The sequence below is a fragment of the Atractosteus spatula genome, chromosome 5, assembly GCF_055471065.1.
Source record: "Atractosteus spatula isolate fAtrSpa1 chromosome 5, fAtrSpa1.hap1, whole genome shotgun sequence".
In the NCBI taxonomy this organism is placed as follows: Eukaryota; Metazoa; Chordata; class Actinopteri; order Semionotiformes; family Lepisosteidae; genus Atractosteus; species Atractosteus spatula.
Genome location: NC_142710.1, coordinates 31605567 through 31749745, shown reverse-complemented (window position 1 = coordinate 31749745; position 144179 = coordinate 31605567). Strand labels below are relative to the sequence as shown.

The following is a 144179-nucleotide window of genomic DNA, read 5'->3' as shown; positions in this document are numbered from 1 at the left end:
GAGACACAGACAGGGAGAGAAGCTTGGGGTCAGAGCGCAGGGTCAGCCATTTATACGGCACCCCTGGAGCAGTTGGGGTTAAGGGCCTTGCTCAGGGGCCCAAAGGAGTAGGAGTCCTCTGCCAGCCGTGGGATACGAACCGGCAACTTTCCAGCCACAGGCACAGAGCCTAAGCCACCCACCGCATTATAATAATGAATAGAATAATATGCCAAATAAAATCAGAGTTTGGAGCTGTTTACAATGTAGATTGTGCCTGAAAAAATATGAAAACCCCAGGATCATTTGCATCATATGCCACTGCATGTCTAAATGGTTTAAGATAAGAAGGATATGCTACAGATAGGATTTCAAAAGAATACTAGTAATTCCTAAAGTACTAGTGTTCAACAAAAAATATGTCTTGTTTTGTCTCATTCCAGTTGGGTCTTGTTGCGTCTTGTTCCAGTAAAGGCACTGGTTAAGATAAAAGTCACTACCTGAACTTTTCCTTGTGTTATTCTGCAGATGTATTATTTACATTTATTCGAAGACAGAGTTGTCTTGCGATAGAAGAAGCGAATGGCACATAAACAAATAAAGACATTTTTTTCAATATGTAATGTCAGAATCCAAAATGAAAACCCTAAAATGAAAAGGTGAGTGAAGCCCTCAGTGTAGCCAAGCTGCACCAAATATAGATTCACAATTGTTGGAGTACCAGTACAGAAATGTCATCTAATACATCACGTGTCTGGAACTATGTCCTGTTAAACATTGTCTGCATTTTAGAAACATTGTTCTACTTAAATGTAGACAATGAGATGTCCTCATGTTTCATGATCTCTGTGATATCTTTATCCTCCCACTGATCTCTCTTCTTACAGATATTCTGTGTATCACAATATTACCAAATTCAATATTATTATTATGATTATTATCAATCAGCAGCAGCAGCAGCAGCAGCAGAAGAAGAAGAAGAAGAAGAAGAAGAAGAAGAAGAAGAAGAAGAAGAAGAAGAAGAAGAAGAAGAAGAAGAAGAAGCCAGCAGCTATATCACCCTGCAGCTCTCAACTGGCTACCCACTGAAGCTAAGCGGGTTTGAGCCTGATCAGTACCTGGATGGGAGACCTCAGGGAAGCTATGGCTGATGCTGTAAGTGGTGTTAGTGGGACCAGCGGGGGGCACCCACCCTACAGTCTGTGTGGGTCCTAATGCCCCACTATAGTGGCAGGGACACTATACAGTAGTGGGTGCCATCTTTTGGATGAGACGCTAAACCGAGGTCCTGTCTCTCAGTGGTCATTAAAGAACCCCGGGCATTTCTTGATGATAAGAGTACGGAGTTTTCCCGGTGCCTGGGCCACATTTCCCCTCTCGGCCTTTACCGTGGCCTCTAAATTGTCCCCATGTATGATTGGCTTGCACTTGCCCTTTGATGGACTGGTGCCCTGTCCAGGATGTACCCTGCCTTGCGTAGGGTTACCTCGTTGCTTGCCGTGTAGGCTCCAGCTTCTCATGATACAGTATGGTATAAAGCGGTTTGGCAAATGACATGACATCATAATAATAATTCCTTACACTTTTTTGGACACTCCACTCAAAGCGCTTTACAGGTAATGGTGACTCCCCTCCACCACCACCAATGTGCAATATTCAGTCATAGTGCGCCACAACACTCCCCACACACCAGCTATCAGCATGGAGGAGAAAAGAGTGATGAAGCCAATTCATAGATGGGGATTATTAGTAGGCCACAACTGGTAAAGACCGGGAGAGAAATTTGGCCAGGACACTGGGGTTACATCCCTATACTTTTTGAGAAACACTTTGGGATTTTTAATGACTACAGAGTGTCAGGACCTCTGTTTTGCATCTCATCCAAAGGACAGCACCTTTTTACAGTATAGTGTCCCCATCCCCATCATTATACTGGGTCATTAGGACCCACACAAGCCACAGGGTGAGCACCCCCTGCTGGCCCCACTAACACCTCTTCCAGCAGCAACCTTAGTTTTTCCCAGGAGGTCTCTCATCCAGGTACTGACCAGGCTCACACCTGCTTAACTTCAGTGGGCTGCTAATTGTAAGTTGCAGGGTGATATGACTGCTAACAAACATTTAAGACTGTTAGCATGAACCAAGGGGAAGCACGTTGACCAGGATGTTTGTGCTCCTGCTCCACAGGTCCTGGGTTTGATTCCAGACTGGAGCTCTTTGTCTGTTTTTTGTATATTCATTATAATGAAGCTTTACTCCGTTTACTGATACACAAAATTCTTGTGACCAAAAAAGTTATGCATATATACATGAACCCAAGTGCTTTATTTTTTGTCCCACAAAACACAAAAGAATCTTGCCCCTTGTGTATTGATGATACCTAACCAAACAGACAAGTCACACAATACTTGCCTCATACAGAATGTGATCTACATAAACAGGTAAACCTGAATGTGCTTGTTCTTTTACTTTGTTGCTTAGACCTCCACTGTATAAATAAATGCCTTATCTTGGTAAGACACAAAATGTATGTGTCTGTGTGTTTTTCCTTGCAACACCTTGGTTTTGCATATCACTGAGAGACTAGTCATAATATTTGAGACCGTCCACCAATCCTCGCTCCAACAGAGAGAAACTCCTCTTAGTCTTATTGAGATTGGACTTAGTCCATGACTTACTTCACTATTAATGAGCTGTCGTTGATGTGTCTTCAACAGGACCACATTGGTGCCAATTAGAGAGGCTCTGCTTGAGGACTTTTTATGAAAGAATGTACTGTATTTAGGACCTGAGAATGAAATAGTTACAAATGTAGATACTCTACAAGAAATATTTATTTCCTTCTTGAACTCAGAAATGTATGTATTTCTCTCTTATTGTAGAAAACAAAAACTTATGACACCTGATTGCTTTTTTTCAGGCTAAATTAATTTACTCATTTGTATTTATAATGAGAGAAACCAAGGTTAATTCTACATGGAAAAGCAGAAAGGGTCAAATATGATGCTTCACCTGTGAAGCATCTTCAGGTGTGTACAGCAGAGAGGGAGAGAGCAGGGATGTGAGAGAGGAACATGGGGTCTGGGAAGCAAAAGAGGTAAAAGATAATCAAGATAAGAGAATCATTAGGGTGAGACTCTTTTCAATTGTCAAGATCTTCGATTTATAAGTCTGATGTTTGGAAGCAATGGAAAAGCTACATAAACGGATTTCTTTACTTTCTCTCTTAAAATGTAAATTATTAAAATAGGTCAAATAAAATACTTAAGTTTGAGTATGTAGCTGTGTCAGCATACATAGGCTGCAAAGGAACACGTAAAGGTTTTTTCCATGCTGAAAGCAAAAGAATAGAGACGCAAAGTTTCGGCTGTGAAGTCTTCGTCAGGTGTGAAGAAAAGTTGCGTCTTTTCAGGTGTAGAGAAGGTTCCACAATTGAAACTTTGTGGCTCTGTTCTTTTCCTTTCACATGGAAAAGACCTTTACTTGTTCCTCTGCGAATAACAGATATTAAATATTTTATTCTGTGGTACAGCCAATTGGGCCTGACGTATTTAAAGAAGGATGTGCTTTAGATATTTTTTTTGTTCTGTTTAAAGTTTGTCCCTAAATTGTGTACCTTTTACAGAACTATTTTAACATTTTGACACAATCATTTTAAATTCTTACATTGCAGGGCCATTAACCTTCAGTTGCTTATGTTGTTTACAAAAAAAATGTTTTTTAATAAGAAATGTTTTTTTTTACTAAAGCTGTGCAATTGCATGTTGTCTTTGGATTGAATTTCAGAAAAATCTATCTTATTTTTATTGAAAGTTTAGCTTAAAATAAATACTTTCCATTACTGTATTCTGTACAGCCATTCACAGATAATGCTGGGACTGTGTGTGCAAGCAAGACGTGCGTGTTGGTGATTCCCTTGAGTTCAATGTGTTCCCAAGCTTCAGAGAGTGCGTGCACACAGGGAATGGCTCCCTGCACTACTAAGTCAAGAAGGGAACCAGAAAAAAAGCCCAAGACTCTCCATTCCATTACCTTTAACCCTTTCCTTCCCCTCTACACAAGGACCTACGTTTAAAATGTGAGAACAATTGTTAGAAATGTGAAGACAAAATAAAAACACGAACAAAACACTAGGCCATTTTTTAAAACACTTTTTCAATGGATGTGTATTCTGCTTCATTTATTGCGCCAGATGAAAAAAAGGAGGCAGGGACTACTTTTCTAGTAATACAACACTGGGCCATGTCATTCCTTTAGCTCTCCTACCGTCTTCTGAAATACCCACCACAGGAAAACGTGAGTTCACTTAGTTCATGTACAATAAAAGTAGCAAGGACTAGGAAAGTCTACGACACAGAAGAATACTAAAGCAAACAGCCTACCTTTTGTTTGACACATTTATTATAATTATTAATTCTTTCTTCTATCCAAACTCCCCAAGGAATGCTTATTTCATATCTATAACTGGTCTGTGCATGTTCCATCATGTTAAAATGGATGCAAGAAATGATTAAATCATGTTAAAAAATGAATGCAAAGGAAACTTAATCCTCTGAAGATCCACAAACAATCATTTTAACGGGATTCAGGTTCTCTCTATGATTGTAGGTAGACATATAGCATGAGTTAAATATTATACTTTAGGTATTCCATACGTATCCCACGGTAATGCTAATTAAATAATTCTGGAATAAAAGGGCACCACAAATGCAGGCTGGTGGAAATATAATTTTCAAAGGGTCCTGTAAATTTCAAGACAATTGCAAAAAAATAACCAAAATATGTAGGGTGAAGGAGAAATAAACCAGTATATTTTGGGTGGAGGAGAAATAAGATAGAATATGTAGGGTGAAGGATTGACTCCATCCTATGTCTACAAACCAGGAAGTTATCATCTTTAGCAGTATGTCAGATGATCTTCAAGCTGATTAACAGACGGGCTAAAGCAATGCACAGCTGATGCAACTCTTCAACCAGAATCTGTGGGTGTGGGAGCTCATGGGAGCAGTGTACAGCTGTCAGCCAGCTGATTCATTCCAAATAGAAAGCCAGCAGTTATTTCACATTTCATTACAGATTTTTAAAATTTTCCACAGAATCTGGGATTGTATGGTAATATGCATATAATTGATTTGTTTGAAATATTAATTTTATTCGGTTTCAAAGAAGAAAACAGTACACACGATTAAAGTGATTAAGATGGGTTAGATGAGATGCGATTAACTATTCACTTCAGCTGGGCATTTCTACAGCATTTATGGGGTAAATGCTTGCAATAACAAATAAGATAAAACTTTCAAAATTAAACATTTGGAGACTAAAATGGGTCACAGTATACTGTGCTTTTGTGTAGTCAGCCAGCATAAAAGTGGATGACACTGAACACAGATAAATAGAACAATAAATGCTCTTCCACCATGAAATAATTCTAACTTATCTAGCTTAATTACAGTTTTTTTTACAGTTTACAGCTTTTGAGTGAATAAGATGCAATGTCAGAAGAATGCTTGAGAAGGCAGAGTAAGTTTACAAACAGGCTATGCAGGTTCCTGCAATGCTTAACATTACAATTTACATTTGAATGCTGACTTATTCATAAGGAAATCAATACAAACTACTGTATGAAGGGCTACAAACAAGGGCAGGTTGTTTGGCTCTCTAGTCCTTTTGGTTGCTAATTACTCTGAAACCTGCTGAAACATGCTAGAAATATGTATTGGAGCGGTACCTCATTCCTTCAGCTTTATATTTCTGAGCAACAAAGACCAGATGATATTTGGACCCAATGTGAATGTAAGGCAGAACACTGTACACATTTCTCCTGACTTCTGTTAGAGTCCTTATCAAATAATTTGTAATACCAGTAACAGATTTGTCAAGCATAAGACTTATCTTATAGGACACAGCCTTTGACAACGCATTAAGCTTTTCAAAAACCAGTTGAATTCAATCTGTACATCATTATTTTTTCTTGTTTCAAGTCTCTCTGATACTATAAATGAACATGACATATTGCTGCCTACTAAGTCTAACTGGGAAATACAGCTGCTCAGTATGAGGTCTGTCCTTAACTTTGGGATTATGGGACTTCAACCAAAATGGAAGACGGCTACATTTTCCTGTGTGGAGAAATTAGAAAAGCTGCCAGATCATTTCGTGCTTGTAAAACAGTGTGTAGGATTATAGATTTTTGGAAGCTCTCCAGGTGTAACTGGATAATTTAAGAGATGGAACCAACCTGGCAAACAGTTCTTTTTTCTAATATTTCCACACACTGGGAGCGGGGTTAAAAAGGGAGTTACTTTTCACCAATCATCGCACGTGTAGAGACAACACCCACACAACAACTAAGAAAGAGCTGTACAGAAAGGTGAAATGTTGATGTTTGCCTTTAGGGATTTGCAGAGGCCTCCATTACTACAAACTTGTTCAGTCACTTATTGGTAGAAATTTGCTCTCCACCCGCAAAGTGAAGTTTTTTGTAAAAAAAATAGGATAAACAAATGTGTTGTACATTTCAGGCTTCTGATATGATTTGCAAACATTTCAGAAACGAGGTATAACTATATTTTAGATATAATTGAAATTAGCTGTTTGGCCCAGATTATTGAAAATGTCAAAGTACAGGATGAATAATAAACTTTAAAATAGGTTGCTCCTATACACATGCAATGGAGGCAATGTACTGCACATACTGTACATATACATATATACAGTATACATAAATTACGATGGTAACAAGTCTGTAAAATGGATGCACAATAGAAGTACAAGAGAGAAATAGTACTGACAAGAATTGCATGTGCTTGTAGTTCTGCTAATTAAATACAGATGCAGAAAAACCCCGGGGAGCGCTATCGTATTTCAGTTTTATAAAGGCGTACAAAAGAAACTCAGAACTAATTGCATTATTTCACACTTGTTTCGATCTTAGAGATCTGTTTTAGAATAATTATTTTCAACATCCATCAGTTTGCTGAGGCTTATTTTCAAAACAGAGGTTTAAAACATAATCGACTCTATTGCCATTTCCAAATTTTCTTTGTATTTTTGAGACAACTAGTTTTAATTTCTGTATTAATGATAGCCAGCTCTTTTTAAAAACTGAAATAGATTTCTGTATATTTTTATTATGCTCCACCGTGTTATTTCGGCATAGTTATCAGTTTAAACTACAATACGTGTTTTAGTGAGATACCATCAAATTCCTTTGAAAATGACTGACGCCACTGTGCAAATTAGCAAGAGAAAAATGAATGGGTGTAATGGGTTCATTTGCATGTAGGATGCCTGCATAGTTTTCATTTGTTTTATGCCAATGTAGACCTTATCCACCATTTCACAAAGGCGTAACACCGCTAACCTGCTCCTCAAACAACGCCCACATCAACGCGCATGCCCAACACTCAAAGAGACGAACCGGATGACGCACATAAAAGTCTTCCGCGCTGTCGGTGCCTTAGCACTACGGCGTAGATCAAGACGCAGAGACGTGAGTTATAAAACCTTGCGAGGGGGACAGGGAAGTGCCGGTAGGGTTTCAGCGCTCTAGAACGTACTAGCTGCTCGGCAACACCAAGGAGACCAAGTGAGTTACCGGCAGCTACATTAGGCATTTTTTATTGCTATAATATGTACGACATTATGTTTCATTTTGTTATTACTGTGCATAAAGGGAAATAAGATTTTAATGTTAGTTTCGGTGATCATAATGTAAAGCAGGCTAATAGAGCGGTGGCGGTAAGAGTAGGGACTTTCCAGAAAGGTTTTAATTAATTTTTGCAGATTACGACCAGGGTTTTTGTACCGTCCGTTGCAAATCGTTGGTTACTGAATTAGAATCAGTGGCAGTTCTTCGGAAGGAGACGGATGTGGGCGGTTACCGTTTTATGCATCGCGCCGATCTGCAGAAATATTTAAAATTTTGCAGTGGCTTGTCTAGTGGTCGATGTGGCGTGAAGCGGCTGTTGCCAAGTAAGCTTAACCAGGGTTTTGGATTAACCAAGTTTCGCGGTAGTCAACGGCTTTACATCACAGTACGAATATTTTTTATTGTAAATGTGTGTCGTCCACCTTTGCGTTAAATCTAAACTTGCATTAACTTGCGGTTGCATTTCTTTTCTAACTACCGCCGATGTAACCTATACTGTATTCTAGTTGCACCTCTTCTTGTTTTGTAGGTATTTGTGATCCCCGTTTGTAAAAAAAAAAAGCTTGAAACAGTTATGTCTGCCATCGCCATCGCATTCTTCCGGCACGGCAGGGTTGTTGCCAACCGAGCAGCGAAGAGCAGCGCCTCCCGGCCGATGTCTCCTTGCCCCTCCCTCGCCCGCTGCATCTCCTCCACCGGCGGGAGGAAGAACTTGGCCGCCGCGGCAGAAAGGCGGCTCCAGCAGCCGGCCGCCTGGGACAGTTTTGGGATTTGGCTGGACGAGCCCGTAGTTCTGCCGCCCCGTTTAGGCGAGGGCGGACGGACTCTGAAAAAAGCCAGTGTCCCCAGCTTTGGTTGCGCCATTCAGACGGGAAAGAGGAAAGAGAACGAGGACCGCTACAGGGTGGCCCAGCTGGCCGACGATCTCTTCTTATTCGGCGTTTTCGACGGGCACGGTGGGGCTGCAGCCGCCGAGTTCTGCTCCCGGCACTTCAACCATTTCATCCAGTGAGTACTGTCCACCCTTTGACGCGGATCGGCGTGATAACTGCCACGAACCTTTGGGTGCAGTTTGTGCCATTAATGAACCTTCAGTAATTAGGCTTGAAGCTCAAATCCCAAAAATTCGTTTTTTCTCAGATTTGAGAACTGTCTTTCCACTTCACAGGAGAAACCTCCAGTTTGAGTCTGATCTTGAGGCGGTCCTAGAGAAGTCCTTTCTGCAAATCGATGGTGCCTTTCTGCAGTACATATGCAGTTTAGGAGAAGGTGAGATTTTTGTTTCCTTTTCTTGAGAGGGTGCTTTGCATCTTGATGTGATAGTTGGGGACATGTGTGGACAGTAATAAGAGGGACTGCATCTCATTTTATTTCCTTGAGGTGTCTCCTCGGCAGCTTGGCATTGAGTATCCCAATATCTGTGCGTGCATTTTCTAGCTTTGTTTCAGGGCCAAAGTAACTTGACATGCACCCAGCCTTGGTTTTTAATGCTCCATCTTAATCTAATGGAGGAAAAACAAGCTCCTTCAGGTAAACATGCATTTGAAATGGTTACCTTATGGTCAGTGCAAATTTCCTCATGTTTACTGAAGACATTTCTTTTCTTGTGATAGTATGTGCAGGGGACCGGTTACATATTTCATGTGCATTAGTGGTCCCTTGTTGACTTCTTTGATCGTCCTGGGCTGCATGTGAAAAATCCCATGACAGGAATTTATTGCAGCTTTTTTTTCCCCACTAACATTGTTGGTGCTTAAACATAAAGAATCTCGATATATGAACGAGTTGTTTTTTCCCATGTGGGAGTGTTAGATTATTGGATAGTTTATACTTTAAGTTTTAATGGTTAAGATGCTGAAAATGTGAGGATATACAGGACATTTTTAGAATGGTAAATACTGCAGATATAGCCTACCTTTTTGTAGTGATAAATTCAAGGCCTTTGGTTCTTGCTTTTAAGATTTGGACATTCCTGTCAAAGCAGAAGTAATGTGATGCATCTTGGTCTGGAATGTGTGACGTTCGTTTTGCATTTTCTGTTTTCTTTGGCTGATTGCAAATTAAATTAAACAGCTCTAGTCCCTGTGCTACATCTTTTGCTTTGCTTGAATGAAAAACAAAGGGATCAGTAGAATGGAATAGGGATGTTTTATGAAATTAACAAGCGTTTGAATAGCCAGAGCTGGCTGCTTTGTGTCTTGTTACTACTTTTATATTTCAACCTAGGTGATGGAGTCCAGCGGTTCCATGTCTGGACTACAGAAGACTGCGAATGTTTTTTAAAAACCATGTAAACTCCTTGTGAGTTCTCTCTTCTTTTGAGCAGTTGTACACATACAATAAAAAAACCAATGTTTGCCCATAAAGTGTGCAGATATAGAATTCTCCAAATTCTAATATATAGCAAAGTGGTAATTCTTAGATAACACATTTAAAAATACCACAGTACACTTATTTCAGAATAAATTTTATAGTCCCAGACTCACTTTACTCTTCTGAAAGTTAACTTTGCTAGGGGTTAAAGCCCTGACTTTTTTTTTCCATTTTATACTGTAGATTTATTGTAAAGACTAATTTCAGTCATTAGAGTAGTCCTTATAGTGGTTTGCTCTTCTGTACAAGAGTTTTAACATTTTGTCTGCTTTCTTTAGATGCCCCGCTCTCTGTTGGAACAACGGCAACAGTTGCTTTGCTACGGAATGAAACGGAGCTTGTGGTTGCCAACGTGGGAGACAGCCCAGCTGTCCTGTGCCGAGAAGGGAAAGCAGAGAGCTTAACCGAAGACCACAGTCCCAGGCGAAAGGACGAAAGGCAAAGGTAAGGGGTGTTATGTGCTTCTGCCTTGTGTAGTAACTTTTTTTTCAGTCTGACTTAATTGTTGTCATGTCATGACTACCAAACTGCTTTATACCATATGGTGTAATGGGAAGCCAGAGCCTACCCAGCAGGCTACACCCTGCACAAGGCAGGGTACACCCTGGATGGGAAGCCAGTCCATCTCGGGGCAAGTGCATGGGGACAACTTGGAGGCCACGGTAATTTGGCCCAGACACTGGGATAACTCCCTACTCTTATCGAGAAATGCCCAGGGATCTTTAATGACCACGGAGAGTCAGGACCTCGGTTTAATGTCTCATCCAAAAGATGGCACCCACTACAGTATAGTGTCCCTGCCACTATACTGGGGCATTAGGACCCACGCAGACTGCATTCGGGTACTGACCAGGCTCAATCTTGCTTAGCTTCAGTGGGTAGCCAGTTGAGAGCTGCAAGATGATATGGCTGCTGGCCCCGCTTCAGTGTTGGGCAATTAATTCCTTCCTTCCATTAATTTAAGACTAAAAATTTCGCCAAGTCTAGTTGGAATTCTTTTTTATTGGGGAGAGAGCCCCAGTTGTTACATTAGAAAAGCCTGCTATTCTAATTGGCTTGAACTGTCTGTTTAGAATTCTGCAGTGTGGCGGCATCATTGAGTGGAACAGCGCTGGTGAACCTTACGTGAATGGGAGGCTTGCAATGACACGAAGCATTGGCGACTTCCAGGTGAAGCCCTATGGAGTGATTGCACAGCCCGAGATTACAACAGTGAAGGTATGAGTCTTCTAAAGTGTCATTTCAGGTCTGATCTCCTGTTTCTGGTTTGTGATATGAGGTCTGAAGTATGTTTGATGTATTCCAGCTGCAGCATTCGAAGGACTGCTTCCTGGTTTTAACGACTGATGGTGTCAGTGGGATCATGGAAGGACAGGAAATGTGTGACATTGTGAAAAAGTGCCAGGACCCTTCAGAAGCTGCTCTTATTGTAACCGATCAGGTAAGTGGAAATAGGAATTTTAAAAGTGTTTATGACTTCCATAGGATTTTTTTCTCCTCAATATACTTTAATGGTGTTTTTTTTTTTTTTTTTTTTTTTTTACAGGCTCTGCTATATGGAACACAAGATAATGTGACTACTTTGGTGGTACCATTTGGAGCTTGGGGAAAGTACAAGAATGCCCTGACCTCATCAAGCTTTGGAAGAATCATGGTAGCCAGCTGCCGTTGGAGCTAACTGGACAGATGACTGTTGTAGAGCTGTACTTGATTTCTCAGTCTGATTTATGTATAAATACTGTGACTGGGTGGGGTTTTGATATTTTTCTATAGCTGAAAGCAAAACTGGTTACTATGCTGTTCCACTTTTGTGCTTAAATGTGGATCCGTAGCAAGCATTTTCCTCTGGACCTAACAGGTTCTTATGTATTTTTCTTTCATTTCATAAGAAAGTTAAAGATTTTTAGTGCCTTTATGCACTTCAACATTAAAATCTGTCCAAAGTGGTTTTTAAATGACTCATTCAATATGGCTTTTAGTAGACTTTTCCAGTCCTGTAAAATTCTTGCATTTCTACTGTGAAACTGATGGATGCCAGTTCTGTCAAAGGGAATGTCTGTTTATTGGAGCTGGATGGGAGACTTGATGTGCACAGAGTAGCACATCAATCTCTTTAAAGAATGCACAAGTGTACAGAAATAAACCCCTTGCAAATCAGTCCCTGTCTATGTTAACTTTTTTTTTGTCTGGATGACTAAGTATTTTGGCTGAAAGGTTAAAGTAAATGTATTATTTTGATGAGAATTAGTTTATCTGCAGTTGACAATGGACTCGTCACTTCTGAGAAAGTATAGTATTCTATGTTGGATAAAAAAGGTCTACAAGGCAAAATTTATATTTTTCAGGGTGCACTGCACAGTTAACTATAAACCTACCTATAGAAATTTGATTTTTCATGGAATAAAAATTTAACTTGAAAACTAAAGTGTAATGCATACTAAAAGACTAAGTCTTTGGCCTAGTGTTCAGTTAAAGGTATGGAAACCTTTTATATGGTATGGTCGTTTTATGATAAAACAATCCACTAGATGGCAGTGTGGTTGCATTTGGCACAACCAGTTATTTCCCAATTTAATTGACTATTACAGAAAAAATATAACCTTATACAGTTAGTCTCAATACATTCAAATAGCATAGGTTACATTAGTTTTGTCTCATCCATTGATACATGAAAGTTAGAACAGTATATTTACAGACAAGAAACTAAAATGCAGCTTATGACAGACCTTAAGTTCTTCCATTGGCTACTTACAGGGTACAGGGACAAATGCCTTTTATAATGAAGTTTTCTGAAATCTTTTGTAAGTTCATTTCTTCAGGCCCTTACACAGATTTTGCCATTTGATCTGCCTTTACAAGAAAAAAATAATGTAAACAAGTGGCATCTTGTACATTCATTGAATAATGATGAATGCAATGTCCTACAGTCAGTGTTTAAGTGCTGTATATCTGGTATAAGACATTTAAAAATCAAGGTGTGTGAGTTCTGACACTTTTCTTCAGTGCTTGAGAAATGTATTCCAATTAGTTGCATAAAAATGGTCTTCTTGAATGGACCTTTTGAACGGGATCTTACATTGATAGTGTTGAGGAAAAATTGCTAAATGTTCGAGCATGTACTGTATGTCATTACATTAGATTATGTGATAAGAATACAGTAGTTATGCAGAGCAGCAGCTTCAAAACAGCATTCTGCAAACAAAGCTTAATCAAATGTATTTAATACCCTTTCATAGAGGCTGAGGTGTTCTAAGGTGCTTAATGGATTCCAGTGCTTGTAACACTCCTAACAGCACATACAAAATCAGATAACATTACAAGAAAAGGTAAAGGTTATGTGAACTTTTTCATAACTTTCAGCTTTATATAAGCGATGCTCAAGAAGATGATGGTCATGCAGGCCAAAGCAACGATGTTTTCCCACATTGCCCAGTCATTATAGCCGATCCCCTGTCCACAGAGATAAGCCTCTCCGTAACACCTGTTGAGGAAACAGCAGAATTAAGCTTTCAGACGCGTCAAAAATGGTTAACTTAAAACTTTTATCCTACTACAGATGAATAAAATGATTGTAATAGAAAAGTTTACATCTAGGATGTCAAAATTTATAATCATGGGTAAACTATATTTTGGTATCTTGGACAACAGATTGGATACTAACACTACGTATCATGTTCTATCATCTGCAGCATCTTTGGAACATCAGCAGCAACAAAAGTGCCCAGCAAGTTATAAAAGTACACTTAACCCCTTTAGACTAAGGTGAATTAAGACATTGTTTTAGCTTAAAAAACAAACAACCAAATAAGAACCAAATTGTGTTCTGCAAAACAATTTTCTATGATATTGGAAGTAGTGTTACTGTCAAGGGAAGTGGCTGAGGTCTACCTTACCCTTAGTGAATCTCCTTCTAGAGAATGCTAAGGTTAAGATGTATATTACTATTTTAAGTATTCCCTTAAGTATTTATGTAGGAAAAAAACTTAAGTAAAATAGTTTTTGCCAATCTTAAATCACTGAAGCAAATAAATATGAAAAACATACACTGCTCCATATTGTTGCGTATTGTGTGAACAGTTTGACATTGCTGTTGCAAAGCTCATGGTATTGTTCTGCTTCTCTCCACAGAAGTACAAGCCTCTGAACTCATTCACTTCTAGGGCCTATAAAAGAAACATACTATAATTAAAAGTTTACACTCTGCATCAATCAAACCTTATAGTGCCTTTCAAGGAAAGCATCCTTTGCTTTGTGGGACAGAAGTAAAAAAAAAAGTAAAATATTATATTAGATATTTAAAAGAAAATGGAAGGGTTTTTTTAAAGTATAGAAGCATACTATGGAAGCAAAGTATAGAAATCTAACATTTATACGTCTAAAAACAGACATCATTGTTCAAAAAACAAGCAAGCATGTAGCTATAAAATGACATTTGAAATAAACTTTTAAACTGATTAACTTCCTTCAAGAACAATATTGACACAAAAGTGTGTAATTTTCTCACCGTCAGTCCGTATCTCGGAATGCTGAAGTACTTTAGCCAGTTGAGCCAGTCCATTATAGAGGGGATGTTCACCAGCAGACCAGAAAAGATCTGCACAATTTTAGAAAAAGTATTCTTGAGTTTCAGCTTCTTATACAGACCTTTTTTCAAGAAATTACAGTGTTTAAACATGGTCTATATCTATATGATTTTGTAATAATATTTCAACTAAGGTGCTTCTCTTCATCCACAGTATGACTTGAGATGCAAGGTGTTTCTGTGACCTGAATTCATCATTCATCAGCAAAAGGCAGCGATTTTTCAGTCCAGTCTCCATACCGAGTTCTGTCCTTTCCACATCATCATCACAGAACTAAGATGGCGATGTCTCCCAAGGCAAAAAATTAAAGAGGTCCATTTAGCTAGCCAGTTCACCTATACTTAACCACCTTTTAAGTGACAAAGGTTGGACTGTTTCACACAAACTTTTCCCTGAACTCCAGAGCCCTGAACTCAAAGGAATATAAAAAAAACATGTAATTTGTTTATTACCAGATTAATTTACATTTAAGTAAAACATTTCAGTGCTGAACAAGGACATAAAAGATTAGATATCTATCTTAGACAGTTAAAAAACAGCAGTTTGGGTTTCAAAAGCAATAAAATATCAATGAATTGTGCACAAGAGGAAAGTTTTTGTAGTGTTTAGCTTTTTGGTGCTTTAAAGGACTTTTTCAAACATTTATCTCATATCTTTGTTTAATTATAGTCATATGTTTAATACCTAGTAGAACTCTGTCTGTGTGCCAGTGTGTCTCATGGAGAGCAAGCTGGGGTATGCAAAAAGACAAATTCTTAATGTAAGAAATTGTATATGGCTAATAAAGTGATCTTATCTTATCACATAGCCACTGCTACTGTAATGAAGGATCTCAGTGTACTCACAAGCATGAGGACAAAGCATATGGTCATAATGAGGTTTGCTATTCCAACAACATCCATTCCTGCACTAATGGCAAGACCCATTGAAGTGGCTGTGTAGGACACCATTATCAGTGTGAACATGAAGAAGAAGAAGTTGCCAGGCGCTCTCTTGTAGCCTGTAATTACACAACAATGAAATGCTGACATTATTAAATCATAATTGACACCAGAAGGCTCCACAGCCAAAACGTTGTGTTTTCTTTCTTCTCTTTTCAGCAGGGAATAAACCTTTACTTGTTCCTTTGTAGCCTACACATGCTGACGCAGCTACCCACCTGAACTACATTATTAAATCATTGTAACTATGTCACAATTCATCCGTACATTTACTGTTTAGTTGCTGCACTTTGTATTGTTTTGCTAGTTAGATAAGCTTATCATCTTATTGTTTGTTGATACGTCCCTCCCCATGTTCTAAATAGCTACTTTATACACTTCGCCTTTTAGGTTTTAGTGTTCTGTATTTGAGTCTCCATGGATAAGGTTCTTTTGTTTTGTCATATCAATTGTTTTGCACTCTGTCTTAGGTGTCTTAAAAGTTTTGTCATTGTCCATTTATTTAAACATTACCTTGTAAATATTCAAGAATCATGATCAAAAAGCATTGTCAATTTAATTCAGTAATGTAGATAGAAGTAAGTTAATTAAAAAAATAAAGGTAAAACTTTAGAAAAGATTAAATTAAATAGTTATTAATAACAGGAAAAACAATAAAGTGCCTCAAATAAAAGAGGTGATACTGTAGTTAAAGGCTTACCTATCATCCAGTAAGTGATTAATGAGAAAATTACTGCAGGCAAAGTTCGCATTGGAATGAGGTCTCCCAGCAGTAATGAGATGAAATAGACAGACAGTCTGTAGTACCCACTGGTGTACTGGTGGCTAGGGTTTAAAATGAACACGTGAACAAAACAAATAGCAAACTTACAGGATAACGACAAGAAATAAACGAGTTTGTTTTGTAATTTATCTACTATAAGATAGATTACAAGTGAAAGGAACCCATCTTTTGAATAATGTCACATGCTGTATGTCCCATATGTCTATTATATTTCTTTTGAATTTAAGTAGTGTGGTTTGCTTAGCAACAGACTGATACTTCTTTGTTGCAATCGTATATGTCCCTACATGTCAATATATCTCATCTAATGTACCTCTTCCCCATACTTGATTCTCAGACCTAGTGAGTTAGGGCACTCTTTTGCTTAACATAATGTTCCTAATATAGCTGTATTATTTTCACAAATCAGAATGCAGCAAATTTTGGACGCAGAACTAGCTATAAAGATATAAAACCACACTAAAAACAGAGAGATTAGTTCTGACATGCTGCAGAAAGAGATCAAATAGCATGCGGGTCAAAGCATGCATTTTAAAATGTTAAGGCTGTTAGACACAAAGTAATGCCATGTATAGTTTCTGCAAATCTTGCCTTTGACATAATCTATTTTTACATCCATATAGCATTTTAAATCAAATTTAATTCTATAATACACAACATTCTGTTTAAAATAAATGAATTGTACGAATTAGTTTTAAGATTTTTTATACTTACATGAACAGTTTCTTATCGGTGATGAAAAGCTCAATTGCAGACACACTGGAGAAGCATTGGTTGGTGGTTAAAAAGAATAAGGAGCCCACTCTGGAAAAGATGATGAAGACCATTGAAAACAAGATGATCTTTTTAACAGTTCTGTTAATAAATTACACACTGGAACACATAAACATAAACAAAGCAGTCATAACACAAAATATTGCTATAAGGAGTTTTTAATTAAAATATATATAGACTATTTTAGATAAAGATAATAATATTACATCATTGACATTATCACTCCCCTTGTTTACTGAATAATATTTTGATATTTTCAGCTATGTTCTAGAATGTTTTGCACTGAAACCTAGTAGATTCTACCTTTGACTCCACCACCTATTCAATATGTGAAAATATACTAGAAAAAGATTTGTAAGTAATACTAATTAGCCTCTTACTTCTCAGACCTGTCAGACTTTAGAAAACTTCAAATTACTTCAGATTATTTTCCAAATGAATTCATCAACTTCGCTCCAAGTCTTTGTGATTTACGTATTACACTAAATAAAAGCTGTGAAACGCTATTTTGGTTTGGCTATTCTAGTTTCAATGAGGCTATTCTGCTAATGGTCAAGAATGAGTTTCACCTGTTCTGGATTCCACTGGCATCGAGTTTGACTCCAAAGAAAATTGCACCAACAATTAGGCCCAGGACAATAACTACTAAAATCTAAAACACAAGGAAAACAAGTCTACTAAGACCAAAAATACAAAAATAGATTTTTTTATTAACAAAAAAACATTGTTCTGTGCAAAACAATTCTGAGATATTAAAAAAAATGTTAATTCTGTTACTGACAGGTTGTACACATTTTAGGAAGACGGAGTTAGTGCTTTTTTCCTGCTTTTTTGCTTGTATATTATGCCAGTTAAAAAATAGACCTCATCAATACTTCTATGAATCACAAAATCACGTGGGTCATATATCTTTAATATAAAAAGTATTATTACTCTGAGCAGCAGTGATCTTTTAAAGATTAAGTTTGTTACACATCCTTTGTACCAGGCTCCATTCATTGCAAAGTACTGGGCAGTTCAGTGTTACCAGCACATGATCTTTGAAGTGTTAAAAGTAAGAAAAGAAATGGCTTAGGTCTATTTGTCAAATTTAACCTCTCTTTCATGTGCTAGATTCTTACTTCCTGCAACATTGACCACAGATGTTTTCATGAGATTTTATTTGTAATATTGTTACTTATTACCTTATTGGAAAATACATATATTTTAAAGAAAGGAGTTTCAGAAAGAGGCTAAAAGAAGAGACCGGGCCAGTGTGAAGCTTCTACCTGTGCAACCGAAGCCTGAGGGTTCCGAATCAAGTTCTTAACGGCACGCATGGTCACCCAGCGAAGCTGAGTGAAGAAGGAGGTGGCATATGTGATCGACACAAGCTTCTTCCTCTTCTTCCTCTGCCCCATGCTGGCTTCAATCTTCTTCAAGGCATCTTGCACATTTCTATACTCTGACGACTTCAAATATGCCTCACCGAGTTTTTCCACCACGCTCTGGTCCACGGCTTCATGATCATGAATTTTGACTGCTTCCAAGTCATCTTCCTTTGAGCTTTCTGTGTGTGAAAAATGGAGAATAATACATGGAATATTTTCTAACAAAACCAAATAACTGCTTTATTTTTATGTTTAAGGCATGTGGTCTGAATTTAATCTTTCTACCAAATATTTCAATAGATGTTTTAAGGATTGAAATATACACTTAAACATTCTTTACATAAACTATTAGAACCTTAAAAACTGCAGTTGCATGCAGTCTGAATTTCAGGCTGGAAAACAACTGCTTTCACTAGGGAAGCCATCAAAATCTAATCCTGATAAGAGTACCATTGAAGTCCTTGCTTGCTGCTACTGCTGTAGAGTCCCCGTTAATCACATCCAGAAAGAAATCAGCTGGATTGTTGAAAGATTCACATTCATAACCTGAAAGAAAAAGTGCCATAAACCATGTGATTATGCATTCATATCCAACCACTACTGTGGTTAAATGAAAACCATCTCCCAGTGATCTTACCAAGGGATTTGAAATATCCCAATGCAGATTTGGCTGGCCCGTGGTACATCATTTTCCCAGAAGCCAATAAAGTCAAACTGTCAAACAGCTTAAATATTGAGTAGCGTGGCTGGTGAATGGACAAAATAATTGTTCGCCCTCTTCTTGACAGCCTGAAGGAGTCCAAAGAAAACAATATTAAGCCATATGAGCATTACGATTATAATATTCATGCAAACATATAAGTCAAGCAGCATCAATAAAAGTATTATCACTTCCTGCAGCCATTTTATCTAGTGCATTTCATATATTGCTCTTTGAAACTAGGATTCCACAATTTGACATTAAACAAATCTGCCCAATCTTAAATTCCTTGGAATGCCTCCACAACATTCAGGGAGACAAACCTATTGTGTTGTTAATCATTACATAGTATTTTTGTACTTCAGTGTAAAGTTCAAAGAGAAAAACGAAGGAAGCAGTCAATTTCCAACAGATTGAAAGACTAATTCTGTCTGTGCTGAAATGTGTCTAAAATACAAAACGATGCTCATGAAAGATGTTCTTCTGTGATAAAAAAATATAAAAAAAAGAATGACAATAAAAAAAATTTAAACTGAAACAGAAGTCTATCTGCAAAGTGAGTCAAAATACCGAAAGCATTTGCTTACTGCTTTTACAAAGAAAACCTACAGCCACTCGTACCTTTTCAAGAGAATAAGGACAGCATTGGCAGTGCTGGCATCTAGGCCCGTAGTGGGTTCATCCAGGAATAAAACAGGAGGCTCAGTGATGAGCTCCATCCCAATATTTGTTCTTTTCCTCTCTCCTCCAGAGACACCTCGGATCAGTTGTGTGCCAACCTGAAACAAGCACTGTATTATCCCGGCTGTCCGTGACAGCGTGTTAAGGACAAGACAACATCAGCTATTTCTTGTAACTACAAAGTTGAGCTGCATGGTCATTTCCTTGTACACAACAAATGAATGTGCACACAGGAGCATTCTTTAATATGTAAAGAGTCACTGATGACCTTTGATAATGTATCAGCTCTGTTAAATACCAGTTTATATGCTTTAGCGTTTTCTTTTTTCTGAGAAAACAGGGCTTTTTTTCAGTTAACGATCGGTACTTGAAGAAAATCAAAGAAAACAAAGCTTAATAACAGGTGTGTCATTGCAAATGTATGACAATATCCACAAGCACTTAAGGAAAATGACACTTTTTTCAGAAATTCAGCAACAACAAGGCTCATATTTCCTTTTAATTAATCTGTCATAACATTACAGTCTAGCACCCCTTTTTGAGCAGTTACAAAATCTTTTGAGTTGAATCTTTTGGGGCTGTGCCAGTGTGTGGCTGAAAGGGGACAAGTAGAACTAAAAAGTAAAAAAAAAACAACACAACATTTTAGTTGTTCTTTAGGTTCTCTTCTGCCCAGTTTCAGGTTAAATTAAAATCTGTTTTTTTGTCACAAAAACATGGTTTTATATCTCAACTTATAGTAGGAGTGTTCCAAGTGACAAAAAACACTTGCTGAACTCTTTTCAACTCATTAAAAGATAACAAAACACGTCTGTGAATATCACTGCTTACCACACTTAACAAAAGAAGGCTTCTGGCTTAAGATGCATATCTATCAACAGATTATCAATTATATTACAGTTCCAATTTTTAGATCATCAACAAGGGTTTTCCATTCCATTTTAGGTCTTTGTTCTGACTAATCATTAATTTAAGGAATTTTCAGTGGAAGAGTCAATGAACTAATTTAGTTAACCAATTACTGCTGTTTAAAATGTCTGTACTTTATTTGTGATAGTGTTATCACAATGACTAGATGGGAGGGAATTTGATAACGTATGGTTCACTTCTTGCAAAGCTATATTAAAATTAGATTCACATTCAGAATGAAGTGACACACATCAGATGACACAAGAGAAAAATTGGGAACAGGAGGCACTACTTTACACAAAGTGTTGTGGGAGTTTGGAACAAGCTATCAACAAGGCTTGATGAGATCCTTGGATCAATTAGTTACTAGCTACCAAATGAGCTAAATGGGTCGAATGGCCTCTTCTGGTTTGTAACGATTCTTATGCAATTATGTAAACTTCTTAAATTTTAAAATTGAAATGTGTAAGAAAAGCCAAATGTCTTAATGACAGCAAAGAAATATTTTTAGAGAGAGTGCTTCAGACCTTAAAAAAATATACTTGAGAACAACTGGATTCACACTCACTTTGGAGTTGGCCACTTTGGTCAGCCCAAGCTCAGACAGGACATTGTCCACTCGTTCCTCCTTCTCCTTGAAGGAGATGGATGTTGGGAGGCGGAGAGCCGCTGAGAAGAGGAGGTTTTCTCGGACAGTCAAGGTGCCCATGATAACGTCATCCTGTTGAAGAAACCAGGCTATATTACTGTACTGGAAGATCAGGTGAGTAGTCCAACCCGCTTAGTGTTCTCTTCTGGTCTGAAGAAGCTTATTGATGCATCAATTTCTTTCTGGAAAGATCCTTCATAATCAGTGTATCCTATTTACAGCCTTGTCCTTTTTAGGTATGTGTGGAGGTTGGGGCGTGGATGAGGAGATTAGATATACTCTCCCCTTTTCAAAGTCATTACCATAACTGAATCTTTCATCTTTGATTTCCTGATTTTTGTTTAGTTTTCATTTAATAATCTCATGTCTTTTGACAATAGATAGCTGACTGGCAGTACACATTATTATTTTTTTGAAAAGGCGATGTAAAAAAACCCGCAATTTCGTGAAATGTAACATTTTATTTGGGTGATTTCTTGCATCTTATTTTTTGTGATTGCAGACAATAACAGATGCAGGAAAGTTTTTTTTCCTATATCAGATGCCACATGTATTTCACCTCAGCACTAAATGCTCATGTAACATATCAATTTCAAGACTTGTACTTGGGGAAAATGTTTTTCTGTTTTCTACATCCATTATCTCTAATCAATCACTTTCTTTAGCCACTTAAGTTCTTCAAATAAAAGCTCTTTTTTATTCAGTGTGAAAACCTTTACATTTACAATGGCAATACACAGCTCCTGGGAAATACCTGCCTTTGTTATACATTTGTAACATTTTTTGTCTACGTTAATTGGTTTAGCAAGTAATAATGATATAAAATACAACATAATAATAATAAAATTACATCCTCTGTCACAAAGTTTTATTAAGCTGGTCACACAAACCCATTATCTCACAAGATCTAGATTGTTTTGTAACCTCACACTAAAAATGATCTTAAAACAGATACAATGCTCAACCTTAAGAATGTAAGGGGTGAAGAAAGAAAATGATGATTAAAACAAATCTACTCACCTGGACAACATAGCCAGAGATACATTTGAAATTTGAAGGTTGTGGGGCTCCATCAATGAGAACGTCGCCTGACAACCCTGCTGGGTCCTTCCTAGCAGCCAGAACATCCAGCAGCCTGACATAGTTATACAAAACAAAGGGAAGAATCATTATAGAAGCAAATAATCCAGTCAGTCAAAATGGTCTTTACAGATCCTGTGAAACTTTAAGAAAAAGCAGAGGTGTTAACCCTGCTGTCCTGAGTAAACTGAACTCTGGAGTTTTACAACGTGGCCTGCTCAAAGATTCCACTTAATGCAGCTTTGATTTCTAAATTAATCTGATCTTCTGTGTTAAAGGCTAAACTAACTTGTTTTCATTATGAGATAGTGAGAACCAAACAGCATTCCTATGAACTATTCTACTAAAGTGGGAAGCATTAAGTAAACACCATCAGTTAAACACAACCTGTTGCTTTTCATGCATGAGTATGAAGTTTGGGGAAAAAAGTATGAACTGACGGACCCAAAACATTTTTTTCCAGAACATTTAAATTGTCTCTTAATTTTCATGATGTTTTTTCAAGGTAGATTGCGAGCAATCATTTCATTAAAATGATCAGTTTGAACATATTTTAGATTACAACATATTTGACCGTTTTTTAAAAATTTAAATTATTTACAGTATGTAAAGTTTTGCTTGTGGGTTGGTGCATTTGTTTGTCACTGCTTAAGATACAATGATTCTAGGAACCTTCTCAAAAGATTCACTTTTACTTTCACATCAAGTAAGAAACACAAAAGCACGTGATAGCTAATTCCATTATGCATTTCATATCTTCATCTCAAGTCAACTCATGCCATTCAAATCAACTCATGCCATTTTATGTCCAAATCAGGGGTTTTGTCTGTTTTTGGCCATTACAATAGGCAAAAACACTGTCAACCAGTGAAAATAAAGGGCTACTTACGAAGATTTCCCACCTCCTGTAGGGCCAAGAATAGCATTCAATCCTGACTTCATTATACCGCTGGAAAAAAATAATTTGGTGAGTTTATCTTTTCCCTTAAATATGTTAATATACTCATGGATTTTGGATTTTTGTCTTACTATAGTGTAAACTAAAAAGTTCAGGCTAAACAACAGAGTCAAAGTAATAATTATAAAAACTCAAACAAAGCAGTAACAGAAGTGATCAGTGATCAACAGAAAAAGAAATATGTGCCCTGTTGCAAATATAGAGTAGATAACAATCTAATGTTATAGTGATCAATTTATTTTGAAATGTAATCATATGAATTTACAAAATTTGGAAATGTCATAATACATGACACATCAACTACCCATACTATATAAAACCAGCTTCTATAAAGGCTTGCTTGTCATGGTTTCAGCAAAGGAATACTTAACTTTACGTGACACTAGGGCAGTTACATTAGATACCATTTAGAAAGCATTTTAAAAGATTTTTTGGGGGGACAAATTAACTATAACAGTTTGGCAAATCAATCTATCCAGACATCTGCTTCTTCCTAGTGATGTTTGTGACAACCAGAGCTTATACCATTAAACACAGTGCACCCTGGTCACGATGACTGAAGGGCAAACAGACAGGAGCAATATAACAGCCATTAAAATAGTCTGTGTGGCTGTGCAAGGTGGGAAGATCTGGGACATGGTGAGAACAAGCACAGCACACAAAGATCACACTTCATACTTCTAATATGAAAACATATTTAATCTTTTTAGTGTTGCCTAACGTCACTAACATCTGTCATAAGCCTGACATATTTCTGCACTCAAGCAGGCTTGCATTTCTGGAAACACCACGCTTCTGATTACAGAGCTACTGTACAGCAGGGTGTATTCAAAAAGTAAAAATAGATTTTCAAATACAACAACAAAAATCCAAGAAATGGTACACTTCCAGAGTGCAGCTTCGCATCAGGAATCTATTCAATTTTTTTTAAAAATAAATGTTGTTTTTTTTTGTCATAACAGGAACTTCTTAAGAATGACATCAGAGAACATAAAAGTAAGACACTGCCTTTACTGCACAAGAAATTTAGAACTAAATTGGTGGAAATGCTTTCCTACTGTGCTGGTGTTTATTTAATCTATGACTTCAATGAAATTTTCCTTGGCATGACAAGCATTTGAACAATAACCCTCCGAATAACTTCTCAGATCTGCAGAATATGTCAGGTGGGTGAAGTGACCTTTGTGTTACTGAGCAGTTGTCTGGAACAGGAAACGCTCAGCATAGAGACCATCAGGCCTGCAGGGCAAGTTATAGATTTCACATTAGGACCAACAACATGCTTCTTTTACATTTCCGTGTTTCATTGAAAAGGAGGAAGGGCACATAAAAGGGAATCTGCAATCAAAGCCTTGGTGATACACATCTGCTCCACTGACTGCTGTGTCATTATTATTTAAATAGAGAATGGTTTATTATTCTTTGATAAATGAAACACTTCATTTTTTATTTAATTCACCTCATTATGTTTCTCCTTTGCAGATGCCTTTAGTAAAACCCTAGTTTTGGGAGGTGGTAGTAAGGAGAAAACATGAGCTGCATTCATTCACCTTCCCAAACCACCAGTAAACCATTTAACTGTAACATGACACATGTTGATTATACTGTACATAGACTCAAGCTTGACAACCGTTTTTGGAGCAACAGCCAACGCTCATATTTCGCTTTATCTAATGCAATCAAAAGACTACATACGCTTGACTTTTTAGTTAACATACCTGGACTGGTACATCAAATAAGCTGTCAGTTTTAATGCAAAATAAGCATTTTACGCTGTTGTAAGCATTCATCACAAAGCGGCGTGTAACCCCATTTCAAGACAAGCGAGGGCGCCAGCGGTTCTTGACTCTAGGGGCAATTATTTAAACGTGAGAATTCGGTGAAGAACCCGCTTTCAATCTTATTTTACAGGTGTTCCTCATTCTTGTTGGATTCAAAGAATAGTTTAGAAATCTGCGTTTTGACCTACATTTGAATTAAGCCGAATGGGAAGTTTGCCAATTAAAGAATGACGCGAGTAAACCACATGGGATAAGAAAGTGTCTCGGAATTAAGAACTCCGCAGGGCTGGAGATGGAGTCAGTCAGATAAGTGTAAAGTGTTCTGCAGGAAAGACGTGAAGGGGTAACCAATGTGCACTAGGTTAAGAGACGGGAGATAAGAGAGGCGTGAGGACCCGCGCCTGTTCCCAGCGGGTACCAACAGCGAAGAAGCCGTCACCTTAAGTAAAAAAAAAAAGAGGGTAAATCTAATTCATGCTGAACAATTGCAAGGCGGATACTAGAAGGTTAGACATCGGTCGTTCCCTATTCAGTATTGCAGATTTCCAACGAGGTTCTGACTTGGATAAGATAATGGCACCATAAAGAAAGAGGCGCTTGCTTTCACAAGCGGGCGTTAATGCACTGATCCAGGAGTGGGTCAAGAGAACAGCGGACAGGTGATAAGCGCGACTGCAGTCACCCAGTTCTGAAAGCGCAGTTAGAGTCATTGAGACGTTTAAGCGCTGGTAGCAAGGACGTGCATTCCCACAGATCTACCGAGCTCTCTAATCCCTGTATATTTAAAGAGCCTAGCCTCAGGCCCCCTACAACGCCAGTTTGGGTTGTCACTGCCGGTTACCCAAGCAGGTCGCGTTTTTGTAATGAGAATTTGTATATGTTACTATATGGTCTATAGGTTGGGCTACAGTCCTCTGTTCCAAACCCCGCCTTTGTCTAATTTTTAAACAGGTTAGTCATCTATACATCAACATTCCCTTTATTTCATTTTTATATGAGATGGCATATGAAAGGGTGCCTTTATGATCATAAACCGTTAAAGTTATAATGAAGCTGCTGGGCTAGTTTCACTGATAATTTGTTCTTTCGATACTTTGGTTTGCGTGTATTTTACACAGCACGCGCATAGGGGGAAAAAAGCACTGGAAATCTGCGAGACCTTGTCTTCAACACCCCCTTTCCCTTTCTGGCAATGCTGCCCTTACACTTTACTACTCATGATCTACAGATGAGGTTGTATACATTAGACTACTTCGCAGAATAATGATAACACCAGGAAGAGTCTCTGTGAAAAAAAGTATTTATAATCGCACGAAGTACTAAAGCGAAGAGTATAGAACAGGATGGAAAGCCGAATAGCATGTAACAAAACGGAAAAGGGAAAGTTGAGTGTAAACCGTATTAATATAGGAGGAACAATCATTTGCCCGGAGAACCAAGTTATGAGATTTTATTTCCGAGAGGGAGCATTTGTATTTTTAAGCTTTTGTAAGACTCCTAAAAGGTGGAAACTCACTTGACCCCGTGAAGGATTTTCTTATTCACCACCTTGCGTTTGCAACAGGGCCCATTTGAGATCTTCACCGTGTACTGGATGTCGTGGAAGGAGACCACGGAGCCTCGCGGGCACCTCAGGGACTCCCTGGTGGGCACCGCGCGCTGGAAAGTCGGCTCCTCCTCCTCCTCCGTGACGGCGACCACCGCGCTGCTGTTCGAAGGCTGCTGCATGTCGTGGGGCTCAAGTTCAACACCGGGTGCGTTCGTGCTGGCAGGCTCCGTTCTGCTGCTTTTGTTGACCATTCTGCCTTGCGAAAGAGGGGGGAAAGCCAACAAAAAAAAAATAGCACCCACTCCGTACAATTCAATATCAGACATTTTTCCTCTACCTCACATGGAAAATGTAGAATTCGTGGGGCTTTTCAAGTAGCAAGGTCACGTCGTATGTCGGGCTATCTACTTAAACGGCAAAGTGTCAAAACATTGGCAAGTTATCTCATTTTTAAATTTTTATAAAGGCCCAACAATTATGGAGCACGGATGCGTGGACACCTCAATTAATACAAAATACAAAGTTTTAGAATATGAAGTAGTTCGCGTAGGTAGCTGTGTCAGCATGCGTAGGCTGCAAAGGACCAAGTAATAGGTTTATTCCGTGCTGAAAAGAGAAGAGAACTGTGGAGCCTTCTTCAGGTGTTTTGTGTTTTCTTCTCTTTTCAGCATGGAATAAACCTTTACAATATGAAGTTTTCTTCCTAAAAGAAAGATTGAATTATATACTGTATATTAACGGATTGCAAATAAGAATTATTGACATTTCCCATTTATTCATGCAGTACCCTTATGCATTATTCACTTTTGGCCACTTGAGACATGTACTGTAAACCACAAAACATGAACGAATCATACGTGCACTGTATATATACATAATAGGATTATATAATTGGAACATATTAAAACGTCGATGATTCTGAAACGTCTGACTACGCGAAGTTACCATTCTCTGCTCAAAAGCCTATAACTTCAGTTTATTCAACACTGTAAACTGCATTTGTAATACAGGTAATCATTTACAACTGCAGCATCATCTTAATACTATTGCATAGGAGAAGCTGGATCACAAAACTAACGTTAAAATGAAGATTTGATTACATAAAGTTAATGATTTACAAGAATTGATCAAAATTCACATACTGGATTGTCTGGCAGCGAAGGTTTGTATTGGAAAGGCCACCTTAAAAGGAAAGATTTTCACGAACACTAAATATTTCGGAATTAACGCAAAGCAGAATTTAGCCTATTGTCTGAGAAAACGCCGATGCAATTTCCGGCATTCTAGATTAGGTGTACATTTTACTTGATAGTGTTAGTATCTCTTCATAACGGTATAAAACGCATTTTTTAAACCACCCACTAAAACAGTGATTAGTAATTGATAAAAATTCTATCACTTTAGCATCAATGATAGAAAGTAGCATTCTACTAGCAATACATAACATGTTAGCATCAATTCAATGTAACTGACTGGCATTCAAACAAAAATGTTACATGTTCTTATTTAGAGCATAACATTAAAATCATTTGGGTAAAGTATATGATTTAGCCAGCGAGTAGCTTCCTCGTGCTTCTGTCGGAAGCATATAAAAGAATCTAAAGCTATTTTTATGATTTACTAACATATACCTCAAAGGTTAAAAGAAACTAAGCAAATACCGAAACCTTTAATGCCCGTACAAATAAAGGTATGTTCAAAAATCAAGTTATTCGGTTACAAGTTCAAGTCTCTGTTCAAGATAACCGATCATATTCACTTTTTTGTTGTTGTAAGCTGCTTTGAAAGTGAAACATGCAACACAAACCCAACATTACTGCTCCATGGTTACAATTGTCACTATAATTAAGATGTAGTTAATGGTGCTTAATCCTGTTATTTACTATCAAAGACCAGCATTGCACTTTTTCTGTGCAGTTAAAATAAAAACCGCTTGTTCGCCGTCCTTACCATCTCTTTAAAATTGGGTTATAGGTGAGAAACAAGATATCAACGTACACGGTAAAATGAAGGGAAACATTTAAACTCCTACATAAAGACATAAAAGCTACAACCTATCGTTTGGTCTAACTTTATAATTTTTTTCCTGTAGATTTGCTTTGTAACTTACAAACTGTATCCCGCAGTTTCTTGTCTCAGCGCCAAGCAAGCAGCCACATCTGGATATCCTTCTCCCCTTTCCTCTTATTTATATGCTTGTGACACCGCAGAATGCCTCGAAAGAAGTGACGTCTCGGTAGGGAGTCATATTGCAATTGGACGTAGCGTTGTATAACTGTTGTAAAAGCTGAGTTGCATAATCCATATTTCAATGAAACGAAGTTTGCTGTGTACATTTGACATTGATCACAAGAGACGTTTGCTCTGAAGTGTAATAAAAAAGCATGTAAAACGAGGATAAAACGGTATTTTCTTTTGTGAATTCTTGCAATTGCGGTATTGCAAGAAAACAGGCACGCATTTCCTCGTTATTGACAACTTTATCATGTTTTTAATTTAGTCAGGAAAAACTTGTATTTTATGCATGAAATCTAATAAAGTCTCAAATACAAGTTCACCGCAAGGTAGCTCCTGTGTTCACATTGTTTACATAAGATAAGAAGAACGGGTTTCTGGTTTGCGTGCTGCGAGTTCTCTTCTCACGCTTTGTTTCGTAAGGAACTACTATCATAGGTCACCGAAAGCAATTGGCTTCGTAAGCAAAGCCAAGAGACTCCGGTGATAGAAGTTTTCTTTTCACTTTTTGGGTGTCAGACCTTGACAACAGCTTAGTTTTCCCCCCCAATTTTTTAGATACGTTTGACTCCTACAATATATTAAGTTTGAAATACGCTTCAGTTCAGAGCTTTCATTATTTTAAAACAAAGAGGGTGGGATGAAGAGGAAATGTGTAGTTTTTAAGATGTGTATGAAATCAAATGCAGCGCAGCAGTCGAAGCAGCAGTATTTCAAGCACGATGCAATGATACCTACAGTAAATAACGTGTTCAAACGTAGAGGATAAAGGTAAATATTTTACTTTTTTGAGTAACTTTTATTACAAAGTCACATTTTTCGTGGAAAAGATTACCGATAAGAGATTGAAAAACACCTGAATTGTAAATAGCCCAGTATATCTACAGTATTACGTCACAGCCGTTTATCACTGCTTCTTTGAAGCAATAATTTGTTTTTTATTTAAACAATCCGTAGTATGAAAACAAGATTGTAAAATATGGCTAATTGATGTAAGGTTGTAATTCCCAGTTTAAGTGAAGAAGATTCAGATTGCTTTGTGTAATGCAGAAATATACATTTTTATTTCAGATCAATTACTTTCCCCTGAAGGTGCACAACATTGCACTGGGCATTCAATTTAGAGATGTGTGCCGCAGATATACTTCCCTCTTTCATTTCCTGTCATTTGCTTTTTGCTAAGACCCACTTGCATTTTTGTCTTGCCATATTGCTTAATTTGCTGGGTAAGAGTCATGTAAGAAATGCAAACACAGGGAATACACCCATTACAATTAAAGTACAATTTTAATGCTGAAATGGCACATTTGAGCTTCTGTGGTTCTTCTTAATATACATCTGACATGCAGTATGTTTTTTTTTTGCCTGCACCTTGGGAATTGTTCAAACAAGGTCCAAAGTGATTAATGAATTAACACTTCAGCCATTTGTGGTTCCTCTCATTTTTAAAGATGTTGAAGTAGAACATTTGAAGATGTTGAAAGAGACATTTCTCACCCTGACAGGGATATGACCGTAGACATGACCTTAGATCCCAATGGCTTATGTGTTACCCTGAAAAGGCATTGGGCAAACTGGAATTACTGAGCATGATTACACTCATCTATCTGCATCTGTTCTTTTACTGGGATCCCTCATTACAAAACAATTCTTCCAGAAATACCCTCAAAGCCAAAACTCTTAAACTAGAGTCACACCTTCCCCCAGCTCCTGGTGATCGGCATTTTTTTAAACTTCTTCATTAAATTTGCAGATTCTCTCACATTTTCATTTCTTTGAACTTGAACTTCCTTTTTCACCTCCCATACTCGTTCTTAAATTGATTTTATTCTTTCTATTAGTGTGGAGTTCAGTTTTTATTGGTTGCATTTGTTATCACTGGCATCGAACGTAGTATATGAAGCACCATGGTTTGGAAGGGATCATTACTCTTACATATAATTTGCACTTGAGCACATGTGCACTACTTGAGCACATGTGAGCTCCATTCAAACTGGGTTACGGTGTCCTCTGGTTCTTCCAGCCAAGCTTTCACATACACTACCTACCCAGTCTCATCACCCATTTAACTAGATCATCATATTACTGTCAGTTTTGACCACTGAAAAAAAGAATTTGTTCAATTTAGTGATTCAGTGAAGTGCACTATTCTCTGTATTTGAGTGGTCCCAATTTGTCATTCGTTACCTACTGACCTAACTAGCAAAAGTTATAAAAAGTCATTCTTTTGATATCTTTTGCTCAGTCTTTACAGATGCATAATTTTAGGGGGACCTAAAAGACTTGCTAGGCTATAGATATTTAGGACCTGGATTGGTCACCCCTGTCCTATAACTGTATTCTTTTATCTTTAAAATCAATTTTAGAATTCCACAGCTACACCTGTTTTCCAACATAGCACTTTTCTCCGTAAAATCCATGAAATTATATTTTATTTCACTTTTACAAGACATTCCATTCGGTGCCAATTGAATCGGCTTCTCACGCACTGAAATTGCAAAACCACAATTGACTTCAAACAGCAGGCGTAGCTGACACGTGATTATCTCCTGTCAGTCCCATTTGTTCTACAGAGTCAACCAATCCTCTTTAAAAACAAAACTAAACCAAAGTTTAGATATGTAAACTCTAAAATAAGATAATTTTTTTAAAAAAACAGGAAATATATGTACAAGAATACAGCAATATTCGTTAGAGGTTTTGAATGTACTGTAGCAGTGACAGAACATAAACTACATGACACATTCTTCTTTTGTTATGTAAACATTTGGTCCTGCCTTAAAATCTCTTGTCATGCAATACCTGTAATTTTAAACTTTTGAGCTACACGGCAGTTGCATTGTTATCTATGCTGTTGCTTAGGTTGTTTGCAAGACATAATATCCACTCTTTTTATTTGGAATTTATGTTTCATTCAAATATATCATGCATACTGTATGTTATATGTTTTTAAAAAGCTGTGCTGCTAAATACTCCTCAGAACTTATTTGCCTTCATTGTAGATATATTAATTCATTAGTAGCTTAATACATGTTTTCATTTTGATAATTTTTTAATGTAGGAGATTTTGTATTATTAGGAAGTGTGGGAATTTCTTAATTTTGTGGAACTCCTTGCCCAAATCCATTAAATCCTATAATAGTAGACATTTTTAAAACATGAAATAGGTTTATTCCATGCTGAAAAAAAGAAAAAAGAAAACAACGTTTCGGCCAATTCAAATCGACTTGTACCCAGGCCAAGGACTCTCTTTCAGCCCAAGCAGGCCTCCTCCTCTTCCTGCCAGTTCCAGAACTCCCTTGGCAGCATCTCTCTGCAGACTTTATCACAAGGCCACCCAGTAATCCTGACTGTGGTGGACAGGTTCTCAAGGGCCACACACTTCACACCTCTCCCACGGCTGCCATCTGCCCCTCAGATGGTGGAGATATTCATTAAAGAAGTGTTTTGGCTTCCCAATCTCCATGGTCTCAAATAGAGGACCCCAGTTTGTGTCCAGATTCTGGTGAGCTTTCTGTCGGATGCTCAGCATCCAGATCAATCTCTCTTGGCTAGACAGAGTGGGTCAATCAGGACCTGGAGACGTACCTGAGATGCCAGGATGATAGGGCCACTCATTTTCCTTGGGCCTGTCACGGAACATCTTGGTCAATTCATCAACAGGAATATCGCCCTTTGAATGCCAGTAGGGGTTCCAACCCTCTCTTCTCAGAATGTCCACTGACCCAACGGCTGTCCCTTCCACTGATAGTACCACACAAGGCTGTCTGGCAGGTGGTGCAGGGCAACCTTCCCAAGGCCATACAACGCCCAAAGAGGGCAGCCAACCGCCACTATATCCACTAAACACCCTCCACCTTCGGACACATCTGTCACACCACGTCCAATGAGGACCCGACGCTCTCTGCATTCCAATGCAGTTTCAATTAAGTAATCAGACACACCCCCTCCTCCTGGGTACTTTAACCTGGCTCACGCTCATCTCCCTGCTCAGTATTAGGTTGAACTTCTTGTAAGACACTTCAGAGCCTTCTGCTATCTTGACTGCTTCCTGTTTTTTCTAGACTTCTGGCTTGCTTACTCGGCTTTGATTTTGGATCTTGTTTTCGGATTGGTCTTTTGGATTGACTTCCTGTTTTTTTGGACTTGATACTTTTTGACTACGGATCTTGGCTTCCTGGTTTTCGGCTTCTTGTTTTCTCATCTCCCGCATAGGGTCCATCTTTTCTTTTGCTTAAACAAAGCGTAACGCCTACATACAGGGTAGTATTGGAATAAATGTAGTCACCTATCGCCTATTTATTTATTGTATTATTCTTGTAAATACCCTTTTAACCTCTGCCATCAGCATAATGCTGCATAAACTGTTCACATTTATAAAAGGTTTTGTAAAATAATGAGACTTTTTGTAGTCTAATGACTTTTTAAATTTGTGCTCCAGTCATAAATTAAATTATGAATACATTAAAAGCATAGTGCAAAAGCAGAGTAAAAGGTTTAATTAAGTTTTATGCAGAAAAGTCTCCCTTATTCATTGACATAATAATAATAACGTCTTTTGATTTGGAGACTCAACAATTTTATGAACCCTCATATTTTAACAATTATTTCTTTGATTCTTTGGCCCTGACTTTAGACTTATTTCTACACTCATCAGCCACTGTGTTGGATTGCTAATTATGCCACAGGAAGAGGGGCAGTTTGTCATGGCACAATGCCCAAACACATGTGACAGGGAGTCAGCCAATTTAGATACATGACAGGAATTTGTTTTAAAGAGCCGCAGAGACCTCCCTGCTTTTGTCCAGGAATGTTGTTTCTCACTGATTGTTAGATAGTTACTAGATGGTCAAACTGGTTTTATCTGTTCAACAAGATGTTCTTGAGTGTGGTTTTTATGCATGCATTAATTGGTATATGCTTTACAAAACAACAACTTTTAATCACTCAAGGGGACTTTTAGTAGTCGTGCAAATAAGCAAAAGGTTAGATCAAGCCTTTATGATTGAGAAGCATATTGCAGTCAAGCAATATTACTAGGGGGCTGAACAATGAAGTTACTGGAACTCTGTTGTTATTGTTCAATTATTTTTATATTTCCAAGCAGCTGATGCTAGTAGCAATTGTAAGGCTTAGATGAGATAAGATCTCTTTATTGGCCATATACAATTTCTTGTATTAGGAATTTGTCTTTTTTCACAGAGACACACAGACAGGGAGAGAAGCTTGGGTTCAGAGCGCAGGGTCAGCCATTTATACAGCACCCCTGGAGCAGTTGGGGTTAAGGGCCTTGCTCAGGGGCCCAACAAAGTAGGATTCCTCTGCCGGCTGCGGGATATGAACCGGCAACTTTCCAGCCACAGGTGCAGATCCTTAGCCACAGAGCCACTGCACCACTCAGGGTGGAAGAATGTGGGAGAATGGGAGGGAGAGGAAAGAGGGAGAATGTGGAGCAAAAACAAGTTAGTTCTTGCTCTTGTTAGTTATGAAGTTGAAGACCACTTTCTATCTGGGGTAAGAATTTGTTTGCCAGATAGCAGTTATAGTTGTAGACAGTCCCTATTTCCAAAAAGCAAAAACTGAGAGTGCATTGTAAGCTATTTAATGCAGTAGGACAGTTGTTAGCTAGCCACATTGATTGAGATCAAGAAAGGTAGTTGCTTCCTTATATGTTTGCACTATAATAATGAACTCAATGATTCATCACAAACCATCTCCATGCTCAGAAAATTTGACTTAAGTTTACATTATATTCATGGGGGTCTCTCTTGTCCCAATTTTTTGGCGGTAGTACAGGGCTGCCCGGGATACAGGCCGACAGGTTGACGGGAACAGGGCTGCCCAGGATACAGGCCGACAGGTTGATGGGAACAGGTCTGCCCGGGATAAAGGAAAACAGCTGCACAACTGCACAGGTGCTGATAGGAGAAGTGGTCTATGGTGGTTGTGCGAGAAAACGTAGAGCATGTAGCTGAATGACAAGATAAGCAGAGTATGTCAATGTCGGCATTGGTCTAGCGGTGAATCAAGCCTTAATAGAGGTGATTTATTGAAATAGATTGGCTACCTGATTGAAAGGCAGCTGCACGGACAAACCAGCGGCCCAGTCTTGTCCATGCAGGGTTGGCTGGAAGGTGAGTGCTAGTGAGAACACTGTGGTTACCCATGGCAACCGCACGTTCGAGCCACTCCCAGCCTGGGCATGACACCTGCTATGTCATAGGTCTTGCATGAGGAGCTGTTACGAATGATGCTTCTAAAAATGTACTGTACATGCTTACAATTTGGAATCGCTCTGTAATATTTATATTACTGTGCTGTGCAAAGAACACATTCACCCATTCTGATTCGTTTTGTCTGTCAAGTTCTTGCGCTCACTTACATAACACTGTTTATTCACGTGTGATAAAAAGGCAAAAAAAACTAAAACCCTAAAATGTGTGTATTCTGATAGAATGAAAAGTCTTATTCTTAGTTAATCATTAGTATGAAGTAATGGTGGAAAAAGCTTAATCTGTAATATGAACTTTTTTGCATTCTTTAAAACCTTTTAAACTCTGCATACAGTATAACCAAGGCCTGAAAAATTGCAGAATATTATTTTAAAAAGTTAATCCCTTTCCTACTGTATGTCTTACTGTGGACGTTAGATGGTATGTCAGTCAAAAATTGATCAAGGTAATCTTATGCAGAAAAGTCACTTATTGTGTCATTCATAGAGTAAAGCTATTTATTAAGACTAAGGGTAAAAAAACTTAATTACATTGTGCTCATATTTTAACATTCCTGTCCGTGACCATTGTAATTTTCTTGGCCATGTAGTAATGTCCAAACCTACGTGAAGGCTGTGAGGAAGGAGTCAAATGAGGATACACAAGAGGAAACTGGTTGCCGTAGAAAGATATCCATGTACTTCATGGAATGTTTTTGCTCAAATGCTTGTTGGACACTGATTATGTGTTCAAACTGGTTTTAATTCTCCTGCATACTTCAATGGGTGTCCTGTATGCATGATTTAGTATACTATTTTTGTCTAGCTTTAAAAATAAAACGTTTTTAGTCAACTTACAAGTAAAGCAAGAAGCAAGCTGTTATCGCCCTTAATTGGTGATCATTAATTCAGTCTAGCAATAGCTTGTGTTATTTGTTTCTTCATGATACACCTTAACATAGTAGGCAATAAGAGAGTGGACATACATTTGTCTATTAAGTACAAATCCCAAAATGTAAATTTTACGACATTTATTTAAATAAAATAAAAGTGACCATTTTCATAGAAGACACACATTACAGAAGATTTCTGAAAAAGTTTACAATACATTTTAGCACAATAAAACTACAGGATTTAATTGATTATATGATGGTAGACATTAACAGACGCATTCAACAACGTATTCCCGAATAGACACATAATTCACAACAGAATGTTGCATAAAAGAATATGAAGATACTGTATACATCTGTCCCACTATCCCTTTTTGAACACTGCTGTTGCTTGCCATTTTGTGTGGACTAGTCTGCAGTCTATTGTGAACTCTTTATGCATTGAAAATGCAAGCATTGAAAATGTTTGTTTATTTAAAGACCTCAATATGTAATTTTTTACAGCTACTGTGATTATTTAATGATCACTTCTCAAAATGGTCTGGTTTGCAGCCTTTTAGCACCAAACCATTACACTGTGAGAGACCTGTCCTGGAAGGGTAGAACACAGTGGCGCTACATCCAGGGTGAAATTCCAGTCCATTACAGGGCACACACAGCAGAACCAGCATTTACTTGGAAGGAAACGTTTTTTTTATCCAGTGTTTGTAGCTAACCACATTAATGAACATTAATGGACGGTGTTGTATGTCTAAGAAGACCTCAGAAGTGTATTTTCGCTGTGGCATCTTCGAAGGGAAGTTTGTCATTTCACAAAACACTAGTATCTACATTTGTTTCTACATCAGTATTCCACTGGTGACAAAACCGCAAAGCTCGTAATAAATCCATTAGATAAATTACACAGATGTTGCATGATATACATATATTACTCTTAGAAAATATTTAGTTAAAAATATAACACAATGTATATGTGTATTGTATGATGTATTTGTATTTTGTGCCATCATTGGGTATAAATCATAATCTTTAGTAGTATAATTGCTGCTCATCTTCAGTCCTCTGCATCACATACTGTATGTCATTTACATCCATACCAGAGCACTACATACAAAGTCTAACAGCTTTCAATATAAATGGAAATGTTACTGGAAGGGAGCAATCCCTGTGAGTATAGGCAATATAAAAAATAGTTACTTTAACACAATACCTAAGCACATATGACACTTTTGTGTGCTAAAGATATATAGTTCAACATGGTAAAATCAGAGCAAAGAGGAGAAAGAAGAATAAAGTGCAGTAAAGCTCAATGACAACTGAGCAACAGGCTACTTGTTTCCTTTAGCAAATACCTGCTTAAGTAGCTGAAGAGTTTTTGTTGACACTGAAACTACTGTATTTGCTTCCTTTGAGAGCAATTATTACTCCACTAACCACAAGCTTGATAAAAAGCACGTGATCTGTCAGCTAGACTCTACCACATTTGTATTAGATGGAAGTCGACATTGAAAAGAGCGTAGATAAGCTTAAATGCATCTCTCTCACTAGTGCTTCATGACATGGTGAAACACAGGAGAGCTTGGTATTTTCAGACTCTACTTCAAGGTACCAGGCTGAGCAGAAAAGTGGGAATAAATCAATTGGGATTTTTTGTTTGTAAATATTTGTATAATATTTAGTGATCACAAACTTGATAAACTTCAAAAGTAACAAAGAATGTAGGACAATAAGTTTCCAATTACTAAACCAGGTGGCATTACAGTTAAGAAAATATTTCAATAAGAATCATTAAATGAATCACAAACAACCTAAATGATTTATTTAATTTAGAATAATTTAATAATTTGATTATTTCTCTTTCATGAAAGCCTCAAAGTATGTAAGCTTTGGGGAATTCACGTCTGCTCTTTCTTGAAGCAAATAAAAATAGTTTTAGATTTAAGAACAAAGCAAACCATAACACAGATAATTTAGGCATTTGTCTCAATGTTCATATTACTAAAATAATTGTTTTTTCATGTATTTCTACTTTTACCTCCCATTTTTACTTAGCAAGGTCCTTCATAAATGTCTGTTCTTAGAATTTGTCTCTTAGGTTTTATACATGTGATACTGAAAGTTAAACTTGGCCTTTGAAATGATTTTAGCTGCTTTAAAGTTACGAATGGTTGCTGGTTTTCATTGGTGGTAGTGCGGAGTCTAAAGTTCCAGGCCACCCTATTCTGGGATAAAGGTTACTCTTTGTTTCATGTGTTGTCCCGCCCAAAGCGTTCCCCTGTGATGCTGCCATGGCCCGGGAGTTTATCTGATCGTTTAACAAGCCATCCAGATTTCTGGCCATCTCAACCTGGAGAAACACACCAAAGTCAAGAGAAATGCCCTCTTACAGCAAAAGTCAGTGAAGGCTATCTGAGTGAAACGACAACATGGATTATTTTCTACAATTGTGTTTGGCATCCTATTAAATGATTGGATAAATTTGTTTTTAGTCTGTCTGTGCCTTTTTTAATTTAACAATCTGAATGTTCAACAGGTTTGCTTAAAAACAGCTTTCTAATGAACTCGACAAGTGGTAAACTAATTATTAATGAATAGGAATTGATTGTTTCACGCACAGATTTTAAAATGCAACTAAACATGCTCTTAACCCTTTCTGGGTTTAAATCCATGAAAGTTTGTTTTAGAGATATTTAGCAGTGAAAAATGAGTCTAAAGCATCTGGAAGTATGGAAAAACAACTCACTTCACTTATGTTCTCGAGTGGTGTTCCTATGACATCTTTCCGTTTCATTCTGGTTCTGTCCAGATTTTCGAGTTTCACTGTGATAGCATCGATCTTGGACACGATGCTCCCGACAGACTGTTCCAGCTGCAGAACCCGGCGTAACAGCCTTTGATAAAACAAATTTGAAGATCAGTTTCTAAGTGGACACCGTGCCTTCGTCTGCATAAAAGTGACAGAATGTACTCTTTGCGCTGGATTTCTCAAATTGTTCTTATTTATGTTCTGAGGAATGGCTGGCCAATTGGTGTTCCATGTGATCCAGTGATGAACATCAATTACACAATTTGTTTATCTTCTAGTTTCCCTCGCTTCCTCACACCTGAAGAAGGCTCCAAAGCTGAAACATTGTGCTTCTTTTCTTTTCCTTTCAGTATGGAATAAACGTTTACCCGTTCCTTTGCAGCCTACGCATGCTGACGCAGCTCCCTACTCAAGCTTCATCAATTACACAAGGTTGCTAGATGGAAAGTTATAGAATAAAGCTTAAAAAATTCTTTAAAAAATCATCCCTATTGTATATTCATAAAGTAAAACTTTTAAAATAGTTGTTCAAACAGTTCAGTTACCATCAGCTGCCCTTGCTTATTCTTCTGAGGACTTTCACTGAGCTACAACAGACACTTCTTAATACATCACATATCAATGCAGCTCTAGAAAGCCATTTTTGTAATACCTACATCTGAAACTCGTCATGGGACACTCCAGCAGCTTTATTAATATTGCTGTTCTTCACATCGACAATGTCAGCAGACTGGTGCAGTGTATTATTTCCATAATTTCTTCCCAGGTGTTCTATTTCTGCATTGAGAGCAACCTGCAAAAAACAGCTTAAAAATCAACATTCTAACACAAACTGTCTAGCAGTACATTGTCATTTCATTTATAATGTAAACAACAGTGTTAGAGTTGCAGCAGACCCTTAATGCGTGACTTAATCACCCTTTACATAACAATAGCTATATTGTCCATTTCTATTAATGATATAGTCAATTTTTCTCTGATTTAGGAAAGTTAAATATGATTTATATAGAAACAGACAGAGTTGAGCTGAAATAATAACTACAAAAAATCCATCATCGAATAGCAGCTGTTCTATATGGGATGTCAAGACAGCTTGATTAGTTCTTGTAAACGTTGTTTTGTTTTGGTTGTTCCATCGCCATCTGGTGTTGAAATAAAAAAGCTACAGGAGTCAGCTGACTCTCCCTTCCTCTCTACAGTACCCGCTTTTCCTCCAGCTCTCGTTTCATCCTGTTCTGCTCTTCCTCATCCAGTATTTGGTTCCCGTCATGATCAAATTTTGTAAAGGCGGCAGTGATCTCTTGATCGGCATGACCCATCCTAAAGGGAAAAGGTTTGTACGCAGGGGGGTTAGATACTGATTGGCTCTTCCTGTAGCTAATTGCTGTACAAGGTCATTTTCGCATCTTTAAAGTGTCAGTGGTTGCAGAGTACAATAGGTGTATAGGTAGGTATGTATTTTCATTTAAAGAAAGTTTCATAGCAGTGTCTTACTCTTTCAGGCTGTTTCTAAAGTCCTCAAATTCCAGTTCCTTGGATCCAGATTGTAAAGCCTTCTGCACATCAGAGATTTTTTCTTTTTTTAGTTTCAGCTTCATCAAAGTTCTCGCATAACCCTGAAAACAAAATATTTTAAGCAATGAGTCTTCAAAACAGTGGTACATTCACATGGCATCCTGGCCAAAGGACAAATGTTTCAGAAAGACTTAGAAACTTTCTAAGTGATTACAAACTTTGATATATTTCTTATTTATATACAACTGTGATTCCAACAAATATATTACACCAAAATATTATATATAAGTACTATAGACTTTTTTTTTACCTGTTTTAAAAAGTCAGTTAACTGAAGCTCATCTTTCTGCTTTGACAGTTCTTCTTTGACTTCCGAGTATGTGTCATTGATTATAGCCAGAAACATATTCTAGAAAAACAGATTTGTAAGCATTACAACACAGAAAAATAGTTTGGTCTTGTCCAAATGTTACAACGAAGGTATAAAATAGAAAATGACTTACAAGCAGGACAAAGAAGACGAAGAATACGTAAGTGACAAAATAAATTGGACCCAGGATCCGGTTGGCTTGATCAATTGCGTCGTAATCAAAGTCTCCAAGAATTATTCTGAACTGGGTAAAACTAGGGAGGGGTACAGAACAATGCTAATAAATGACTTTACCAGTCAACATGTAACTAGTCAAATCACGAGAGGAATCCATTCATCACAATATTAATGGAGTTTCTAACAGACATTTGAGAGGACATTTAGAACCTAACCTTGTCACTTTCTGCTTTCCTATGTGCATATATACATCTCGCCTTATGGGCTTCTCTTTGTGCATTTCTCTCCCTGCCACCTTTTTTACACCCTTGCAGCAGCTCCCTGGCTCATTCCTTGCAAATGTGAGGGGGCGTTTTTTAAACAAACTACACCTGTACCTCTGTTTACAATTGTTCTTTTTTATAACAAATTGGTGCTACGAAGCATGTGAATTGTTATTGTACTGGGTTTGCCCAAATGTTACCCACGTTCTGAATACCGAAAGCCAAATTCAAAGAAGCGATACGAAGAAATATTTCCAATCCTCCGTCAAATGTAAAGAAGGAAGAGGAAAGCGTTATCGACTCGTTTCATATTTAGTGTACGAATCACATTCCACTAACTCAGTATGAGTAAGAGCTAGCACAGAGCATAAGTGGCAGGAGAGACGTGATACAGTTCACTGTGTCTTGCTTCGTGTGTTGTTCACTTTTGTGTGCGCTCTTACTTTTCGTAAGAATATTTGTGGTTTAGACATTAGCATGAACTCTAAAAGTGTTAAGAAAATGAAAATTGTGAGCATGTGTGTAATTACACAAAAAGCAAATGAAGTGGTTACTGTACAGTACTGTACTGAGGTATGATCAAAGATGTCTTACTAGGTAAGCAGTGCTCTTTATTACTAAAACCACAAACCACAGTATGAATGTTAGTCATTATTGCTTCTTTTGTCATTTTTTGGTGAAAAAAGTAAAGTTGGGGTGACATTTTTGGGGTTCAGAACAGATTTTAATTTTTCCTCCTAAGAAATAATGGAAATTAAGTGGTGGTAATTAAGATGGAGCCGTGCTAGTGGCAGCCTGTTACAGCAGTTCAGTTAGTGTTCTGCAGTTTCCCTCATGGGATCAATAAAGTATCTATCTAAATCGTTTTTTTCTTTTTATGAATTTTGGCTATAAGAAATTGTTTCTAAAAAACAAATTTTGTTTGTAAAAAGAGGTACGGGTGCACTGAAATGGTATTTACAAAGGTACACTAAGATTCAAAGTTGATTAAATAAAATATATACAGTACCATATACTGTGGCAAGAAATAAGTAGAAGGGCAGATCTGATCACTGGTGCTAACTAAAAATAAGTTTTTGTAAATCACACTGTCAATTCTTACATGCACTTGACAAAGGTGCTGAAAGTTTGGACCTCAGTCCCGAAAAGCAGGTAGCCCAGCTGCGCGTAGGCAAAGAAGACAATGAAGAACATGATGGCAAAACCCAGGATGTCCTTGGCACAGCGAGCCAGCGTGGAGGAGAGCTGGGTCATTGTTTTATTGAAACTGATGTATTTGAATATCTGAAGGAGAGGAAATCTGTGTTCAGAGCTTCAGTTACACAATCTCTGGAGTATACACTGCAAGAGTAAAAACTAGATAAAATTGAAATAGGGCATTCGTTTAATTAAAAAAAACGTGATTGTAAAATCTTTTGAAAATTCCCTTTCCCATTAGATTAAACTGATTCAGTCTTTTAAGCCGCTATTGTAACTCTTACAAATTTGAAAATGGCTTTTTCCCAATTTTAGCCAAAGCTGCTGTACCTTATATTGACTCTTTCAACCTTTATGATTCTAGCTCCACATAGAAATGTAAAAGTACTGGAACTATTAAACGTACCTTAATCCAGGCAAAGAACAGATTAACAGCATTCATGTTATTGTATTGGGTTTGCCAAAATGCTAGAAATTCAAAGTCTGCATAAATATCAGGCTGTTCCAGAAGTTTCCCCAATAACGAGTTCACTTTAATGGTCCGAAAAGCATTGAATATGATTGCTATGATAGCAAGCTGTGAAAGAAATATTACTGTCAGTACACAGTTTAATGAATGAAACGAGATAAAAAACTACTTAAAAACTTGATAAACCACATAAACAACTTTTACATTGCAGAACAATAGAACTGGGACATACACTAAACAAAGCTAGGAGCTGTATACAGTAGATGTTTAATCTGGTTCAGTGCTGTAGAAGTAGTATTGCTCACAGGCTCTATGGTTGTTACACACAGTGCACCACACATACTGTATCTCCAACCAGAATCGCACTGCTGTTTCCCTGATATCTTTCATATTTAGTAAATGTTCAAGGTAGGTAAGTTCTTACCAGTATAACCACCACATCAAGAATGTTCCAGATACTGGTAAAATAGGACAGCTTATGGATCCGCAATTCCAGTATCTCCTCCACCACATAGTAGAAGATGAACACACAGAAGACAATTTCACAACCAGCGATGAAGTAGTCCCAGTTATTGATGTATCGAATGAGCTTAACTGTCCGAATCTGGTACGATGGTATTGCTCCCCCAGTGGCAGGGAATTCAACCAACAGGCTTGAGACAAAAAAAAAGACATTGTTTCTAAAGGAGAAGGGAGATTAATGACTGAAACAATGAACTTTAACTTTTGTACAGTAAAAGCTGTTCTTTTCCAAACCTACAGTAATTTTAGAATTTATCATTAGTGATACCACAAAAAATATAAGAGGAATTGAAGAAGTCCTTGGCTCCTTTTGGGTTTCCCCTTACCTGATGACACTGAACAGGTTGATGTTGGCATTGTAAGCTGAGAAGTCAACAAAGACTGCCCTTGTGCCCCGGTCTAACCACAAGTTATTCTTGAGTGTCATCAAGATGTCTGCACTCTCATCCCTGGTCATCTTGAGATCCTGATAGTACCCTCCTCCAGTGTAGGTGGCCAGTAGTCCCCATTGCGAAGATCCATTCATCTGATCTTCTGTATGGTACTGCCAGCTAATGTAGGGACAAAAAGACCAATTTGCCACTTTTAGCAAATTACTGGACTATGATGGGTATGTTGACTATTGCACAGCTCTTAGCGACAGAATTGTGGATGTAGCAAATCTTTGTGAAATTTTCTAATTGTCACACCAGAAACATTATTGATAGGCCAGAGTTAATGATTTTACAAACTATTTCAACAGCTGACATGTGCAAAAGGTTTAGAACTGGGACAGACACCTTTTGAATTAACTACCAGCAGAATGACCAACAAAAGATGCAGTTAACTGCGAAAGACAAAGAAAAGAGAACTATTTTTTTCCTATTTAAAAGTCTGGCTTTTTTCCAGACATGTGAACTGTAACAGAAACAGCGATGTATCTGGTGTTCTAATGGGCAGCCGACCACCTCTGTTTACATTCGGTGGTGAAGATTAGTTCTTCTACCCCGATGGAGCTGGTACTCACGCTGTTCCATTAATAAGACCAAACGCAACAGTATCTTCTTTTTGTGGATCGTAGACATCGTAACAGCCCAAGATGTCCGCCCTGAAGTCCCGGTGCACCTTGCAGGAATTGTTCTGCACCTTGATCTGCCTCACTCGAGGGACCCCGAGCAGCATGTTCTCATAGTAGATGAAGGAGTGAGGACCATTGCTTAACGACTGATTGTTGTACCACTTGCTCCAGTAAAGGCCGTCCAGCAATGGGCCCTGGGCAAACTGTACGGAAAGAGCAGAATGCAGGAAAGAGGCATTTAGCAAAAAGCATTCATGTTAAGGAAATCATTAAAGCTGAAAGTTACTTTTGTAAGGGATTATTTTTTTTAAATTAAAAAGAACGGGGGAAATTGCTCTTAAGCAGTAACGTATTATTTTCCATAGTACTTACACACTCACTACTGACTGTAACGGACATTGATTTTCAAATAATTTTTAAATTATTCTAAATTATTTCCCACTGTCTTCTTCTAATTTTTTTAAAGAGGTAGTCCCTTAAACACGTAACTGTAATGCATTGCTTTTTAGAAGCAGCTTTCCTCAGCCGTGTTGATTAACCCTTAATCAGATGTTAACTTGCTCATCAGATGTTAACTTTCACAAACAAAAATGTGGCCACTAGGTGGTGCTGTTATTCTAATAAAAAGGCAATATGACTGCTTATATTTTTTCAGTCTTGCTAGTATCAATAGAAAATGTGAATTTGAAAATGGCTGCTCTATTTCTGCATTCAGGCTACATGTGTGGAATAAAATCATTTATAGTTCACTGTAGGTGAGGACACATTTTTATATCTTTTTTGGTGTTTTGGGGGTAAAAACATACTTAGTGTTTGTTCTGTTCCTTATGATTTAAGTGTTTATCATGTATTTTCTTGGACATGATAAGCTAAAATATTTGACACCTACGAGGTGTTATTTGTGTACAAAGATAGATAAAATATTATAAAACTATCATGTTAGTACTGGGACCTCTTTTTTTCAAAGAAACTTTCCTTCTTTTTAGCATCTGTGTGACTGTGTCAATTGGTAATTGACCATTCTTTAAAAATGTTTCCATGGTGACTGAAATATCAGCTGCTGTAGAGTACTCCCAGACCATTCTGGAGTTTAGCATTTCAAATAAAAGGCATGCTGAAAGATTATAAGTATTCTACTCTTTTAGACAAACACCTTGTCTTTGTCTTTGTCTTTGTTTGTTGTTTCTTTTTGTAGAAATAAACTGAATCCTTTAATGATAGAAGCTTGTGCTTTTGTATTCAGATGGTTAAACAGAGGTAGGTTTCACTTTTCTATTAAACATTCAAATTCATTATGTGTTCTGAGTAAAACATATGTATATACTATATTTAGTTTCTTCACCTATGTGTTACTGCATTGTAAATAAATAAATAGATGCACTCAATGCAACTCTTAAAATGAGTAGTAAAAACAGTTACTGTCTTTAAAAGATGCAAGAGTTTTATTTGCTTAGAAACATCTAATTGCAGAAAAATAATACCAATTTTAAAAAGTATCTTTCCTTCTTCATTTCCAACAAAAGCAATAAACTAAAACCCGTTTAGTAAAAGTACTTAGAGTCCCTACCATTTTCAGTATAGCATGGAAAATTTCACTTGTAAATACTACAGAGCAAAATATGTCTGACAGAGATATACTCATAACTTTTCTGAAAAACTAAATGGGAACTCTTTATCTTTTCAATGAAACCTAATGACACTTGCAGTGATTCTGAAAGAATTATGTGAGACCTTGAAACTTATTGTTGCTTTATTGCTAAAAAAAATAAACTAAAATATGTAAAAATAAACAGCATGGTGGTAAATGTTACAAATATATCCCTTAGTGGAATCCATAATTTTACAATTCTTACTTAATACATTATTTTGAATATAAGATCACTTTATTAGCCATATACAATTTCTTGTATTAGGAATTTGTCTTTTCACATACCCCAGCTTTCTCTCCATGAGACACACAGACATACAGTACAGGGTCAGTCATTGTACAGTGCCCCTGGAGCAGTTGGGGTTAAGGGCCTTGCTCAGGGGCCCAACAGAGTAGGATTCCTTTGCCAGCCATAGGATTTGAACCAGCAACCTTCCAGCCACAGGCGCAGATCCTTAGCCACAGAGCCACTGCTCCTCCCTTTTTTATTTAGAAGAATATATATAATATATATAATATTTATATAGTTCATAACCATAGCCTGGAAGCAGGATAATACCCAATTCCACTCTGCCAGTTAATGGCTCTAAGCTATAATATACTATAGTTCTCTAGATCACCAGTTCTCAGCCCTGCTGCTAGAGGAACACAGTCTGCTCAGTTTTTTGGTTCAGACGACTTGTTTATATATAAGTCTAAACAAGGAAATCGATCAATTAAGTTATTAATCATCAGAGTTTAAGAGCTCAGCTGGAGTGAAAACTAACAGATACGGTTTTCCTCCAGGACCACAGTTGGGAACCATTGCTCTAGACCACATTTTCCCAGCATTCCTCACATTAATGCCCTCCTCCATCCCCAATCTACTACCAGTGCAGCAGCTACTTGATTTATTAGTCTGGTTTTGGTTTCCACATCATATGGCCAGGCAGCTGTCCCACAAACACAGTGGGTTAAGGGCAAAATATTAGAACTCTTTTTTTCCAGGTCATACCAAGATACTTACTGACCAGAAGTCCGCCATATCACCAATGGATTGAAAAGTAACTCCGTTATCACTGGGTGTGTTCACAAACAGATCTGTCATCACTGTAGTGTAATAGTAGGCACTTGAACTGGTCATCCCATATGTCACTAGAATCAAAACATGCTGTTAAGTTAGGAACGACGTACCTTTAAAACCAATTCATATTTTCATAGCTTAGCTTTTATCTGATGAAAACTTATCACTAACCCCTGTAAGAGTGACATAAATTGTTTTTTTTCCCTTTTTTGTACTGAAATATTAACACCACAAAATTCTGTTCTTCGCCATTCTTTTACCACAGCAAATAGAATTACAGGATACAAAATGAGGTGATATGTTTATGACACTCCAGTCCCACACTGTAATAAAATTCATATTTTATAATACTTAGACCTCTGTCGATATGTTAGGTTGCATCTGACCGCATTCAAGTAAATAGTTACTTAAAATGTTCAAGAAAAGAGATGCAGCTTTTCATATCTACAGTATATGACACACAGTTCTGCAACTGTGTAAGTACACATCAGGGTGGCACAGTGATGCAGTGGTCAGAATTTTTGCATCACAGCGCTGGGACCCTTAGTTCAGTTCCAGACCTGGGGTGCTATCTGTGTGGAGTTTGTATGTTCTCCCCATGTTTGCGTGGATTTGCTCTGAGTCCCATGTCCACCCACAGCCTAAAAACCTACTGGAAGGTTAATGGGCTTCTGGGAAAATTGTCCCCAGGTGTGAGTGGGTGCATTTCTGTGTGTCTCTCCTGCAATGGACTGGCAGTCTGTCCAGGATATACCCTGCCTTGTGCCCATTGCTTGCTGGGATAGACTCGAGTTTCCCCTGTGACCCTGCATTGGATGATGGAAATGGTTAGAAAATGGATGGATGAAAAAGCACAAATCATTGCATTTATAAGGCTGTTGTTTGAACAGAATATATTGTTTGACATTACACCATAATTATCAATTAAATTGAAATGGGAAATTCATCTTTGTTTAAAAAGTAAACAATGGTAAATATCAAAATTTCTAAAGATTTTCTAAAGAATTTGTTTCAAAGATGACAGTAATAGTTTTTATTATGTCTCTCAACTTGGACACCTACAACAAGGCGTATCAGCTTTGACTCAGCTGCACAAAGATATTGTTCCCTCCTCCGAATGTAACAATGCCAGTGTTTTTCAAGGAATGACATCATTCTGTGAATGTCTTTCAGAGATAGCAGCCTGTCATAAAACAAGCCCTCCGATTACTCCTGCTGATTGGTTCAGCAGCAAGTACAAAGCTCTTTGCAAATGGTTTTGTCAAATAAATCCATAAATCTATTCTGAAAAAAGAAAGCAAAGGCAATATGAGCCAACTGTGGTCTTATCAGCACGACGCACCAGTGGTTCCATTCCCTTTGACAGGACCTGGTACTCAGTCTGCCAGGGCTCTGCCAGACAATGATCTCCTAAATTCAGGGCTGTCAGGGTGGAGGAGGTGCAACGTGACACTAGCGCTGCTTGTCAAAAAGAAGCGAATCAACAGATGACAATGACTAGAACAAAATGGTCACAAAACAACAGTGGTGTGCAAAGAGACTTTCCATTCATCTGTGGGACAGGCAGAATAAATATGTCATCTGAGACTCTATAATATAGGCTCTGTAACAGCAGCCTCAAGTGGCCCGCTATACAGTTTCAAAATTTAATGTGGCCCTTGGGCCAAAAAAGTTTGCCCCCCCGGTCATTCTGCAACCAGTGGACTGAATTTAGAAGTTTGCTCTGACTTGATTGATCTTTGCTGCTAGAGAAAGACATATTGAGATACATCACCTTAATTTGCAATGCACACTTAATTAGAAAAACAAATGCTTTAGTCACCAGTGTTGATGAAGAGTACAGTGTTTAGGCAGTCAAAGATAAAGTAACTTTTTCATTTCATCGTGTATTAATCATAAGCCCACCAGCTATCTAGATATTTTATGTTTTACAAGGCAGGGGCTTATTCACGTAAGTTGTTATAGAACCCATGATGGGAAAATGAAGTTCTTGGTGATCCACCAGAGCAGGTACCATGCAAATCTAGAGATGTAGATTCTAGATCTACGTCTAGAGATGCACTACTTCAGAGCAGCACTAAAACATTCTACAGAGGATCCAATCCTACACATATTTCATCTCTTATCTTGGCAATAAGATATCTGAATTGTGTGTTTGTTGGTTTTCTAATGTGAAGTCATGTCCAATTGGGTTTCCCCCAACTGCCTAAAACATTTGAATATTAGAAGTGCACTCTCCTGCACAACCAAATAAACTTTTTGTAGTATTTTTGGAACTATGTGAAAAGTACGGTTTACATCTCACTCATTTGTATACATTGCAAGCTTTTCACAAGTCAACAGGCTGCACTCCTCATTTCCAGGCTTCACATGGACTGTTCTGTCCATGGAATGTGTTACCTACACAGACAGATATCGACGAGAAACAGAATGTACACCAGCAGCTCCCTCAGGGTGGTCCTGAGATACAGCTCCTGGTTTTCTGAGGTGTTCTCTGTCAGGGTTGTGCCCCATAGGCCTGAGCAAAGATAAAACAATGAAGGAGGTTAAGAAATAACAAAAAATACTTGTGAAATGATATTGTTTGGTATAACAATTATCGTACACCTAGAATTTTTCATCAAAATTATGTTATCATTGATGGTCATCAACCATTCATTAAATTTGAGACTATAACCAAAAATATTGTAACGTGTTACAATATGAACATCTAAGTGCGACCATCCAGGAAAATGTTATTTGTTCTTACTGAGAAAAACTGCTTTATCGAGACATTCTACTTCTGGAATAATGGTGTATTGACACCTTCATCTAGATAGCTAGGACTTTATTTTCAAGAGCTTTTATTTTATAATTTGAACCTTTATCTGCATGTAAAACTAATTCTATAAATAAAACTTTTTTCACTTATGTAAGTAAGCAAATCAATAAATAATTTTTTCTTTGTACACCTTAGGAAATCTGAAGAATCCCTATTACAGAATTGTTATCACATAATGTTGGGAAAGTATTATTGGTTAGACCTTTGACCATGACACTCAAACTTCTGCATGTCAAACATTTGTGGTATACAGTAGATAAATGTAATAAAAAGTGCTTAGTGAAAGCTATACTGTTTCATAAGACAATTTTAGTTACCCTTTTAAGGTTGTTGCTTTAGGCATTGCCTAGTTATAATATTTAACAGTAATGTAATTGGAGAATATGGTTAAAAATTAGTACTCTAAAAACTGACATTTCTTGTTGTTGTACCTAGAAAAAGTTACTACTGCTTAAAAAATACTAAGAACCATGATTAAATAATGTGAAATAACACCTTCTGAAGCACAGATAATTAGCATTATAAAGCACAGATAATTAGCATTTTACAGAAAAAGTTAAACAGTTAATAATAAGGTAGGAAACCGTTACTCTAACAATTTGTATTCTAGACACAGTGTTATGAATTTTTGGAAACAAGGGATTATGATATTGTTTTATAATTGTATCAGACTCAAGCAGTGGCATTCTTATTGAATTATTGTGTACTTTGAAAGATTATTTGAAAGTCCAGGCTGTAAAGGAGAATAACAAATCATAAGGATCCTCCTGAGGTTTCTAGCATAATCATGCATCGTAATGGATTTCATAATCGGGAAAGGTTTGCCTTCAGTATATACAGTACAGAATCCTAGTCTTCACATACTGCACATACTTGAAGTTGCATGGAAGTCAGTTTTAAAGTTCGATGATTTATGGGTGCAGCACGTCAGTGGTGGAAGAAATGGGTCATCTCCTACAATAGTAAAGCACTTTGAGATCCTTTGGCATGAAAAGTAATATATAAATGTAATTGATAGATTGCTGTTCCTACTATTATGAGCATTGACTGCTTTTTCTTACCTCGTATTCCTCTGGCAAGAAAGAAACAGCAACCGGGAGACTTCTTCTTTTCTCCAGAAGGTTCGAGAGCCCTGATGTCCGCACAGTAAGGAGAAGGAACATCCAGCTTGCTAATGTTTCCATAGGGATTCTCCAAAGTGGGCTTGGGGTTGTAGACAGTGCTGATGTTCAGTGGGGACATTGGAGGAGAGGCATTGTAAGCAGGGTTCACCCAGGCTCCTTTCTCCATGCCTTCCAGCTCGTATTCCTCTTGAAGACTGAAATGGCTCTTCGCCCTGTTGTTCAAGCCTGAAGCAGACATATCTGCAATGGAAAGAATTATACCTCCGGAGTAGAGGACGGGAAAAATAATCTTTCCAGCCTCCACGTGTCAGGACACAGTTTAGCTTTAATTGGAAAAAAATATCGGCTAAGAAAAGCAGTATTAAAACTTCTTGTCATTCAAATCCAGTGTCTGGTGTGACCTGTCTACAACAGGTTAGTCAGAGAATGGTTTTCCTCTTGGGCTTTCAGCAGATTGTCTTTATATAGGCTGAGTGACATCAGAAGGATGAAAGGGAGGCGCTGCTCTTTTTGAAGAGCACCATAAACCACACAACCATTTTTCTGTTTGCATTTCCCTTACAGACCCTTTGCAAGGCTTTGGAGTAGTGTCTGCAGTTGAAGTCCCCTCAGTTTGAGCACCATTCATGATCTTGCTGTTTTTGAGAAATCTGTTTCTCAAAAAATTCTCATAAAAATTTTTTTATCAAAATTGCCATCATTTCATTTGAATTTGAGTGCATGTTATTTTGGAATTGTTTTACTCTCTACAAAGGTTTCAGAAAATAACTATACTTTATATTTCGTTTACTAGTAACAGTTATTCCAAAAGTTATGAAAGGCCATTTTTTCTTCATTAATTGCTGAAATTGTTTACCAAAGTCGGCTTTTCCCAGGAAATAGAAATATCCATCTAAATATTTACTCTATATGTAAATAGGAATGACATAGACTTTCCACATAATGATACACGGTTTCAAAAACAGAAATGAGACAAAACAGTGTGCAAAGTCGAAAAGTAAAAATTCTTAAACGTTTTTTCAGAACCTAAGTGCACCACCAGAATATTTCTTTGTTTTGATTTCTTTAAGTTTTCACCTCTCTGTAATGTAATGCAGTTGTTAGAGGACTTTATTGAACAATGTTATTCATTGTGAAACTGAAAAATAAAAGAAATCTGGTGGTGATAATTTGCCTCAGTTAAGTTAAATATTTTTTCTTTTTTTTCCATTTTAAATTTTCCCACAATATTTGTCTTGTGGGAACATTGAGGTACTAAATATTTAAGGATATACCCATTTAATTTCATTTTAATTTAATTGTTTTTTAGTTTTTGCAATAAAAAGATTTGATAAATACATAGATACTGAATGACACTTTCTAAAATTAAAACGTACAAACTATTATCATGCATCCATTTATAAAGTATTTGCATATTGTTATCAAACAATATGATGTTTTTTTAACTATCATGCTTCCTAATTATCAGCATAATTAATTATCACTTGTTCCATAATTAATTAGTTACTAATTACTGCATTAATTTAAAAATGGAATTTGCAGGATGATATTTTAAGAGTAACACAAAATATTATAAATTATTTTGTATTTTGTGAGATCATGCATTAAGTTAATATACATGTTTAAACAATATCAGAAAAAATCAGAAAATATCAGAAAAAATACCCATATATTTTAAAAGCAATTCAAGATCAATCCCATATACTATATATTAATAAAAGATCCTCGAGGTGATTTATTCAGACAAAACAAACGTGATTAAAAGCCTCAATTCTTAAAAAAACAGCTATTGTAGGAATATTCCTGGGTCTCAAAGAGTGGGAGCAACTAAAACAAGCTTGTGAAGTGAAGATACAGGGCACTAAGCAAACTGATTTCACTTTACAAATCAAATGCTTTGGAGCCAGCCCACGGAGAACCATGAGAGGTAGCAAAATATTTATTTTTTTGCTTTTTGAGATGCAGGAAGCGACTGACGACTAGATAGATGAGAAAACCGAATTTTGTACCAATGAAAGTTTTGGCGGTAGATTTTAAATCGGATATACAGTATGACTAAAAAATGCTGTAAATGCTGTCCTCAAGAATATTTTTATAGATAATTTAGCTGCCACCTTCATGCTTCTATATCTGCATTTACAGTATGTGTTTGAATTTACGTATTTTCATTTTCTGATTTTAAATCTATATAAAATTCTCAGGGCTCAAGTTCTAAAGAGTTACGGTTTACTTATATACAGGATGGTATTTACCTAATCCGTTAAGCATGCTTGGGTTCTTTTACAACAATTGTGAATCCCCCCCCCCCAAAAAAGAAACATTTTGAGAAATTAACATTTGGTTGCTATGCTAACAGAAAAAGCTGAAGACCTTAATAACTCCTTAATTAGGAGTGTGCCTCATTGTTCTAGTGCTTGGGATGTAAATCAGGATTCCCACATTCAGTACTGAGGCTTGCTACAGCACGTTTTCTGAAGTAATGAATTTAGTTGCATCTAATTGGAATGAATTTTTTGAGTACTGTTGATCGTTTATTCATCCAATTATGTTCATGGTAGTATTAGTTCTTATTATAACAAGATTACTGTATTTTTGGCAACTGAAAATATGTGAGCTCAGAGCCAGAACTCTTGGTGTTCTTGACTCTCTATCTCTCCTTATGTATGTATATATAAAATTACATCCCTTCTTTGTTGTTCAGAATATCTGTGCAAAACATCTGCCCCTGTACCTGTGAAGAAATAGCAGGCAATGGTTCTGAAACTCGTTTGGCTATCTATTGCTGCTTTATCTACACAAAGCACTGGCTTCAGCACAATGGCCCAATGACGTACTGTACAGTTTGGACAAGGCCAACAATCAATGGAAACAACCTTGCCTTTATTTCGAGATGAATGCTCATGTTTGGTATGCCATTAAATTGTCTCTTCTAGGAGTTAGGAACCTGCAGCAACATGTTCACAAATAGCTCTTGCATATTTTGCAGCTCTTCCAAAACAGACAAAATAATATAAAATGTTCCAGTTATCGATCAGAACACGATCTACTTTTAAGTCCTGGTATTTTAAAAATGGTTTTGTAAAAGTATTTTGTGGAGATTGATTTTCGTCGAGCATCAGTCATTGTCAATAACCTTCTGCCCTATTAAAAAAATAATGATTACAGCAATGGAAAAATATGAAACATATAAGTGTGTTTTGGAAGAACAGATCTGATATAGATCATCTAATAAAATGAAAAAGAGAATGGCTGTTGACAAAAAAATAGTTTTTTTTTCACTTTTCCACACAGCAAACAGTAACAGTTCATGCTTCATTGATCCTGAATGCAGATATTACATCCAGACACTGCACAAGAAAGAGAATTAAGTTGTACTCCTCAATTTTGAGAAGTAGCCAGTCTGACATGCATGCTTCCATTATTTAGTCTGAAGCTTGTGGTGCAAGAAAGATTTTTGAGTTAGTAACATCTGTGTATTATACTAATCCCTACACAATTCCATGAAAACAGCTATCCTATATGTATGTGTCATGTTGCTAAGGTACTGCCATGTTAAATTGAATTTTTTCTTAAATCGTTTTTGGCTAACAGAACATTTTATGTTTCTAACCGAAATAAATATATTTTGCATATACAACTAAGTTATATGCAAGCTATAGGTATCTTAGTTGGGGGAAAAAAGGTTATTAACTTTAGGAATCATGCTTAGAATTGAACTAACCTCAGTTGACAAGTAGGAAAAAGTACTTCAACATAGACTTAAATAACTTTTGCTAACATGTATTTTTTATTGTCAAGCAACTGACTTAATAAAAACATAACAGCTTTTGTGTTTTTGTTTTAAAATGATGTCTCATCCAAGACGTTAGTAATGGAGTGACTCAAAAGGCCATAAGTTTGCACTTTGTGTTTAATTGGCGATGTGTGTTCTCAAATCTGAAACAACGTTTAATATTTTTAGAGGAATTAGTTTTATGGGAGAAGAAATAAGACAATTGTCTGATATCACAAGGAAGCATGAAGGTTTTTAGTGCGCCAGACTGGTATTGATAGTGGTATGATAGAATCTTCAAAATCAGTCTTTAGATATCTAATACTTTCTACAACGTGCATACTGTATGTATCTGGGTTGCACTTTACGGCAAACAGGTTAGTATTTCAACATCTATGTAAAAAATTTGCATAACTAAAAAGTAAGTCACGAAAAGTGGTACAGCCCTCTGTAGAGCTGCTCAGTTTTGCTGGTGTTGACTTGCTCTGGCTTTCTTGCAGTTATCAGCAGCTCTGCTTGTCTTGCATATGGTTGCATGTTTAATTAGCAAGCCTTCTGTAAGTGTCTGTAATTAGCACAACGATGATTAATAAAAAAACCTTTAAAGTCCCATTTAGCTGGCAAAACTGCACAATAAGGTATAATTAATTCATCATTAATAAATCATAGCCTATTAACTAAGCTTTGGGGTTCTAAATTCATTAATTCCCAGCCACCTGAGCACAGGCAATTTTTCTGTTTCAAACTGACAACACATTGAAAGTGCACAAATAAATGTCAATACATAATTATGCTTATGTATAATTCTTATGTTTTATGCATTTTAAATTGGTTGTCTAAATGGTTTAGTAATGGTGTGTGGGTTCTGCAAGCAAGCAAGCAAAAGGGTTTTGCAGTGAGCCAGATTTTTTTTCTGTTATCACTAAAAATATTGGATTTCAAAATTAGGTTACTAATGATTATAGTTACTTTTATGTAGAAAATTAGGCATTTTGGGAGAGAAATTCAGACTTCTTTAAGATTTAGTCATACAACAGTTTCTCCTGAATTTACATACTTCAGTTTCCATTTCAGAGCTCAGTTAATCACTTTCAATCTTGCTGTGTGATCACAAAAGGCACCAAAGCTAAAATTGTGAGTTTAACAAATCATATTGCGGTGCCTGTTTCCCTTTTAATGTTTTGATTAATTCTCTTACACACCTGTAGAAAAAGTTATTGATTCAGATATACATGAAAAATCTTATTGATGAAATGTCCATCTCTAAAAATGCTTTATTTTTAGAATTTAACAGACAGCATCACCTAGTGGTAAAAACCATGCTAATCAACGTTTTTCCCATATTATATTACACCCAATTTATACTGTTGATTCTACAGAAATGTAAATTGTTTATAGCTCCAAAAGCATTTATTCTTTTACAAAAAAAGAGTAAGTAAACAATTTCATAATACAATTTTTTATAAAAAGCAAGGAGAAAGGAAGGCTTTCCCTGCAATTTCAGGCAATTTATATAAAATTTGCAGCTTTCAGTTTAGTGGCCAGAAATTTGAGTACACACATGAACAAAAATATTTCCCTTCGTTTCCAACATTGATGTTACAGTGGCTGGTATTGAAAATATCCATGTGTGTATGCCTCTGTGGTTTCTGGACATCTGCTCAGGGAGACATTATATCTCTCTTTGCCTGAAAATGTTTAATGTGCAAGTCCAGCCACTGGCTCTGGGAGGCGCCGCAGTGCTGGGCATCTCGTCCTGGCGCCGATGGGGGACCACTTTGTGTAGGCAGTCGAAGGTAGTGTTCAGGCTCTGCATCCTCCTTACTTCTTTTCTCAGTCTTCTGTTGTTTTTCTGCGTTAAGCTTCTACTAACCACAACTTGCAATCGGCACTATAATCCGTACAACCCACGGGGTACATTTTACTATATGATCACTGGACAAGTAAGAAAAATTAAGTCTAATAGTTTTAATATTCATTTGAATTTCAGAAATGCATTGGAAACTGGTAGATTGCAGTCTAGTACTGTATTTCAGTGATAATGACAAAAGATCAAAGTGGAAATATAAAATGCACTTGCATGCACAGCACTTTTGGAAACAGCAGTTCTGGGATGAGTAGAAGGAAGCCATGCTTTCCCAGCATTAAAAAAATACCATCTGGACTAATGCTCTTTGCCTACAGGGGACACAAAAACCAGACAGGGGGTTCAGCATCCCAACAACAGCATAATCCTCTGAACCAGAAAACTGAGGTTTGCCCACTCCCCATATAACATATATTAAAGCAGAAATGGCTTGGCTTCCTGCTTCACCTCTCAGCTGAGTGCCCTATATTTTTTTAAAAGTTTTAACTGAGGATGAGTGGAACTCTCCAGTTTTTCTTCAGAAATACCAGCTTTTATGATTTATATCCAAACATTTAAAAAAAAAACAAGCTCCTACAGCACCTCACAGGTATTAAGACAAAGACATAATTCATTTTTAATAATGATCCATTTTAGGCCACCTTGAAAAAAAATTTAAACGTAGTGGTTCTAATGTTCTAATTTAATGATTTATTTATGTGACTGCAAAGTCAGTATTAATATTTAATTTATTCCCAGCTCCACTGTAATTTTTTTCAGCTTATCGTTTGCTTAGAAAAGGCTAGTGGTTTTGATCACTAAAGAGTTGAATTTCTTAAATATATTTTTGCACACTTTCATGTGGTAAATACCACACTTTCCAATTGTTCAACAAATGAATAATGAGGCTGTGTAATAGGGAGACAATGGGGTGTCACCGAACGTTAAAATATTCCATGTGACAGGTACTATATTTAGACTCCGACTCCTGTGTCTAAGTTGTTGCTTTTCTCTGACATCCATGTTTAGACAGAATATTCTCATATCTTGAAAAATACAATTTTATATTTTGCTCATTTCACCACTATTCAGCTTATACGTTTGCAGATGCAGTTTTGTGAACATTTTAATACACCTTTTGAGAGTGTTTAGAAGCTTTAGTAACATTATTTTTATTTTGTGGACTGTTTGGTTCTTACGTACTGTAAGTTCCAAGAAAGCAAATGAAATCCAAGAATCACAAATCAAAATTATTTCTCCAGTCCCAGCTGTCTCATTGGTCAGTGACAGAAATGGCAAAACATGTTTTACAAAGCAAACCACTAACACAGCTGATACCCATCTCGCTAATTGTTTGCTGTAAGGGAATTGCGCAGACAAGTGTACATTTCCCCTTCGCTTCTCAGAGACCTGACACACAGAATAACGAGGAAGGTGGCAGTCTACAAAAATGTTAAAATATTTGCAAATCATTTGATTTCTTCATCAACATGCTAAAAAATTGATTGTGTATGTTATTTGGAAAAATATTTTTGTCTCAGCCAAAAACTGAATTTTTCTTGGTACTTCATGTTATTCTTTTTTTTACAATTAAGACTCTGTAATCGCCTCTCAATATCCCACAGTATTTTGTGTCTTCTGTTTACCTCCTCGTCCCCTAAGACTTACTTTCCCATCAGGGTTACAGAGTGCAAGCCCAAAGAAAAGTGTGGGATGAGAATAAAGAATCCTCATAAAAATACGGAATTTTATGGACTGTATGCTGATGCAAAGATATCATGTGTATGACATCAACCAGAAAAACAAAACAAAAATAAGAAACAAAATCACAAAACATTCCACAAAGCATAACGGTGTAATACAATCTAAATGTGAGAAAATACTTTTGTTTTTCGTTTTGCTTGGCTGTTATTAATTTCTTTTATATTAGGGAGCAATGTAAGATTGGATGTAATTAATGTAGCTATATCTTCATTTATTTTTTAAAATTCTTTGGGTCCCTTGAGTTTGAAATCATACCCTGTTACGTCTTGTCTCCATGATGGCTAGACCACAGAATGTTACTCGTACACACTGTACATACACAGGGTGGCCATTATCCAATGAGAAGTCATCAGCCATGCAATCTATGGTGTGCTAAGAGAGCATTTGGGACCCACTATAAATAATATATTTGTCTTGTCATTACTCTAGAGGAAAACAGACAGACTGTTAAGAGTTCACAGCTGTCCCAGCAATGAACGAAATATGTTTTTTTATTGCCATATAAGATAAACTTGAGAACATCATACTACACAAGATCTCCAGAGATGCTTTTGTTGATAGTTTCACAGATGATTACTTACCAACACAGTCAGTTTATACTGTATTTAACTAATGGACATGTGTTATATTACTGTATGTGTAAAAACTGACCAGGAATCACTGTATCCTATTAACTCCATACTATCTGAACATAACATACAAGAGTATGCAAATGTGCATTGCTAGCTGAGTTAGCTAGCTGAGAAAAGTTGCTGTAGTTACTGATTTAGGACAGGCATAAGAAATTCATAATCCAGCAGGTTGTTGACATACCGTTAATTACCTGGTGATTAACACTTGAAAATGGATTATTTTAATTCTTATCCGAATAATGAGTTCAATTAAGCTACTTAGTCCACAAGCTGGAATAAAAACTTACAGACCTGCAGGACTGGAATTGGCTGCCTGTGGTTTATGTCATAGTCTCTGGCCAATGAACATGTTCTCCCAGGTAGAATGTCTTCATAATATCCAAAGCAATTCAAGTCTCTGTAACCTTAATACTGGTAATTCTAGTTTATTCTCCTCTTGCATACAAAAAGGGATTAAAAAGCATACGTTCTGGAAGTTGGAGATGCTACAAGATTAGTTATTTGCTATGTTGATACTGTCCAGATGGTAAGGCATATCGTTAAATGGTTGTGATCATTCTTTTTGCAGATGGCACTAACCCCTGTAAAGGATGTTCCTGCACTGGGGTTCTCCAGCAGTCAGGACAGTCTGAGACTGAGATACCGTGAGGGAATGTTGCAGTAACAAGTGGGATGGTGATCTGAGGACGCCACATGCAAGTATCATTGAGAAACATGTCATCTGCAATACTGCCAGCAAGACAGTAACCCCATTTCCATTAAAAGCGCGGATTGAAAAATGCATCCATACAGAATTTGGAATAAATACCTGTAGGTAATGAGCCTGCTATTTCGTATTTATATTTGTTCTCAAATTTTGGTTCCTTCTGGGGCTTCAAACCATATTATGAGGTTCTTACACTCCTAGGTGCATTATGGTTCACAACACTACCACTCTGTTTTAGATTCCAAAAACTACAGAACCAATCTAGTTGTGAACTGCTTTTGATCTGTTGGCAAGATATCATTTGTAGCTACGGTCTTTTTAAACAATTTGTTCAGCCATCCATTTTCTGAAAATCACTTATCCTAGTAAGGTTCACATCAGCTAGGAGCATTGCTAGAACACAAGGCAGGACTAAACAATGTACAAAAAATTCAGTCCATCACAGGGTACACACACACATAGTCACACACACAGTCACACGGGGACAGTTTAGAGACGCTAATAAACCAAGCCATAGCTTTAGAAAATCCTAGGATCAATGTGCAGGATGGGCCAAAGAGCTTCCGTTCTTTTGTAACCTTTACCCATGTCCTTATGTTCCTTTGCATGGTGTAAATAAATTTGTCTGTCATGTTTCAAATAAGATCATTACATTGCTGTTGTAGTACCTTCTAGTACACCTCTATCTAATTACTCTAATGACCCTCCAGCTACCTAACTTTAACCTTCATGATATCTCCAACCCTAACCTTAAATCTAGGAGTAATCCTAACCTTACTTCCTAACTACTCTTAGCCCTGACTTTGATTTATGACTGGGCAGTGGCTCTGTCATGATTCAGCTTCTTGCCTCAGCTCTTCTGTTAAGATATAGATTTTTTCAGTATGATTTCTTATTGCTTTACCATGTTTTCACAGCGCTCCACTGCAGCAAAATATTACAGAACCTCGCTAACCTAATATTAATTATAAGGATTGTGAAAAGGTCTTTTATTATACTCCTTATCATACTCCTATGCAGAAAAGCTGTGATAAAAATCAGAGAATAAAATATGACAGTTCTTGTTTCAATTAAATATTAGGAGTTGTAAATGTAGAAAAACGATGAAGGAAGACACTTAGCAACATTCTAATATATAAGTTCAAGTACTGTAGGTAGTGTCGTCAGCATGCGTAGGCTGCAAAGGAACAGGTAAAGGTTTATTCCATACTGAAAAGAAAAGAGACACAACGTTTCGGCTGTAGATTCTTCTTCAGGTGACACCTTTTTCCTTCAGCATGGAACAGACCTTTACCCGTACCTTTATATTCTAATATATATGAAAGGATATATCTTAAAATATGTTTGTCTAGGTGCTATTTCTTATTGTTCATCTTTATCATATGTTTCAGTTATTTCTCTTTTATTATTTGCCCTAGGGGGTATACAGTAGGAAAACATGGTCTCTGTGGGAGAACCTCTATTTCACAGATAAAAGTTCCTCTGATACATTTTCCAGGTCTTAATGTCACTTTGCCATGTATCAATTATTTTGGACAACAGAAAGAAATCCTGATACTATTTTTGTGTATTTGATATACAGTATTCTCTTTCCGCTTGTTTTCAGAAAATAAGAATTGCACAGCTTCACTAGTCCCAACCTTTTCCTTTTCCTTGAGTTTCTCTGCTGCAAATGTACAATAAGTTGTTGATATTTTCAAAGGGATCGACAAACATTAGCCTTGCACATATTAACGCTTTTTACTCTCTTGTTTTCAATGAAAAAACTCAAAGATTATACAATAAGTATTATTTCACTCCATTAACTCATCACTGAGCTCCGCACCATAATGTCATTAGGACACAATTTTCTTGTTCAAAGAGGCATAAAATCCTTTTCACCTCAGATGACCTATTGACAACAAATTGCCTCAGTTTGCCAGCTGCTGTATGTGGGGTGCATACAAGACTGACATACTGCAGATGGGTCAATCTGCCTATAAACTATGTCAAATACCTCCCAGCTCTTGCTGGTGCCTATCTTCAAGCCTGGTACTTCTATTTGCTCTGGAGGTTTTTAAACCGCCCATATGTCATGTCACAGTATAATGCATGTCTTGAATATTGCAAAGCTGATGTCAGGCATAGCATAGGGAAAACAAAAAGTATAATTAAATTAAATTAAAAGATAAAATTATCCTATCTATATTGTTTTTATTCTTTCTTTATTTCAAAGATTAAATAGAAAGAACATGCCATTCAAAGCCAGAACAATAAGTAATGCATTATTCTCTCTTAGCAAGCAAAAACTCTCTTAGCAAGAGTAAGGTCTTTTAAACCCCTTAGGATTAAATGGGGAACAAACCACACAACACCAGCAGCTTGACTGTCCAGATCTTGGAAAGAGCAATTTCTGCAGTTGCAGTTCTATCAGATCAGTGCAATGCTGTGCTGGGCACTTAGATTTAAAGTAATAAAATATAAGAACACAGGAAATGTTACAATTGAGAGGAGGCCATCCAGCCCCTCTAGCATTATGGTAATTAGTGACTAATAAGGATCTCACCCTACTGTTTCTGGAAGGACAAGGGTATCTTCTTCAAGAGCCTGGCTGGGGAGCTTGTTCCACATGCATAAAAACTCCCATTAAGTATAATTCAAAGTTCAGAGTAGTTGTGTAGTTATTATTTTTTGTGGGGCTGGGCAACAGGTTAACTAGGAGGATTTACAACTCAGGAATGAAGACTAAATCATAGGAAGGTCATGTAAGCAATGCTTTAATTACCCAGTTTGAACCCCAGTTATGAGAATTTCATCCAGCCATTTCCGTAAAAGAAGTCAATGTATCGGCTTTTACAACATGGCTGGGGAGCTGGTCCCATACTCCCACAACTCTGTACTCAACTTCTGTTTTCAAAAATGGGTTTGGAAAAGAACAACTAGACAGTGCCAAAGGATAGCAGCATTTGCTTAAGGCCTTATATTATTAATGGTCCCTGCTTCCTCATAAAACTTTTTTTTCTTAATGAGTTTCCTAACATCCTATTTTCTCAAAGTGGTTTATAAAATAATCAAAGCAAAAAAAAAATGCTGTTGCTCAGGTGGCGGAACAATAAAGCAAATCCAGAGCTTAGTAAATCCGCTCTGACTTATTAATGATAAATTACTTCTACCTGATGGTGCAGTTTTGCTGGCTAAAGTGAGCTCTAAATGGGTTATATTTATTAATCATCGGTGTGCTAATTGCAGACAGGAGGTTTTTGCTAATTAGACACGAAGGCATATGCAACAACAGGCAGGTCTTCCGCAAGCAAGGGAATGATAGTGTACTCTGATATACAAAACAGTGAGAAGTTGCTTTTGGAGGTAAGTCATTACAAAAAACTCTTTACAGCTCACCTCATCATCCACCTCTTAAGACAGGAAAAGTGAGAAAAGTATTATATTAGCTTTGAGCTGAGTGCTTGGTTGTCTCTTCTTCTTCAGTACTATTACTTTTTTGGGAGGCTTCAAAAATGTATCAAATTAAAATAAAGAACAAATTTTAAAATGCTCTATAGAAAAGTTCCTTAGTAGTAGTTATCAATTACTTGTGTTTCTCTTGTCCTTCCCAAGAAATACATATTGCCCCCTAAAGAAAACAGTCTTTCAATACTCATTCTCCATTAAATGCCCACCATGTAATAATCTTTGTCAATGTAGTAACAGAATCACAAATACTGTATGTAAACAACAGTGAAAAATAGTTTAAATAAGGGCACAATGAGTCTATTGTGTAACGTTATGAGTAAAAATTAATTTCCATTCATGTGAATTGTCTGAATCTAATGCAAGCTTTAAGGAGGCATTCAAGCATGAAGTTCTTCATTTTGGTTTCCCCTATCATATTGGATGCACACCTACTGAATGCACATCTACAGTATCACTATGAACAGTTAAAGATGGCACTGAAAAGGGATCTCTGTTGTTTGTACAGTTATACTGGCATTATGCAGAAGCAGATGTCTAGCTTATCATGTTTTGCTTGTTATGCATACATAATCTGTGTCACTCATATTGAATGTGTGGCAGGGAAACTAGAATTCCTGGATTAAACTAACACTCATAGCCTTGCAAAATCTTCACGACACACAGCCAGTTTTCAAAGCGTTTTTTAAGAATGCAGCGTTAAATTTTTTGGTATATCATGTTTTATTATGAGAACTACTGTATACATAGGAATTTTTTATATTCTACACTGTGAATTCAGAAAACATAGTGTTTAAACTTTATCAAAGTGTGCAGACATTTTCAGGTTCACACTGAAATAATCTGTATTTGTGAAGAAAACCAGTTTTTTTCATTTTTAATTATATGTGCCTTAATATTTTACTTATTAACATTATTAATAGTTTCATTTTGATCTCTATCAAGTGAGTATGTAATTAAAAGGCTTGAAGCGGTGGGTGTGAAGGGATGGGGCTGTCTTTGCTGGAGGAATGACAATTAAGATCATAATTTACGATGAAAGCTCCCACATTGAAATCAAAGCATTTTTTTCCTGTGGGGAGTAAGTAAATCAGAAGCAACTACAGTATTTTAAAGAAGAATATTATCTATCAATTATCCGGACCGTCAGGAAAATCAGTTTCAGCTTGACTGTCTCAAAATGTGTTTATTATTTCTGTGCCAATATTGTCGGTGTTTCATCTGCATTATAATTATCCCATCAAAACTGTAAGTAATTGTGTAATAACAGAGTGTCTAAAGTTTACATTATTGTATAATTGTGTTATAAAAAACATCCCAAACAGCAACATGGTAGTTAGGTTTCACATTATGATAGGCAGTAAAGGTGTTTCTTTTTCACAGTAAAATGTATTATAAATAGAGACTCTTAATAAATAAATAAATAAAGATTCTTAGGAAGAAGACATATCACAACCAAAGTTGTGTTTATTGGACATACAGCATCTTCTTGTTTTTTCACATATTTTTGCCAGTTAAGAAAAAGTTCTGTTGTATTTGAAATTATCTATAGTGTATCTGATACCTGCCATATCACATAGATAATGTAACTAAAAACGCAATAGGAGTACAGGTTCTAGGTGAGGCCCAAAGCACAGAGACACCCCGCACACAAGATTTTTAAGTTTTTTAAGTTTTAAGTTTTTATTAAATGTAATTTACAGTAGCCAAACGGACCCTTCCAGCGAAACACTGAGAAAAATAAACAGTTCTGAGCTGTGACAAAAAATCCCTTCTAGTTTCTAGCAGGGAAACAATCAATCCATGTCAAGAAAGAGAATAGGTACCCATGCTGGGCAAAAAAAGTTATCAGCACAGCTACTCTTCAGCTGGAGTTGGGGAGAAAACAGTAGCAGCAGAGCTGATCTTTAGCCAGAGCTGGGGGAAATATACAGTAATAGGTTACAGCCTTTCACTATGGCAGTATAAGACTCTTCCAGCTGCCTAGCCAGGAGATAAACTGATGTCACTGTAGCATGAGGCAATGGATTTCCAGCTCTCATACTGGAAAACATAAGTAGCCTTCAGCTGGGTGACTGAGTCAGCCTGTCCAGGGCACAAGCCTTTGATCTCTGCTTGTGGGCAACGCTGTCTTCTTCCCCATTTATCCTGTCTGGAGGAAGATGCGCAGTTGAGTCTGCTGTAGTGATTGCTGGTGTCCTGTCAACCAGCCCGTGATCGGTGTGCTGCCATCCTGGGCAATGGGAAGATTTTAAAAAGGAAGACACCACAGGAAATGACACACGAGCTTCACAAGACACATCCCAGAGCAGCATCACAGATATAGTTCATTCTGTGTACAAAAACTGACTGGGATCAAAAGAATACTTGAACTTGTTGTTTGGGGTGCTTTAGTATTTAATTATATGAGCTCTTCATCTTAAAAGATACAGTATCCAAGGTTTGAATCTGTGGAAATAGAATCAAAACTTTGGTAACAAAATATTAAAGCACTGCTGTATTTTGTATTGTATCTGCCAAGTGATTCTGAAACTTTGGCTGAAAAAGAACATGCACACCAGCCTAAAGAATACAAAAATAATGAAGAACCAGCAGGCCACCCAAAATGATGGAGCTCTCCCTCCCCTGTATGTTTCCAGTAAAAGTGAGAGGTCTTTTTAGACATTTTCAGATATATTGTTATTTATGTTATTTCTAATTATGCCATCTGCTGTTCAGTACATACCAGGTCTGTGCATTAGAAATATCTTTATTATAAAAGTTGTATAGAACTTTTTGTCCCAAAAGATCTCAAAAACACTTCACATACGGCAGTGAAACTACTTCATACTGTACATCACTGAAGTGTAGCACCTACCTACATTATGTACAGGCATTCTGCACAAACAACCCACAGTAAAGACAGTGAGTGTACAAGTTACTTCACTAATTAAATGAGTGGGAAAATTTAAATAGACCAAATTGAGGCAGTCTATGCTGTCTCTGGTAACGATACTGGGGCACTGGTTTGTAAAATTCTGATCCGCAAAGAAGAGTGACAGTTACTGGTCTACCAGCACCAATACAGTAGATTACTAGGAGGGTCTCAAATTACCAGGCTAAACTCTGCTTAAAATCCAAATTCTGGCAAAGTCAGGCAGCAAGGTGGTAATGCTACTGTGGATGAATGAATCTGGAATATCTGTGGCTTTAATTCAAACCTGGTAAGACCCCAGCTCTACAGAGGCTATTTCCACCTGGAAGCATGCGCCATTAACCATCTTGCATTGTCCTTGAAAGTATAGACAGTACGGGCCTGGCTGAAGTCTTCAATTCAAGGTAATCTGCTTTGCTGAAAATGTGACACCTGGTCATATGAACGAGGTGTCCAGCATGAGATAACCCAGGGGACTGCAGCAATGGCAGATGGAGGAGTCCATCCATTCCTATGTGATCATATGTAAGCAGTGATCAGAGAAGTCAGATCTATGATTTGATAAGGGGCGATTGGTAGAAAAAAAGAGTCTTCTTTCCTCCCAAGTCAGCTTTATTAAAAAAGAAACATCAAGAAAAACAAACTTTCTGGTAACTTTATGCACTTAATGAATTACAGATATTGATCCAGAAGTAATTGTAAATTGTATGATCAAAATTCAGAAACAAAGGTAGCCGTAGAAATGAGGAATAATTTAATAACAATGCAGGGAATGGCATCTCAGGAGAAGGTCATTAAATGCTATTCAGAGCACTGTATTAAAACAAAAACAAACACTGCAGTTAACCCATAAAGTACAAAATTAAGATTGATCATTATTACAGTAAATCAGGCGATTTGTGTCTTAGTAAGCAGCTACAACATAAAGAATTAATTTTTCTAGAAGTAGTACTGTAAGTGAACACCTTTTCTCTTTTCGTTCTTTCTCCGGTTCTCAATGTTTTGTTGAATTGTTCTCATTCGGTTGCTGTAACTCTGAAGCCCGATGAATCCCTCTTTCACTGTGACATATGGGTAAAGAAGGGATTTCAAGCAGGGGGGTGGCTGAAAGTCCCATAACAGCTAATAACATGAGATGTGGGAGAGTTACAGGGCAAGGGAAAGTCTGAAAGCACCCTCAGCCTGGGGAAGCAGCAGCAGCTGGCAGCCTGCACCAATTTGTAATCAATGATTCAAACTAGTGGGTTGGATCATCAGCCTCTTTGCACAGAAATACGCTCCCTAGACAAAATGACTTGACAGCAGTGTGTGTACTAGCAAATAATGACCTAATCACGAACATTTTGTTAACCTTCTTTTATTGATGCAACAGCAGGGTTCAGTATCTTGACCTTTGAGGTCTCAATTTTTTGTAGTGTGTTTGCGCTGTGCCTGTGATCCCATGAAAGTTAATGGGCTGCAATTGACCAATCTTTCAGACAAACCGAAAATGTCCATAAAAGTTCTGAAATCTTTTCAAAGTAAAACAAAGGATTTTTTAAAATCCCTTATTTAAACAGATGGGTCAGTTGAAAAAAAAAACTTATTTAAACGATGGTCCAGAGGCCCATTTATATATATGTACTTTGTATATACAGTAAATAAATTTGATATAATTAAATTTTAAAAATTACAGTAATAGGTTATGTAAAAAGCAATAAATATAGATGACATTTTAATAAGATACAAAAATCAGGTAACTGACTGAAGTACTGTACAGTAATAGTTTAGCCAGGATAACTCTAATGTTCAGGATATGAAAAGCCGCCTGAACAGGTAATTCACAGGAAAAAATACTTTTTCACATAGACTTATACTTTTCAAACTCCATGGGCTCCATCTTCTCACACAATCTGCAGTGTTTTATTATTCAACATCTATCGCATCCTAATCATTTATTGTCTTGGGCACCAGGAACAGATGTGAATGAGAGACAGTTACACAAATGATTTCATGTCTGTCTCTGCTGAATTCCCCTGGGTATCAGGCAGACAGATAAATTATTTATTTTGGTGTCCTAAATGCATGCAGAGCCCAGCATGTACAGATCACTAATTAATACCCCATAGTGGGATACAGTAATGAGGGGTTTCAGTTAACTCGAACGCTGTCCTTAGCTGGACAACAAGAGTTTTCACTTCTATGGTGCACTGAATGCCTTTTGCAGTATTTCAATTTAAATTAATATGACAAAATTGACAAAAAAAAACTTTCAGAACACACATTTTCTATTTTTATTTTTAGCTATTCAGTTACTTTAAGTAAATGTGTACACATGTCTAAATTACCTCTTGCTACTTTGGAATAAAGTACTTTTTTTTCCCTGAAGATAATGGTAGTAAAGCATTCTCCTTACCCTAGATATCACGATTTCTGATCAAGATTGGTGTGGTCTTAATACTGACTGAATCTTAATACTGACTTTGTTTCCATTGACAATATTAAGAAAAGAGAAACATTGGGTCATCTAAAAAAAAGACTCTTCACATACAGTAGGCTTTCTTGTGTTTACAGGACTGTGTGATGATAAACTGGGTGTGTTCACTAAAGTAGTGCTGTCTAAATTCTGATTTTCAGGGTGTAAAGATGCTATCATCATGTAGTAATACTTTAAACTTTCGATTCAAGAGTCATTCAGTTAGTCAGGTTAAATATCAACTTTTAAAGCTGTAACTGTAAATGTCATTTCATACTCCATCTGTGATGTTTCACTTCCTGTTAAAAAAAGGACTGAAAATTTTGTTATGACTTTCAGGAAAACTTATTATTTGTCTTACATAAAACTATGCAATTAAATTCAGTTATAACTTAAGAACGGCAAAAAAGTTTAATAAAAAATGTATAGGTCTAGGTTTAAGGTGGTTTAATGCTTTCAATGGTCTTCATTTTTCACATTGTTGTGCTTGAGTCAGCTGTTTATTTCAGATATAGTTGTTATGCGTTCATGTAAAAATACTATTATTCTATTACTATATTATAAATACTATATATAAATACTCTAAATACTATATTAATAACATAGTTATTAATTCACATGCATGTGTATCCTTTCAAACAGATAAAAATCTTGGTGATCTGAGTTAATACATACATGAAAGTGCACTGCTGCCATCAAATAAAAAATATTTAATATATTTTCAATATAGTAAATGATCTCATAATTACAAGACAGTACATTATCTCATATTTTATGTGATAGCACAATTGTCGTACAATACCTACTGTACATTAACATTAATTGACTTTCAGATTTAAGAAGTGGTATTGATTACATGGTTCACTCTTTCTTCAGGCACAAATTGTAACATTTCACTATGACGAAACCCCATTCAAAAGTACAGTAAGTTCTGCAGCATTGGACGTTGTCGCGAGCACTAAACCCGAAGTTCCAGATGTGCTCTCGGTAGCTTCTATGTTGTTTAGGTTGTTCACACACTCACATGATCATTAGTATCTCATAATTATAAGAGAATTTACTATCTTGTAATAATGAGATCATTTTCTCAATATTACTAGATACCACATTAATTTTTTTTTTGGATGGTGCATCTGTAGTAATGCACTGGAAGGTTAGTAATGGCCTTCATACAAAATATTTTTAGGAATTATCATTTACTTCTTATTTGGTAATTTAACTATTGTTTTTTTTTAAATATCTTTTATCTGAACTTTTCAAAAGCAATATTAACGTGCAGAATAATCTCTTCTAACATGACATTCCTAAGGCAGTGATCCTTTTCCTTATTAGCAATTCCTAAAAATAGTTTGAAAGGTGCATGTGGGACTGTTCGGTTTTGTGTGAACCTTCCCATATGCTGGAGAGCAGGCCTGTTTACCACATGCTAGCCTGTACAAAGGTATCTCGGTCTAGAGAAGAACTCAATAGGGTATGAAGGCTTGCAGATATAAACTGTGAAACCTGTTGCTGATGACATGGTAGGCTTTAAATAATAAGGCTAAAAATAACAGATGCTCTTTCAGCTGTCCTCCTTATGTTTCAAAATGCCAGTATACAGCCAAAGATAAATACATTCATCTTTGTACATAAAGTAAGCAAAATAAATATAGTAAATCAAATCAAATAAAGTAATCAAATTGATGAATACATCAGTAAAACGGTATGCTTTGTCTTTATTAAGTTATACAAAGTATTGTGGAGTGCACACATAAGGTATTTGAAGCGTGGATGAGAAACCACTATCACTGTCTTTCTGCTGCTATCTTTCACGGATCCTGTTTCTTTATGCTTGAATCCAAACTTGTTTTTGGATTGGGGGTGATTGGGGTAACATTGGGGTTTCTCAGCAGCCACAACATCGTTCAGATTCACCTAAAACAGTTCAGTTGGATTCAGGTGAGGAGACCACAATGTCCGCTTCAGCATTTTGACCTCTTTCTTCTTTAGGATTCCTTTACTCATGCAGCTGTGTGCTTCAGAGCATGGGGCTCAAGTAATCTCAACCAGTTATGCAGTCTGGTGCATTGATAAAATCAATTGTATTTCAACAGCAACAACATTAGTGTTTTGCTAGAGAGCTAAGATTGTTCCACACTATAATGTCAAAGGGTATGATCAATTTGTCATTGTCACATTTTTACATTTGGCTCCTCCTTAATATCCACCATCATTTGTGCACAAACACAAGAACATACAGTATTGTTTACTGACGATTCTTCAAACATGAAAATACATTTGATCATTTGTCAGTATCTATATTACAATTAATTGTATTAATAGAAATACCTTATTTATAAATACCTTCCTGATTTATATCTGCCGGTCTTGAAGTGCATGTGTGTGAATTGTTTTGTGCATGGTGTCTTGAACAGATTACATGAAAAATTATTAAGCATGCCGTTAATTGCTATTTTGTCAGGTTCTACTTTTGTGTACAGGTCCTCTTTGCAGTTGTCAAGTTATTCTACCCTGTTTCACTTGAGAAAACTGTAGTAATCTGGAAATTAACAAAATAAAATCTTTATCCCTTCTGCAACTTTACTGATCATCATTCTAAAATTATCAACTACACATCAACTAACTCCAAAAAGGGTATCACAGAATAAAGTACTAAGTAAATTAATATTCAAGAATAAGCAAATTCTCTACATTGTGTACCTGTTCTACTTAGAGTGTTTTATATTTAAAAGCTTAGAATTTCATTTAAATCCTCGATTCAAAAGCTATGAAAGGGGAATACAAGCTAATGGGTGGCAGCTACAGTAGGTGACATTAGAAAACCATCATAGGAATTGACAGCACATTAATTACAGGAAGCTTTTCTTGGCACTTGACATCTGTCACAAGTGTACAGTGGAGTTCAATTATGAGCCATTGTTATCACAGACATAATCTCACTCTATTGTTCTTTACTAAGGGAAGGATAATCCTCTCTTTGGGTTTGATAAATCAATTAATAAGACAATTTCAGATAGAGGAAAAAAGTAAAGGACTCAGAAAATCTAAAAACAGTACTTATACTTCAGGAAACCTGTGTGTTTGAACATATTAATAAACTTTATATTCACCTATGTTTATATTAACTTGACTCTGGCATACTTTTCTCGAGCAACATTTTTCTGCATCCAAACACAGATACAAACAAAACAAATTATAATATTTTGTTAGCTTATTATTATTCAAACCTGCTTGTTAATGTTTTAATAGAATCTTCTTTTGATGTGATGTTTTGTAGCAAGACTCATTGCTTTTATCTCACTAAAAAGAGATTATTGTCTTTAGAGTTGTTTTGCATTGTGATAATTGACATTTACTGTGCAAAATGAGCAGGATGATTTGTCTTTTACCATAATCAAAATGTAAGCTCATTTCACTAGCCTGAGATGAGCTGTTTCATTAAAATTATTTAAAATGAATAGCTGATGCGTTCAGGCAAGTCATATTCCAACAGCACCACAATCTCTTTTAATCCACCTAATTCTCTGCATATATTAAAATTATTTCCAGGGGAATAAATTATGTGGACCAATTATCGGAACATGCATGGAAATGTGACATTGCGGGACGAAAAGAGATGGATTTTGTTGTTTAGAGTGTTAAGGATTAGCTTAGTAAAATATTTCCACATTCTGCTGCCTGTTTATGACGATTTTTAAAGGGTTCTTACCCTGGTCCAGATGGTATGGTGTCAGTGTCAGAAATGCATGGCTGTGAATGCAGTTTTTAGGCAGATGAAGGCTGTGTTCATTGGGACTTCATTAGGATTTTTTTTTTGTTTCCCAGGGAGCGATGCTGTTTTCTGGGATAGGGAGCAGAGGGAAGCTTCTCCACCTGCTGCCACCTGTTCGCCTCCCTATCCTTTGCTATAAAAGCCTCTGCTTCCCCAGCACCAAAGAACAGAGTCTCACTGAGACTGAGAGAGGCAGATGAGTCCAGATATTGTGGAGTTAACACAAGTCTCCATCCAAAGCAGCCAGACCTGTGTGAATCGAGTTCTCTCTCCTCGTGCTGAACGACTCCGCAGAGCTGCACATTTTAAGAGCGCGATCTGCCAGAAATATCTTCACAATGCAGGAGCTTAGCCTTGAGAACTACCTTCAACAGATCTAGAGGCACTTTCTTTGTGACCCATCACAGAAAATTAAGAGGGATTGTGCTGCATCCTTAGATCGGCGGAACTGACACTGAATTCCAAGCCCGTGCCGTTTCGAGAAGCCTCCCAGCGTCTAAAGAATATACTTTTATAGGGGAACTGGGGCGTGATCAAGCAGATCATGAAGTCCTGCAGGCCGTCAAGCTGTGCTGATTCTGGCTCCGACTCGGACTCCAAGTGCTCTGAGAAACAGGAGAATGCTGTGCGGAGGAGAATGGCGGCCAATGCCCGGGAGAGGAAGAGGATGCAGGGCCTGAACACTGCCTTCGACCGCCTGCGCAAAGTGGTCCCCCAGTGGGGCCAGGACAAGAAGCTGTCCAAGTACGAGACACTGCAGATGGCCCTGAGCTACATCATGGCCCTCAACCGCATCCTCACTGATGCCCAGCGGCACAGCACCTCCCAGAGGCAGTGGCTGGACCTGCACATTGAGCATTTTCAAGCAGAGAGCTACAGCACCTACCTGGAGCAGAGCTCCACAGGTAATGAAGAATACGTGCACTCTGCCTTTCCATACCAGTGTGACACCTACCAGGTCACAAATTAAAAGCCACTTGATGAGTAAATAATAGATTTGCTCATGACCAATATGTCATACAGTATCTATCTTAGGTGTTAGGTTATGTGGGAGCTTTTTGTTATTTTTATGCCGGGACTGCATTTTTTTATTTGGAAAAGTTGGTAAATACATTTGTATTATATTTTGTTAAAATCTTTTTGGATTAATCCACTTGAATTCTGCCAAGTTATGGACTGTTCCAAGTGTTAATTTTTTGTATAAATACAGGCACAGTAAATTTGCAATATTATGTAATATACATATACTATAATATGAAATATACAATATGTACAGGTACTTCAGTTCATACCTGTATTTCTATAGCCTTAATTAGTAAAATTCTGTAATGAAGGTATTGTTAAGACTTTTCAAAGCGTTTAATACTACCTTGAGGCTAGAGTAGATTTCATAAACCTCTAGAGTGACCTTCACTGCTCAGTAATTATTATGTATTTGAGTTTCACACAGCAGTGATTCTATTTTGTTGTTTAGACAATGCCAAGTGATAAAATGTGGGTACTTTTAAAAATATATGTATATACTACATGGGTAACACATCTTGTTAACTTGAACTGTGTCGTGGTTGTCAATATTACTTTTGTTTTAAGGAATTTAGCATCAGAACAACTACTCTACCACCCAGAAAAGCACGGGGAATTAACTTGCCTGTACTATGCCGAGTACTAAAATATATTCTTAGAGGAATCTCTCTTTAAGTTCATAATAATATATGTATTTACTGGGTATACATATGTAATGTCTAATCAGGCAAAAAATATATAATTGTGGAGTGTAGATTTGTATCCATTATTAAGGACTGAATAATGAATAATAATCCAGTAAATGTTAAATTTAAAATGTTCCCTGTTCTTTATCACTCCACAGACCTTGTACACTGAACTTTGTAAGTTTTAAAACAGGTACATATGCATTACCTAGCTTTACTTTTTGTAAATGTGTAATTTCATGCTGTATTATGGCAATGCTGCATAAAATGTTTAGGTTTTGAAAGGTTAACTGGGAATTTTTTATTTTTGTAATTTATTTTTTGAAATAAATTTGCTTAACATTTATCAGAATAAAAATGTTTTGTAACATGTTCATTTCATGATGTGTCCATTTGTTCCCTTATGACTGTTCTTCAGTCATAAGGGATAATATATATAGATAATAATATATCTGAATACACAGTGATGCAAACATTGCTACAGAAACACTGTTGATCTATTTAGAAAAAGTAATACTAAATACTGCTTTTTATCATAAGATATCTGGTGTTTACTTGTAATAAAATATGGTGGTGTTATACAGTATACATGAAATATATATTTCCATTTTACTAAATAAAAAAATTGAACCAAATGATCTTCAACATAAAAAAGATACGTATACAGTATATTCTTGTTTTCATCTCAGATTTGGTTTAAAATTTATATTTAAAAAACTTTGAGTTCCCATGAAGTCATCTGACACACAGAGGATTTGATGGCAGCAGGTGCACTTGTGCTGCAAAGCCAAAGTTTAAAGGTCAAGGTCAAAGGTTAACATGTTTAAAATGAAACACATAAATTTATTTTTTGTGTTTTATACTCAGGTTTACATAGTAGATTGAAACTTTGTTTCTGTATAAGTTACATAAGGTTTATTAAGAAAGTATTTGGTTAATACCAGTAGACCATTAATAGTTCAATGTAGTTTAGATGTGATCTGAGTTAAATTAAATTTTGTTCTGATGGCCAGTCATGAATTAGAAATGCAGTACTCAACTGCTGCTTTCCGTTTCCTAGAGGCTTCTTATGTCTAGCCTACACTAGAACTACCAATGAGTGGTGGTGTCATATGTAAGTTGAAGATTTTATTTGGATTCTGCCTTGTAAGTCACAATGAATTAACATTGTGTTCCTTAAGGACTTCAACAGCAGAACATAAGATTGTCTTCTGCAATTAATGTGCAATTGTGCTGTGTCAGGTTTTGTCATTCTTAATTACTCTAATGAGCCCTGTGACCTTGTTAACCTTTCTTATCTGGTTGAATGAAAAGGGTTCTCTTCTGAACTAGTTATCTTGGGCTTGTTTTCCAAAAATCTGGTGAAAAAATTGCATTCTGGGACACTTCTTTGTTTAAAAATTTGAAAAGAAATATTTTTATCTGAGACAACAGACTCTGCTTGTGGATAATAGGAAGGTTTATAGTCTACATGTAGCTGCAACTCCCACAAAGGCGAGCAAACTAAATCATGAATGGAACACATGTTCGACTTATACGTTTTATAATACATTTTAATAATATTTTTTAATTAAAAAAATAAAACATTTTTTTCAAATGTTAACAACACTGGAGGCTGTATTGTAGCAGTAATCATCTTACTCCAAATGTCTTTGGAACTAGGCTGAAGTGAAACTTAAATTTGATTTGGGATGTCAACAGGAACTGACTGAACCTGACAAAGGAAACCCTCTGGATGACTAATTGTAAAAAAAAAATTAAATCACAAATCACCTACAAAACCAAAAATTTTATTCTATTACAATGTTATACACAACCATATACAAGCATATCCACTGGTCTCTGAGCCCTAGAGATAATATAGTACATCATCAAAGATCCTCTCACATACTGTATGTTCAACGGGGACCAAGTCAGGCAGAACACTCAAAACATAACTGTCATATTCTCACTTACTTTCACAAGAAAACGTTTTTACACAAGCAACCTGAGCACCTGCATTGTCCTTCTGTAAAGTTGTAATGTCAGTATGAGCCCATAGCAAGAGTAGCAAGCAGAGTCCCAGGCTTGATCAATGTAGTGCTGTGTAGTCGTGTGGCTCTCAATCACTACAGATGGAGTTCTTAGTCACTGGACACTCCTGGCCAGACTGTCACACTTGAACCTCCACATTCATCTTGGTGGTCTTCCAGATCATGGTCTATCATTGACAGACGACACTAGGCTGTAAAATCTTATCAGGTTAGAAATCAAAATGCTGAATCAATTCATCAAAATGTCAACTCATTTAATCACTATCCAAAATCTGTATAATTCATTTTTTCTAAAACATTGAAGAACACGGTCATAGGTTTCTTCTGATTCTCAGTATATTTACTGTAGATAATCCTATAACACAAACACATACACAGAATATTTAAAAATATCAGCTGACCCCCAGGTCAGCCAGAAACATTGAGCCAATACGTGTTTTTACATTTTCCTTTAAATTTTAAACAATAATAATTCCTCAGAAAGTACTGTATAGTGTTCTTCATCCCAAAGGGTCCTGATGCTCCTACATACTGAAGAGGACCCACATAATATTCCACAGAAATACAGCACTCCCCTGTGCAGTATATAACAGGTTTAGTGGAGAAGTGAAAAAAATGCTTTACCAGTTAAATTAAGGGGAAACACGAGTGGAATTTAGTCAGCACATCGGGGTTAACATCCCTACTCTTACATACTGTACAGTGCACTGGATTTTTATTAATCAAGTAGTTAGGGCTTCAGTTTAATGTGATTTGTAAATTATGGTCGATAGAATAGAGCGCCACATACTGGCCTACCAGCACTGCTTACAGCAGCAACCAGCTTTTCCCTGGAGGTCTCCTACTGTAGTACTGGTCAGGCCCAGCCCTAGGCAGTGTCAGAAATCTGGGAAGATCAGACTTGGAGATTGTAATAAACACACCAGCAGATTATCGATCTTGACCTCCAGCATTTATTTTTAGGTTAGTTGTTGGCTGCCAAGTATTTTGTTTTCAGTTTAAAAGATGAAAAGAGACTCTTTTCATGTTTCTCTTGAATGTCTTTTCTCCCGATAAATAACTGTAATTCAAATAAAAAGGTAATTCAGTTGACCATCTCATACAAGTACATTAAATGATACTAGCATGTTTTGGAATAAATATAACTTTATTCACAGAAAAAATAGAAATAAAACAGTCCATTTTCTTTCTTACAACAGGTGCAATTTTACATTAACAAAACCTTTGCTTGAAAGCCAAACATTCATTCTGTTGTACCATATAATAAATGCTTAAGTGTACATATTGAAAGACACTGTAAACTCAAAAAATTAAGCAAAATCTACGCAACTCTGTCTATTATAGTCCTGTACTGTATTTATGTTTTTGTTCTTCCTAAACTGTCGTAAAGATAACATTGTACTGTATATGTTCCCTTGCTTTAAAACCATATTTAACTGAAGTAAGGAAAATGTTGATTTTTTTGCTGAAAGTAGCTGTTCTTTCTAGGAACCATTGTGAATGCTGTAATGTGTGAAATTCTGTTACCATTTACTAGCATAGTGAATATTTAAACAGAACAATTTAATTTGTGTAAAAAACAACTCTTTTATTTTATAGTGGATTTTCATGACCACTATAAAGGCATAACTGAATTTCACACAGCACAGAATAAAATAATCAATTAGTTCTTTTAAAGCATCATTACAAATGGAGTGTTTGGTGTAAATACAGCACCTAACTTTTCAGACATGTGGTGTTATTTCCTTGATGAACAAGACTGTCTGCTCCTAAAACAGTAAAAATAATAATTCATATTCCATATATATTAGAGCATAGTTTTGCTCTAATATAGTATATAATATTACTGAAGTGCACCTTCGGTAGAATATTTGTAGAAAATCCTTATTTTTAACAATATTTTGGCAATAAAGAAAAAAGCAGGGTATAAAGTCCTAGAGTTCCTAAACGGTAAACACGAATTTAGTGTTTTACCTACAATAATCAGCACTGCATTTAAAATAGCTTAGCTAGCTTAACAATACTTTAAATTTTCTATGCTGTCCAAGAGTACTTATTTTGACTTTTCATTACGTAAATTCAAGGATGAAAAAAAACAATAGAACTTGTAACAGGTTCTTTGGAACAGCACTTGTTTTTTTTTTCAAAAACACAGAAAGATTAACATTTTCAGCTATGGATACAAGGCATAACTTTTTTTTTAATTAAACTACAGTATATTACAAGTTCTGACAGTATCTGAATTTGTTTTCATAAAACACCATGGAGAACTTACACAATGACTCTCCAAAAGCTATCATGGATTTCCTCAGTGAAATCTTTGCTTTATTTAAGTGACATTAAACCACACATAAAATTAAACTGAAAAAATAATTTAAATTGTTTGCTGAAGATGAGGACTTGGAAAATGAACAAGAGATAATCATGTATTGGAGGTCTTCAGCATTGCAGATCAAAATAAAGTGACAAGCGTATCATTTTTTAGTCTACATTTTTAATATTTTCCCTGCCCATGTTAATAAAACTGCCAAAAAGTATAATACCCACAAATGAAATAGTACAAATACTATAGTATTTGTAATTATGGTAGTGTTGTAATAGGATTAAAACTGCCAAGACCAAGCAGTTGGGTTCAAACTAAGAAAACAGGGTACCAAAAAGCATGCTTAATTCTTTTTTGTGTACATATTATTTTGTTTGTGTTAATAATGTTTTACTTCACATTGTTTATGTAGATGTGTGTTACTTTACATTTCCTATACAAATACAGTGTAAACTACTGTATATTTTATCACTGGTGAACATTTTAAAATTTTGGTGGCATTTTTTTACTAGATCATCAAGTAGTAAGAAAACTGGAAAACAGAAAACATGAAACAGGAAGAAGATTGCAAGATTTGATAAGGAAGGCATAATACTGTATCTGGGATCAGAATGAATTTGAAGATCACAGCTACATGTATCAAACTTTAAAAAAAAAACTTAATGCCAAGACTCTTTATCATCTAAAAAAAACATTCCTAACACCTTATATTTGGATTCGGTTGATGTTGTGTACATGCCCTAAGCTTTATTTAAAAAAGGTATTATAAACGATACAATTCTAGGAAACTGCGCTTACTTTTCCTATTTGCAACACGTCACAGCAAAAGTCAATGTACTACTAACAGGTTGCTTGTAAACCATAGAGTCCTGCTTGGCCATTCACCCTCTCTGCTCATGTTTCTCATGTCTCCCATTAAAATCAATGTTGTCTTCAAAGTTCCTCACTCTCCAGGGCCGCCTCAGCGGGGGTGGACGTAAACAAAATAGGGCTGTTGTCCACCGTGGGGAAAGCCGACATGATGTCCAGTCCCTGACCTGTGAGCGCGGCGTACCGGCTACCCGACGGTCGCACTTTCCTCATCGGCTGTGGGATCTGCTGGTGCCACTGGGCTGCGGTCGACAACGGGAAAGAAAAGGGTTGACGTGAAAGAAGTTAGCGTTTTTTCACTGACCAACTGTCTAACCGTCTTTCTGGAGCGCTGCTCCAGACGTAATATTAGAGCGATTTCGGAGTGTGTGGCAGGGAAGAAAAGAAAGACAAAGAAGGGTCACTGATGGGACAGAGCATAGCTTAGGCGGGACGACAGAGCTGGCAAAGCAGTCCTGCCCAAATCCGTTAAAGTAAAGGTCAGTCAGACAAAAAGGCAGCTGTTCAAGAGTTAGTTTAAAGGCAGAACAGAAAACATCAAGAGGTCGAAAGAAAAAGAAAGAGAGACCCGTGACGCAAAACCTAAAGCATGGCAATTAAAAATGTTAAATGAAGTCCACATGTACAGTAGGTGAACGGCTCTGTGAAGAAACAGCCAGGAGGAGTTAAGGACACCTGTATCTCTAAAGAGTCCACTGACGCAGCAGCTCTCAGAAGCAGAGGCTGAGCAGAACATACCACCATTTAGAAAAAAAAAAACATGCTGACAACAGGGTTCCACAAAATATGCAAACTGTGCTCAGGCAGTCTGTCAATAGGGCATTAAATATCACAAGATTGACAGTTTGGTGTTGTAAAGGTACATAGTTTTAGAAAGTTAGTAAGCCTCTGCGGTGAAATTGCGACCAATACGCTTTATTGCAGTAGATGTAAATCTAGCTACTCTTTCTTAAAATCTACATTAATAGGAAACAAATGCAAATATCCATATGTCTCACTCTTAAAGTAATGTTTGTTTCAGAAGTCGACATCACATCAATAACAGTAGTTGACCTTTGTTTTACTTATGAGTAGTTAGCAGTTGTGTGATGGATGTCCGAGGAGATGAGTTGTGATCATGCCATCCATGTTTCTGTATTTTTACAATTTATGTTTATGTTTTTTTGTAAAGTATATTGTAAAATATTAACTTTGTATGTACAGTATCTTTACAAACAGCACTGCATCGTTATTTTTCTTTTTCTCAAGTAATCAAGTTATTTTGTACATGCTAAATGATTTTCCTGTGTTTTCTTCGTGTTAATGTATTTGATCATCTATGGTCTGTCTATGAATCTCAAATTTATTTTAAAAAATTAGAACATCAAGTTGGAAACCGGCAATATTGTAGTATAGCACAGGTAGCACAGACGTTTTCCAGCCATCCACTAGAGGTCTCTGTACTGCTCCAGCCCAAAAAAAATGGAAAATGCTTCACTATCAAGTTTGTAACAAGTCTTTCACAGTAACAGTTTATTTTATTTTATGATGGTTTGTGCAGCTTCTAGAAATGCCAGCCTTCAGTTTCAGTCTGCATGGTTGCAAACAAGCTTCTTTTTCCACGTCCAATGGTACATTTATTAGACAGCAAATCACAATAAAGAGCATGCAATGCCAACGCAGGAAGTATTAGACCAGCGTTTCTCAAATGTGGCCATCAGTGGGATTTGTTGCGCTCACGACAAACTGATTTGTAAAAAAATAAAAATGTTTACAATGCAATTATTTACATGTAGTGGACACCTCTGAACTGTCTGCATGTGATAAGATACGTAGCATTAAGGCTGTTAATTAAGATACTATTGGTCAGCATCAACGTCAATTTTAATTAGTTTTATGCAGTCAGAGCTGGCTTGTGTTTTCAAGGAGCGCACCACGCACACAAGGTAAGCGAGAGAAGGTTTTGATAATTGTGCAGTAGTTGTGCAAGTACTGTATAAGAAAGTTAAAATGAGTTAGAGAAATGTGCTCGCTAAAATTTTGGAGTCCCTGATTGTTGATTGTGAAATCTTTTTGCTAAAAATAGTGAAATGCAGAATAATATATACTTAAAACGTCGAAAGCGTACACTTTTAAATAACACAAATCTTAATATGCACGATTCAGTTTAATCAGTACTGACAGTAGTACTATACAATGGAGTAGAGTTACAGTAGCAACCCTTAATAACCGATGATACAGATTTTTTTCTCTGCTGTTTCTCTACTGTTCTACTGTTCTGGATGTACTAAGGCAGCTCAGAAATGTAAAACTTACGGTGAATATTATTTTAAAAATAAATTAAATGTGATCTTAATGTTTTACAGTACTTATGTTAGCTATTTTTATCTTGCTTCATGACATACAGCAATACTGATTAGATGTTCACTGCCCATTTACGGGAACAAATCGTGGTTATTATCTGGAGACTAAGAACTATGTATAATTAATCAGAAAGGAACTCTTATTTCAGTAGTGCTATTTGAAAAAAAAAACTATAAATCATCTTTAGAAGTGCAAGGTTCTTTGTGACAACTGTTGACTGTTCAATCTAAATATTTTTCAGTTTTTTTATGATCTGGAAACTTGTACCAATTTGATTCTATTGCTTAGTTATTACTTTGGCTCTAATTGTGGGATCACATTTTTGAATAAAATTTACATTTGTTAAAGATTGGTCAAAAAACAGCAGTGTTTACTGTTATGTTTCTGTTTTTTTCAGTAAAGTTTAGAATAAAGGATAACTGCATTTATTCTTAGTTTTAAGAGCACCCTGACATTATTATAAAGAAGTTGTGAAATCTATAAGCGCTTTAAGTGCAGTATATTTCCTTACTTTTAATTAATTTGTAGCAGTCCTGTAATTAAATATTGTTAGCCACACTCTGAGACCGCCCCAAATTGGTCAGAGAACAATTATATTACGGCGTAGGTTTTTTTTCATGTTAAAACTTGTAATACACTTTTACTATTAATACTTTTACTTTTTTTCAGTTCAAACTAAAAATAAAATTAAATCATTTTTGGTTGTATAATGATGATTTATAATTTAAATGGTGGAAGTTATAATGTTCCTGAGATTACAGAGATTGGCAAGAAATCTGAAAATAAAATAGAAGACTCAAAATCTACATTAAATATACAGTAATAATAAAAATCTTTTAAATTCTTTTGTTTGCTTTTACCGAAGTACTGTAGAATCATAATTATGCAATTGGTACACACTTGAAAACATGAGTATTGTTGTTAGATGATAGATACAGAGACTTCTGAGTAATACTAAGCTGTCATTTTCTTACCATATATGTCTAGCCTGGCAGTGCATGATACTATCCCTGCTTCATTTTTAGCTGATACTGTGTACCAACCAGCGTCCTCTTTCCTGGTTGGTTGAATCTGCAGACAAACATATCCTGTGGCATCTTGATGCATGCTGGGATTAAAACATAAATTTCCAGTATTAGAATCTGTAGCAACAAATGAAAGTCATTTTCATATATACAGTATGTTTTGTAATCTTCACCTTAAAATTAGGAGGAAAAAAATTCAACTTTTGAATCCAAGTATAAGTAGAACTATGCACTTTAAATTGTGCCATGTACTGTACTTAGACTTACAGTATACTCATACCATCAACTCAGCCTACATGGTCTTTAAGAAACACAGTCCATGATGTACAGTAGACTCTTCCATCTCTCTGTCCCATTTGATTGTTTTGCTAACACAAGTGATGGTAGCGTGCCAGATAATTTTGATATTGTCTTTGCATTTCCAGTATGACGTGGTTGAAATGTTGATTTTGGTTGAATTTTCAGACAACCATGACGGAATTACCATTTCAAAGATAGTACCCATTTCTTTTTCACGACAGGAATTGGAAGAGAGGGGAATTTAAAAAATAAATATATATAACCAGCTAATGTACAACAATTGTTATTGTTGTGGTGGAAAAATAAAATATGTACATATGTGTTATATATACAAAACATTCCCATTGCAAATGCCAGTTTTACAAGAATGGCAAACATGGAAAGCCACAAAGTAGTCTGTACTGCTCACCTCATTCGTTCCTTGCTGGCAGGGATTGTATCATTGTCTTTCTTCCAGTATATGGCTGGTGGTGGCATCCCCACCACTCTGCATTCCAGCCTCACTGGGCTTCCCTCTGGGATTCCTGTGTTCTGCAGCTTCTCCAGGAACACTGGAGCTTTTTTCACCTCCTTTGCTGTAGGGACAGTTTAAATGTCTAATCCCAGAGAAGCTTGTGAGACACTCCAACAACACATGGGCATATTAAATTCAATAATCTCGAGTTAGTGTTGAGCACAGTGTACAGTAATACTTGTAATTGATCACTGTGGCTACGCCACTCAACACAGAGGAAAAGAACTAAGCTTGACCCTGTAGACTGTGCATTCCATCTTTTTCATGCAGGGAAAAAGGCCCTAAAATTTACCACTTTTGGTTACTATGTGCCTCTGAAGCATAATGCTGCCTGGTTACTACTGATGGGACTGATCTAAACATTTTTTTCTGCTCTATTTAAAAGACTCTTTCATATTGTTTGCTTGAGAATACAAAGTATAATTTGTATCAGCAAGATGAAAGATTGGTAAATAGGAATTTCCCTGCTACAGTACTGTCTGAAAGTTACAGATTTCAACAGGATGTCTTACCTACAACACTTAATTCCAGGCTAAAGGAGTTTTGTCCTGCTTTGTTGGTTGCAATACATGTGTAAGTTCCAGCATCACTCTGCATCAGTGGGTCGATAAGGAGTGAGTGAACTCCATTTTCTCTCACCAGCATTTTGTGGTTTAAGTCTGGAAGGATTGGTTTTCCATTGAGTAGCCACATCAGGTCAGGGTTTGGTAATCCGCTTACCTAGAAAAGTTTAGGAAATATATAACTAAAATATAGGAGTTTAGTTCCTCTTTCAACCAAGGTCTACAGTATGAATAACCTGTTTCAGCTTGACTCAACTGAACTTTGTGATACAGACGTTAAAGAGAACACTAAAAGTCCATGGAATTCACACTTTCAATTTTGAGAATATAAAGCTACACATTGCCATGATTCTGGGTCATGATGCATTGCTCTTACAATAAATTTCTATCTATCTTTTATAATTTCTTTATTTTAAATACACAGAAAAAATGCTGCATCTATTTGCATATATAATTTTGTAAGTAGTAAACATAATGGTACAGTACATGAGTCGTAAAGTTGATCAAAGACATATACTGTATATTGGTGAGAGAGTTACACAAGGCAGTACAAGGTTTTGTTCTGGCCTGTACATATCAATCTTGAGGAGCTCACAAGTAAATGGGAGAACATCTGTGTAAAGTTGTGAGGTAGTACCTTGCAGTCAAGCCTACAGAGTCTTCCTTCGTGAGCCACCATGTCCCCTGGGGCCTGTAGGAAGTGAGGCCGGAAGAAGCGCTCTTCGACAGGCTCTCCCCTCTCCCCTTCCTGCGGACGGGAGCGCACCCTGAGAAGAACACCAGTTCCGGCTGGTTCAGTTTGCAAAAGCCCAGACTTGGAGTAGGCCTGCAATATGGGCATACTCACCTGGAAAGCCTCTGCCCGGTACCATGCAGTGACACATTCAGATCATTGCTCACCTTTGGGAATGAATAGCTGGTGCTATTCGACTGCGCACTGGACCAGTCTGTACAATCAAATGACCAGAACAGCTGATCCTTCCCTGCAGAACGTGAACATTCACAATATTAAGGTAACAGCGGAGGACCCAGAGTTGCAGTAAAGGAGTACAATGGAAAACCAGAAAAACTGCAACTTCAACAATTTTGTTTTGTCACACTAGTAAGTAGTAAGTAGATTTAAAGAAAAATGTATTATTTAAATACTGTAAATCTTGTGGTTTATTTTGATTACCGTAAAATGTTTTTCATAACTTGATAGGCCAGTAAATTCATGAAGAAATATATCTTTATGCTTGTCAACTGTAAAAAATGCAATGTGTCTTCAGCACTTAGATCATGACAGACAGGTATGGTATATTGTCTATTCTTTCCACATGATCATGAGAATAAAGGGGAACATGCTGCAATTATCAAAATCCACAAGGCCTTAAAGTTAATATAACATTTTAGAGATGCTTAACATAGTAAACTGTTCATTTTAAACATGTCGGTAAATAAACTGTGTGAGGAAATTAGAGATACCTGTGGATTTGCAGCCATAATGGTATAATTGCCATCATCATCATTAGTGGTAGTTGCAATGTGCAGAACACAGGTGCCGTCACCTTCTCGCTTCATCTTATAGTGCTCATTTTTCTTCGATATTTGCTTGCCATCCTTAAACCAGTAAACCTAATGGCAATAATGGAGAGGTTTTAAAAATGGTTGAACAGGCTGCCTCACAAACAATCAAGAAACCATAGTGTTGTATGCAGCTCAGATATTGTTGATTATTAGCTTCTGAAAAGCCTAACTACAACAGAAGCATTGTCGTCTGCATAAACGGGTTCAACACAGTGGAAAGAGATACTCGCCTTTGGTACAGGTATCCCCACCACTTTACAGGTGAAGGACACAGAAGCTCCCTCCATGACCCGGAAGTGCTTCAGCTTCTTGTCAAAAATAGGTGCTATGCATTTGCCCGTTGGAATTTCATCATGCTGGATCTCGTCATCGGATTCTTCCACTGGGGTACGCTCCAGTCGGAACTCAATCTCACTCATCAGTCTCTGCTCAAAGTTAGAGACCTTATACTCCTGTAGGAAGAAGGGGGAATTGACATCTGCCCTAAAGTGCCCAGCATAATTGCCGTTCAGTCACACATCCTACGGTCTTTTGACAATGAATCCGGAGAACAAAAATTCACTGCGGAAGGAGGCATGATGGAAGATGCATGCTAAAGCAATGACAGAAACATTAAGTAGCAAGCTTTGGCTAAATGTTCACTACACTTGCAGACACACTGGCTCTTATAAGGCTGTTCTATCCAAATGAAAGTGGTTATTATTATGTAGAATTATTATGAAGTCATTTTTTCTCTCATGGAAAAGGTGAAAATGGTCGTGCATGCGAAAGGTTGTTTGGCGACTGGTGATTTAGAATCTAGCGCTTTTCCGGTGTTCGCTTTTGAAATCAAGGAATGCATTTAGAAGGTATTCCAGATGAAATGATGGCTTTGTGTTTTGAAATGGGGGTTCTGTTTAGGACTCAATTGAGTTTTATTTATGCAAAATCCTAGCAAATGGAAAATGCTGTCATGCCTGAGTCTTACATCATGTGATTGCTCAATGCTTCACCATTAATGTATTTGATGATGGTTTAGTACTCAGCAATTCATGAAGATTACAAGGATTTATTTTGTGTACACCAAACAGTGTTTATGCCCATGTACAGCAAACAGTGTTTGGGCCACTTTACAGGGTATAAACAAAAACACACAAAAAGAGAGAAATACAATCAAAACAACATTGACCAGAAAAAAAGAGATATAAAAATATGGAAATGGGAAAAATTGCATAAACTATTTTTATAAAATGCATAAAAATGGCATAACTAAACATAAAAAAATGGCATTAATTAATTAAAAGTCAAACTCAAAAGATATGTCTTGACTCTCGATTTTTAAAAGAGTTTACTTTCCTCAGAGTGGCAGAGAGTGAGATCCAAGGTTATGGAGTGAGGTGGCTGAAAGTGCTCGCCCTGAGACGCTCGTACTGTACGTACCTACAAGAAGGTACAGCTAAAAGATGTGCCTCAGCAGAGTACAGGCATTGCTTGATACTGTACATGGGAATGTTTGTGAGGTGTAGTATTGTGTTGTGAGGAGTTGGTGTGTAAGGCTTTAAAAGTTAAAAGTAAAATTTAGAAAATACGTGAAAGTACTGAAAATATTAACATTTTATTGTAAACTATTCAACTGTTTTTTTTTCCTATTTGAAAAGAGACTGGTAATGAATCCTTGGAGTTCTGTGTGACACTGTAAAACGGCTATTGTTTTTGGAAGTTCTTTCTAAATACATCCCCATCCCCAATATCATAAATGTCTTAAAAATAGTTTGCTTTCTTTCAATACCTTCAAGCTCAGTCCTCTAAGGATCAGAATACATTTGTGTTTTAATATTTTCTCTCTCTCCAAAAACTGCTTCTATAATTTAACTGTTTTCTTAAAATACAAAGATGCACATATGAAACTGTGCTGTTATCAACATCCTATTGTGTCCTGAGCTTGTTAATGGAGTAATTTGTAAGATTGGTAAAATTTAGTATTGAACTGTGGATGAAACATTGAAAGGCTGTATGCTTTAAAATATGTCTAAATAGGTACTGTAGGGAATTAGTACTTTAAATACGGATTCGATTTCTTTTCTAATTTGTAAATTTTAGAACACTGGAAATTATTTTACATGCAACATTAAGTACGTTTTATGAGAAGAAATTCAGGAAATGGTGGCTGTTGTGAAACAGGAGGTGACTGAAACCATAATCATATTTGGTGGTAGGATGGGAAGGAAGAACAAATACCAGTTTTAAAATATGTTCCCTTTTTAGTTAGCCATCATGATCATTTATTGTATTAAAACTGGGCTCATCTGAGAAAAAAAAAGAAAAAACTTACTTCTTTAAGGACACTAAGAAATGTAAAAGGCAAAAGAAATTTTGACAAAATCAAGTTTTTCTTCCTTCACTGATTGCTTATGAATAGCAATTTCTTTATGATCTTTTGTTGTTGCCAGCAACCTAGAACATTCCAGTGCCACAAAATCTGTCCCCTTGTGAAAACTACAGTATGTGAGGCTCATACATGACAGCAATAACACATACTGTAATAATAGTTCAGCTCGAAGGAATCAGCACAAGCTGCCAGAGCAGTTGTCATGCAAACAAGGTACAGAGCTAATATGCAGGCACTTAAGAGGAAGCCATAGGAGAAGAACAAATTCCAGATCGCAGTTTGCTGTAAGATAAATAGAAACAGACTGTATCCAGAATATAGTTTGTTGTCCATGCAGTCCGCTACAATGCTGTACTCCCGTGCTACATTCAGAGATAAAGAGACGTAGTTTCTCAAAAGCTGAAGAAAGATTTAAAAAAATAATCAGGGTTAGGACTTAACCTGCTGTTTACCAAGTGTGTTGCGGGTTGATTCTATCATATATTTAAGATCCTGCAAGAGTACAAAACAAGTTTAAAATGATGAAAATGCAAAAGTGTAATGAAATGTTAAGAAAAGACTAGCTTTTAAAGTGACTGTTTAAAAAAGTAGAGCCCACAGACATTTGGTCCATGTACAGCTAGACTGCCAAAAACAAAACACATACCAGGTGGCTGAATATTTTGTTTTCATCATGCTTATGAGGTTTACGGACCACTTTGTTTTGCAAATGCCTGTTGCAATCATTTTGAAACTTAAAATGTTTTTTTTAAAACTTGAGAAACCGTAATACTTCACTTAGAGGCCTAATTTCACAGCATTTTTGTTTCAGGGTTTGAATTAATCATACCAAGTATGGTGGATCTCACAGGACATTTTCAACATGATTAACAATCCTGTGTTAAAGCACAGAACAACTCTTTACTAATGGTTTCCATATAATATATTAATAAAACACCATGTGTAAACCCTAAAATAAGACACTGACAGATAAAAGTACACTTTATATCACCTTTACTCACAATCAAGTAGGGAACTTTCAAGAAACTCAGGTTTTGACAAACAATAATTGAATTTGAATTAAATATAACTGCATTACACAACTAGGTTAGTCTTAAGATTTTCCTTCAAGGTATAAACATATGGTTTGACAAAATACCCCTGGCTGTGCCCCAGTGCTGTTGTAGAGAAAATACGAAACTGGCACTTTCCACTTTCCAGCTCAGTGATAAATGGGATCATTTCTACCTACTTTCAGCTTTTCAAAAGAGCATTGTAACTGCTGTTGAAACTGGCTTGAAGCCAGTTTTAAAAAAGTGGCTTTATATCTTTTTCTTTTTTACAGTAAGATAGCTGACATGACAAAGTTATATTATTTTAAATAATTAAGAAATGATACTGTAAATACATAGGAACCAATGTAAAGAGCAATGGGTGCACTTGTATTGTTTTCACTGTCATTTTTATATTCAAAAGATTTCTGGAGATAATTTGCATTTTGATTAAAATGTTGTTTAATGTAGATTTTTAAATGTATTAGTGTCAAAGACGTAATTTGTTCCCGATTTCCCATTTTTTGTGGGTGTTACTCAAGCTCTGATGGCATTTGTAAACAAGTAAGATGTTTTTGTGTTTGAGTACAATAATAAGATGGTAAGACTGCCAAACAGTCCAGAACACACTTAGTCTCTTCCCTGCTTTAGAGTGTCTCAATGATCCACATCTTACAGGACACCTTTCTGTGTATTCTTAATGTCACACAGTCTGCTTCTCAAATGGGTAGAAATCATTTGACTGACAATTTAAGCCATATAAATGGGACTTGGCTATTTATCCAAGTCCATCTATATCCATACGTTTTATGGTACAATTACATATTTCAGCATATCAAAGACCACAGACCACAATCATTTTGCCTGTAGTGCTTTTTAGGAAAATATTTTCTGTCTCCTGTTCTCTAGCATCTTATAATATCAAAATACAGACTTTTTTTGTATCGGGACCCACCATTAACATATAGCACTTGGGAGTTATGATCTGTTTCTGAACATTCTAACCAATGGCTGACCTGTCATGTAAGTAAAAGAAATTACATTTAGCATTTGAATAAAAGCAAATGCTGTGTATTAGATTATTATACATTATTACAATACAAATTATTGTGATGAAGCGCTTTAAGTCAGTGAAAGCATCCGTGTAGCAAGAATTAGGGTTTTCTGTGGTGAAAATGAATGCACAGTGCCAAGATCAAGTAAATCAGTTCTCAGATTAGTGCAGGGTCAAAGAAGATTTATACAGACAAAGAGAATAATAGTTGGGAAAACGTTTTGGAAAATACCTGAGATGGAGAACATTCTTGTACCTCATCAAAGTTAAAGACTGTTGCAGCATTGTTTGGTCCAAGCAGTCTGCGGGCCATTTTTGCCTCATAAGTCAGCTTCTATCAGAGAGTAGGCATAAATATTGGGGTTTACCCTGTTTGTTTACAGTGTTATTGTTAGAGTCAGTCCGAAAACAAAGTACAAATTAGCCTGTACTTTAATGTACCTACAGTACTAGTTTCTTGGTCAAGGTCTGAACCGAGAGGTAGGTTATACAGTATACCCAACATGAGAGAAAACTAACCTCTTATACTCACTGCCTTCTTTTGCAGACAGTCTGAAAGATAACGAAGTTTTGTGCTTAAGAATTTGAAAATGTTTTGAATTTGAAAAGGCTTGCCTTCATATTGGCTTTTTATAGATGTGTAAAATGTCCATTATAAAACTAACAGTTCTTCTACATTTACATGTCAATTTATATACAAAGAAAGCAATGCCAAAAATACACCAAACTCGCACCCTCTTTCAAGTGAACACGGAATGCACACCTGGAAAGGAAACAATATTTTAACCTTTGTTTTTTGCCAGAATATGTCTGCATGCATTTCTAACTTCACAGTCAATTAAAGCATTTTTGTGGTTCTTTTGAAGTCTATCAGAGAGCTTGATAAGGACCTGGGATACACCAGGATATCCATAATACTTCGTGCCTACAAGCATGAATTTCCCAGACACCTGGACTCAGTTCAGGAATCCAACAGACCTCAGAGTCTGCAGAGCTTTTTTCCCTTCGCTAATTCAACCTGAAGCCAACGGTTTTGCATTTTTTCATCCCACATATTAAATGCAATAAGCAGGTATCATGGCTGTTCATGTTAATTACTGTACGTTAAGATTTTAGAAATTTTGAGTATGTGAGATTTAGAGTATACAGTACATATGTGAATTTTCTTCTTCTTTATTTCATATTTGTGAACTGCTTTGGGTGTAGTTCTTGCTTTCTAGTTGAACAATAATACAGAAAATAGTTATTTGGTTTGAGAAAGGGGTGATTCAGCAGGTTCAATTTAAATGAAGAACAAAGTGCTGAAGGAAATGAATGTTGCGTGAGTCCAGGATAAAGCAGTGGACAGGAATCAGAAACAGTAAATACCTGTTGCCCATTTTGTGCTGCATCATCTTTAAACCGTAGTTTTTTCTCCAGGTCATGTAGGACTGCATCTTTGGTGTCCCGTATTTCGTCATCTGATACCGAGCGAGGGGACTTTGGATTCTTCTTCAGTATACCTTGTGGAGACCTAGGATATCAACAAGTAAAGTTGTTGATGGACAAACTGCAGCCATTAATGTTTTGTACACACAATCTGACTAAAACGAACACTGTCATACAATTTAATGTGTGGTACATTTCAGCGCTATTTAAATATTTGCATGTGCTTTGCAGATAAAAAAACCCTTTGATAACATTAAAATATAAAAATAAACATTAAATAGTGTTCTAATTCAAGTGAAATCATGCAAAAGGTTTCAAGATGCTGTCAAATATTTATCCGCAACAATGCGTGAAAAGGAGAAACAGTACCCAAATGATATACTGTATTTGTTGAATTTACTCTACCACTTCTCGTTAAAGGATAGGCAGATAATTTTAATCCCTTTTGTGTTACATTTAAAAATTAGTTTTCTAACACATTCTTTTCTCTCTTAATTTGAAAGCAGTAGTTTACGTACAGTGAAAATCAATTTTAAACTACACGGATATTGTCTGCTCAATATTTAAATCTAAATGGACACATTTAAAATGAGTTAAATCTGCTCCAGAGATGACAGAAATAGCTTGTCATCTGAAAATTGACATCAAAATCAAAATAAATATTTCCATCGTGTGGAAAAACATTTCTGTATATACAGTTTCTGTAAATAAGACAGTTTTATTTTTTGGGTTTTAATTGTTTTAACTAACTGAGATTAAGTAAGAGGGTGAGAGATGGGTCTGGACAGGACAGTACATTGTGCCATGCAGACATCTCAGACAGGAAGGAGCCCTGTCCGGCTTGGCCCTTCAATCTGTGACACTGTGGCACTCACGCTGCAGGGGCACTCCTTGGCAGGCCCATGGCGTTAGTTGGTGGAGAGGTGGGCAGCGACGGCAGGACGGAGCTGAGGAAAGCCACTGGATTCTGAATGGGGCTGGGAGTGGAGCTACTGGGAGTTGGGGAGGGGGCATGGGGGGGGGACTGGGCACGAATGGCGAAAGCAGAGTACAGGGGAGGAGGTGATGCCATAGGTCCAGTGGGACTGGCGGGTGATTGCAAGACCCTGGTTTGGAACAGCCATGGAGACGGCTGGAAATGGGGAGGGGTTGCAGGAGCTGGAGCAAAGACGTCGTCGGCCGGGGGTTTTGGGGCCACTTGGGTAACTTGGGCCATGGCATTCAGCATGGGGACGGGGGACTCCGTCGGGGAAAAGCCCCCGCCAGGAGGGAGGGTCTGAGCGGCAATGAACTGCTTGGGCCGGGCGTAGTTGAAGGTCTGAGGCAGGTTTGTGTTGGCAGAGGGGGCTGACTGTTGGAGGGGCAGGTGTGTGGAATTGATGACGTTCATGTTGGCCGGGGGCTCGGGGAAGGCTGGGGCGGGGTGGGACGCAGACTCCAGATGGCGTGGGGTGACGCTCTCTTGCTGTTGCTCAAGCAGGACTTGGTTGTGGAGTAGCTGGAGCTGCACGGGGTCGCTGCACATGGAACAAAGGAGGAAATGCAAGAATGAGCATGAAAAACCAGAGCTTACATACAGTCCACAACAAGGGCACTGCCTGACCTGACAGAGATCATCTAGTATTTCATACATTCATGTTTAAAAGTCTCATGCCACAGAAGAAAACAAACAAAACCACAAATTAAACAAAAGTCATAATACTTTTCTGTCAAAGCAGATGGATCAAAATGACCACATTTAATCCACTACAGAATTAATATACAACATGATTACATTACATTGCATCCAGTTTTAGAGGAGAGCTAAAGGAAAACACAAGCAGCATGGAAACACTTCAGGTAAATCCCTCCATTCACTCTTGTATTTAGATTATGTCAGTTTATGCCACTTTATACATTTTGACTTTTTCCAGCATACACATACAGTTATCATAAGAGGAGCATAAACTTTGTGTAAAATGCAGCTAATGTCTGAATGTGTGGTGATTTCCTTTTAGGAATTCATTTCTCCAACAAGAAGAACTGAGAACTGAGTGTTTGAAAAGACTTAAAACCCACTAACATTATTGCAAATGCCACATCACGGAGTTAACCTTTTCATTTTCTTGTGGCTTTTTGTATGAATTGGTGAAACTACTCAAAAGGTTTGGGCAACACTTTGAGGGAATACTTCATACCTAAAAATGAAGCTCATCTCTTAGTAAAACCTGCTGGACTGTGGCTATCCAGGACCATGGTTGCCTATCCCTGAATTATCCAGTACCCTCCATGTTTGAATACAGTATATCCTAAAAAAACTGGTACCATCAGCTTGAACTGATTGAAAGACACAAACCTCATTTTGATCCTAAAATAATGCCTGTAGTGACTCCAAGGAATTTTGACCCTATTTCATATTTGATTAAAAACGTGGTTTGGGATATTTTGATAGTGGTAGAAATATAATGAAACAAAACTGGGACTGTGGAAATGTGAGTTTAAAACAGCACAAATAAATAAGGCCTGAAATATTTTTGGGATTGTATTTTATAGATGATGTTATACACCTGCACCAAATGTGTTACTTTGTATTCCTAAACATCTTTGTTCAAACCCTTGCTTCAAGCCTATATACAATTCCCATTATTTCATATAGTGTCATTTTTATCTTTAAGGTGTGGATAATACTGTAGTCCAAATAGCAGCTTTTAATGTAATTGTATTTGTATACTAAACTAACTGCTTTTTATCATGTGGCATGAAATGTATTTCATCTTGAATAGCTACCAGCTAATCCTTAAAAGGCACAAACACCTGTGTAACCTGAAAGCCAGCTGTTAGGAAGCAATCCCTGTGGTTTTTTTGATTGATAATCCGTGACAAATCCACATGTTGTTCACTGAAGCTACTCTCTGGAGAATGGGGTGATGAAAACCTAACCATTGCTTACAGGGCCTACCTACGATTTAGTTTTCATTCCCGAGTCATAAATCCTCCCAGTAAACCTGTTGCCCAGTGATACTGTCACAGCCTCGCAAAAGAATAATGACTAAACAACTGCTCTCAACGCTACTAAACTCAGGATGAGGGAGTATGGAACAAGCAGCCCAGTCATGCTGATGAAGCTGACATCCTGGCGTCCTTCACGAAACAGCTGGATGAGATCCTTGAATCAATTAGTTACTAATGGGCTAAACGGTTTCCTCTTGAATGTAAACATTCGTATGTTTTTATGTTACTGTTCATAAAATAACATTACTTATTCAGTCAAATCGTTATGCACAGTTATGCTTAACTGATCTCAATAGAAAAGAGAAGCTGCAAACTAAATCTAAGCAGGAGCGTTTTGATCACATGAGGTGATCAGCAGAGTCCTGATGTTCATGTATAACTACAAATGGGATGAGGATAGAAGCATTTAAGCACAGTAGGATGGACTAGCAGAGAGAAGCAATCGGCAGTAGGCTAGTAAGAGAGGAGGAGAGAGGGTGGCTGAAGATGCGGGTGAAGACTGAACATATGGTAGAAGGGAGCAGGGTGATAAAGACAGCAAATGGACTAATCAGAAACAGCAAAAATAAAATTATGGAGTGCTTGTAGAATAATTAGTAATTAACTTAAAAGACTAAATTCATTAATTTAATTGTGGCTTCAGATTGTAATTACAATAACACAAGCAACTGAGGTGAGCCCTCAAGCTATACTCTCTATGATATCTTTCTACAATCAAAAACCACTTGATCTTAATCCTGAACTGAAATTAGTCTTTCCAATTACTGTACACACAAGTCAGTGACTCCTGCAAACACAATGGTAAAAATGCAGTTTCTCCACACAGGCCATCCAAGAACGTGGGAAAAGAGAAATTTCACACGGATGGCACTAGACTGCCAAACAGGACCTTATTCAGCCGGAATAACCGAATTGAAAGGGACCAGGCTTAGGACGATGTCATCTAATGTAGCACAACTCCTCAGTCTTTGAAAGGGCAAGGAGGTTAATCAAAACAATTCAAAACATAGTCAAAAAACATGGGGCACATTTCTTTGGTGAAGAATTATTTGAATTGGCCACCTGGCTCGTGTCCAAAGAGCCCAACCAACACCTTTTGAAATTTTGAATGAGCTCCTGTCCAGTGGGGTAAATCCAACTATGGACTACAACATTTCACTGCAGAGGGTATATACTAATTCCATCAGTTCCTGTAAGCAGTACTGTCAGACATTTTCTGATTTTCTGGCAGATTTCCAAGTAATTTCTAAACCTCTCATTTCATAGTGCATTGGAGTTACCATCAGTTCCCTTATCACTTTGCTGTTCTCTCTTTGCTCTTGGTAATATGCACCAAAATACATCTTTTTCAAGGGTATGGTTATTGTAGTATATACTGTAGTCTATGTATTGTAGTATATAGGATTAAAAATAATACAGCATGTACTGTATTTATAAGAACAAACTGTAATGCACATTCAGAAAAGCTCTCACAACTATAAAGCTCTTTAACAAGCCATGGGGCACCTTTGCTTTCTTGGTGCCTTAAGTGTTTCCCAATGTCAATGAGTCTTTCAGCATCAGTGCAGTGCATGTGCATTTTTCCATGTGAAATTAATGACTGCAGTGTTACTGTTTTTTTTGCTCAGTAATTATAGCTCTAGACTGAACAGATTGAAAAAATGATTATGACCAAAATTCTGAAAGACGACTTGTAATGAAAGCTGTAATTAGGGGCTCTCTTTGCATATAACCTAAAATTTGCCTTAAACCATATCTGTCACCGTTAAAAGTTAGGCCTGAGCAATATTTTCAAAACTGGAGTAAATGTACTGTGGGTTGTGAAACCCTGACTGACAGTTTTTACAAGTAATATATTTCTCTTTTTGTACTAAACTATAAGCATATTTATGACATAGCCAGGGAATGGCATTGTTCAGATTTTGTTTCTTACCTTTACCCTGTATTCCTTAATTACTAAATGTATACTTTTCAAGGGGTATAATTACATAAATGTAATTCATAATGTATTTTTTTCATCTCATAAATGACCGTCTTATACGTTTTACACCGACATGAATATGTTTTTTTTTCCTTGTGCAGACCGCCAACAGTTCCACCACTTGTCCTAGTGACCCTGATATCTGATGGTTCGGAATCCAGATGAACTGCCAACTACTTATTACTACTTAATTTCAACTGCAAATTTTCAGGTTGCTTGTAAAAGTTAATGCTGCAACACTCAATAGCAATAAATCGTTTTCTGATTATTGCTAGATAAAATCTATTTGTTGCCTTGAAATTCCTAGCAAATTAATAGCTGTAAGCAGTAAAATAGTTGCAATTAATCAAATCATTAGTTCAATAAAGGGCTCAATTAAGTAGGAATGAAAAACATCAGACACTGAGGTTACTAGGACCAGCATGGGGAAGACCTGCCATGGACATCAGAATAATAGCAGAATAATGCAGTAAGTTATAAAGCTATGCAAACAAACAAAACACTTTAGCTGAGGTATGATTATTCTGTCAGAAGGGGTATAATCATCAGCAATGCTTCCCTCTAATTTTACCTGCAAAGCAAACACGAGGGGATCAAGGTGCATGCTCGAGTGACCTTTCGCCTGAAGTGAAATCTGGATCACCCCACCGTCTTTTGTGCTTCTTTAATAAGTCTAATACTTCGGTTCCAAAAGCACGGTCATCTGATTGGTAAAAAGCCAAAACAGGGCTTAGTCTTGTGTTGTATTATCCAAGAAACACAATATTTATGAGAAGGTCTTGGCTTTATAAAGACATAAAGAGAACTTTTCAACCATAGCAGATTTATTTACACAATGTGTTCAATATTCTGTCAGCTAAGGAAGGTTTTAAAGGGTTATAATAATGGAGTCTCAGTTGCACTCTTAGATAAACAAAATAGAATTTTCTTGAAAGTATGAACCTGAGCTCTGCTGATGAGATTGATTGCTGTTTTAATTGGATTATATTAATGCAATTAATACAATATTGCAAGAATACAATAATGCAATTAATGTATGTTCGTGAATGTTCGTAAAAAATATGAATGACATGCTTAAAACTAAATATTGAAAATGTCTAATTTTCTTGAATAGATTTCCCATGTGCAATCTGTAAAAGTCCAACCTGTGTTATAAATTGCTTTCTTTAGTGGAATAAATTACAATGATAATTAGTGTAATAGATGTCAGGTGAATTTCTTGGCTCTGTGAAAAAAGTCCTCTGAAAACATGAGTGAAAAAAACGGGGGGAAAATGAATCGGAGATCTAACATAGAAGCACTTCAATCAAAAGCTTTTCTATTTACTGTATTGTGCTATTTAGTGTTTATTATAGATGTTGATAAAATACACAAAATCCAGGAATATTCAAGGATAATTTTATGCTAACAAATTTCTAAAACAATTAACGATCGAGATAATGTGTGGCTTACTACAGCTGTCAGGTAGATATCGCACAATAAACATTGCTCTTTTCTGTACAGTTAGAAGTCTATACTTGACATTCCAAGTCTATAATTAGGATATTCAATGTAGACATTTATAGTATGGTGCAATGTAAACAAATGTACCAACTATAAACCAGAGCAAGGACATTCAAGAATGATATTATTTTAAGTACTGTAGCTGCTTTTCAAATATCCATATTAAGTTAAGAGCTGTTGCAAACAAGAGGAGGACATTCAGCCAATGTAGCTTGTTCAGTTGCTAGTAGCTATTCGATTAGTATCTCATTCAGCTTGGAAGGAAAGAAACTGGAGTATGGGGTTCAACACCCTGGCTAGGTGGAGTGTTCCATAATCCCACAACCCTTTGCGTAAAATGATTCCTGTTCCAGTTTTAAATGCTCTTCCCTGTTCTCATAAGTGGACTCTTCCATTTCTGTTTCCCATTTTACAAATATGTCTTTTCCACATGTATGTAACACCCTTGCACTTGTCTACATTAAATGATATGTGCAAGGTGTTTGCCCAGTCCTGAAATTGTTCTAGATCTTTTTGATTTCTTGCTATTGCTCTTAGTTTGGTATCATCTGCACACTTGGCTTGTTTGCTAACTGAACTAGAATCTGGATCATTACTATAAATTACAAGAGCAGTAGTTCATATACAAAGAGATACTCTAGCAATTCCCTTACCTCTTAATTTGAGCCTAATCCCTGTTTCTGTCCCCTGTTTCTAGCCTGTGAACCATTTCTTCATCAATTATGTGCAATACCTACAATGAAAACAGTCTGCACTTCGAGAATTAATCTTTTATGAGGCACTTCATCGAATCCTTTTGAAAATCTAAATATACCTTCTTATACTGTATACCCTGCCCATTGTCTAATATATATAAATTATTGCAGATACATAGCTTGCTTTTGTGGATTCAAAAAATAACAGAGTATATTGTAGTTGTATATATGACCAAAATTTAGTAGTTGTATCATGTCATGATCCTTGAAAGGAACTGCAGCTGTCCTAAATGACTATTTTGCATGCAGGGAAAAAGACTGAGTTACATGAAACACTTAATTTTTAAAAATAATGAATGCTTGTGAAACAGATAAAGGAGGTATACAGTACTTGTGTAACCATGTGGCATCACTAAAAGGGCAATCTACTATCTGGTTTTCTTGTAATGTATTTCATATTCTGTGGTGGGTTTTGTCCCCTTTTTTCAAATATCCTTTGTCATTTAAAAAAACGCTACAAGAAAAATAGTGGCAAGGCACATTTCATCGTACGGTCTTTAATAGTATTTTTGTGAAGCATTTTTATTTTTCTAAATGGTTATTTAGATTAACACTACAGGAATAACAACAGACAGTGGCTCAGCCCACACAGGTAGGCATAAATAGCTTTTTCAAGTCCATTAAAAGATTTGCTCTATACAGTACGCCTGATTTGTGTGCAATTCAAATTCCTCTTCTGATACACCAAGGTCTTGGAAATCCAGAGCTGAATTTTTAACAGTTGTGAACTTTTGTCCCTTGTGTGGGTCATCATCAGTGCAGAAGTTGCAATATGACCCCTTTTTCTTTGGCCAGGTGCTCTCACAAGTAGCTTACAACTGAAGAATGCACTGATAATGACTAGCAAGTCAGGGACTCTAAATTCTCCCTGACACTGCTTGCTTAAATAGTTTAAGGCCATCATTAGTGTGAAATAAATCACGGGCTTGATTTTAAACGCTTTGAAAAGATGTAAACTTATCAAAAGGCGGTGAGGTTTTATGTTTTATCTTTGTGTCTGTTTGAAATTCCTGCTTTGTGTGTCATGTCTCAGCCGAAAACCTTGTCTTATGTTTGAGCTGTATTGGGTCAAAAGAAAGTCAGCTTTGTCTGTGAGTAAATAATGTCCAACAAATAAAAAAGTGCTTTTTTACAGTTGTTTATTGTGTTGAGAATATCCAGAACTTTGGCTCATTTTATACTCTTCATCTGCGTGGAGCAGGCTTTCTTCGGAAAACATGCTGTATACTTCCCTCCAAAAGTAAATACCTTTATTATTAGGTTTATGTGCTGGATGGAATAAACATTTTGCTTTCACACATCATCATAAAACAATTCGCTGCATTACTATAATTGCAGATATTGCAATGACACAAAAAGCCTTCACCCAGTGGAAAACCTTCAACATGTGGGAGAGCCCAGGATTTCAACATAAACTTCAATTAATTATTAATTTGTAATAGGCTGTAACAGTGCATGCATTAGCAAATTAAAATAGTCATTTTCAATTTTTTTTGCTGATTGCACAGCATTTCAATGGTGACTCTGTGAAACATGGGACTGGGATTGTTATAGGAAATGATGGCATAACCTCCCACAAACTCGTACTTACAAACTGTAAGTTTAAATATGTCCTCCAGTACACGGACCTCAACCAAGGCGACAGATGTTAAATTGCAAAAAGATATTTTCAAACAAAAATGTCGCACTGAGAACCACAGATGCAAACAAAAGACAAAGGACCTCCTGCACAGCAGGAGGAATGTAATTTGTTAATGCTTTTTATAGATAAAAAGTACTTTTGATAAGAATTCAGCATCTCTTTTGGAAGGGCTTTGGGAGGCATATGCTCTTGCTATCTTTTACCAACTGCTTCTCTTAGAAGCTATTAGCTTGATAATGGGATCTGTCTTAACTAGCAGCTGTGTGATATAAAAAGACATGATCCACACTTTACCAATGGCAGTGATAACAATACAGGGTCTAAATAATTCAATGTTGACAGACTAAATAAACTGACACATTTGAATGAAGCTGATAGGAATATTCCTACAACAGAGATAGCCTGTAGCATATTCCCTGTTTTTGTCCTCACAGGGAAGTGAAGTAAAGTTCAGACCTAAACCCCCGCCGTGCCACCCAGAATGTTATCTCTTACATCTCCTGTTTTTATTCTGTTATTTCTTTGTTTATGTAAAACTGAATTTGTGTTCTCAGATGCACATTAAAGCTATTTTGAGTGTACTAGAAACCACAGCCAGAAGGTCAATTTATGTGTGTAATGTAAGGATATTGTATTCTGCATTGTTTTAAAATATATTCTGAATATATATATATATATTCTGGGTACACACCCAACACTCATACTGTTATTTTAAATGCTTTAGCAGTGTGATTACTCTAAACATCCATCCATTCTTCAACAGCTTCATCCAATTCAGAGTCAGGGGGGAACCAGACGCTATCCTGGCAACAAGCGCAAGGTGGGGTACACCCTGGATGGGACACCAGTCCATCGCAGGGCAGACACACAGACACAGGCATGCTCACACTCAACCCTAGGGGCAATGTTCCCAGAAGCCAGTTAATTTACAGTACCAGTATGTTTTTGGAATGTGAGAGGAAACTGATGCACCTGGAGGAAACCCCTGTGAACACGAGGAGAACATACAAAGCCCATGCCCCAAGATAGTGTCCCAAGAATTGATCCCAGGGCCCCAGTGCTATGAGGCAGTAATGTTGAACACTGCCCTCACGCTAAACAAATGGCATAAAGTCTTTTAGCATCCATAAGGTAAGTAACAAATATTATTCTATTGTACATTGGAAAAAACAGTAAGAGAACACTTTGATTCAAATTTCACTTGTCCCCCAGCTGAGATCAGTTCATGTACTGTACATTTAGTGTTTTTACTTTCTTTTTTCTGTCTGAGCCATCTTCTATGTGTGTTTTATCACACTGCAGTATTTAATTTTTCTATTAAGATATTTCTTTTGTAAATTTTCCTCATGCATATTTTGACATAAAAAAGACTTGAATACTCTCTACCTCAGATTTGTTTAATGTTTCTGCTGTTTGGCAAGTGTTTGTTGTGTTCTTAAAGAGTTGTTTAATTTACCAGTTAACTGTCTGGTTTCTTCAACTTTCACTCAGGAGAAAAAATCTGCCTTTAAACTTGAAAGAAATAATGATTTGACATTTATTGTGATAATTATCGATATCGACTGAAATGAAAATTTTTATCGTGATAATGTTTTTGGCCATATCGCCCAGCCCTAGCTAGCGCTAGCTAAAGTCAATAAAAAATAATGTTATTTTCAGTTGAAGAACAATTACATAAGCCAATAAAGTGGATTTTCATCCATAGTGTTTTACCAAAGAGGTATAAACCATGGCAAGATCATTTGAAGGTAGATTTATTGGGATAGCAATCAAGACATCGAAATTGAAATGCCTTCAAATCGCAAAACAAGCAACAATTAAAAATGAAAAAATATGTAACTGAGTAAAAAGCTAATAATGAAGATGCCTTTCATATCCGTTTTCATTACCAAAAAAGCATGGGAAATAAAAAGCTGACAAAGCAAGAAATTACATGCAATCCTCTGTATGAATCCGGTTCTGGTTTTATCACTTATGTTATATGCAATAAAAATGATTAATTCCATTCTGATGTTTTTTTATTATAACACTTATTTAAAATATCAAATTAATTAACTTTATTTTGCTATGTGAACTACTGTCGTACTAAGGCAATGCTGAGATCCTGGTGTCCTCTCTCATTTCTTTGACTGCCAAATTTCTACAGTATATAATTTATTACAGCTACAGCACTGCTGTGAAAAGTGTACTGCAGAGCACAAATACTACAACATAAGCCTCAACTCCACCAGCATGCCATTAATTCAAGACAGAGCAAGACATACAACATTTTTTGGTCTTATTTGGCAAATGCTGACAAAGAAAACTTGGCTTAAAGGCTGACATTTGACTGGACCTCTTAAACAAACAAATCACTACACACAGTGGGCTTTCTTGGAGTCTGTATGGTTTGGCCTTATAGACCGGAACACTTTTTGTTGTACAGCTGTTAGAAAAATGTTGTTTTGTCTAAACTACAATAATACTCCCTGTTTGTATGTCTGAAAAGGAGAGAAACAAACTGCTAAACTGGGCTCTTGATTCAGACAAAATATTGTCTCGTTTCAATTGTGAGGTCAAAGTTTCATTAGTTTGGAACTTGAAGGAGAGTTTCTAGGAAGCTGGGCTGTCAAGACCTCGGTTTCTATTTCTGGCTGTAGGAACATCTTTCCAAAAACAAGACTTTTCTTTTTGTTGTTTTTTTTGTAAAGTTTAGATGGTTACCATGCTAACACATTGAAATGTTATACATTGGGAGACCAGCATGGAAAACCTAGGTGAAATACATAAGATTGATATGTAAATTGTGCCAAATGGAAGTATGATACTGTAGTACTATAGTGAATCTGCAAAGAGCCTTGAACTTTGCTCAGTTGTCAGATTTTTTCAGGATTTGCATATCTGTGACTATGCACTATAAGGTGGATAAGGCCCAAGAAATTGGTTTATTTAATCACTAGGTACCCATCTGCTTATGCTAGCTTGCTTAAGGCGGACACAGAATTAAAGATAGAAATTCTGTGTGGATTACATTATCCTGTAATGGCATGTCATACTGGACACACCCTGCTAAACTCTCTCCTTTTTACCTCAGCCATCAAGTAAGCAGTTGATCTCTATGTCCCAGTCTCTGGCGCCAGCCTCACAGTGGCTGCGTCTAGGCATTTGCAGGTGTTTTTGAATCTTTTCAGGCTCCACGCTTATAAGCTCCTTCTTCTGTAAAATTATTTGAAAGTTTAATATACATTGTTACTGGAGTGTTCCAGACAGATGTCTTGTCCTGGCCAATATGGCCAACCTGGATGGCACAGATTCACAAAAACCTCTAAGGTTTTCCATAAAAGGGAAAAACGCAACAGAGACATATTGCCTGTGGTCTTACAGAAAGTGCATTGAAGAATACCTTTCACCCGAATCTAAGAATGGAATGGTGCAAAAGTCAGCCATGCTAATGATCATGAACCTCTCACTCAGACATATATGGTATTGTCAAAACCCAGACAAAATAAAAATATTTTAAAAACGACATATATATTAAAAATTATAGCAACAGCTGATTAGCAGTTGTAAGTGGGACACTTGCTCAAGTAGCTATAATTGAAATGGAGCATTAGAGAAAAATGTCCTTGACTTCAAGCCATTATCTCCCATTCCTACTGTTTTGACAGAGGCCCTACCTGATTGTGACTGTCCAGTTAATGCCTTTAAGAAGCAGAAGAAATTAAATATGTTAATTTCCATACTAAAGAAAGATGGATATCTGGATATTGGAACACAGACCTTGACTTTTAAGTGTGCGGAAAGTTGAAATAAACAGTGTGGTTAGGACATATCTTAACTGCAGCATACTCATTACAGGAAAAAGGCAATCTGCCGTCAAGCAGAAAGAACCTCCACAGGCGGGAGATATCATGGGGATAAATGACAATGTGGCACTGATGTTATCCCAAAAGTGTAGCAAGGCTAGTTAAGGAAGTAAAAGAACAGGTAAAGGTTTATTCCAGGCTGCAAGAAAAAGGAGAGACACAACGTTTCAGCTGTTTAGCAGGTGTGTCACACACCTAAAGAAGGCTCCATAGCCAAAACGTTGTGTTTCTTTTCTTCTCTTTTCAGCATGGAATAAACCTTTAGCTGTGCCTTTGCATGCTGACGTAACTACCTATTTGAACTTAAGGAAATTAAGGAAGTGCTTAGGTTTTCTACTATGACCAGTATGAGGAGAGCACAGTTTGATTCATTGAGAGTGACTCCACAAATTGAGTTAAAACTTCTTGGCACAGCTTATTTCTCTTGGTCATGAAGCCTTGAAATAGACATGTGATGGCCATTTATACTTCTTCCAACCTTATGTATCCTGACAATAATGCACTATTACTAAAGCCCCTTCTTGCCAAGCATAGAATAAAAGTTTTAAGATCCCAAATACTCTTCTAAAGAGCTAAAACTTAAATGTTAAAACAAACTACTACTTGGCAACTCACATGAATGCAAATATATTGAACACTGTCATGTAATAGCCTGCAGGTGCGCAAGGGGCACTCCTTTTATATTTACCCTAAAATGTTCAATGCAATTGAGAACAGGTCCACATTTCAACAAGTGGATATCTGAGATTTCAATACATAGAACTTACATGTGCTGGCAAATGTGCTATGTACTGAGGTTGAACATTAACCACATAAAACAAAGAAATTTGCTGTTTTAACCTTTTTGGTTAAGAATAGATCAAAGAAAAACAGTAATAAACCACCAGATCACAGGGAGCCAGAGCAAAATCTAAACAAGACAGGAATGAACCTTTACTCCACTGACCACCAAGAACTTCATCACTTGGAGTCGAAACTGAAGTCTCTGTGTCAACAATCTAGTTAACCTTTCTTGAGCATCTCTGCCTTATTTGCAAAGCTTCCTTCATACAGTATAAAGACTATGATGAGGACACAATATCCAGCAAGGCAGCAAATAGGGAAAAAGTCCTTTTCAGCCATTAGAGATCAGCAATATCATAAGAGAAGTGGTCTGAGAAATCTGTGGTAACATACTGTACTGTATATCAGCTCCATTAATTGGAGGTACATGCTGAGTATCAAGTTGGGAAATTGCTTTTCAGCTCCATGAACGTTGCAGTGAAAAATTGAAGAGTTGGTAACTCCATGGCACTACTGCTGTGCACACCCAAAGGGAAAACAAAAGACAGTTTCACTTAAACCAATTGGAATTTTTTTACTTGCCAGCCTTTAGCCTCCTTCAAACTGTAACATCCTGTCATAGTTTGTGACACTGAGTGCTCAATGGTGATGTGATTTTGGATGAATTTTGTAGGGCTCCTGTCATCATGATTGACCTTTTTCATGCAGACAACAGTGGGGAATTTTTAAAGAGAGGTTTGTCTAAATCCCTTGTCACTGATACAGTCATTATGAATAATGGGTCCTAATTGCCCCTAATGACTTCCTGAATCCGTTGCACTGAAGGAAAATAATATGCTTTCCATATGGTTCTCTTCAGGGAAAATGTGAAATTCTTATATTATCACAGGTCAATCACTGCTTGAAATGAAATATTCGTTTCAGTTTCTGTAAAATATTGTACATTATTTTTCACTGCTGTATAGATTGCTGTTTTGATTTTTAAAGACATAGCATGTTCAGGGTTTCTTGGCAAAACATGTCCTGCAGTTGTTGTTTTTTTCCCCTGTGACTAATATTTTTAGATATTTCAACATTGTTTCAGTTGCTGAATAAAAGCCAGACAAATCTGGACAAATGATTGTTCCACAATCATATCTGTGGAACAAAATATCTACATTGATTTTGATGAAGAATATAAGCCAACTAAACACATTTTAAGCTATTTTTTAATTAAGTTTTAAAACTAATTATAAATTAGTTTATATAGTTCATTATAAATGTACATAAACTGCACTTAATTTGTAAAGTTTTAAATAAAAAGTTTCCAAGTATCCATTGTTTTTGTAAATTGATATCTAATTTTTACAAGGAGTTGCGGCACATGATGGTCAAACACAAACATGGCAACAGTGGCATATCTATTTGATAAAAAAGGTTTAGTTAATTCTGAAAAAAATATCAACACCAACTACTTGAATTAACAAATGATGTGCCATGTGTCACAAACAATAGTTAAATAATTCTAGATTTTACTTTACTCCAAAAATTAGTAACTATGTATTACAAACTGGTGAGACAAAAGCAGTGCATATGAAGATGTGATCATACTGCCACATTATCAAGAAGTAACACTTGCGCTCAGTTGTTTTCATATTAAACCACTTTCTCTGCTGTTTATTAAACAGGTACTAAAGTGGAAAATAGGACATTTATGTTTTCGTTGTAAGAAATTGAAAACATGGATATCCTTCTCTTTCTATTTTGAATTTCTGTTTCAAGTCAAGTGTAATACTTTTAGTGTGAAATTTCAACTGTATTTGTAAGTGGCAGTACATCAAAATGTGATGTAAGTTATTTTAAGATATTCCAACCTTTATACAGTATATTGTCTTGCTATTCCTTGTAATGATGGAAGCAGACATGAAGACTAGACCCTTGCCAATGAAATCATTTGCAAATGAGAAACAGATCCTGACTATTTGCAGTTACCAAGCCTCATCTAACAACAGGAGAGCAGGAAAGGAATATTTCAGACATGCAATAAGAAGGACAGAACCTTCTAAATACCTACTATTCAGTCAGGACTAAAAACAAAACTTTTTTTGCTATACGTATTTACAATACTAGCTTTCTGCAAGATCCCTCATTTTTCTTTTCTTTTTAGTTGTTTTTTTCTTTAATTCTTTCTGATTTTGCACTAATTCTTTAACTGTGCATTGTTATCAATCAATTAATTTCACAAATTGAAAGATATTCCTGCTCTATATTTGTAAATCTCTGTCAAGCACAGTCTACAGATACTGTATATAGTTTTTTACCTGCTGTTTCAAAATTCAAATTTCTTTTACACCTCAGTGAAAGGGGATGGAGTTTGTGCACAGCACATTATTTTTTAAACTGAAGATGCCGAAGCAAAATTATATGTTGTTTCAAAAACAAACCAAGTCAAGTTCTTCAGAGTTAGATATTTATGTTAGATGCTCAGTTGCTTTGGTTAAGAAACTCCTTTTCTCAGTGGCAGTTACCATGAAAATATGGAAAAAAGTTGATGGACTAGCCAACACACTGCAAGTGCATCTTAGCCAGCTTCACAAAGTACAACATCCTGAAACATCTGATTTACACATCTAGCACAATATATAATACAATATATAGGACAACAGGGCACAGTTGTGCTGTGTAAATAGTCAATAAAAAAATAAATGCTTCTACAATTTATTCCAGGAATCTGACAGACCGCCATTTAGTATGCATCACCCAACAAGGATTGTGGAGTGGTGTGATATATTTCACTTAAACAGTTTACTTAATAAATTGTAACACAGTGTTTGTACTACATTGAAACTAGACAGCTCTTACATGACAAAACTGCAAAATAAGACCTTATTTGATAAGGTTCTAAAATTGTGAGTAAAATCTAAACCTACAAATATTTTAAAAAGGTTAAAAACTAGTCAGGCTTTTGACACACACCAACTTATTTGAATTTAGATTTGTACTTACTCAAGCCGCCAACATTAAATGCATATCATTCCTTTACAAGTGGTACTGTGGGGAATTTAAACAGCTGTGCTGTCTTGCAGGGCTCAGTCCAGTACAGAAAGGAACACAGCTCTAGCTGAGTGGGTTTGTGTTGAAGAAGTACTATCGTTGTCCCTCCTACCTTAAATATTATTGCTTTTCTGCAGTCTCTATTGCTACTGTTAGTATAGCAGGAGAACTTCAAAATAAAAGCCTGAAGGCAGGACAGTAAGAGTCCTCTAACAGTCAGTCTTATGCACTTCAGCAGAAGTATTCTAGGAAGCCCTTGTGTAATGACTGGAGCCATTAAACAAGGCTTTCATAGAATGTGTTTTAATATATTAAAGACAAATGCAGAGTGGTGCTTAGGCCTTTGGGAACAGACCAATTTGTAAGGCCCAGTGTTTGCTCCCCTGCTATTCTCATAATCAGCTCTTTTTCCTGTATTTAAACGTACTTTACTGCCGTTCTCTACAGCTGTGTGGTTCTGTGATAGAGCTCCCAAACATGTGTTTAACTGTCCCCAAAGGAGCTGACATTTAAAGGCCTGTTGTCTACAATGGGATCTATTGGTTTGGAATTTTTTTTAAATAAATAAGTTTTTCTCTGTTTTCTATCACCCGATTAAAAAAAGCATATATAGTACTGTCATGGTTCTGTTAAGTATGTCCTACATAAAAGCTGAAAGTGACATTTCATTGAATGGTAGTGTTTTTTGTTCTTTTATTGTGTCCTAAGAAAAAGTCAAAGTGATCAATTCATTCTTTAAGTCTGATTTTGTTAGCTTACCATGTAAACAAGTTAGAACTCAACAATTCATTTTGGAAGACTAATAGAACTTTACACAATAAACTAATGTGTGAACAATGTCTTAAGTAAAGAAAGTTGAAAACAAACACTCTCTCTGGATGAACTGGAAAAAACATCTCATCCTGTGACAGCTCAGAGTATACAATATCATTTTAAAGACTTTCAGGTTTTCTAGGAAGAAAACATCCAAGTTCATGGCTAATTTTCCTATTAAGTTGAGGTAACAGGGAAAGGATATGTTTACAAAGTATTATGCCATTAATTTTAGTCAAGTGCATATGATAATTGCTGCGTCTTGCTTCTACATTCTACATTCTTCTACATTTGATTCCATTCAGGCACTTTTGAACAGTACCAGTGATTGCCAGTAAAGGGAGGAAAGACATTTACTATTTACTGTGCATTCAACTAAAAAAAAACCAACATTAATTTATCTGAAAGTTTATAAACTGTTTCATCCTTTCTTTCCATAAAACGAGGGCCTGTATTAGAACTGTTTTGTCCATGATGGTACATGCAAAAAGAGTTTAGATGCTAAAGCACTCCTGTTTATGTAGAGAAGTAGTTTAGTAAATAAGCAGTTTCGTTTAGCGATAAAAGTGGAGGTAGCCTATTCATTACATTGTCTATACTGTAAATTATATCAAGCCTGTGTGATGGTAATAGTCCAGTTTTTCTCATCTCTTTCTAATCAGAAATCATCTTTACCTGCAACTAAATACTGTCAGTGTCACTGGTGTATAAGACTTTTACTTAACCATTTTGAGATAAACATTGTATAACCCAACTCTAAAATATAAAAACATGACTAGAGGCCAAATAGGGAAAATCCGATTTCTTATGTAATTTGGTTGTGCTAATAGAGGTTGTGGATACTAGGCCCATGATTGGAAATGTATGTCTGTGTCTCCAGAAAACTGTCTGCATTCCTTTAAGCTATATTTCCTATTACAAAAAAAAGAAAAAATATGCTAATATTTATAGCAATCTAAACTGTTTACTTAAATGATGTAAACATTCAGGGAGGGGTCAAACCCTAATTACACTCATTTCCACACTCCTGAACCCCTCTTTTCTCACACCCCTCCCTGCCCCATCATCACCCTTGCCACAGGTGCCTGCTTCAATCCTCTTCCATCAGCCTCATCTTTAAGGTCAGGTTACTGCTCCCTCAGCCAGGTGAGTTGCTGTACTGCAACTGAACAGCCAATCCTTATTTCTCTTCCACTTGTGGTGCTGAATTCAAAATTACTGCCCATATCCATCTGTAGTTTATACTGTATAATATCCATCCAGCACCATAACAAACAACAGACATAATATTATTGTACTGTATCTAGGATTTCTTATGAAATCACTTTACCATTCCAACAGATGTTTATTGCATCTAAATAGTTTCATGTATGATTTTGTACCTCTGTCCTAGTGCTATGACCAGTGTTATATAGCTCTTAACTTGTGCAACTTTCAACATTCCAGTCGATCATAGTCATAAGAAACAAAAGTGCTTAACACACTAAACTTATATTGCCAACACAATGATCTCTCTTATGACTGCTGAGCCCATCACAGTGCTCTACAAATCAAAAATGGCCAAGCATTTTATGGCTTGTTTTATAGAAGTTTGCAGTTTCTAACAGGGACCTTATTATAAGAGTGAGAGTTGCTGTGAAAAATGGCTGTGAGTAAGAGAGATCTGAAGACTTTGATGTATCCAAACCAAAGTTGTGGGTCTCTATTCTTGCCAAATGTGAAGGGAATGCTCAAAGGGACCATTAGGTATGCATGGAAAAGTCAGATTTATCACTGAAGCTTCTTATTGTGAAAATAAAGGGGAGTTTCCTTTCCTTTGCAGGCGTGTAATGTTTTTGAACTTTTCTTTTACTAAAACATACAGTAGATAAATGTTTGTCTCTGTAAAATACATAAAAATAAATACTGTACATCACGTACAGATGGATATGACAGGGTTTGAGAAATTATGAAGGTTATTCAGAAAATCCAACTGTCAGTAAACACTGTTATGTGTTTCTATATTTTGTTCCAAATCATAAATGGGGTTTATGGTAGTCGCATTTCATTGACAGAAGACAAATCCATCAAAATACCACTCTTCTCTCATCTTCATACTTGAAAAGACATTGCTAAAAAAGGATGATGATAAACAGCCTTTACCAGCATGGCGAAACACCACAAACTCAACTGCCAGTAATTTTCTCATCATTGATGTTTTGCTCTTTGACGTGATTCATTTATCAATTTTAATTAAGAGTTAAAAGACAAAAGCTGTGCATCAACAGAGAAAAAAAACATTAAATCTTTGTGAGGAGCTGGGCAGAGAAACAAAGAAAAGCCTTGCAAAATTGTGTAGTTCTTCTTTTTGCCTATTGCCTTGTATATCATTGATGCTGGATTATTCCAGAAATCTATAGAGTTACAGTATATTCTTGAATAAATCTTTTGTAAAATGTCTATATGCAGAGCTATAGAGCTATAGAGGAACTATAGCACTCTATTCATCCATGCATATTTCTCAAAAAATGAAATGCAAAGATTTTGGATATTGATTGAATGTCTTTGCTTGATTTGATTAATCTATCATTTACAACTGACCAAGTAACTGAATGATACATAAGCATTAAATTAGTGACATACTAGTTTGGGCTCGGGTGATGAAGTGATTTAACCTATTGAATGCCACAGAAACATGCCAAAGGAACAAACATGCCTCAATTAACAAGAACATTGCCTTCCTGCCATTGATGCATTAGAGTAACTCCTCAAGTCTATTCGCCAGAAATATAATCAAGTCCTCTTTAGCCTTGAATAAAGTTTTTGTGCAACCACCTTGTGATGCAGATGTGTAACTAATAAGCTAATTTTTGTTTACAACTAACCAGTTGATCAGTTGAGTGAATTTGGACTTTTCTGTTAGATTCATTTGAATTCCACAAACCTTTACAGCACAACTTACCATTAGCCCCATCCCTAGCTTTGCACAGTTTTATCTGCAAAATAATTTTGAAGGTTGCTTGGCCTTTTTGGCTAATTTTGCATTAGTTTAGTGGTACCAGTTTGAGACGACCATCACACCTCTGTGTGCTAACCATAAGTATATACTGTACATGTTTTTCAGAAGAGGTGCAGTTGAATGTGGTTTTACTTTACCTCTTATTATAATTTCAATATGGAACAATTTAAGCTTAGGCTCTCAAAACGGTCTTGAATACAATCAGATCAACATTATTTTAAACAGACCAGAACTAAATACACATCAATTCCCCTACGTCAAGAGATATGTTGAGAACTCTGGAAAAGCTAGCTACAGTCAGACAATGAATACAGACAGAAATGTGCCAACTGTGAGCACCATCTGAAAACTTAGAATGCAGTTGCTATAAACTGAAGTGCATGTGTTGCCTAGCAGCTGAGGTTTGTTTGCAAATAAAGTGAAGCTAGTATGCAGTGCCTTTGAAAATCATGCTCAGAAACCAGAAAAACTGAGGTTTTAACACAAAAAATGACTTGCTACTTATATTTATATTTTCTTTGAGTTAGGATTTAGTTTGTGTGCAGAAACCTACAGAAACCTCACCAAGCAAAGTTTTACAGATATAATATATGGTAGCAGCAACTACAGTATGTTGTATCTATCTATTCTTACATAATCTATCTTAAAAGTAAATTGTAATTTTAGTCTAACTTCAAACTCGTGTTAGATTTTTGAAAATGCCAAAATTATATTATAGTTTTTCAGACCATTTGCACACTGAGTAAACTTGATTTACTTAAAGAGAAGCTATCATTTAAAGCTAATTTGAGCACTGATGTGCAAAATTGAGACTTGTTTCTTAAAAAAAACTATTTTACAGTAATCATAACAATTTTGTGTGTACCAAATGAGTTCTTATTTAAAGTCTTTATCAAATAATGTTATATATTTGATATTATAATTATGTATTATACTAAACCCCTCTCCTGAGTAGCATTTATTCAAGCAGAATGTTAATTACCTTTTTCCGTGATAAAATACCAAAATACAAGAAGCATTTCAACAGAATGATGTCCACTTTTGTTTGCCAAGTTTGACTCTTTAACTCTGACAAAGCTAGAGGAAACCCTGGCACACTTTCAGAATTAGTATTAATTTAAAATTTACATTGTGTGAACAACAAGCCAAAATATGGTTGATTCAATGGACTTTAATACCATCTTTAATCCACTTGGTCATTAAAGATCCCATGACAATGTAAGATTAGGGACATTGTCCTCGCTAAATTCTTTTCTGATGGAATGTGCTTCAACTTCACCCTTAATACAACCAGTGAAGCAATTTCTCACTCCTCCACCTGATCTGCTGCATAGTGCCTCATTATAACTGAAGGCTCCTGCACTTCAGTGGTGAATAAGGTGGGCCTCTTCCTACCGTAAAATGCTATATGATCCCTTTGGGATACTTTGGAATGAAAAGTGCTTCACAAATGCAAACAGTTAAGGATTTATGTAATTTTTAATTCAGATTATTGCAATGATTATAATTAAACTTGCACCAAAAAGTATCTTTCACATGATATTTAAATAATAAAATAAGACACGTTTTGCAAAAGCATAATAATTATTCTTACAAACCTTCGATCAACAACAAAGATATAATGTTGCATTAAAGTCATCCATAAGGGCAGCACTTTTTTCCCTTATAAGGTGCACAAATAATAAGTCTATTAGATTTCCAGAAAAAAAGTGTTTTATTCAAATTTCAAAGACTAATTACATCTATTATTGTAATCATAGGTTTTAAATCATCATATACATTAGCAATGAACTGATCTGTCCCTAATATGGATTTTATCAATAAGACAAGGTATATTTTTACATCTCATGCTAGCTCCAGAGTTTTGGATTTTTTTAAAAAAGGAGAATGTTACAAACACATGATTAGATAATCAGATTGTAGGAAACCAGCACTTTCATATAAAGGTCATTTATCACCCAATAACTAAATAGTGCCATCTGTAATTCCATTATCTGTCAGTGGGTTTATTCAATTAACATGTTTTTGCCTTTGAAACATTGTGCCAAGCATTTACTTTCCGTTACTGAAATGCCTCTGAATGAAATTCACACTGAAGTCATTGTTCTGACTCTGAATCCAGTAGAACAACAGCTGAATGCCTCCTTAGCTGGAAGGGGGAAAATTAATTTACTGTTTCATCTGATGTATGTGAAACTTGCTCACACCTGTTTCTTTGCAAAGAGGCGTATTTCAGGGTTAGATCAAAAAGTAGAGAACTGTCAGGCATTTTTCCCATGCTTTTCAGCGCCGGGGATTACCATTCCAGGCATGTTAATATCTACAGGTATATTCGAAATATGTAATACAATAGGTGATAGAACACCAAAATATTTAGAAGTGTGTAGCAAAAAAAAAAGTACTTAAAAAGTAAGATAAAAGACATTTATCATATGTCCTGAAGATTTGTAATTCCCAACTTATTTAAGTTTATTTATAAAATGTTTCTTATAAAAGGTCCTTTCTGAGTTCTGAGTTCTAGAAAATACAAAATCAGGTCCAGTAGTAGAAGTTTCATAGACACTGGCCTGTGTAGCACTGAGATTTTTCCCCGTTTCCTGGTATATTACAGTATTAAGGCCCGTGTGGATGCGTTTTATTTTGAAGAAAATAGGAAAATACTATGGAAAACAACCCATCTAAACAAACTAATAGGAAGAAGTGAAAAGAAAAATAGTATGTGTCATGAAAAAGGATATTTGTTTTTTCTGCATCTTAAATAGTTACATGTTGAAGCACGTGTATGATCTTGAATCACGCACAGTAAACTGTGTATTATACTCCTACCATGTATGAAAAGATAAAATGGTACATCATTGTGAAAGAAACTTTCAGATAATCTGTTAAGGGTGAATTTACACAATATAAACAAGGATTTTGCCATCTCAAAGGTGGTGTTATTTTATAATTGGTTTGATTTTGAAAATGCAAGTACGCCAAGTAGTAAAAATAAACATGTGGATATGTGCCCACACACTTCACGTGGGATAAGGTTTGTTGAAAAACACAATACTAATAATGTAACTAAAACAACAAAGAAAGGTTTTGACTTGTCTGTAACCAAGGTCTGAACAATTGCTCTTAACTTTATTCAAATTGTTTCTTACATTTTGGAAAAAACGAGTAATACTAACATTAACAATAGGATTAAACTCTATAAGCTACTTTTTGAGAAAGAGAAATGTTTTGTCCATATAGTGTTTGTTTGGAATCATGAACATTTTATGTACAACCACGGTTATTTAATTCTCTAATTCACATTTAACCCATATACAGTACAAGCCAAATTTGCATTTTTAAAAAAATCAACATTCCTTTTCTGTATACCCCTTTTCCCCATTAATAACTCATTAATCCCTTTATTTAAATCTCTTTGTATAGTGGAGGTTTATTTTACACCAAATTAATGGTCAAAACAGCTATAATTATAGCTTCTGCACTTTCTTCAGGGATGTAAGTTCACAGTATATGAAAGTCAAAGGAAGCATTGACTGAAGATATATGTTGCTTGTCTGTGTTATGTGTCTGTTAAATATTCCCAGGTACTGTAGTAGTGCTGGATTTACTGTATTTTCTATTGAACAGAATAAATATACTATGAAATAATATCTGCAAATTGATATTTACATTTTCTGTATTCAATACTAATTGGGAATTGGTGTCAGGAATATAATAGCGGTATAACAACATGCCTCTCAATACCCCAAACCACAGATTTTCAATTTTGTCAACACAAAAGTCATGATCCTTCCCGGATCACAAGAAGTGAAACCCTGAGCAGCACAGGATCACCTAGACGCCTGACCCCGTTTCATTCGAGCAAAAAGGTCTGTTTGTCAAGCTAGAGTGTGGATGTGGTAGATCTGAGGAGGTTTAAAAAAAGCCAGAACACCTGAAAAACAGGCATACTCACAGCTTGGGCTTGGCTAAGACCGGTGGGGGCTCCTTGACGGGTGAAGTTGGCACAGTGGCTGCCGGCTGTCCATTCAGCATTTCGAGCAGAGAGCTGGCCTTTGGCTGCTTGGTGAGGAAATCTCCCTGTTCGAAGGAAGCCTCGCTGTCCTTCTCGTCCTCAGGCAGCTTGAAATGCACACGCAGCCCTGCCTTGGAGCTGGATCGAGGCTCATTGTGATTGACCAGGACCCCCTCCAGCTTGGGCTTCAGGCAGCCTGGGGGGTCAGCTGAGATGACCTCAGGAGCTCTGTGTTGGGACGTGATTCTGGACACTGCAGTGTAGTTATTGCTGTTCTCATTGCCTAGCAGAAAAGAGAGTGAATGGGTCAACCCTTTCTGAGCGTGTCTTACAGCACATAGGGCTCAAAAGACATGATTTTATTTTACGGGATTTTGAATTACAATATTTTACATTCAAAACCTCCAACAACAAAAGGGGAAAGAACAACTAAATAAAAAAATACAGTATGCATGCATGGTGAGACTCTTATAACTATACTTCTCAGAGTACATTCTAGCAGTGCTTAGCTGCTTCCCAATTAATTTTTTTTGTTTAAATTGCCATAAAGAATTAGAATTAGTGAGACATCCTTATTTCATAGTTCATCAAACAAATGGAATGTCTACATTCTAAATCTGTCCAAGTTGAAAGATTTCCATTTTCATGTTGTATTTCAGTTAAAAAAAACACTTTTAGACATTTCATGTATCAAATGATAAGCTATCTGCAGGCTGTTCTAAGAAGGAAACAACTTATCAGATAATTGAAGGTAAAACAAAGTCAACAATCTTATATTATTTTTGCCTTAATGGCAACCGAAAGCATGAATCTGTCTGTATACCATAAAAGCAGGGAATTTAATTTCATAATACCTTTCACTTTCAGATAGGCAATGCTGGACACCGTCCCATATTTGTTTTTAGCTGTGCAAGTGAATGTTCCAGAATCTTCAGGAAAGACTTCAGCAATTACCAATGTACATATTTCCTCTGAAAGGAGAGCAGGATTTACATAACTAAATTATAAAGCATTAAACATGAAGTGGAGTTTCATCATTCAAAATGGGCACGTGACTTCTTTGCTTAGGACACCGAATCATCCCTGTTAAGCAAAATATTACATACAGTACAGTAAATAATAACAAAAGTGAAATGACATGTATTAATATTCTGCTGTTGCTGCTGTTTGTTTAAATATTAAAGGAATAAAATGCAAATTGCATTGGCAGCAGTATTAGAAGGGCTTGATTAATTTTCAGTTTGTGATCAGCAATTTTGAAATGTGTGATTCAAGTTCTTTTTGGACACCCTGCTGCTTCTGTGGCATATGTGCAACTGTATTTTCTAATTCTGGCCCCTTGCTATTGACATAAACTAAGTGCTGACTGTCAAAAAGTTCTAGTAAAAAAAAAGAATAGGCTCAGTACCTTTCAGCCTCATAGCAACACATTCAACACTTCTCTTTTTCCACCAACTCCACTATTTCTTTCATTTATGTCAGGCAATAAATTAAAAGTTAACCTTATATGCCAGTCATCATATTGAACACAGATGTCAGAAGCCTATTGGTTTTATTGCTCTGTATTTGTATAGCATTTCTTTTTCGGTGACAATACATGAGCTTGGAGGCAAAAACATTATTTTGGTCTCAGTCATGCTTGTAACCTTCCCTGTAGATAACTCAGACAATGGACTTGTCTGAATTGGCAGTAATTAATAATTTGGTTGAAAAAACACTTATTTTATCTATAAAGTTGCACACTTAACTTCTTCAGATCACACCACCACTATTTCAGTATAGAATTATGCCCACAATATACTGTAAAGTGTTTTGCTGACTGCTGAAGCTTAAGAATTTTTTCGCCATATACTGTATATACTATAAATATATACTTCATTCCTTAAGCTGTACATTTGTCTTGCTTCATAACAGCCATTATATCAAAGACAGCCCTCGTCTCCCTTTTTTTACAAATAAAGCCGGACCTCTCAGGTATGTATGTGTTTGTATACATCTGGATAGGTGCATAGAGATTGTCATGAATTAATCTTTTCCATGTCCCCCTAGGTTTCGGGGAAGAGTGAATCTGTTTCTGTGTTGACATTTAAGCAACTGCAGATGTTTTACATCATGTATACAGCCGAGCAGTTAGAAAAGACTGGCCTTCTTGAAAGGTTTAAGGTTACTTTCTGAGCAAGGAAGCTTCATGGCCTTATATGGACCGAAGTTCTGAAAAGCCAACGCTGGCTGCAGCTTTAACACTACTAGGGTGAGCCCAGAGTCAAGTGCAAAGCAGTATTTCTGGCAGTCAGACAAAGGCCAGCTATTTGCCACGAAATAGGGGGTTATCTCCTCCTGAGGGTGACACCACAGTTTTTCAAAAGTCTTGAAGTGGAGGATAGGATTGTTTTCAATCTGTAAGAATACATGATCATTAAACAACACAAAATATTGTGTGGCAGATGCAAGATTCAGGGAGAAATTTTGCATTCTGTAAAACTAATATGCAACACATTTCCACAACCTCATATTTTGGATCCTATGCCCCTTTCTACTTTTTCACATGATTTATAAATATGAAAAACAGGGGCACTCCAAAATATTGCTTGCTACAACCTCATCAGTCTGAACTCCAGCCCTATGATTCGTGGGGAACATGGTGTTTCTGAGACAAAGCTCTTTCTCATTGAGTCTCTCGCCAGAGCCAAAGTCATCAGGCTCAAGGCTGGTGTCAGTGATATAAACTGCACATTTTTCTTTAAAATGCTTCCTAAAGACCTTCACTTTTAAAAGAATAGATGCAGACTATTATAGAATGATGTGCCCTATTTTCCAGTGCAATTTGTACCAAACACCAACGAAAATTCCAGTGTGGTTGAATGGAATATTGCACAAAACTCTGGGCTTGAGGAAAGGTATCCAGTAAAGATAAAAAAGTACTGGCACATTAAATACTGTATATTTGAACGTCTCTGGGCATCGAATTTTGAAATGTTCCCCAAATCAAAAAATATGAGTGAGAAACAATCAAGAGCATTGATCAAAGCTCTTGCAAGTGAATGGGATTCAATACTGCTTGGTTACAACTTTTGAACTGACCGACTCAGTTTTGGGATACAATTACCGCGCGGGGCACTGCGCCATCCAGGCCCCAGAGAGTTTCCGAAAAAATAAAATTCAGATATGAGAAAAAAAACACTCGTCCTAAACCTGACCTGGGCCCCAAAATCCAGGGATGAACTTAAAAATTGCCTAAATAGTGTGTAAATGCTAACCCTAACCCTACCTGTGGTGTCACTGTGCATTACCGGGATCTATATCTGAACGGGCATCGGATTCTGACATGTTCCCCAAACCAAAAGGTATGAGCGGGAAATAATCAAGAGCATTGATCCAAGCTCATGCAATTGAATGAGATCCAATAATGCTTGGTTACAACTTATGATCCGACCAACTCAGTTTTGGGATACAATTTCTGCGCGGTGCACCGCACCATCCAGGCCCCAGAGTGTTATCAAAAAGACAAATATCAGATAGGGGCAAAATACCACTCGTCCAAAACCTGACTTGGGCCCCAATATTCAGTGCTGAGCTTAAAAATTGTGTAAGTAGTGTGTGAATGCTAACCCTAACCCTACCTGTGGTGTCAACAGCATTTCAGCGATCTATATCTGAACGTCTCTGGGCATCGGATTCTGACATGTTCCCCAAACCAAAAAGCATGAGTGAGAAATAATCAAGAGCATTGATCCAAGCTCATGCAATTGAATGAGATCCAATAATGCTTGGTTACAACTTATGATCCGACCAACTCAGTTTTGGGATACAATTACCGCGTGGGGCACCACGCCATCCAGGCCCCAGAGAGTTTCCGAAAAAATAAAATTCAGATAGCAGCAAAAAAACACTCGTCCTAAACCTGACTATGGCCCCAAAACCCAGTGTTGAGCTAAAATGTTGTCTAAGTAGTGTGTGAATGCTAACCCTAACCCTACCGGGGTGTCAACTGAGCATTTCCACGATCAACTGTACAATAACTGTTCTTCTCTTCATGGCATTTATTGTGATTTTTCATTTACATCAACTTAATTTTATTAACCTTTTAATTTTCAATCCTCAGTCTGCTCAATTAAAATAAAATAACTGCATGCATGGAATAAAAATTCAGAGGGAGGAAAGCAAGGTGTTGTTGTGTTGGACTCTGCCATAAAAAATCCTACAGGGTATAATAAAGCTTTATTTAAAAAAGGATTCACAGTATAAGGTCAATGGAAGAATATGGTTTAAACTGCACAAAACTGAAGAATCCCATCCCATGAAGAATCCCTAGAAAGATGTGTATTGCATCAGAAATCTTTAATCAGTGAAATGATCATTGTGCTGATAAAAGAAAATGTTCAGATCATTGTTCTTGTAGGCTTTGATCTTTTGCAGATCATGGGCTGAGCACTAAGCAAAGTTAAGAGTTACAGTCCAAGTGATTTCAGAGCTACCTTATCTGGCTGAATTTAAAAAATAAATGGTATTCTCATATACTGCTACAGCTTTCTGTAATACATATTTTTCTGGTGGCGCTTGTAAAAGGAGGTGCTTTGTTTTAGGTGAAACAGCCTGAATCAGTTGTGCTTTAATAATGCTTACCTGGTTCTGCCATGGACCTTGGCTCTAGAGCAGAGACAGAATCATAAGGAACAAATTGTTAATTGGCAGAATAAACTTTTTTTTGCACAAAATCCACCTGAACAGACATGTCTTTATCAAGCAGATACTCCTGTTTGTATCCATACCTGCTAAATTTCCAACTATATTTATGCTTTGCAACACATACAGTATATAAAATGTGATGTAGGGAGAAGAATAGGAAAAAAATCAATCCTACAGTATATTACCCTTAATTTGTTTAGCTTTATGACATTTGGCTGATGCCATGATCTTACTAAGGGTTGCTTACAGTGTAAAGCGCTGTCATTCGCAAACGAGTCAAAGCCGCTTTCATTTTCAGTGGACTAGAAACATTTTCTGAATTAAGGTTTTTTTTAGCTCTGTCTTCCATAATATGTCATTTTTACTTGAGAAATGTGGATTACGTCTGGTTTGTTCAGTGAGTCACCCCATACTTACTTTTCAGGGTCCTTTACCAGAACATCTTACAAAAATATTGTAAACAAAAAAAAGATCTCCACACATAGTAAAGTAATTGAACTAAACAATCATTCATTTCAGCACGAAGATACAGCTTTATACAGTATAGCTATACAATAACTATAGTTATACAGTATAGTTATACAAATAACTGTATATGTGAAAACAGCATGCATCTATGCAGAACATATATGTATGTACTGTATTGAGAGGTTGCACTTTTCTGGAAGTGCCCAAAAAAAAAGAAGATATTTTTACTCCTTTAAACCTTGTGTACATAAAACTTACTTTTGTTTTATGCATGTGCTGTATACTGTATGTATGTCTAATTATGCATAAACATAATATTTGCATATTATGAAGATATTCCTATTTATTAAAAAACACATTTTAATAGTTCAACCAGCAACGTGTGTATTGTTTTGGAGAGGAAGCTACTCAGCCCATCCAGTTCATCTGCTTGCTAGCAGCTGCCCATGTTTAGAGGGTTCGCTTTGACTGACTTAAGACCCCGTATAGTTTGGTGATGGAAATGGATACTTTTTTAATTGTTCATTTTAGAGTTTCTTTAGAGCCAGCAGCCATATCACCCTGCATCCCACTGAAGCTAAGCAGGTGTGAGCCTGGTCAGTACCTGGATGGGAGACCTCCTGGGAAAAACTAAGGTTGCTGCTGGAAGAAGTGTTAGTGGGGCCAGCAGGGGGTGCTCACCCTGCAGTCCATGTGGTTCCTAATGCCCCAGTATAGTGATGGGGACACTATACTTTGGATGAGATGTAAAACCGAGGTCCTGACTTTCTATGGTCATTAAAAATCCCAGGGCATTTCTCAAAAAGAGTAGGGGTGTAACCCCGGTGTCCTGGCCCTTACTAATCATGGCCTCCTAATAATCCCCATCTATGAGCTGGCTTCTTTACTCTGCTCTCCTCCCCACTGATAGCTGATGTGTGGTGAGCGTACTGGCGCAGTATGGCTGCTGTCGCATCATCCAGGTGGGGCTGCACATTGGTGGTGATGGAGGGGAGTCCCCATTACCTGTAAAGCGCTTTGAGTGGAGTGTCCAGAAAAGCGCTATATAAGTGTAAGCGATTATTACTATTATTTTGGTTGAAAGAACTTACTCTTTTGCAAAATCCTGAAATCAGGAGAATCATCTATCAAGGTGCCCTCTCTGTACCATTCCACCTTCGGGGACGGAGCCCCTTTGATTCGGCACTCAAGCACAACCAGTTGTCCCTCATAGGCTGTTAAATCTTGAAGAGTCTGTGGAACACGAGATATGGTTTTCAGTAGGATCTACAAATTGGACGTTACATTAATAGTTATTCATGGAGATAGAATATAATCTAAATTGAGGTCATTATAAATTAATTTTATAAATTAAAAAGTAAAAACGACTTTAGACTGGCAGAGAATAAAGAATATTGTAACGCAACGGGGGCTCAGGCGGGCGCCCTTGCCGCATCTGGTCGGCCCAAAGTATAGGTGGCTCGAACCCGGGACTTCCGCGTCTCTCTGCAGCGACCTAGCCCCGTGAGCTAAAGAGAGATCTCTATCCAGCCCAGTAGCTGTAGTCCTGCTATCATAGGGAAGGGCGGTGACGTCACCTGCTCTGGTACGCCGGCTCTTACACAGTACCTGACGGCCGTAAGCGTTACACTCTCCCCCGCTTAAATCGCCGTCCCCGGCGAAGGGCTATCCCACCCCGCTTCTGACACCAATGTAACGCAACGGGGGCTCAGGCGGGCGCCCTTGCCGCATCTGGTCGGCCCCATCCCGACTGAGGCTCGAACCCGGGACTTCCGCGTCTCTCTGCAGCGACCCAGCACCGTGAGCTAAAGAGAGATCTCTATCCAGCCCAGTAGCTGTAGTCCTGCTATCATAGGGAAGGGCGGTGACGTCACCTGCTCTGGTACGCCGGCTCTTACACAGTACCTGACGGCCGTAAGCGTTACAATATAATTTCTTCAATCAGTTCTGATCGACCCCGGATGTTTCTTCCTTGAGAACCTGAAGGATCGCATTTTTAGGCTTTTCATGTTCTAGGCTGCCAGCGCCCTCTGCTGGTAGAATTTGAAAATTGTGCAGTACATTATGACTCAAAACTGAATATTGGCAAAAGTTGTAAAAAATATGTTTTGTTTCTTTTCAGTTTCCTGATGAACCTAATTTTAATCATTGAGATGTAAGGGGCTGTGCAAATAAAAAAAAATAATAAAACGATTGCATTCTTAGTTAAGACTCCTATTTAAGAGTTATATTTTACAACCACCCCTGAAAGCGTAGGGGCATGTTAAGCTCAGAGCAGAAAAGAGCAAATTTTTACCTTTGTAAAAACTGGAGCAGCCATTATCGGTCTTCCATCTAAACCCTGGAGGTAGATGTTGGAGCTCTGACTCTGTAGATAATTTACAGAACAAGCAAAAGATGTAGTCAGATATACAAGATGTCTTAATTGAATTACAAAATAAAAATGGTGTTTTTGTGATTCTGTTTCAAGACAAAAAAGAGCGATAATGAAAAGTTGTTTTCTGAAAGATCAAACTTATGAATAGAAATGACTCTAGATGGACAAAAATAATTTTATGCTTTATGATTAGCAATGAATGTCTTATGATGTAGAGCTCAAGAAATCAGAAGATGAAGTGCAAGAAGCCTATAATGATCTCATCTGAGTTAATTACTCAGGTGCTGTGAATATTATGTTCAGTATAAACTCATTGTCATGCAACATCACACTGATTCTTGCCACATCTGTGTAAATTGTATGAGAAGAGCAGGGCACAAAAAGGCCTGTCTCCTCTAGTGGTGTGAGTCAACTGACCTCCTGTATAGGTAACTGAACAGAAGGCTGAACGACAGGATTCTGGACTGGCTGAGTCTCTTCTTCACAAATGGGCTCTGTCCTTTGTGGTGGAGATGAAACCGAAAACGACAGCGATGTTTTCTTCTGGGCCCTTGGTTTTGAGAGACCAAAAATAAGGCATGAAATCATAAGAGCTCACCTTCATAGTTCTGTTTGCTTTGTTATTTTTTACCAGGTTTCAGCAATTTGTGAAAAATGGAAAATGTAGAAAATCTGTACACTGTTAGTCCGTGGGTATGCATGCAAGAGGATTCTACCAGCAGGAGGAACATGCATGCTCATGAAACTAATGTCAGCTCATTTTGCAGAAAAGATCAGAATGCCTCTGCAAAATATACGTTATTCTGCATATTAAAATGACACTGCATGGAAATAGTTTCTGCACAATATATCATTTAAGTTGGTCAATATATTTCAGACAAGAGTTATTAGGCATGCTCCAAGAAATGAATAAAAATACAGAGTTAAAAATGTAAGTTGTTTGGAGCCAGAACCATCACTGACTGTTCACTAGTCCTCTCTCTGAAATCACACTGATACTCACTGTGCTTTGCTGTCAAAATTCTGTTCACCTTCAGATTCGGAAGAGGAGGCACCTGTGTAAAACGTACAAACAAAATGTTAGTTGAAGAAAAGGCAACTGGCTATGGAACCCTTTCATATAACTATAACAATAGTGGCAGAATTACTGACTACATTAAATGGTATCTGACCCCAGAGGTAGAATTCCAAATATAATCGAATATTGCTATTGTATATGATAATGGTTGGGCATAAAACAAGCGTGACAAGCCAAAGAGGGTTTTTTTTGTAAAATGCACTATAATGAATTGTCACAGTTCTTCCAAAAAAAAATTCTTAGCATTACAACATTTACAATTTTTTTAATTGAAATGAATGAAATACCAGTTATTTTTACCAGCACTATACAACTGCACTTCTGCAAAAACTGCTTGAAATTACTACACCTCATCTCTAGGAAAGCAATGCCTTTGGTCTGATTGCTGTAATGGATAATAGGGAGACACATGCCAAGAAGAAATCATGGTTGTAACCAGATTACATGTAAAGAATCAAATAACTGCAGTGCATTTAGTAGACAATGGGAAGTAAAAAAGCTTCACCCTCTATGTAGATCTCTGCTGAAGTGGAATCTGTGCCATAGAAGTTGGAGGCAAAGCAAGAGTAGCGTCCAGTGTCCTCCTCAAATGCCTCGGTAATGATCAGGGAGTGCAGCTCCCCATCATTGAGAATCTGAATGTCAGGACTGTTCTCTAGCTCCTTACCCTCACAGAACCACCTACAAGACAAACACAGTGGTGACTCTGTGACCCTTGGTGACTCTGAGTAATAATAATCATAAACACCAATGAACAGGCTCCATTCTGAACTGTGGGGCCTCCTGTGTGGACTTTTCATGTTGTACTTGGGTGAGTTTTCTCCCTTCTTCCAAAGACGTACTGGTTAAGTCAATTGGCATACGTCTCAAGAAACAATATATGAAACACAAATCTCCATTATGCAAAAGACACCTTTCTTCTGGGTCTTCTCTAGTTTTCCCCAGTCAGTCAAAAGAAACACAGAATACACCTGAGCCTCCAAGGAGGATGAGAAATTACAAATCTTCACAGAAAGCTTCTAACTTCACATTTGAGAGAATTTTGCGTTGCAGACTCAGGAGCTGGATCACCAAACCTATTTAATAATAGCAAAGCTTTTCCATATGTAAACCATTTTACAGCATAACATTTCATATGGTTATTGTAATAATAATAATTTTATTATTACACCTGTATGTCAAAAACTCCTTTTGAAAGTCACCCAAACATTAAACAAACAGTAATAAATGAAACCTCTATTTGTTGTCAGCTGACAACACTGATGAAAATAGAAATGTGATAGAAGCTGGAACTGGAGCCTGGCGAATCCCTACTAATAGGAACAGTCCTGTTTCTAGAAGCAATTTGAAATGCAGCTAATTAATGGAAAAACAGTCAAATTAAATAATTAGATCAATTAAAAGTTCAATCAAGTAACTGAAAGTTCATTTGGAATGAAACCCAGCAGACACCACAATACTTTGGGACTGCAGTTGAAAATCCCTGCGTTATACAAATACATGGAATTATTCAGATGACTGATTGACTGAAAATATGTGACTAATCAATTAAACACTCCTTGAAAGACAAGCTGCACCTTAACAGATGTGTACAGTATGTAATTGCCCCAGCTTCAAGGCTGTAGCCAATTGTACAGGTTCTTTATTTTTACCAGCATTTGTTTAGGCAGATCTCTCTTAATGAGAGGAACATACTGCACAAAAAGGCTGAAACATTGTCAGTGCTCTGTTGTAAAACAAACAATTGTCATGTGCCAAGGTTGTCCCAGTATTTGGACAAAAGATGAGTTCATTTTGAGTCTGAGATTTCACTGAGTTGTGTTTGGATTTAGTCATTGTAATTTTTCAACAAATTCTTTAAATATTTATGTTTGGACCGAACCCAAAGAAAAGTCTGGGAATAGAACCAACTGGTGCAAGATTAATATTTAGTTTAAACCCACACTGACAAGAACGACTCACTAACCACATGGTGAGTACTCATTAAATGTCCATAAATCAGTTTGTCAAATTACTGATTTTTTAAATGGTATTGGCATTGCAAGATTCAACATGACATAGCAATAGCAGAGAAACCAAAGTCTGAAAATCCCAGCTTTCAAACATCATTTATTAGTTACTAGAAATGAAACCTGAAACCCTTTCACAAAAAAACATAAACCAAAACAAGGTTTCTCCACAAGGAGAAACATTTCTCCACAAGGATGTCCGGTGTATCTTAAAATTACTAGCAGATATTTTTTGAAAACTTTTTACTGTATTACTCAACAGTTTCAATGTACTGTATGTTTTAATAAGGCAAATTAAAACACCGGCTGTATACCTATACCTGATGTTAACAGCTTTAGTATATTGATGTCTCATACCTTCAGCATTTTTACAGTTGTACATACTGTTGCATATTAAGCAAAGCATCAGATAATTTCAGTTCACTGCTAAGAATTTCATAGTCTACCTATCTTTCACATTTAGTGTTCATTTTTTTGTAAGATTCCAAATCCAGCTTCCAATTGTGACAAGTGAATAGTTCTACAATGGCAACATCTCCCTTAGAACTATGGAAACTCTGTAAGATCTACGTGGTTTAACTCTTCCCCACAAGTCTTATGCTATTCTAAGCTGACTTAGGAGACCCAGGAAACTTGCTGATTTGCAAACACTGATGGCCACTGCTGGGAGCACACAGTCTAGGATATTACTTTACAACCTCCTAGAATTTCATTCTTAAACAATTCACAAAGGAGAGTTCCCAAAATTTTATTCTAATTTTCCATTGTAATTATTGTATAGTTTTTGGAGTCTCATGGTATCTCCATTCTTAACTTGCATAAAGCATTTTTGTGTCTGCAGCATAAATACAAGTTTTGGTGACTTACTGTATAACTGTCTATTAGGGGGAAAGAGACATGTTAATAGAAGTGATGTATCTGTTTTAGCACCACTGGCATACAGCTGATGGAAGCACCATTCAATCTGCTTATTAAAGTGTCAGTTTGATTCATGATCTGCCTGTTAGAAAGAAAAATTAAAAGTTTATTCCAGGGTATTATTTTGGTAATAAATTTGATAATCTTCTATTGTATGTGTTGTTTTGGGAAAACAATTCTTTGCACAGTACTCAGGCACTTTGTATGCATACATTTTTCAGATTTTAAAAGGGGCCATACAGTCCTCCTTGAGATTTCAAAATGGTTTTCCATTTTCTTCTAACTGACATACTGCAGACTACTCTGTGATGCTTCCATGAGTAAATAGCCATGTATTCCTATTTTGAGTACCTAGTTTTAGTCTCAGATGAAATGGGAAGCCTTCCTTTTAAGAGTAAAAATACTCAGACTTCAATAAATCCAATGTATACTAAGGTCAGGTTAGAAAAAGAAATAAGGGACTTTAAGCTCTTCATTAGTTTAAATGACTCCTTTCCTTCTAGTATTTGTAAAAAGAAAACGTGCATATTTTTGAAGGGTGCTTTATGCTTTTTTGAATCACATGTTTGTTTAGGGGTTCCAAATTTATACTTTATAAATGGATACAACAAATTATTATCTTGTTAATATATTTAGAAAATGTTAAAAATGAAACAATCCACTTTCTGCAAATATCCCTGTGGTCATGGTTGACGATGTGGTTCGGGCTATGCTCAGAATTATAGTTTTGTTACTACCTTGCAATCTTTATGTACTACATGTTACTACATCTTATGACTTTGAATCCTGGTAAAACCTGGATATTCTCATTAACATAGTTCATGTGGCATTGGTGGATCAGCGCATAAACTATATTTATGAGAATTAAAAGATATACATACATACAACACAATATTGAAAACATTAAACTAGAGCTTTATATAAAGCAACATTAAGATCACTGTGAGTGAGAGTAGCTCTCCAAAGTGTAACTGCTCACTTTAATAGTGTCCAACCTGAAACATTTTAAATAACCATTTGATTAAATAACCTTCCCATTTTAGAGCAGATTAGTTGTACAGCAGAAAAGTAGCTGTGCAGCACTTGATCAAATGACAGAGAAATATTTTAAGTGTTATGCACCCTTTGAAACATGGACCACTTACAGTGTTACAAAAGTTTATAAAGAAGACCGTTCATAGTTTTTTCTCCACTTTGTTCTAAGGTAAATTTCTAAGTTAAATAAGACTTAGCTATCATGCAGAAAACTTTGTAATCCTGTTCTTCAAACTCTCTGGTAGTCTGAAGGACATTTTTCTCAGCTCCAGTAGAAGGAGCATGCATTAAATTCTGTTTGACACATTCTCTGCATCTTTGACTGTTTTCCAAACAATACTCACTTTTCAGTTCTCAGGTTCTTGTTTTGCTTCAGCCACAACTTTAATATGTCCTTCACTTAATTAAAGGAATTACAGTACATCCTTACTATAGGGATTCACTCTCACTAGTTTCAGAAAACACTGGAGAGCTCTTCTGTATTGTTTAAGCAGCTTGGTTCTGTTGGCTGTGTTTCAAGCAAGAGTTTGACAGTTCATACTTCTACCCCAGCTATTTTTTTTATTATACGTACTTGCCAAGCTATTCCTGACACCCCGCAGGACAACTGTTTCAGAATTAAGAATAGTAACTTCCTCATAAAACCTCTATATTAACCTTCATGTGGCAACGTACGTAAAACCTCTGTTACTCCTGGAAATACCACACAAAAGGTCAGTTTTTTAAGTCAACGTTTGCTTGATCAACCTGAATGGTTTCCTTATTTTGTTCTTTTTAACTCAAAATAAAAATCTGATAACACTCTGATAACTATTTGCACTTATCAAAGTATCAGAGTTGTTCCTGCTTTTGCGATTACTCTCAGGACCCTAAGAGGAAAGATTCCAAATTTTTGGAAATCACCTGTACAGTCCATGCTGTGTGTAGCCCCGTTCTAGTACATATTGTACGACACATGACTTAAGAAATATAGAAAAAGAATTTCCACATTTAATTTTATAATATTTTAACAAGTGAGAAATAATATTTACCACTGCTTAGCACTGTCTCGAATACCATGTTATACCATCATCAAATTAGTTATTGAAATCCACCTTGTAATCATATTAGTCATTGTAAAGCTTAATCCACAATTACTCATAACTGCGAGAGACTTTCCTATTTAATCAACACAGTAGTGATTTCAGAAATTTGTAAACTCAAGAAAATGTTTTTTTGTATGCTGGTAGAAATCAGTTAATTTTTTTTATCCCATTTTTATAGTTTTCAAAATGGAAATATAGCATCACTTTATTTTTCCTCACACAAAGCTTTAGGTATGATGTATTTTTTAGATTTCCACACATTGTGCATGTCTTTTCCTACATTATCTGTGGCCAAGTTATGCCACAACTTTAATAAATAAAAAACTGTAGCATCATCCTAATAATTTATTAAGTATATTAATATATTAAAAAGTTTTATTATATTTTAGAATTTTCTTTTTAGAAAGCAATTCACACTTTGCACTAAAAGGCACTAAAACAGGGAGTTCAGCTGTGATCCAAAGCCTTCACTCTTCAGCTTCAAGCTTCATCCTACAGTACACTTGAGCTCTTGCTTCAGTAACAGCTACAGAAGCCACCCTGAATCTCTGTAATCCTCCAGCCCTACAGATGCCAGCTGACTGCACCATTCACAGTGACAGCCCTAGGCCTGTCAAGCTCCTCAGAGTGCATACATTCGCCACTGCGATTTCTCTGCAGTGATGATAGATATGTTTGGTCTGCTGTGCCTGAGGGTTGCTCCCATGGTCTTAGAGGACTGCTCATGTCATATTTTAAAGAACTTTAACATGGGAAGGAATGCTATATTGTTCAGCTCTCGTCATAAGTTTCATATATCACACACAGACAGAGCTGCTGAAGAAATGGGGCCAGATTTGGGCACTGCTGCAACTACTTGATTTATTCATTTTAAAGCATCAATGTTAATACACAAATGTTAATCTCTGTACATTTTATTGTATTAGATATTTCTTTTCATTCACAGTTTCTAGTCTATTAATCACAAATCCAGCGCTTAAGATTTTAAATGATAGAATTGATGACAATTCTAAAATCTTTACGGTATCCAATTTGTATCACATATCTTTAGATAACAATTGTCGATTGCTCAGAAATTTCAGAGGAGCGTTGTGGCAATATCAGCTGAAAAGGCTACATGGCTAACAGTAATAGTTAATTTATAATACTGAAGATTTAAAATTAAAGTGTGGTTGGATGAAAAGTGCTGCCCATTCTGCTCCTGTTTGTGTTTATGTCTCAAGAAAAAATCCTGCCCCCAAAAGTGAAGTGTGAAACATCGAGATAACAATGTATAGGCCTTGAGGATCCTACTAGCACTAATCCCTGCACTATAAAAGTGTTTACTGTTCTCTAACTCTGACAGCAATTTTTCACTGGCATGACAGAGCAAACTTGCAGGAGTCAGACTGGAAAGGGTTATACACTAATGGAATTAACTATTGTATAATCGTAGTATATCTGCATGTTTTCAAATTGTGGTGCTGGTTTTGGGGGGGTGTACAGTATTTCCTGAAATGCTAAAGAGTGATATTGTCTTGAGAATTTCATATTATAATTCAGAAAAACTACTGGTATGTTAATGCAACAGTTTGAATCCAGGTGTCTTACCCTTTCAAGAGCTTAAAATGTTTTCTTTTTTTGTTCAAATTATGTTCTTGTTTTGGTGCTACTTTTTAAACTGCCTCATAGAGCAACACAAAGAATAATATAATAACAGTATTTAAATAGTTATTCATTTATAGACTACATCAAAGCTCAAATGATTTTGCTCTAAAATTGTTTTCTTTTGATTTTTGAGATCTCTGTGGGATGAGTATCAGAGAGTAAGACAAGTCCTGTCCGCAATATAACTTACTACATTTCTATTTATTATTCTAGGTTATTATTAGCAGGTTTCCTATAAGTAAAGCTACATTACAAGTAGGCTTTATCACACAAATTCTATGCTAATTTGTTTTAGTAGTGGCTGATGTTAACAAACGTTCTGTCGTGAGGACTTTCAAGTCAATATACACAAGAAAAGTGAAAGTTTAGATAGAGTTTTCTCCAGCATACTCTCAAAATACTTGGATGACACCTAAACTGGCAGTAATGTGTTTGTCATTAATTCTGTTCAAGCTAACTATACTCAACATGTCTTTAACGAAGCACCTGATAGACAGTGAAATCTGCACAATCCCTTGTTTCACTAGATTTATAGACTTGAACAAAATATCTCCAGATAACTGACTTACCCCCATTCACTCTGTGATTTCTGTCAAGTGTTTTCAGTGAATTGAAAAATAGTGGTCCAGCAGTACTCCACTTATAAGTGAAAGGTCCAGAGCTTTCAATAAGACTTCCTTTCTCAAGGTGCCTCCGGATGACTTTGGCAGTCTGGCATTTTTGCGAGATGTCTTTAAGAGTTTCTCAGCTCTATCGGTGTGACCTTTGATGGGAACTACTGTGTTTGTCTATCAATTCCTGCCACCAGGTTCCAGCCCTTTGTCAGGGCATATGAATACCTCTGATTTCAAAGGTTTGGTCCATTGATTTTGAATGCAAAAATATCTTGAGACTACAAATTTTATGTTTTCTTTCCCAAATAATCCATTTAAAAGCAATAATGCGTGATAAATCCATGTATTGCAGTTGTGATGCTAAACAATAAGTTCACAAGCAAAGTGAACTTGATCAAAGTTAGTTTTGATTCAGTATTCATTCTCATGCATATCACCGAGATCCAGTGGTCCTGGTACATTACTCATACTGCCAGCTTGCCAAATGCAACCCAAACGCTGCAGCTGTCCTATCATTCACAACCCTTGTCAGCTATTTTGTTCTCTCCCATGATCTTTTCAGAAAGTCAAACAGAAAGACAGCACAGTTCCTGTTTTCAAGAGCCCCAGTCTCAAATCAGTCCCAGCATTCCCTTGCTTTGGCGAGCACCAGATATTCCCAAAACTGATTCCACAAAGACTGTGCTTTGCTGTCAGTTTAGCCAGAGATGCTCCACTTTAGGTCTCCTCTACTCAGCTTTCTTTTTCTCTCACTCCCTCTAAGTTCCTGGGCACAGTCAGGAAATGAGCTCATGACATAGCTCGAGTTACTTGAAATCTCTTTCGGTATTTCACAGCTCCAGGCTTGTCATTGAAACTTCTTTTTCCCTCCAAGAGAAATATCTAGCACACTTTCACGTCAGATTTGAACCTAAGTGACTGTCAGGCTTGCTTTCCCCTCCAAAGATCAGCTGGCAGTGAGGGGTACCCTCTGTCTAGCAAAATGTCAGGGATGGCATTCTTTGGAAAGCTCCGGATATTAACTGGCACAGAAATGAGACAGTGTTCTAAGCAGACTTACTTATCATTTTTCTTTTTCTGAAAGCTAAAGCTGGTGTCTCATTTTGTCTTCAACAACAGTCACTTATTACTGATTGACATTAGCACCTTAAAGCCACTTCAGGAATTTTCTCTGTGCTCTATTTTAACTCTGTGGATGACTTAGGACTGAGTAAGACTTGGTATCCAGTTTCCAAAAAGGCCACATACACATCAGACCTCTTACAATGGGACTCTAAATTAGGCTAAGGCTACACACGTAGATGTTTAAATGAAGAACTGTGCTGGTATCACTGAAAGTGTTACAAGATTATTGTAGCAGGGACTATCTGAAATTCATACTGGAATAGAAATCTCTCTGTCCTGCCATTTTCCTGTCTAATCATCAATCTCTATTATTTTATAAGAAATAAACTTAATTTATCTGCAGGAAGACATTAAATAAGGATTTTATTTCAACATATATTATGTTATGAACGTTTTCTATTCAGCTTTTAAAAGGAGAAATGTGGACTCTCATAGAGTCGTTGTTTTGCACAGAGTTGATGGAAGCCTTTTCCTTATTGTTCAAGTTCTAAGAAGCAAACATGTTATAGGAGGTTCCCTGCATTTTGAGAACTCAGGTTCAACACTACAGTTTGCTCTGGTACTTGCCACATCTGGCCAGTGGTAATGGAAAGATGGCACTGTAAGCTGCTTTGCCAGTCCTCCACTAACATTTCAGCTGGGTCTTTTACATTTTACGACAGGAGAAGATGGCACACCACATACAGTATTCGTGACTCCTACCCCTGCTGTGGAGATATCAGAGGGAGAGGGCATTAGAGAGATGATTTGAATAAGAACTGGGTATTCTAAATGGCAATAAATTATGCTTCTGTGGAGAAACATCAGTGCTTTGGTAAATAAAGAATATTAAAAAAAAGCAATTGGCACCCCGTCCAGGGAGTACCCTTCTTTGTACCCTTTCTATACCGGGATAGGCTCTGGCTGCCCCAGGACCCTGAATTGGAAGATGCAGTTAAAAAATGGAGGAATGGATAAAATAAAGCAATTACGGTTTTTTAATATATTTTAGGAGCTATGATAGGAATTTGATTTTGTGTATCTTATTGATTCTGGACCTATTCATCTTAGAAAATTATTACCCATATTCTACAGTTGTTCATGTTACGTTGTTTCTCTGTTACATTTTTATGCCTTGCATAAGTTGCTTGCTGGTTTCCCTGCAGCTCTTAATTAGCTGATGCAGTCAGAAGATGGATTGATTTCTGTTATATTTTAAATTTTCCTATCATTTTCATTAATCTGTTCTTCTAATGACCTCATGTCCTATTATTAATAAGTAATAACAGACTGACCTTTTACTGCTTAAAGAGGACATCAATTAGATAACTGATACCTAACGGCAGCTCAGAACATATTAAGTCTCGGAAATACATACTTCAAAACATTTCCTTAATGCCACACTGCCAATTTTATAAAAAAGTCCTCTCAGTATAGTCTCTTAATCTAGGAAATACGCATTCTTCTAGTAACACAAGGAGGAGCAAGGAGATATGTGGATGTATATTTGGCCACAGCAGTGTAAGTACCTCTGCTCGTGGTACTTTTGAAAATAAGAACTTTACTGTCTCAGGAGACTGCACTGAGAAGACGGTATTATGTTTAGAGCAAGTAATTACAAAATGAAAATCTTTTATCACAGTTAGAAATCGATTTAAAACGATTTACTGGGCATGAGTTTATAACAGAGTAACGCAAAAATGTGTTGAACTCACATATTAAGAAGCAGTTAAGTTCTGTTGCGAAGCTGATTCTGTGCATTGATCAGTTATTTCAGGTGATACCCACAGCTAAGCCTGTATTCAACATTCTGTAAAAGCAAAATCAAGTCTTATAAGTAATCATAATAGTTTAAAGGTGCATATTATGGAATCCTGTTGGTGCCACAGAGAAAAAAATGCATTTAAAGGAGCTGACATCGCATTTAAACACAGCAATTATTGTGTCTAAACTAAATAACATTGCATTCTTTAAATGCAATAATGACTAATATTGCCTAATATATTAATGTATTGCAATATATATGCAATAATATTGTCCCACACAAAGTACCAATGTCGTTAACAACAAAAGAATATCATCACACTCCTATTTAGTGTGTATATTTTAATTAATTAGTATAAAGAAGCATGTGTACATGTACTCTTGTATACATGAAGTATTTAGTAACACTGCGATTTTATGGAAATTAACATGAAAACATCCCTTTTGTTAATTTAGTTTAGTTTAGTTAAAGGGGTTAATGTCCTTTTCAACATTTTCATGAAATGCAGAAATGACACAGCTTTACAGACACTATTGATTGTCATTTGTTTTTCTTCTACTGCTGGAGAGACTTCAAAAATCCAATTGCCAGATTGCAAAACGGGGGAGCATGTTTCCTCAGATTTTGTAAAAGAGCTTTGTACATGTGTTGTCACAGATTCTTTCTAGCACAGTGCTTGAAGAAGTATAACAGTTCTAATGGCTAATGCAGCCATGAAAAAAACAAAAGAGAGCTTAAGTGTGATACACTCTGAAAAGTTATACATAATAAAAATTTAAACAACAAAACTATTCTTAAAGCAATGAGGGTATGACCTTTTATGGTAACACTGCTAGCGAGAGATTGGGGGTTCTGTATTGTGTCAGGTTTCAGTGTTACATAAATTGAATTAGCAAGACCTGGTGCCTGAAGGCTAATGGGGATTACATGTAAAATACAGTGTCCAGGCTGAGTAAAGCATAAAACATTTGAAAAGGTCTCTGGCACACCAGAGTAATCTAACACTGTAGACCATAACACTGTCATTGGGTTCAGTCATATTTAAGCTAAAACATTTATGCTTTTTCTTCAAGCGCTCTAATATGTATTTTGCTAATTAAATGGATCATACTGATTTCTGTTGGAATTTTACATTCAACTGACTTTCATGTCTTTGTGAATTCAGAACTTTGCACTATGTTGAATATAAACAGTATATTGAGGAACCTATTGGTCATTTTCTCCGGTCTACAGATATGATATTTCCCTAAACAAATAAGCATTTCCTCTTTAAAATTACACTGTATTTCAAATGGATAAGAAAGTCACTCAACAGGCATAATAGCATCTCAATGTGCCTGTTTCTTTACAGCTTTGTACAGATTGGTAAATTATTTTGTGATTACTTGGACTTGGTGTTTTTTGCTATTTTTGTTCTCCACTCCAAATCCCTCTACACTGTTCATTTCTTCCAAAATTTCTTTCGAATCATTGACCCATACACTGTGAATATATACTGTAAATTAGATTTCAGTTCACCTGATCAGAACTTCTCTGGGCAGCTGGACAGGATTGCTTTAGGATATATATTGACATCAAATTCATGACTCAGACTATGGCATACTGCCAGAGATTGCAGAAGACTCTTCAGGGAGAAAAATATATTTCAGTTGCTGAGCCAGAGATTTGAAAATTGTCAAATGTCTCTGTCTCTCAGACACCCAAGGTAAAAACCCTTTTTTTTTTTAATTCTATGTCACGAAATGCAATTGAGGCCTGCATAAATTACCTGATTGCCTGAATGATGGACAGCTTTCTTCTTTGAAGGCTGCAGAGCGTTTAGATTTAACAAAGCTCCTAATTTACATAACAAAGTTGATGATTTGATCATTTAAACAATTTGATATTTAAGGCCTTATGTAATGATTTTAAAACAGTTACGCATTGCAGAGAAAAAGTTTGTGAAACCCTTACGCAAGTCTTGAAATACATATTATACAGTACCTGAAACATAATTATGATTTTCATGAAAGTCTTAATAAAATATGAAGACAGCCAGATTGAATGTACTGTATATCATATAGACAAAAGATATATTGGGATTTTTTAATCAACAAACTCATCCAACAGTAAATATCCTTTTGTGAATATGTACAGTGTGTGAATTCTTAGATTCAGAAACTGGTGGCACCTCCTTGACTATAGCTAAACATTTCCTGTAACTTTTAATCAATTGTTCGCTTCAGCTTTCAGGAAAGTTGTGCTTATAGAATGACTTAAAATCGGGGACGACTGAGGGTGTCCTGGCGTGACCAGCTTGCTTCAGGTCCTGCTGCAATATTTTAATGTTTAGGTCTGGACTTTGACTCGGCCAATCCGAAATGCAAAATTTCTTCTTCTTTCTTCAGCTATTTTGTGGTTGTTCTGCTTCTACATTTAGTCATTGTCTTACTCATTAGGCTCGGCTTCAACTTTGAGATGAGGTTCTTCTATTGATAGACAGTGTTTGGTTTTGTTTCTCATTTTGGCAAAAAATTCAACTTTTGACATGGATGTCTAGAAAAAAACTAGTCTTCTAGTAGTCTTGTGGATTGTTCAGGTTGTTCAGGTTCTTTGTTCCTTTTAGAGAGCAATGGTTTCTTCTTGTTTCATTCCCACTGAGTCATTTCGTAATGGATAACGCACAAACACTGACATTAGCTACAGCAAGGGAGATCTGCAGATTCTTAAACATTACTCTGGGGTTCTTTGTAACTGCTTGGATGACTTTCCAGATTGCTCCTGGGAAGATCTTGGAAGGATAGGTCCTAGGTAGAATCACTTTGGCCTTAATGTTTTCCATTTATAGACTGTCTGTGTGACAGTGGATAGATGGAGCCTCGGTTGTTTAAAAATGTTTTTGTAACCCTCTCCAGATTGATGAGCACCATCTATCTTTTATTTTGGCATGATGTCTTTCCACTAAACTGTATATTGAACTTACAAAATTTCTGACCATTATGTAGGATAGAACTGCCCAGATCCAGTCCTTGTTTAATTGTTACCCAATTATTCAACCATGTGATTATAATTACCCCCTTGAATGTGTTACTGTAAGTGAACTAGGCATCCACTTATTATTTCACATATACAGATTCATACACCACTACAATTAAAAAAAACTGTAAATTCGGCAAATATAATGCCTTTTGGTTATTTTAAAAAAGATTGATTTTTTTTTAAACAAAGGGCATCATGGTAAGAAAATGCCCTTCCCATAATTATATTGGGAGTTCACAAATGTTTTCTTGGCTCTGTTTTTTCCACATAAGAGTGCACTGATGTTATTTCAGAAGCAGATGATTATTTTGTAAAGACTCTGTTTTTCAACTCAACTGCAAAATATTTTCTTAAGGAACAGCTCTAAATTTATTTTTTACTGTACAAAGTAGAAAACTGTGCCTCTAAAAAGAAATGAGAAAACACAGATTTGCAGTGTAAAAGAAAGCTTTACCAGGAGTTCTGCTGTTAAATTTACTCTCACTCTCATAAAAGAAGAATGGTCTTGTCCTGAAACACCTCTATTTAATAAATGTCTCTTTAATTTAATTTCTTTGTGTTTTATGACCAACATTTTCAAGCTGTGTATCTCACAGATGCAGCTGGTTTCAAAGATAGATATGTGGGTGACAAGCATATACCTATTCAGACCGACATTTACACAAAAAGAGTATTCATCTTGAAAAAAAAACAATAGCATGGCAACATTAGTGGCGCCGTATCTTAATAAGTTATGTTTTTATGCTGTGAGCTTAAACAGTATTTTGTCGTGGTGTCTGCCAGTTTATTTATTACTGTTTCACCACTGAGAACATTCAGCACAGTTATTTGTTCTAAAGGTTAAAGAATAAAAAATTGATCTTAAATTTTAAACAAAGCCAGAACACAAACAGTGAAGGACAAGAAACTCTCGCTGTATGGCATGACCTGCCCTTACAAGCCTTCAAAATTCTGCTAGCAATTTTTCTATTATGCTTATAAACATTTAGATTCATTAATGAGAATAAGAAAGATCCACACCAGTGGCCTAGAAGACACATGATTAAAAATGTTGTGATGAAAGGAGAAAAACCCATTCAAACCATTCTGGTGTGACAGTGAACATGAGCTGAAAAATTGACTACTTTATCCTTTTGTTGCAGCAACTAAATTAACAAAAGGGATGTTTTCATGTTAATTTCCAGAAAAGTGCGCTCTTGTCGGTTAATTATTCATTTAGGTACTGGTCTTCTAAAAATTATTATAATTCATTTTTTTTTTCATCTGAAGCATCACTATATTCTGCAATATCCAAAAAGGACAATTTGATCTAAACCCTGACACTTGACACTTGATATAGTGGAAAGTGTTGTTTTTGAGAAAAACAAAATGACTGTCATGTTTCTCATCCAGTATAGTCATTACCCTAGACATCTCCAGTCTCTGACCAGTTTCTCAAGTGGTATTCCCTAAGTGGCAGTGCACAACCAGCTGAGCGGTGCCAGGAGTGGATGAGTTTGTGTCAGCCGGGTTTTTAGCTTCCCGCTAAATCGCATATCTTCTGACTTCCTCCACCTTATGAACTCAGCACTCTGCTTTATGGCCCCATGTACAGTAGCTCTTATTGTGTGTAATAGTGAGTATGGCAGGTATATTTAAATTGACTGTTACTCACACCAACATGTTATTAAAAACAGACACAATGGTTTGTCAAAAAAGAATATTTGGACTACGCTTATATGACTAAACTTTCTCCAACTTTATATAAAAGCCTATCTACTTAAGAGAGAAGCCTGGAGATTTTATTATTGGTTTCAGAGTAATCCTGGTTATTTTATTTTTATAGAATCTGAGTTCACCTTCTCTCTAAAGTTTAATTATAAATCACTTTCTGCAAATACCTGGGAGTCACATAAAATTAATGAGCAAAGGGTGGTATGGAAAAAGCAAAAACAGAACCAACATTTATCTTGTATTTCAGGCCCTGCTGGGAACAAGACCCATAGAGCTATGAAAAGTCAATTGGCCAGAGAGCATAAAGATTTACTAATTTTTCTGCATATCCCAATAAGATATGCAAACAGCAATTTATTCTTATTAAGTGGTATCCTAAACACCAGCAGATAAAAAATAAAGGCAAGCAAAATGACACCAAAACATACTAAATACCTAACAACTAAAAACACTCCAGAAGGTAATTCTATTCTACAGGTTAACCGCTTTTAATACCTTTTTTCGATCTGTGCGATCTGTAACAGCTCGTCTCACAGTTAGTGGCTGCCCAAGCCCTCTTACCTGACTTCAGGTAGAGGGAATCCTTGAACAATGCAATCCAGCTGCACCTTGCTGCCCTCTGGCACCTCTCTGCTCTTGAGTTTTTGAATGAACCGTGGAGGTTCCCCGATTGGCTCCTCCATTTCGTAGGACCTGGAGGAAGACTCGAGCTCACAGCTCTCTGACACTGCGGTGTCCGACGATTCTTCTTCTGCATTTGTCTCCTGTCCATACACATCGGTTTCCTCGTGGTAGAGGTTGGCTTTTGTGTCCAGTTGACTAGCCAAAGGAGCTATGGGTCTTTCTCTTTCTTCTGCGTTGTATGGAAACACTGACTCGTCCAGCTGAGTCTTTGCCTGGTACCTGCTTCTGTGGGCTTTACATGCCCTGGGTCTTATTCTCTTAGAACTGTTGGCCTTAAAGAGGGAACTCAATTCCTCAATGAAGTCAACTGCCTTATTAAGGAATTCCTTCTTGGTTGGGGTTTCAACTCCATATGGAGAATTTCTCACTGTTTTTTTAAGATCCTGTGGTGTTTCCCTGGGACCTCGGTTGCTCTTGATCACATTCTCCTGGTGGAAACTTTGAAATGCTGGCTTGTCTTGTGACAGTGCAGTGGATGCTGAAAACTGCTTGTTAGGGTTAGGTGTCACGGGACTATTTTGCTCATGGGCTGCATAATTTCCAACATTGGGCTTTTCCTCAGATTTCTCTTCTTGTGCTCCTTGGCCAATGGCTTGACGAGCAAGGTTGACACTTTTGTCCAGTTCTTCTTGGTTTAGAAAGGCTGACAGGTCAAGGAATTCATCCTGTGCCATTAACTCATCTGACTTGCCTGTAATGTTTCCATAGAATGGAAGGTGTGAAGTGGCTTCTGATCGGCTGACTTCACTGTGCTTCTGGTGGATTCTGGATTCGGCCAGGTAGCTTTCTCTTAAAAGCTGGGATATAGATGTAGAAGCTTCCAAGTTATTCTCTTGCATCCTGCAACAAAGGTTAAAACAAAAAAACTATTTTGTTAAGGGTTTATTTAAAAATAATTTAAAAAAGAATTTAAAATTTAAAGGAATCTTAAAAATATGTATAAGCTGCTTACCATATCCCTGCAAATATCATCCTTACTTCAGAGATAAAGCTATCTTAAATTAAGCAAACACTGAACTGAAGTAGTCTTGATGCCAAAAATACTAATTCAAGCTGATTTTACCAGTCAGTGAAGTTTTCAGTCTTTGCCTGCAACAGCTTTGACATTTAGGAAAACGAGTTCTGCACAGTCCAGCTATCATCTGTATCTAAGAAGTTTCTGTCATAGACCAGTTGGTAAGCGCCCTTTATCAACAGAGTCCCTAAACATTTTTGCCTGAAAAAAATCTTCTTAAACTCATTCTCGAATTGTATTTAATTTTATATGACTTGTATTATTATTTTGATTTTAGAATTATTATTTAGATATTTAATTATTTAGTAGATGTACTATTTGAGAACTCATCTTCCATTTAGGACATTTTCATATTGCAAGATGTTACAGAGCCCCTCTTATATGTATTCACAATACAAGAGGATAAAACTATATATTGATAACTACCTTCTGCTACTCAATAGTAATTGAATTTCCTTAATATTAATAGCAACCATTAATGGCTGGAACTGATGTCAGAGACAGCAGTCAAATCCAATGGGGTAAGCAGAAACAGGGGTGAGTTTTACTGTTTACTGTTACAGGGGTGCGTTTACAGTTTCCTTTTACTGTTCTGGGTGGGAACCCATAGAAAATGAATATAGTGACCTTCTGCCTGAAGATGTCACGAGCTTGTGTATAAGCCCCATCAGAGCTAGAGGTATGCTGAAGAGCAGAAGGAAAGGTTGTGAGTGGGTTTTAAAAGAAAAAGGCAAAATTCTAGAAAGTCTGGTGAAACAAAAGATTATCTTTGGACAATGGATCTGGCTGTAAATTTGGGACCTGATGGCAACATGATCAGTGGAGAATCCTGGTTATTATATTGTCCAGTGATAGATTCAGCTGGAAGGCGATCCACTCACACAACCAGAATGATCTTCTCTATATTTTGCATCACAATTGTACAGAACATGCAGACAGATGAAGATGCAGTGGTAGCTGAAAGAGTTCTGCTGCTAATGTCATTGTGGTATTGGTTTGAAAAACAACAACTCAACACATCAACCAAGCACTGAAGGAAGTAAGAATTTCTTAGGATGTGGCCACAAAATGTTTCATTATGTTTTTAATCCATCACTCTAGTTAGTCACTCCGACAACGTGTGTGACAATGAACCCTATAAGATCTAGGTGGTATGAAAGACATCTGCATAAAGGAAGTGACAAAGTTCTTAAACTACAGGGCATAATACTCTTGCATAACATAAATTTTTGTAAAATTGTATAATGCTTCTCGAAAAAAGATAGGATTTGTTTTCATCGTTGTTGGCAAAATCATTTCAATGCTTGTAAAGAGCTTGGCTTCTGGGTGATGCTGAATGCAGCAATGGGATAGGGCCCACAGATGCTACTGACACTCAAACCAGAGCAATTAAGAAAGCTAGCATTGCCCTTCCAACAGACCTGTTACTGCAGCTGTTGTGTATATTAATCCCGAGTGCACAGCCTCCTTCAGCCCCGAGCTGAAAGCTAATTATAGCAAGGCGTGTCACTTTACTTAAAAAAAAAGAGATAATAAACCTTTTTTTTGGTTTACATGTCATGTAGAGGTTCTTACATTTGCTGGCCTAGTATGATAAAAATGGATCAAATTAATCTAGATGTGCTTAATAATACCTCAAAAGGCTTACAGCCAGTCTAGAATGTTTTGGAGAGGAAAAAATAATATCTCCTGCAGGGCACTTGTTACATTTCATCTCTGTTACTTGGCAGAAATAGAAGCACTTCTACTTAGGAGTCCTGCTTATACTCTGAATAAACTGAGCACAACTGTTTTACTGTCACTGCCAGCCCCAGTCAAATAGGATAATCTAGGATTGAAAGCAAGCACATAATTTACACAAGCTTTTGGACAGCAGCATCTCTGTGACTTGGTGAGTAAAGGACAAAAAATATTTCTCTGTGCCACCACCTGAACCCAATCGCCTCACACAAGCAGAAGCGGTGAACAGTTTAACAGGATGTTTACCTTCTGATTAACCCAGAAGCTGCCGTCTAGATCTGAGAATCCTCAAGCTGGAACTGAGGTAAGAGACAGTGGTCAAGTCCTCCAGGCCCTCCAGGGGTGAGCAGGAAATTAGCTGCAGCCCAGGTCTCCTTTTTTTGTGCTGGAAGTTAACCTTGAAGTTTGGGTTAAATGGCGGCAAGAAGCTTGGGCAAACTGTCACCAGCAAAAAGCAGCAACATTTGTCAGCTTGCTGGGTCCCAGGTTATTTTTGGGCAGCACGGACCATGTGCCTGGGAAGCATTCCACCTCATTGGGCAGGAGAGGCTTCTGCAAAGGATTCCTGCAGCGGAGAAGCACCTATGGTGATGTGTCAATCTCCTCTTTAACAACGCCTGTAGAGCTCCCTCAAGGAGATTCTCCGGGGACCTCTGCTGATTCATCCAACAGGGTGAGCTGCATAAGCAGCTGGCAGCAGATAACCCAGTGTAAAACTCATATACCTCATATTCATATATTGTACAGTACACAGACAGGAACACCAATGGCCAGATAAGACTTTACTGCTGCATTCTTAGCTTGTTGGGTTGAAGTTCCAAGAATGCTTGTCTCTTGTCAGGTGGGAAACACCTCTCAATCTGAGTTGGCATGCAAAATGTTGCAAGAAAGAATTCCCAGATCTGTTGTGCAACATAATTCAACACATTGAAGTTCTAGTTCTATTAAAGCCTAAGTGTTTCCTATGCTTGCAATACTGAGATGGATGTCAGCTTTTAACATTGATAGCTATTCTTGGCTATCAAAAAAAGCAGCTTTCTGTAGGAGAATGAACAATACAGAACAGAAAATCAAAATACAAAAAAAATCATGACAAGGAAAGATCAAAATGCATAACAAGAAGTAGACAAAATCATTTTTTTAAATGTAGCACAAAAATAAATGTTGAAAGTCTTAACTGCAATTCAGCTTCAGCATTTGCCTTTTTAAGGAAGCTCCAAACTATTACTTTGTTTTATGTCCAGATGATTATTTTATAGTACATATATTTTTGATCATAGATATAATAAAGTTATACAT

The 144179-nt window shown here is 36.7% G+C and overlaps 5 protein-coding genes across 10 annotated transcripts; 2 read left to right on the top strand and 3 right to left on the bottom strand.

Moving 5' to 3' along the window:
- Positions 1-7452: 7452 nt before the first annotated feature.
- LOC148834959 (protein phosphatase Mn(2+)-dependent 1K-like) lies at positions 7453-12161 on the top strand. Its single transcript, XM_088917113.1, has 7 exons — positions 7453-7567; positions 8160-8638; positions 8799-8899; positions 10282-10447; positions 11077-11221; positions 11310-11444; positions 11550-12161. Exons 2-7 carry the CDS (start codon positions 8205-8207, stop codon positions 11679-11681), a joined length of 1113 nt encoding a protein of 370 aa, XP_088773239.1. The 5' UTR covers positions 7453-7567; positions 8160-8204; the 3' UTR covers positions 11682-12161.
- A 367-nt stretch (positions 12162-12528) lies between these two features.
- Positions 12529-28940, bottom strand: LOC148834958 (broad substrate specificity ATP-binding cassette transporter ABCG2-like). Of its 3 annotated transcripts, none has more exons than XM_088917110.1 (16): positions 28873-28940; positions 26730-27014; positions 23364-23423; positions 22415-22529; positions 21314-21466; positions 19777-19934; positions 19093-19244; positions 18906-19001; positions 18354-18634; positions 17655-17737; positions 17026-17115; positions 16228-16352; positions 15432-15586; positions 14508-14597; positions 14048-14166; positions 12529-13484 (listed from the first exon to the last, which is right to left on the bottom strand). In XM_088917110.1, exons 2-16 carry the CDS (start codon positions 27011-27013, stop codon positions 13337-13339), a joined length of 2109 nt encoding a protein of 702 aa, XP_088773236.1. In that variant the 5' UTR covers position 27014; positions 28873-28940; the 3' UTR covers positions 12529-13336. The 3 variants fall into 3 exon arrangements, with proteins under 3 accessions (XP_088773236.1, XP_088773237.1, XP_088773238.1); XM_088917111.1 differs by having other exon boundaries at positions 26730-27018; positions 28873-28921; XM_088917112.1 differs by lacking the exon at positions 28873-28940 and adding an exon at positions 28713-28739.
- A 9281-nt stretch (positions 28941-38221) lies between these two features.
- On the bottom strand, positions 38222-51371 carry pkd2l1 (polycystic kidney disease 2-like 1). The gene is made up of 15 exons (XM_088917193.1): positions 51071-51371; positions 49593-49706; positions 47132-47259; positions 44427-44680; positions 43747-43971; positions 43323-43551; positions 42836-43006; positions 42335-42516; positions 40926-41046; positions 40733-40831; positions 40402-40523; positions 40110-40227; positions 39564-39700; positions 38845-38992; positions 38222-38448 (listed from the first exon to the last, which is right to left on the bottom strand). The coding sequence occupies exons 1-15, from the start codon at positions 51369-51371 to the stop codon at positions 38260-38262; spliced, it is 2538 nt and encodes an 845-aa protein (XP_088773319.1). The 3' UTR covers positions 38222-38259.
- A 21614-nt stretch (positions 51372-72985) lies between these two features.
- On the top strand, positions 72986-73411 carry atoh7 (atonal bHLH transcription factor 7). The gene has a single exon (XM_088917763.1). The coding sequence runs from the start codon at positions 72986-72988 to the stop codon at positions 73409-73411; it is 426 nt and encodes a 141-aa protein (XP_088773889.1).
- A 3900-nt stretch (positions 73412-77311) lies between these two features.
- Positions 77312-143330, bottom strand: mypn (myopalladin). Of its 4 annotated transcripts, XM_088917106.1 has the most exons (22): positions 143127-143330; positions 140003-140965; positions 125039-125214; positions 124459-124510; positions 123873-124005; positions 123375-123446; positions 122170-122311; positions 120548-120571; positions 116779-116895; positions 115865-116207; positions 92444-93085; positions 91509-91653; positions 90373-90474; positions 88497-88547; positions 85918-86139; positions 85586-85735; positions 85022-85104; positions 84759-84888; positions 84071-84278; positions 83454-83619; positions 82694-82827; positions 77312-79618 (listed from the first exon to the last, which is right to left on the bottom strand). In XM_088917106.1, exons 2-22 carry the CDS (start codon positions 140962-140964, stop codon positions 79440-79442), a joined length of 4233 nt encoding a protein of 1410 aa, XP_088773232.1. In that variant the 5' UTR covers position 140965; positions 143127-143330; the 3' UTR covers positions 77312-79439. The 4 variants fall into 4 exon arrangements, with proteins under 4 accessions (XP_088773232.1, XP_088773235.1, XP_088773233.1 ...); XM_088917109.1 differs by lacking the exon at positions 82694-82827; XM_088917107.1 differs by lacking the exon at positions 88497-88547.
- Positions 143331-144179: the final 849 nt, after the last annotated feature.

What these genes read in the sequence shown, in the direction of transcription:
- LOC148834959 (XM_088917113.1), top strand. Translation starts at nt 8,205, where the DNA reads ATGTCTGCCATCGCCATCGCATTCTTCCGGCACGGCAGGGTTGTTGCC. An exon ending in CGAAAGGACGAAAGGCAAAG is followed by an intron (nt 10,448 to 11,076) that starts GTAAGGGGTGTT and finishes CTGTCTGTTTAG; the next exon opens with AATTCTGCAGTGTGGCGGCA. An exon ending in CCGAGATTACAACAGTGAAG is followed by an intron (nt 11,222 to 11,309) that starts GTATGAGTCTTC and finishes GATGTATTCCAG; the next exon opens with CTGCAGCATTCGAAGGACTG.
- LOC148834958 (XM_088917110.1), bottom strand. Translation starts at nt 27,013, where the DNA reads ATGGTCAACAAAAGCAGCAGAACGGAGCCTGCCAGCACGAACGCACCC. An exon ending in CCAAAGTGGCCAACTCCAAA is followed by an intron (nt 19,935 to 21,313) that starts GTGAGTGTGAAT and finishes TGCTTGTTTCAG; the next exon opens with GTTGGCACACAACTGATCCG. An exon ending in GGGATATTTCAAATCCCTTG is followed by an intron (nt 19,002 to 19,092) that starts GTAAGATCACTG and finishes TTTTTCTTTCAG; the next exon opens with GTTATGAATGTGAATCTTTC.
- pkd2l1 (XM_088917193.1), bottom strand. Translation starts at nt 51,371, where the DNA reads ATGTCTGCTTCAGGCTTGAACAACAGGGCGAAGAGCCATTTCAGTCTT. An exon ending in ATATGGCGGACTTCTGGTCA is followed by an intron (nt 44,681 to 47,131) that starts GTAAGTATCTTG and finishes CTTTCCGTACAG; the next exon opens with TTTGCCCAGGGCCCATTGCT. An exon ending in TGTTCTTTGCCTGGATTAAG is followed by an intron (nt 42,517 to 42,835) that starts GTACGTTTAATA and finishes CCTCTCCTTCAG; the next exon opens with ATATTCAAATACATCAGTTT.
- atoh7 (XM_088917763.1), top strand. Translation starts at nt 72,986, where the DNA reads ATGAAGTCCTGCAGGCCGTCAAGCTGTGCTGATTCTGGCTCCGACTCG.
- mypn (XM_088917106.1), bottom strand. Translation starts at nt 140,964, where the DNA reads ATGCAAGAGAATAACTTGGAAGCTTCTACATCTATATCCCAGCTTTTA. An exon ending in TGCCTATCTGAAAGTGAAAG is followed by an intron (nt 116,208 to 116,778) that starts GTATTATGAAAT and finishes CTTTTCTGCTAG; the next exon opens with GCAATGAGAACAGCAATAAC. An exon ending in TTATGGCTGCAAATCCACAG is followed by an intron (nt 85,105 to 85,585) that starts GTATCTCTAATT and finishes CACGTTCTGCAG; the next exon opens with GGAAGGATCAGCTGTTCTGG.